The 105913-nt window shown below is 40.3% G+C and overlaps 2 protein-coding genes across 3 annotated transcripts; one reads left to right on the forward strand and one right to left on the reverse strand.

Moving 5' to 3' along the window:
• Positions 1 to 24506: 24506 nt before the first annotated feature.
• On the reverse strand, positions 24507 to 53303 carry ACTR3 (actin related protein 3). Its single transcript, XM_054277795.1, has 12 exons — positions 53128 to 53303; positions 38117 to 38172; positions 34444 to 34568; positions 33714 to 33824; positions 32160 to 32255; positions 31526 to 31633; positions 29458 to 29601; positions 28544 to 28717; positions 28090 to 28182; positions 27518 to 27643; positions 25849 to 25932; positions 24507 to 25424 (listed from the first exon to the last, which is right to left on the reverse strand). Exons 1-12 carry the CDS (start codon positions 53169 to 53171, stop codon positions 25329 to 25331), a joined length of 1257 nt encoding a protein of 418 aa, XP_054133770.1. The 5' UTR covers positions 53172 to 53303; the 3' UTR covers positions 24507 to 25328.
• Positions 53304 to 67095: 13792 nt separating this feature from the next.
• Positions 67096 to 92271, forward strand: SLC35F5 (solute carrier family 35 member F5). Of its 2 annotated transcripts, XM_054277939.1 has the most exons (18): positions 67096 to 67138; positions 69028 to 69094; positions 70234 to 70304; positions 71914 to 71992; positions 74798 to 74939; positions 75956 to 76099; positions 77980 to 78042; positions 79191 to 79272; positions 80611 to 80801; positions 82002 to 82083; positions 82419 to 82506; positions 83051 to 83115; positions 83446 to 83550; positions 84017 to 84176; positions 85576 to 85666; positions 87903 to 88057; positions 88521 to 88609; positions 89530 to 92271. In XM_054277939.1, the coding sequence occupies exons 5-17, from the start codon at positions 74805 to 74807 to the stop codon at positions 88600 to 88602; spliced, it is 1443 nt and encodes a 480-aa protein (XP_054133914.1). In that variant the 5' UTR covers positions 67096 to 67138; positions 69028 to 69094; positions 70234 to 70304; positions 71914 to 71992; positions 74798 to 74804; the 3' UTR covers positions 88603 to 88609; positions 89530 to 92271. The 2 variants fall into 2 exon arrangements, with proteins under 2 accessions (XP_054133914.1, XP_054133915.1); XM_054277940.1 differs by lacking the exon at positions 69028 to 69094 and having other exon boundaries at positions 67115 to 67138.
• Positions 92272 to 105913: the final 13642 nt, after the last annotated feature.

Below are 105913 nucleotides of genomic sequence, written 5' to 3' on the forward strand. Positions count from 1 at the left end.
AACATGTATATGTATAGAAAGAGGTTTGTGTGTATGCATGGACAGAGATAAACAGAACTATAAATTTACAGATTCAAAAACTTGCTCATTATCAGTCTCTATACTGTTCTTTTCTTTTGGCATTATTACAGATGAACTTTCTTTAGATCAAAGTCTAGCTTCCTGGAAGCATGTTTTCATAATTTATTAGTTACAGAAAACAAAATCCAAAAATACTGCAAAATGTCATTTGCTTGTCCCATGGCAATTATTTTGAATACATAAGAACAGATGCTGCTGACCTTGTGGCAGTAGAACGCCCACTCAATGAGGTTACATTTTTGCTTAGGGAAGAATAGCAGGTTTCAGTCCACAATGGTATTTGGTTCGATTTTCAGAGATTGTTTTCTGCAGAGTTTTACAGTGGAGATGATTTCCACAATGCAAAGCTATGCAAACATTTTAATCAACTTGCAGGTGGACACATCTCAATCATGGAAAATGTTTAACTAAGACTAAGAAAGCATCATGCAGTGCCAAGAGCATTGAATGTTTTAAGGGAAGCGGCACAGAGAAGAAAGACAAAAAAACAGAAATTCACTTTTAAGCTCCTGTAACATCTCCTTCATTTTGACTACATAGAAAACAGTTTCAGAAATCATGTTTTGTAATCTAATAGTTTAATCTCATGCTATGGCTGACCCCTGATGCTGTAAATAGAAAGATTCTCCAAGTCTCATATGCTGCTGAAACCTCATATTCACTGATGGCTACTTAGATCAAATAACCCAAAAGCCAGTGCTCAGTGCTGCTAATGGGTCTCTGCATGACTGAGACTCTGCAGGAGCCCAAAAGCCTCCAGGAGCTGCTCCCCAGCTCTGCAGAGCACTTGCACACAAGTCCCCCTGGCCACTCAGCTGGAACTGCTGCCACATCTCACTTGGTTCAAAAAAAAAGAGCTCACATGGCTTTCCTTAAAGTCACGTGAATTACCAGGGTCTGGATGCTTTGCAGGACCAGGGTGAGATCTGCAAACACTACAAGATTTGCAGGACCAGGATGCAATCTGTAATTGCTGCAGGAGTCAGCCTGATTGAACAGCTGAGAATGTCAGGGTATTTGAATATGAGGAGATTTCTTTCACTTGATAGGAAATCTCTTTGCTCAGTAACCACAGGCGTTATGCTGGGGCTTGGCAAACTCTTTGTGTCTTGGCCTGGACCAGAGAACAGAAAGAAAATCCTGGCAAGGACTGGAAGGCAGCATCAGCTCGAGGCACATTTGAGGAGTTAATGAACTCCAGGAGTGAAGCTCTTAAAGGAATGAATATCCTCAAATTAATAAAATTTTTCATTTCATTAGGAAGTGAATACTCTTTCTTTTTACTCTACATCATTGAAACCATAAAGACAGCCCCTATGGAAATGGAAGACTCATCTGAAAAGCTGATTTCATCTTTATCCATTATCTTTCTAAATGCAGCATCTTAGTGCCTGTGCTTTGAGTGTTCTCCTGAGAGCCAATGGGATTTCTTAATGGACTCTGTGCCAGGCTCTGTGTAGCTTCACCTAACAATATAAATGTAGCAATTCTGCTGAGGAATGATGGAATGAGGAATGATTGTCAGTTATAGCCTTGCATGTGGGAATCTCTCTTTTTCAGTGCATTTGTGTGCATTTCCTGCCAGAGAGAATTTCAGTCCAAATTTCTGTGCAGTATTTAAAGCATAATTTGTTTAACAAACCCAGCAAAAAGTGGCAAGCAATGCAACAGTGAGGAAAAGCCCAGACTTGTTTCCAAAGGGCTAGCTGAGCCAGGCAGCTCTCGAGAACTGTGCTCAAGGACGTGTCCAGCAGGATGGGATGCCATGGGGAGCCACAGAGCAGCTGCAGGAGGTGTGGGGGGCCATGCAGGGTTGGAAGGGACCTGTGGAGATCACTCAGTCTAACCCACCCCACCTGGAGCAGGGTATGCAGGAACATCCCAAGTGGGTTTGGAACGTTCCCAAAGAGGGAGACTCCACACCCTCCCTGGGCAGCTGTTCCAGTGCTCTGCCACCCTCAAGGTAAAGAAGTTCTTCCTCATGGTGAGGTGAAACTTCCTGGCCATTGCTTCTCATCCTGTCCCTGGCACCACTGAAAGGATTCTGGCACCATTTTGTTCAGCTGAAGATGTGCACTCTGGGCTGAGGACAACTGGTCACAATTTGAAACACTAGGAGACTGTTAATCCGCTGCTTCATTTGGTAATTTTTTTTCCAGTAATTAATCATCCTCACTGCTAAAACTGTGTTGGATTTCTCATTTGAATGTGTTTAGCTTCAGCTTTCTGTTATTCCTTCTTATTATACCTTTCTTTAACCTGAGCCACTTAATTGTATAAACCACTACTCTTTCCCTGTGGATTTCCAGGGTAATCAAGTTACCTCTCCATTTCCTTTTTGATAATTTAAAAAATTTAAACTCCTTAATGCTGCCACTTTCAGATGGAGCCTAAACCAACTCTGCAGACTGAAATTCTGTGTACAGCTCTTTTTTTCTATATCCCCAATAGTGTTCTTCAACATCTTTTTTAAAATATCAGTCTCATTAAAATGAGATTAAAATGCATTTTGCCCAAATAAGCCTTGCCTCCCAAGTGATCTGCATGACTTTAATAAGATTTCCCCTTCCTCATGTTAGTTCTTACTTTGTACCAGCCAGGGATTTACAATCCACGTTGTTATATTTGCTTTGGTGGAGTGCAGGAGTGTCAGGGGGGCTCCTCTCTGACCCCAGAGCCACCTGGGGCGGGTGGCAGCTCCTGTAATGTTGGAGTCTAATCAGATCTCAGCGTTTTTCCCTGGCTGATTCTGCCAAATGCAGATCTGTCCCTCCCATGGGCTGTCCCTGATCACAGGGTGCAGCTGGCTGGGCCAGGGGAGCTGTGGCCCCTGCACATGGCCCCCAGGGACATAGCAGCCATCCCTCCTCTCTCATCAGTGCAGTGCAATGTCTTCACACTCCTCTACATTTGTTGAGGCTTTTTCTCTGCAGGCAGCATGATAAGTAAAACAAGCAAAACAGGCAGCCCAGGGTTTTGCTGATGTCTGGTGCAGTCAGAGCTCCCACTGCTGTGTTCCGACACCCATTTGCCCATGGGGAGGTGTGAAATGAGCAATTGTGAAGCTGAGACCAACTTCAGCTGTTCAACATTTTAGGAATATCCTTTTTTTGAACCACCATATGTGCCATATTTTTTTCACCACAGAACTTCTACATGTGCCTTATCTTTTTTTTTTCTTTCTAGTAGCGTTGGTATGGCCAGCCCGTCCAAGAAAAAAAGCTTGTAAAATAATTATTTGATTAATTCTAGTAGCTTAAATAACATTGTTATTTGCAACCAGGTGCTCTTTGCAGGAAGGGGAGCAGCAAAAGCACTGCTCTCTGCCACCTGGCTTTCACCCCGATCACCTCACACAATCCCTTCCACTGCACCAGAGCTGTGGGCTTTTCAGACCCTGTGGTGGCCATTGTTGTCTTATATATTACAACAGCTCTATTATCATTATATGTTGGCTTATATATCACAAGTTCTGTTGTCTTACATATCAAGAGTTATTTTATAATTATGGTGCAAGGATTCCATGTCCTCAGAGTTTCATACCTCCTCAATATTTCTTGTAGGCATCTCCTCTGAGCACTGACTGTTTCTGATTCTTGCAGCAGCCATCTGACTCTTCTGACTTCTTTCACGCTTCTTTTATGCCACTAGTTCTTATTGGTTACAGGTGCAGCCTGTTAGCCTCCAGCCTGCTCCTAGTCTTGAGTAATAGGGTCCAGCTGCAACTCGTTGGGGGATAAGATTACATTCTACATTACCAATTCTGTGTCCTCCTACAGGCCATGGCCACAAGCCTGACCTTCTGGACTCCAACTACATAAAAGTGATGTGGATTCCACACCCTGATATATGTGGGTCTGCAGACACAATCCCACCATGGCTGGTATTTATAATTCAATGGAGTTTCAATTGTCTCTGGGGGAATTAAGGAAAATGGGGTTACAATGAAAGATCTGTTTGTATTTTCAAAATGTGCCTTGTGAAATCCCTCACAAGATTCACCTTAATGTGTTTCTTGAGTCAGGAGTGAGTAATGCGATTTAGCTTTTACATTTTATGGGATCTGCAGCTGTAGAATTGGAAAATGGAGACAAAATAAATAATAAAAATAAAACAAGTGCCAGAGAGACACAATTGCCATTCCAAACAGAAGGCAGCTCCTGTAAATGGGAGTGTCAGGTAGAACCTGCTGGGCTTCCTTAGGGAAATAACAGGACAGCATCTTTCCATCACTGAACCCATCTGGGAAACAGCCTCTGTAGGAAGTTCGCTAGAGCTCCTCATTTCTCATGTTGTCTCATGTTAGGTCAGCCGTTACTCGGAGACCTGTCATGGATTATAATCTGCCAAACAAAGGCTTGTGTGTGCCCAGAACTGGGGGCAGATACAGCAAGAGTGACAATGGGCAGCAGTGGCTGGTCTCTGGTTTGGGTATCTCAGAGCAAGCCCTGCCAGATGCTGGGTTTGTCCCTGCCCTGGGGCTGGACACTGTCATTGCTGTGATCACTGTCGTTGCTGTCATTACACCGATGGGCGAGGCTCCATCGTTCCCCCACACCAGGGGCTGCCCAAACAGCCAGCCCAGACCAAGCAAAGCTAAAGCACATCTCTGTAGCACCCTGCAGCATGAACACATTTAAACTCTCTGCCTTCCCTTCCCTCCCCCTCCAACCACCCATCTGCAATGATTTTGCCTTTCTCTTTGCTAATGAGGCCGAAGCAGGGGGAGCAGCAGCTTTAATGCTGGATGAAACGCCCCTCCCTGGAGTGCTGAGTGTTTGACACAGCAGGGGGAGCGCTGGATGTCGGGTTGGCCCTCCTGTGAGGTACCTGTGCAGAGAACTTGACATCCTTGTCTAGACATATAACACATTGCCTTTTCCCTATCACTTTGCAATGCAAGTCTGAGCATTCTTAGTCTTTCAAATACGAGTGAAACAAATTTTTTAACAGTTTGAAAACATCTTTCTGACTTTATTCCTTTTCTTTTCTGTCTGGTACTCACTGGAATCGATTTTTAATTGAAATCACTCCACCTCTAGGTCAGCCTGAAAGGTGCAACAATTACATTTCTGTCTTCTCAAGTTTGGAACATATTTTTCATTTCACAGCTGTAGAAATTAGCTCTCTTTGCTTCCAAAAGAGCAGCAGTTACAAGAAATGCACAACTTGAGCAGCCAAAAAACAAAGAGTGACAATAAGCAAAGACCTGGCAGAAAGCCTGGGGAGTGCAGAGGTGCCTCAGTGCTGTGTTTTGGGGCAGCTCATTTGTTCATTGCTAATTGGGCCAAAACTCAGGGAGCTCCCTGGGGCTGGGGAAGATATCTGGGCTGAGGGGGAAACAGTCTGTAAAGGTGCAGCCACATAGCAGAGATACCAATTTGCTGTGATTTCCCTTTGGATGCAATGATCAGACCCATACTTCGATATATTTTGGCAGGTACCACTTTGTGGTTTTTTAGGTTTGTTTTGTTGGATTTTTTTAATCCAGTTCATTTTCCATGAAAATCTGATTTCCATTTGGGATGAAAATTTACATTTCCTATCAATTCTACTCAACTGATGAACTTACAGTTTGTCCTTTATTTTATTTTTCAATGTGGACAGAGCTCTGCCTCTTCAAATACTGTGTGCTTTGTCCTGTCTAGCTTCCATTTAATTTTCTGCCTTTGTGCATGCTGTTCACCTTTCACATTTTGGAAATTGCTTTAGAAGCAAATACATGCATTTGTGATTCCTCATTCAAGATTTTAGAAGTTACTAGAAAATTCAAAGTAACATACGACAGATCTGAGCCTCTGCTGCTGATTCACATAATTGGTTTTAGGGATTTTGGTTTTTCCATTTTCTTCTTTTATTAACAGATATTCTCTTCCATTTTAAAGGGCTTGAAAATGTTAATTGTTTAAAATATCAAGTCTGATCATTCTTTATCCTCTCTGTGTTTTTCAGCTTTTTCTTTCTGCAGGATCACCAAGCAGCACTCAGCACATTTAATTCACTCTGCAGACCTTGGTCACAGATTTTTAGACTCATCCCCTTCACACAGCACACTGGGATTTACAGAAATAAAAGTAAGCTGAAAACACGGGACTTTAAACAGGGGTCAGACACAAAAGCAAGTTACCTGGCTTGGGAAGTTTAAAAGGAGCAGCTGGGCTTCGGGAGCCTGCTGTGTCCATGCTTTTAGCATGGCTCAAACAGGAGGATGTTGATTTAGTTTTATCTGAAACACGGAAGGATGAGAGAAATTCACCTATCTGGTATTTCCAGTGGTTCAAACCATGCACACAAAGAAGTACAGCTCAGCTTGGCCACAGCGACTCTCCTCATTTGTGGTCCCATTTTGCTGCCCTTGAGCCCCACATTGTCATTGACTCAGAATATTTTGGATGGGCTGTGGGGAACATTGTCAGAGTTGTTTTCATCATGAAATACACATCTGTGCTTGAGCTTCCTGTAGGTTTCTAGGCAGGTGGGCACTTCCAAGCTGAAGCCAAATGAGGCACTCTGAGTGACCACCTGGCTCCAAAAAGTGCCTCCAACCACAAACCCCAAAGCCCCAGGACACTTTGCCTAACTTAGAGTGATGGGCAGGTATCACCTATTAAAAAGGGAAAACGTCTTCATTCCTCAGTTACCCTTCCCAGACCCATTCCCAAGGGCCAGAGCACAGCAAAGGAGAGTCCTCAGGGTGGCAGCTACAAAGACATCAGCTTCTCTAAATATTCAGAAATCATATGAAGAACTGCTCTGGCCATTGAAAACTGCTGAAGGTGGTCCAGTGATCGGGCAGCAGCAATGATGCTTTGCCTCTGTTTCCCCCTGCTGCCTTCCCTGCTCCTTGGACACATGTGTCACACACAGTTGGAAATTGAAGGGGGTTTTCTTACCCCTGTGGGCCTGATTTCTAGTCTCAAATAAAGGTTTTGCAAGACTTTCATGGAAAGCACTAGAGAAATTCAACATCCTGTCGGAGCTGGGGCACAGATGACACACAGCCCTGGGGCTGCCTCAGGGAAGGGTTTCTTGTGCCCTCATTTCTGTTTCTATCCATCTTGCAGCTCCAGCAAAGAGCTCTGGATAAACACAACTTGGGCCTTTAATAATGTACAGCTCACAGTGAACAAGACAGCAACCTTGTGTGTCTTCTCCTTTTCAAAGGGTGCTTCTCCTCTGTTTCCCCCATCAAGGCGAGGGCCAGAGGCAGGGTTAACGCTTCCCTGGCTGACAGCAGGAGGGCTTGGTGATGGAGAGGGGAGCACAGAGGTTCTGGGGACAGCCAGAGGGGCGTCACTCAGGGAGAGGAGATGGCACAGAGAGGCTTGAACCTGCTCCCTTCTGTTCTGTCAGTAATTCACCACTCCTGTTCCAGCAAAAACAGATTCACCACATGATGCACAGGCAGGTTGTCATCTCAGGAGGCTGCTCCACCCAGCAAGGAAGCCAAGGGCTCCCTGCTGTTGCCTGAAGTGCCACCTAAGGGGTGACTTGAGGACATCAGGAGGGTAACTGAGACCTCCTTGAGGCAGATGTGAAGCACAGCAAGGTGCCCATGGGGATCTCAAATGGCACCAGATCCCTGTGTTCAAGCAGCTGCCTTGCAGGCCCCTGCCCCACTGGACTGCAGCATGGGAGCACAGCTGCCAAAAATGCACATTTTGTACCTTAACATCATTCCAAAGTCATGTTGGGTTACAAATTACAGACCCAAGTGCCGACTTTGCCTGTCACAATTCCCAGCAAGACATTTCAGCTGGGCCAATTAAGACTCAGTCTGGTAACTTTCTGTAAGTTGTTTCTTTTAGGATTTCAGCAATGGGCCTGGCTGCCAAGTGACATTTCTGAGCACTTTGTTCTAAGCTGAGGCAGTCTCTGATGATCCAAGCCACCCTGTGAAGACATGAGCAGTAATCCCTTCAAAGACACAACCCTCTTTTTCCTCTGAAATGCAGTTGGCAGTTTGTTCCTTTCTGAAGGAAAACAGCAAGTGCTACAACATGATATATAGTTTATTGCTATTAATTTTTGGATATGTTATTTCTGAGCATATCCTATCTCTTTAAGTTTTTTATTAGCTGGAATAATTTTCCTATTTAAGGGATTCTGCCTGCAGAATTGTGGGGTTTTCTTTCTTAATTAAACTCCAAATGAATTTCACTGTTAATTTTCCCAATATCCATTTGCTCAGTACTAATAAGTGGAGCGAATGTCCCGTCAGCGTTTTCCTGCTGCAATAACATACACACAGCTTCCTCACCAGCTCACTGCTGTGAGGGTGGGAGATCTGCACAAGAGGATATGTCTGAGTCTCTGGAAGCCTCCACAAGCTGTCCCAAGTCACCAGCACTGTGCTCAGCCAGTGCAGAGCTGGGAAGGAGGCAGATGATAAAGAGAAGGGGAATTACCCAAGACATACGGTCACAGTTCAGGTCTTCCTTGAGCAAAGATTTCTCTTCATGCATAGTTTTCCACATCATCTTCTCAAATAATTGGGAAAGACTAATGGAACTGCTTAGAGGAGAGCTGGGAGCAGAGCAAGAATAATTAAAATGCCATGCCGGGCCCAGAGCTTGTATACCTGCACCTAGGTCAGCGCACACCACAGGCACTGCAGTCAAAGGCTACAGTCACTGCTTGGGAGTTTCTGGATGGTATTTTGTGTGTCTGTAGAGGAGGGGGTTCAGAGACATTTCCAAATTCTGGAGCTGATCAGCTGTGAAGTTTAAATCTGCTTCATAGTTGGAATGACCATAACAATATACTACTTTATAGGTAATTCTGCATAACATAGTTTTTCTATCTCATTCTGTCAGCTGCAGCATCTCTCTCCATTCTTGCTGCAGCCCAAGAAATCCTCACATTAAATCTTCCCCCACCAGTCTTGTCTGTCACATCTACACCAGCCTACATGTTATTGTCTCTTTGATTTTGCTAGGCAGGACTTCATCATGCCTTACACCATCCCACACATGGTTCTCATACTATCCTCTCCTTTTATTTCACATCCTTTATTTTGTATTTCCAGGCAGCTGCTGTTTCTCTAAGTCCTGTTGTTTTACATTATTCTTCTGACCTGACTATGTGATCATCCTAATTTTTCATATGATCACATTTCACCTTCTGCTTTCCCCAATTCTGATTGGTTTTCATTTATTTTGCTGGCAAGGCTTTGGTGTCAATTAACCAATTAATTCTTGCTGTCACCACATGCTTTTAATATGGATTAGGTGGCTATGGACTTTTGAGAACTTGAGCCCTAATTTCAAGTTTTGAGCAGTTTTAAGGGGAGACAAGTGGCTCAGGACTGACCTGCCAGTTTGGGAGCCCAGATGTCTTCAAAGGATGGCTGTACTGGACCAGACAGCAGAAATTTGCAGTATCTCACATGAGGAAAAGAGAGAAAAGAGGAAACATCTCATGCTTATTACAGCAGTAATGATATCACAGTGGGGGTGTGTTGCCTCATTCCAGATTTATAGCTAGGATCTGTAAATGTCCCAGAGCTCAGCATACAATCCCAAAGACACTCTATTTGCATGTACTCCACATTCAATAAATAAAAAATGGAAGTGTCAGATTCACATTCTAAAGCACTCTGTTATTAAGCAGTTGCCAGCAGATCTTGTGCTTTTTGGTCATTACTCTCCCACAAGCCCTCCCTGGATGTTGTGACGAGCTGGAGAGGTTCGAGCTTTACTGCCAGGCTGAGAACCAAAGTAAAGGGGGGAGAAAGAGAAGGGGGGAAAGTTATCTTTAAATCTGTGTATCCTAAGATAAAATCCTGTCTCAGACAACCCAGGCTGGCAGAAGGAGTGATGACTAAGCCCCATGTCCTTCTGTGAACAACCACTTTGCTGACAGCTTCAGCCATGCAGCCCTACACACCAAGGGACACTGATGGGCCATGAAATTTGAGTCTCTATCAATGATCTGTTTAACTTCCCATCCCTCACTCCAGTTCCAGAGACAGACATCATTCATAAAGAACAGGTTTTGCAGTTACCAACCAGAAACAAAGCCAGTGTTAACACAAAGGTCAATTTTTTACCAGTCCACTCTTTTTCTGCAGATTCAGGATCTGAGAGGTGATTAAAGGAACAGAAGATTATTACTTGTAATGAAAGCATGAGGATATTGCTTTCCTCTGAGGTCCAAAGCATGCAGAGGGAAGAGTGAGACCTGCAAAATCCCTGAGCAGGGCCCTCTTTCACACCTCCACCTCTTTTCAAGCTGTCTGTTCCCTCCCCAGCCCACTTAGCTCATGCCTCTAGTGAGGGAGACACAGGACTGTCATTTCTGCAGCACATTCCTTCTTCCCCAGATCCCTGTGTGAGTGGGCAGAGCAGCAGAGCTCACTCCTACGTGACCCCAGCAAAACTGAAGCTTAACTTTCATCTGGGCTGCCAGCCTGGAAGAAAAAACAAAAAACAGAGTCCTGAGAGAGGTCCCTGCATTCTCACCAATGTCCTCCCCGTGGTTATCTGTCCCCTGAACTTGTCCACTCCCAGGACCTGTCCTCTATTTTGCTGTCCCCTCATTCTGCTCATTTCTCCCTTTCCAGAACCTTGTTTTCACTTCTGGGCATAGCACAGGCTCATGTCAACTACATTACCCCAAGATATATGGTGTATTTAACCACTGCAGCCAGCTCTCTTAATTTCACCCTCTAGAACATAACCTTTTCTTTTTCCTTCCAGCAGAAGGCAAAGCATTGCCATGCAATCACCTCTTAAAGATGAATAACTTTATAGCTCTTCCAGCCCTGCAAAGGTAAAATTTTAATTTGCTTTCCTCAAGCAGGACTTTTCCTACTCCATTTTCTTGGCACTTACCCACTGCATGATGTGAGAGAAAGTCGCAGGGAATAAAACAATTTGTGCAGCAATGTTCTTCAGCCATTTGATAATTAATCTGAATTATTTTTGTGTTTGGGCTGGAGGAGGTGTAAGGGTGAGTTCCATCCCAATGAGAACTGAGTGTTTCTGTGACCCAGATGTTCTGTCTGTGCTTGCAGATATTTCCCCACTAATGCTACACCTGGCCCCTACACAGGTGACAACAAACACAAGCTGATGTCTCCCACCTCCCCCACCAACTCTGCCAGGTTTGGAGACTGGGTCTTTACTCAGTGCCTTAAAGCCATGGCCCCCAAAGTGAAGGTCCTACCATATGCAAAATTACCTGTGCCCACATTAACATTTTCCTGAATTACTGTTGGGTCATCCCAAAAAAAGCATCATCACAAATGATACTGAAAGTTTGAAACTCGTTGGCTTGGACTTTTTGACTGTTATTCTGCTTCCTCTGTGAGAGATGAACTGCACTCCCAACCTCGTGTTCTCTATTTGCAGGTGATTTTGACTTAACTGCCCTATTGATCCCAAGATGGATGGGAAGCCCAGCAGCTTAAGCCCTGTCCCTGAAGGTGTGAAAGCTTCATTAGATTTATGAAATTCTCCAGGGTATACTGGGGCTCTGCGGTCTACCTAGCAAAAAGGCTTTACATTTTACTCACATTCACATGATTTGTATTCCTGGTTGAATTACTATTTTTTATTATTATTATTTAGCCTCAAGATTTCTCCTCTAGCTCAACTGCACAAGAAATGTAGTCAATTAGTAGGTGGAGAGGCAAGCAGTCCATCCCCCATGAGTCTCAGATATTCCATCTCTCAGCCTCATCTACCACTATCTTCTCCCCTTCACATCCTTTTTATCAGGCAGGACAGATTTTCCTCTGAGGGAACTAATGAGGCTTCATGATTTTCTCTTGTTTTCACCTGGGATAAACAAAAACATCTTTAGAAGGGATCAGATAAAAGCAAGAAGCGATGGCCTTACAGGTATGTCCGAGTTTTGGCTGGGATAGAGTCAATTTTTTTCAAAGTAAGGCTTGTGTTTTGTATTTTTGATGGAACAAGTGCTGATAACTGAGGGATGCTTTCCTTATCCCTGGGCAGTGCAGCCACAAAGCCAAGGCCTTTTCTGCTCCTCATCCTGACCACCAGTGAGGCAGCTGGGGGTATCCAGGGAATTAGGAGGGAAAGGATAGTGGAGTCCAGGGATATCCTAGACCACAGATGTCTTGGTTTGAAAAGACAAGTGTCTGTTAAGGAAGGCAGGAGCCTCCCCTGAAATGGAAAATGTAAACCCCCTCCCTCCAAATTGTTATAATTTTAAATTAAGGGGCTCTCAGGCAAAGATATGGGAATAGGAATAACAGTACTTTACTAGGAAAATTAAAATCAAAATGCAGTAATACACAAAAAAAAAAAAAAACAAACCAAAAAAAACCACCAACACTGACAGAGTCAGAACATAACCTGTTGGCCAAGGTGTTGGTACTAGTCTGATTAAATTGTGGCTGCAGTCCTCCTGCAGTGACAGGTGTGGTTCTGTTGAAGAAATCCTGCAGAAGGGTGCAGTTCTCTTCTGAAGGTTCAGTGGTGGTGCAGATGGGTCCAGTTTTCCTGTGGGAATGCAGTGGGAAAAGGCTGCTGGCATGTTCAAATCTCAGATTGTATCCGGGTTGGAATGCTTGGCTCCTCCCCCTGGGTGGAGCATCTCCCAATGGGATGATGGAATTTTATCAGCCATGCAGTGAGGCTCACTGGCCCATTAACAGAAGATATCTCCTGGAGGGAGGATGGAAGAGATAAAGAAAACTGCCCCTCCTGGTTTTAGCAGCTGGCCCATTAACAGAAGGTAACTGCCCCACCTGGTTTTAACAGGTTTTATAACAGGTTTTTGGTTATATCTTGCATTGTAACCTAAGACCACAGGACAACAAGCTCAGCGCACAGAGTTGGGGGAAGGAGTAGAAAGGGGATGAGGAAGGGGAGGATGAAACAGTGGTGTTTGCCTTCTCAAGTTTCCGCTGTGTGTGACAGAGCCTGGCTTTCCTGGAGATGGCTGAACACCCTCCTTCACACTGGAAATAGGGAGTGAATTCCCTGGTTTGATTTTCTTGAGAGAACAGCTTTTGTTTCACCTATTGAGCTGTCTTTATCTCAGCCCACCACTTTTCTCACTTCCACTCTTTCAATCCCATCCCTCATCCCATTGTGTGGGAGTGAGTGAGCAGCTGAGGGGGGCTGAGTGGTCACCTGGGGTTAAACCACAACAAGATGCAAATAAAACCTGGCACCCCTTGTGACTCAGAGCAGGAACATCACCCAGAGCCCTGAGGCAACACACTGCACACCAGCTCCATGGCTAAAGTGGCACTGGGGCACCAAGGGGACCACTTAGGGACAGCATTTTTTAATAACTTCCCTCACTGTGTGTCATGGGGAGTTAGTGGCAGATCCCTGACATTTGTACAACAGGCTAATTCAGAGGCTGAGAAGTCCGGAGAGGATAATGAAGTTAGACAGGTATTGTCTAAATTAGAGAAGAAAAAGGCCACCTTGTATATATAGGAAATACAATCCAAAATGTGGAATTTTTATTCAGAAAGAGAATGAAGCCTTGAAAACAACAAAACAGAAGGAGCCTGAGAATGGACTATTAATCAGGTGAGTGTAAGGTGAGCACAAACTGGTAAATATCATCAAAATGTGACCATGGCTCAGGGCTGCTCCCTGGAATAGCCACAAGTTCTGCTGCTCCAGAGGGAATAGAGGCAGGCAGTGCACTGGATAAACCAGCAGGGTTGGTGAGGAGGACAGCAAGGACTGCTGAGGATTGGGAAGAAGGAGACACGACAGCTACACACACTTGAGGATTTTGCAAAATTGCAGCATCCAGAGAGACGCAAGCAAGGTTTCAATAGAGCTGTGTGTGGAGGGAATGTGAATCAGCCTGTGGAAGGGCAGGAAACCCTCCTGGTAGGCAGATCAAGGTGCCTGTGAAGTGCCACAGCTTCCAGAGGTAGGATGGGAGCATCCTGCACCCAGCACAAGACAACTTCCCCAGACACTGCCAGCCAAGCCACAGCCACAGTCCAGGCCCAGCCACCTCCTCTGGCTGCCCCAGAGAAAATCTCCCACCCCAGCATGGCAGTGCTGCTCCAGCAGTTTCCCACTTAATTCAAGATAAAATAAAAACATTCCTGATCGCTCTTTTCTGCAGTTTTGGTGAAGCTTCAGCATTACAAACAGGAGTGACATCTTTTTAGGCACTTCTAGTTTTTGTGCATAGCAAGAAAACACACTTTTCTTCCCATGAAATAGTGGCTGTTCTCACCACTAAATGGCTGTTTGGATTTTTGTTACATTTTCTACTTGCAAAAACCCTTGGACGTGGGCATTATTTTAAGCTAGCTCTAGCAATGACACTTGAAGTCATAACAAAAATGGAGCTTTAAAAGACCCTTTACAGCTCTGATTTTCCTCACTTCTGCCTGGAGAGCATCAACATTTTTGCTTGCTTGTTCAAGGCAGTATTGCTGAGGATATAATACACTTATGGTATATTTTTAAAAAGTCATTTTTCAAGCAACTTCCCCAGATTACAAGCAGTACCCCTTTTTTACAGGTGTATTTTTGGCTGTACCTATTGGTACCCTGGAACAGCCTGGGATCACAGGGATTGCCACCCAGCCAGGGCATTTGGATGGGACAGGCAAAACTCCTGTGCCATTATCAGCTCTTGTGCCATTATCAGATGGGCTGCAGCCTCATGAACCAAATCCTTTGTCCCCCCTTAAAGTCTCTTTGCTGAATGGTGGCAATGCACCAATCTGGAGCAGGCAGCAGGTTTGGTTTGGTTTGCTTTGCTTTGTTGGGTGGGGAGTTCCCCCACTTCCTCTGACAGAAGAACCAGGGGATGCACAAAGTGTTACTGTAATTAAAACCCCTCTGTGCTGAAAAACAACTGCACCAGGCAGCCCTGAGCCAAACAAGAGCTGTGAGCTCCCACGCTCCACACACAGTCCTGGCTGACCTTTACAGAGCGTTTCTGCTGTGCCATTAATTTTCACAGGTCCCTCAGGTGGGCACTTCAGAGAGTCTTCCCTCGCTTTGCATGCTGCGGTTCCAGGGTTATGGCATTTTCAGACACACCAGCCAAAGACCCATGCAGGCTTATTTTATTTAATGGGTATTTTTATATACCCTTTAATCAAATATTTGGCTGCTGCAATCATCTTGGCTGATGAATGTGAGCAGGACCCCTCTGTGTTCAAAGTCTGGGTCCTTCTCTTCATTTCACACCCGCATCACACCATTCCTCCCCTAATATAGGGACATGGGTATAGGGCATCTTGTCAGATTCTAATTTATAACTTCTAAGCATTACTGGAATCTATTTCTTCCTCTTGAACTAGAATCTGAAATAGTGAATTCGTTTCCTATAAGATAGGGCACCTAAATGATTTAACCTGTGACCATGTTGCTAATTTAAATACACTGTTTTTAAAAGCTATTTAAAAAGGTTCTCTAGTCAAAACCACTTTTCAAAGTCTTGCTTTATTTAAAAGCACAGCCTTCATAAAAAAAACCACCTCTGAATGCAGCCACTTAAACATATTTTAAGCTAAGTGTTACTTGGGCAGATTTACCAATGTCTATGCATTGCAGATAATGCAGGCAAACACTGCAGTGACAAAGGGAGGCCAGACAGTGTAAGGTCCTGCTTTCAAAAATCACATCCCAAGTAGCAGTCCCTGCCCCAGAAGAGCTCCCAGTAATTACAGCCCCACAAGAGGCATAATGGGATGTAACACAGAGCAGTTTCTGAAGTTCAAAGTACACCTGTGGTGCATCCCAATTCTACAAACAACCACGGCAAACATTATATAGCTTTCCTTTGGGGACGAGTGGAAATTACACACAGAGGGGCTGGAAATCTATTAAGCCATTCAGCAGGTAATAATTCCTGCCAAATCAGGCAGTAATGTGAGCTGCTTATTAGCTACATTAGATACCCGCAGACAGAAGGCATCCGGCACCGTTGTGTGGCACAGCATCAGCCCTTGATTTGTTTCAGGCCACTTGTATTTGTCACCCTCCCCCTCAGGAAGCCAGAGCCACCACCTGGCGTCAGTTAGCTGGAGGCTTCCCTCTGCAAATTGATCTTTGTGAATTAAGGCAGCAGAAGCTGTGGGCTGAATTACACCCAGCTGCGTGCAGGAGGAGATTGTATTTTCAGCTCAGGTGAGCCAAGGAAGGGATGAGCAAGTTTTGCTGCTCCAGTAAATCATGCACTGAAGGCTTTGTGGTTTTCCCCAAAACACAGCTGCACACAGACCAGGGGCTGCAGCAGGAATATTAGTAATTGTAGCCAACATCTGGCTTAACAATAAAATGATCAATGCTCCTGCAAGAGAAGAGGAGAGAGAAAATGCATCAAACAGCTATTTTATAGGCATAAAGTGTAACAATTCGATTAGTTATGCGACTCCTTGACCAATTGGTGGGTAATAATCTTGGAGAGCAATCTAATTTAAATTTCTATTTACTGTTATTATATTGCAGCTGCTAAGAGCAAGAGCCTGTGAGTCCTTCCCCTCCTTTTTTCCTATCTGCCTTTCCCCCTTTTCCTGTGCTGCTTATCCAAACCCCATGTGGAGCACACAGGCAGTAACCCCTGGGGTAAAGGGCCCCACACTGCAGGGGCACCATCCCCACTGGTGTTTAGAGAGCTCAGGCACCCCAGTGCCATAAGTGACCATCCCTCTGTCCTTTAACTTACTCAAAAAACACACCAGATTTTAATTATCACATTATTTCCATGCAATACCTAAAAATCACGGCAGAGGGACACCATATAAATAATATTATCCAGTAAGTCACTCAAGACTTGCACTCACCACAAAAAGACCTGGCTGTTAAATAGTCTTTCCCGTCACATCTTAATTGTTTCATTTTAAAGGGCAGATTTGGAGTTTTCTGAGCCACTTCTGTCTACAATCTAACACACATGACAGCTTCCCAGTGTGTGATCCAGCTGTGAATGAGTAAAATGCCTTTTCAATATTGCCTGTGCACATCAATATAAAGACAATATTGAAAAGTCACTTGTGTTTACCAAGTTAACGTGCACATTTTACATGCTCACTTAGGCCAGTGCACTGTGTCAGTGGCAAGCCGAGGCTGTTAAGGCAAATACAAACACTATAAAAACTAAATTACGTTTTTCTGTATCTTTGCAGTTGCCTTTTGTTTTATATTCTCCCACTCCTTTTTTATTCCCCGTGTGAAGCTGAGCACCATCCCCCTGCTGAAATGCTGACACCTCCAGTTATAACTTCATTGCAGCAGAAAAGCCTCAGGAGGATGAGTCTGGATGCTGCTGCCAGAGCCTGGGTGAGGGCTGGAAGGTGATGGAGGTCACCAGGCTGGGCAGGTATTGCATTTGCAGGGAATGCCCTGACAAAGGCAGGAATGATGCATCTGACTCCATGCTCGCAGAAGACTAATTTGTTAATTTATAATACTGCATTATATTAAAGAATACTACATTATACTAAGGAATACAGAAAGGATACTTAGAGAATGCTAAAAGATAGTAATGAAAACTCATTACTCTGAAAAGAGTCTCGACACAGCTTGGCACTGATTGGCCAAAGAGTAAAAACAACTCACACCAGAATCCAATAGAACAATCACCTGTGGGGTAGCAATCTCCAAACACATTCCACATGAGCACAACACAGGAGAAGCAAATGAGATAAGAATTGTTTTCCTTTTCTCTGAGGCTTCTCAGCTTCCCAGGAGAACAATCCTGGGCAAAGGGATTTTTCAGAAAATGTGAATGCCACACCATGCTGTCCAAAAGCTCCAGGTTTGAAGCAAGGAGTCTCCCAGCCCTGCAGCTCCTTCCTTCTGCTTCTTCTTCCTTCATTCTGCTTCTCCACCAGGTATTGATTGTTTATCATGTATTGGAAAGGTGCCTTTCCTGATCCACCACCCCAGACACTGAGAGGAGCCCCTGTACCATTGTTACCTTTCTCATTATGTCCAGACATTTGTCTTTCCTTAGGAATTTATGGGAAGCTATCCTTATGCTGAACAACTGAAAAAAAAAACCCCTCAAATGATATTTTTGATGTGAATCAGGGCTTAAATGCAGAAAGACAATTTAAATCCTGCATTGTCATTAATACCCATGAAGAGGAAAATATTTTTTCCTTTGTGAAACATAGCAAAGCAAGCAGCAAAGGGACTTCCATCACTTTTCTGGCTTTGGCTGCAGCAGCAGGTGGCAAGGTCACACATCTGAGGGGACTCAGGGGATGCACCAGGGAATTCTCAGCAGCCCCACATCCCACAGTCCTGCAGCAGCAGCAGCACCTCCTCCTCTGCCAGGATTGGGGCTGAGGCAGCTGCCAGCACTGCCCACCAGGGAGAGGAAAACCCTGCAGATAGGATCAGACAGGTGCAAATGTTTACTGCCAGGAAAATTTCACATTTCCAGTGTGTTTTGAATGAAATTTTAAAAGCATTCTTTTTATTCTAGTGAATTTCCCCTCAGATTTTTTTTATTTAAGCTGCTCTGACCTGCTTGAGTTTCTGCAGAGCAAGAACTCTGTGAAAATGAATAAATTGCTACACAGCTATGTATTTAAGAAAAATTCCATTTAACAGCCCATGTACCCAGCAGAAGGCATGCCTGTGGTCACAAAAGCTGGCAGGGAAGATGCTTGGGTGGGCTAAGGAGCAGGCAAAGAAAGCTGCCCTTTCTTCCCAGCCCATGATCTGTAATATCTGCAGGATTCAGCCCTTTGCAATCCCTCTGTTCAGGTCCTTAACCTTGCTCTGACTGCCGGAGCCAAATTCATTTCTCATTTAAAGGATAATTAACCTTCCAAGCGGAAGTGAGGGCTCCAGGCTGCATGGAGGTGCTGCAAGAAGGAAAACCAGGGTAACCCCAGCTGCAGGTCTGTCACTTCAAACCCCACCTCTTGCTCCACAAAAGCTCCAGGTGTGCTTTACCTGTCCCTCTGCATACCCATTTATAACATGGTTAAACTCTTAGGGGATTGGCAATTAGTGTGCCATTTGGTTTCCCTGTCTCTTGGAGGCTGGAAAAGCTGCAATACCCATCAGGGTTAGAGTGGGTCACAGCACCTGGGCCCTGGCAGCCATTACCTGCAGAAAGCAGCTCACCACTGCTATCCAGCAGGTTCTTCAGCTGGGAGGAGGTGGGAACAGGCATGAGGGGGAAGGCTGTGCTCAGGCAGCACACCTGAACCATGACCACGGTCTGGACATCACCACCAATGGCACAGGGTCCCCCAGGGCCCATGCCACCTCTGGTTTCTAAGCCTGGTGCTCAGCTCTGCTGCCATTGCCACAGCAAACACACCCCATTCATTAGGGGAATTATGGACATAATGGAATAAGAATTTAAAAAAAACAGAGTACAGAATTTGTGGAGTGCTACAAAATGAGACACTGACCTCACAGGTCATAGAGCAATGTCTCCTGTCATCACTTTGATCATTAGTTTTGATTTATTTAGTTCTGTAGGGCACAGACAATAAATGAGAATTCCTTTCCCTGAGTACAACAGGAGGAGGGAGGGGAGCAAGGGACCAGAGGCATTCAGTGGGCAGAATTTGTACCAGCAAAGAGCTGCCATCACCACACAGATTGCATGCACAGAGGCTCAGAGGCTTTTGCCACATCCATGCAGTGAGGAGTTGAGGTATAAACTGACCAAATTCACCACCAGAACAACCCCAGGAGCCCCAAGATCACCTGGGAATACAATCTGGGTTGCACCTCCCATTCCCCTGCTCCATAACCTGTGCTCAGCACTCATCAGGCACTGTCCCTCCTTTACTTTGCAGACATCCCCATGTTTGCCTGACTTGCACAGGTTTTAGCAGCTGCCAGGGTGCTGCAGGGCATGCAGGGCCAAGAGAGTGAAAGGACCATGAGTTAGAGGTGTCTGCCCAAGCAGAACAAAATCATCCCCTCCCTCAGGGTGTTTCACAGCTGAGGAAAGGTGTATCTGCCCATTTGAGCTCACTGTCAGCTTGCACATTGGGCAGATAAACCGCATTAGACATTTTGTAGGTCAGATGGGTTAATGGAGGTGAGAGAAGAGCAGAGGGTTGTCAGGTCATGACTTTGTGAAATCAAAGTGCATTAGCAATAATTAGAGGAGTTCTTCTGTAAATACTCATGGCTCTGTAAAATACAAGAGGCACACACAGCTGCTGCCCAGCTCCAGCCCAGCACCACTTCCAGAGTGTCTGCTTGGGCTGAACACTGTGATTGCACCAGAGCAGCCTGGTTGTGGCTCAGCTCCCCAAAACAATGTAAAAACTTTCCTCTTCCCCAAATCAACCCTCGGGTAACAGCACAATTTGCTCAGAAATGCCTGGTGAGCCACACTGAGGGCAGTGCTGAGACATCTGTGCAGGATCACCACAGCAGGGTAAGATTACCATTACCCACTTTTTAGGGGGGACAACCTCAGCACACTAAAAAGCCACGACAAGCAGAGATTTCCCTGCATTTATCTCTGCCTGTGGGATGGGTGCATGCCCGTGCCATCTCCTGTGCACTCCCTACAATCAGGTGCAGGGAAAGGTTGAGGTAATGCAGAACTGAATTGCAATGAGTGCAGAAACCTCACTCCACTTCTGGCTGGAGCAGCTGCAGAGAGACACGGATTCCTTGGCTCCAGACAGAAAGACAAGGCTCTAATCCTCCTCCCTTGCAGTGACTCCAAGGCACCAGCCTTCCCAGGAAGGTTTGCCATCAGATGCTTTCAGTCAGCTGCTTTTGCAGGCAGGTTGTGCTCAGGGGTTTTCCAGGCTGCAGCCATGCAGGATTTCTTGTAGGAAAATGCCATCGTGTGGCCGAGTGTGAAACCCGAGTGTGCAGCTCCAGCCCAGCAAAGCCTCACACAGCTAAACACATGCTGCAATAAGGCAAATTGCAATAATATTATTGCAAATGTGAAATTGCAATAATAGTATTGCAAACGTGCTGCAATAAGGTCAATTCCCCTCCCCTCTCCACGATTCTTCGGCTGCAACTCTGCATCACAACAGATTCATGCACATTCTGGATTTTCTGGGTTCATTGGGAGATAGACCAGTTGCTTCATATTTGGTATTATTGTTTGGGGCACAAATTTTAGTATTTTTCACCACTAACACGATCTGGCTAAATCAGAGCTGGGAACCTGGAGAAGAGAATAAAACCAACCCACAGGTAAACACCAGCTTTGGGGGTTGCATCTCAGAGCAGTCCCTGCTGACAGAGCCCTTGCCAAGCTCTGGGCAGCAGGCTCAGCCTTGGGCTCTGCAATAAGTCAGGCATGGGCAGACCCAAAAAAGAGCAGGGGTAAATTTTCCATACAGTTGAGTAGCCAGGGCATTTAGCTGGGAAGAAGAGATGTATTTAAACCCCTGCTCCAGTTAAAGTTAATGTATAAAAAAAAAAAAAATTAACTCCAAGATGCTAAAAGGGATGAGTCCTGGGTGCTCGTGTTGGTCAACTTCTGGGCTTTCATGAATGGCTTCTTCTGTGCCAGTCTGTCTTTCAAACAAAATTTCTTTCTTGACATTTGAATTCATGAAAAGAAGGAAAAAAAGCTCCTTTCTCAGCCACGTCAATGTTACATGCTTCATATCAAGCGCTACAGCTTCACCTCCTATAAACTAATTGCTGCTGTGCTCTCTGGGCCTCCCTTCAGCAGTAAATGCATTTATACTAAAATATATCTATTTATATTTATATTGCAGCTTTGGGGGGAAAACCTACAGCCACTGTGCTTGCTACTGCCCAAACACAGAGGGGACATTGCTTCTCATGGAGGTGAGGGACACCTGCAGCCAACATGGGCCAGGCTCTGCCCTCCCTTTGGGAAACCAGCTTCTGATAAAAACATTGAGAGGAAAGAGACATCTGCAGCATCCACATGGGAGCTGGGATCTCTGTCCTGTTTGAAATGCGAAACTCACAGGCATGGACTGGAAAAGGGGACTTGGAGCTGATTATTCCAGCACTTTGCTTCTGTGGGGGCAATTAAAAAAACAACAAAAAAAACAAAACTACAAAAACTAAGTGACACTAACAATGTATTTCTCTTCATTTTACTGCCACAGGAGTTTTGCCTACACAGAGAACAGCAGTTATCAGGCAGGGAGGCTGCACAGCTCCAGCCCACAGCTGGCAGGAGCTCAGCAGTCACCTCCAGGCAGCTTTTCAAGTGATAACTCATCCCTCCCAACAACACCTAACACTTGGTACAAACATTTGCACAAAATGAAGAGATGAGCCTAAACTGACTCGGCAGTGACTTTTGATTTATTCCAAGCTCAGCTGCATGAAACTACTAGATTTTAAACCAATTAAACCTGGAGTCCTACCTCATGTGCTGGAACAAAAACAAATTCCCGGAGAAGGGTAAAGGAAGCCAAGTTTGGGCAGGTCAGACTGCAGCTGTTCAGTGCTCTGCTATTTTCTGTGCACAACCAGCACTGCTCCTGCTCATCCTGCAGGCAGCAGGACAGCACAAGTCTCCTTTATAGAGACTATATACTATAAAATCAGGAAGTTGGAAATTATCAGCTCAGCTTTCAGCAGATGGGGACAACCTGCTCCTGTGTCTTTGAGATCTCCTTCTTGAAGAAGGCCCAGCCTGCCTGGACTCCTCTGCCCTTCAGGATGGTCTCCTAAAGGATTCTGTCAGCCAGTCTCATCCATAGGACACAAAGCTATGCTGTGACATCAGTCCCATTAAATCCTCCTACATGGGTTTAAAATTGCTTTCTTCATGTAACCTGCCCAGTAACAAACATTTAGAGAAAAAAATGCAATTTCATTCTATGTGGGGTTTTTTAAACACTTGCCTTTGCAATGAACCTTTTGGATGCTTTAAGCCCAGCCCCACACAGAACAATGGGAAATCCACGTTTCAAGATTGCAGAGGGTTTTCCTGGAGCTGCCTGTGTTCCACATTGTACAGTGTGTGCTTCACACAATCCCTGGGATGACTGACCCACAGGCTGCTCAGCCCTTCACCACTCACCAGCAGATCTGATTGGGATCTGGTGTTACAGGCTCAGAACACTGATGTGAGCACTCCCAGACAGTTATTCCCATTGTACAACGCTGAATTTTCCATTATGTCTGGTGTGTTTAAGTACTGATGACTCTCTATGCAGTCCAAGTCATTAACAGAAGCTGCTGCTGATACTTTTTTTGAGTTCTTTTAACATATTCAAAATCAGCTGTGGCTGTCTAACTTCTCCAAAAGTACATCTACAGTACTAAAAAAAAAAAAAAAAAAAAAAATCCATGGTTGTGTAAGGGTCTGGTTGCCTTCCATTCTCTTCTACACAAAAAACAAATAGAAGCTTAGAGCAGCTTCCCTGGGGCCTCAGGAAGATGAACCCAGAATCTGTGTGACACTCAAAGTCTCCCTACAGCTGTGTGTGACAGGAAGGAATTCACTCCTTCTCTTTGCACTTGCTTTGTTATGTATTTGTGTGTCAGAAATTGAAGTTTTTCAAGTGAATTTTTAAGACTTTTTTTTTCTAGCAAGGAAAAAGATCCTTGTCTTATCTTCACACCACTGCAGTGTATCAAAATATCCTGTCACTAGAGTATGATACAGTGGCAGAACCAGGACTGTTGGAAAAGCACAACTCTTAACTGTATTTTATATATATTTGCCATATTGGTTTTCCTTACCATTTGAATCAGTCTACAGTTATGACTCAAACTGAGTTAAAAAGTGAGTTATAAAAAAATGAAACACTGTATCACTGTCAGGGAGATGTCACTAACAGATCTGTAATAAAATTGTTCAAAATTTTGTTGTTTGCATCATGTTCTGTTTGATTCCAGCATGTAAATTTTTTACAATGCTTGCTGTAAAAATACTTTCCCACATTCATCCTTGTTTTGGAGTCACATTTACCAAGTTTTGAAGCTCTGGCAATAGTTAAGCTTCTCTGATGAAAATGTGAGGCATCTTTGCAGCTCAGAAGAAACTGGGATATCTCCCTCTTGTGGTTTTCTATGCAAACAGCCTCAACTCCCTCTGTGGGCTCAGAAGTGCCTAAAGAAGAGTTTTCTCTCATTAAATATCAACAAATGGTAAGCAATTCTAGTCACTACAGAAAGTGTTCTTCCTAGAAAGAATGAGAAAGAGATCGTTTTCACTTTATTTTTATCTACATGGTATTTTCTTGCAGAAAAACCACAGAGATTGAAAACGCAGTGCTGACTCCTGAATAGCACCACCTGCAAGAAAGTGGGGGGAAAAAAGTTACAGAACAAAGTAGATGAACAAACCCAACAGTGGAGGAGCTGTCAGGCTTCTCTAGGTAAGTGCTAGCTAGCTGAACACACAAACTGCAGCTCTAAAATGCTCACACTTGAGTTACACAAAGCACATTACATCTCTACCTCACAGACCAACCTCACTCCTCAAAAGCCACAGCAGATATGTAGGGACCCATGCTCACAACTTCCCATGTCATGAGATTAACAAGTCTGACACCAACATAAAAAGAAATTTTGTGCCTTTATTGGAATGGTGTTAGGCTTTAAATACACCAAATTTTGATAACCTGATTATTTGGTTTAATTAGAAATGACACTACAGAACTGCAATACTGGTCCAACAGTCTTGTCTTTACTTTTTCTTTTTTTTTTTTTTAAAGCAAGAGATAGTATGAAAATGCACCAAGTAATCAGAAAGCACTAGCAGGCATTAGTTAATCCAAGATAGTAGCTTTTAGTTCCAAAAGCACTCGCATTGTATGGAACTCAGGATTTAGACTGGTCATGATTTGCAAGAGCTAGTTGCATGAGTCATGACTTTTTTCCTTTTTTTTTTAAATTTACTTTTAAGTTGGTCACTGGTAAATTTTTTTCCTCAAATATTACAGTTTCTTTTATTCATATTTTTCCTCAAAGTATAAAAAAGTATGAAATATAAACAAGCTCCTGTATTGCACCCATGAAGGGGTACAATGGAAGCATTAGAGAGCTGACTATCTACACACCATCAAATCCCATCAAATCTTGGATAATTCATTAATATACAAAATATCAGGGCACAGAAAGAACTAAAATCCACTTTTTTTTTGTTTTGTTACGCACAGGTTCAAATAATCAATCTAAAGAAAAAATGTGATCATTTTGGCTTTCCACTACATCCGCATGTTGAGACACTTATTAAAATGATCCTACTTAATTGTGTTTGGTCTTTTTCTTATTGTCAAGTCATGTTTGTTATCTTAATACCAGCCATCAGACAAACAAGTAATCAGAAAGACTCTTCCTCCTCCCACTTCCCCATCCCTGACCCCTGCAGGGCCAGCTTTAAGACATGACTCCAAACACGGGGTTGTGACGACAGATGCTAGGGCCAATCTCTTCATAATCTTTTTTGGTATGGCATACTTGGTAGAATTCAGGCTGTAAAGGGAAGGGAAAAAAATGTTAATGTATGGTATAGACACCTTATATAACAATTTTAACTTTTATGTAGCCAGTGGAAAAAACAAAGCACATAAATCCTAAAATTAATTTATATCATGCATGGCCAAAATTACATCATGCGTGGCAAAACACCAATGCAAAGAATATATTCTGCCACAAAACCAAAATGTGCAATTTAACAGTTCACACAAAGCTTTAATTCAGCTTTCTTTTGCTCTTCCAATTCTTTAAAGTCTAATGCAAAAACAGGGAAGGTATATTTACCACCTGAAGCCTATCAGAAATTCCCCAGTCACATTTAATATACAATGAAGGTGAGATGAGAGCTTCAAAAGCCCTCATCTCACCTTCACCTCAGTCAGAAGGGCCCAAACATGCTCAGCTTTACAGCTAAACTCACTGTGGAAGCCAGCATTGATCCTCCAAACCAGACTGCATATCTCTGCATATGGTGTGTAATGACTTGGACATCAATGGGCTTGGGCTGCAGAAAAAGGAGAGAAAAGCAACACATTAAAAGTCACTTCTGCTGGTATAAACCAGAACTAGTTTTAAAGGAGTGTATATACCAAGCTTACTTTTCATAAATTAGTATTTTCCTAAATGCTGTACAGGTAAATTTACATTTATGGCATCAGACTTCCCCTTGTACAATGAAGAGTAAGAAACAGCTCCTGCTAATAGGTAAGTTACCTGCTTAAATCAGACAGAGATATTTCCATTCATACCCATTTTTTTCACACAATGATTAATTTCCTAATTAAATTCTGATTAATTTCTTGATGGACTATTTATTTATGCATTTATAAGCACTGACCCATACTACCTAAACTTTAAAAAAACCCACACTTTAGGAAGGTAATTTTCAAGTTTCATGTGATTATTCTAACAAAGCATCACTTGCAGACTGGAAGTTTATCCAGGATCAATACAGCCAGTCATGCTTTTCTAACTACAGCACTCATTCCAGTCAGGCATTCCCTTCCCTTCCCTTCCATAGGCACACAACCTCTTCCTTGTGCCAATCAACACTGCCAGTGTAACAGTTTCAGAATTTATATTTCCAGTCCAACCTTCTGAAATTTGAAACAGTATCTGAAAATGTTCTGTAACACATGTGCAGAACTCCAGGCAGTGATTCTTTGCCATGCCTGGTACTTAGAATAGAAGAAGAATCACATCCAACTCCCTCACTCAGATTCTGCTTCTTTACTGAGTGAGGGAATTGGATGTGATTCTTCTTCTATTCTAAGTGGTGCAAGCCTAGTGAAGAAAACAGAGACTAAATGATGCTTCTTGGGCCAGAGAACTGTGTATGACTGAAATTTCAGTTGTCTACATGACATATTATAAAGCTCTGCTGGAGTTTTAAAGGATTGTCTGAGCTAGATTGCTTCTAAAAAATAAATGAGGAAAATCAATTTCCTTTAAAAGGAAAAAAACCACAATTTTTTTTCTCTGCTGTCTTTTCTTCATGCAGAGACAACAGAAAGATGCAACAGTTAGGTCAGAGGTCTGCAGTGCAAAGAGCACTAATTAAGGATGATGCAGTTTAGTAAAAAACATGAAGTCCCTTATAGAATCATAAGATAATTGAGGTGGGAAGGGACCACATCGTGTCTCTGGTTTGGCCTCCTGCTCAAGGCAGGGTAAGCTATGAAGTATTTAGAGTGTTACCCAGCTGCACCTCAAAATCAGTAACCTCCCCACACGCACTGAGGCACTATCAGGAGTCCCAAAGCCTTCCTTCTCTAATCAAGGCTCCCTCATTCCTCACAGGACACGTGCTCCTGACTCTCCTGGGGCTCAAGTCATTTCTCTTATCTTCAAACTCAAGAGCCTGAGCACAATGAGCTGTAACTGATCAATAAACACCAAGCACAAAGACAGCTGCAGTGGCCAACTGCTGGTGTGAGATCAGTGTAATGGGATGAAGCTCTGAAAAGCCTCTATATGAACATCAAATAAGATAAAGACATTTCAACGAAGACCACAATCACTGCAAGATGTTATTTGCACATTTTCCAGGTAACAGATGTTTGATAGGTGCATGAGCTGCAGGAACCAACCTTCAGTCTGCCACCACTAAGTTCTTCACTAAGTTTCAGCCTGGCATCAACAGTCCTTTTCAAGTCTCGCTGTAAACGGCGACCGAAGTCCCTGAACATGGTTGAGCCTCCAGAGAGGACAATATTCTGTTGTGAATAACAACATTTGTTAACCACACCTTAAAATGCAAGTCTCCACATTACCCACTTCTTAAATTTTAAATATCTAAATACAGTTTTAAAAGCTACAGTTAGCAGGTATGCTTTTACTGTAAATGATCTAGCAAACAAGCATGACACGACACGAACTCACCAAGGGTTTGCCACATTAAAATTGTCTGTGCTTTAAAATCCATTTATATCTCATTACATTTCACCACTCTTGCTCAGTTTTTTGTTTCCCTAATGAAAAAGCACATTCTGAAAATGTCTAAGTGAACAACAAACCCTTCTGCATATTGGCTTAATTTCTAGGAAAATGGTTAATTTTGCTCTTTTGGTATTGTTTTTTAAGATTTTCAAATATGTACCTTGATAAAAATCCCAATTCTTCTAAAACCCATATATATAAAATAGACATTATAGCTACTGACCTTATATAGAGGACGTCTAACATCAATGGGACAATTCTGAATAACTTCATCTACTACTTCTGAGATTGGTTGTGTGAAGTCAGGATTAGCAAACTGCAATAAGGAATAAAATCAAGTCAAGTCACTGTGGGAACCACACATTGCAAAGAAAAAGAGGTAAAGAGGAAATAAAGGAAAGAACCATTCTGTTATACTAGAGATGTCGTTAAAAACTAATAATGGAAACAATTTTTAAATATTGTTGCTGCCATTTCAAGTGCTTTGTGTATCAACCTGGATTTGCATAAAGATTAGTAGCAATCAAGAATCAAAACACACTGACTTGCAACAATAGCCAGTATCTATTTCTAAATAAGAAGAAATTAAGTGAAGATAACCACTTCTTTACAATTTTGCAAATAGGATTTCTCTGTTATCATCTAAAACAAAGTCTAGACAATTCAAACCAACTTACCTCAGGATGGAAGAAAATCTCTGGCCCCAGGAATCTCTCGTAACCAACATCAATGGTAAATTCTTTCTTTGAGATAGCATTAATTCCAGTATATTGTTTAATCCACTTTGTACCATCTGTGTCATACTTGTTAAATTCTTTTACTAAGTCAGGGCAAACATAACTAAAGCGCTCCTGAAAATGGAATAGATACAGTTAGAACTATCTAAAGTATAGAAAACTGGTAAGAAATTTCAAAAAATGTACTAATTTAAACTTTTAAGAGTAAGTATTAAATTGGCAGATAAAAAAATAAAACAGCTGAACTGACATTTACTGTACACAGGTAGATAATGGCTCTGCTACTACAGATCATTTCTGTGCAGCACTGAAGGCTCTGGCTGAGCTAAATTACTTTTCTTCTGCTTTTCCCCTAAACTTCCAAGATTGTAAGAAATTAATTCTGAAATACATTGAAGAACTGCCAGAGAAACAAAATTGAAGTGTACTTTAAGCTGAATGTCTTTCAGAATAGCTTTGTTCTCTATGTAATGTGTATTACAAAAAAGAACACATTAATATTCAGAAAGAATATAAGAGCAATTACAGCTCTTTATATGACACATCCAGCCAACAGTATTTCCCACAGAACATTACAATAATAATAGCAACAGGATAATAACAACAATAATGATAATGGAGGAGAAGAGAAAGGGGAGACAACAGGTGAAGAGGGAAATTCCAGGCCAGACTGAGCAAGTATAACCCAACTGTAAACCCTGTTATTTCATGTTATTACATTAAGACATTTTTATATTCCTTAGAGTCAGAGCCCCATTACTCAGAAGTACAATTACTTTCAGATATTCTTGCACTTTAAAATCAGATACCAAGCTGTGATATAAAATAACTAAGATCTGCAACGTTCACATTACCTTCACTGCTTTAGCTGTTTCCAAGGATTGTTCAGGAGGAATTCCTACTTCTCTCTCCCTCAGCAACTGCTGAATGAAGTATGTGATATCTCTGCCAGCAATTGGAATGTGTTTGATACAGCTGCCAATCACATATCCTTCAGCCTGTAAACAAAATTAATGGGGACAAAAGTGCTGATAAGAACTACTTTGATTAAAGCTCAGAAGGAGAGAGAAAGGCATGGAGTTTAAACTCCTACCCACTACCTGTGGCTCTGAGGCTAAAGCCCTTTAAAACTGGCTCATTTAATTACCACAAATCCAATTCTTCACAGTATAGCCTTACTTTACTTTGCATGGCATTGGTTCATAATTCTTACAAGGTTAGAAGAACAAAAAGGTCACTGGTACATAAGGCAGACAAATCACTATACTCACTATTCCTTGGCCTTTATTTTCTCTTCAAAATGAGGTTACTCTTACCAAAAAGGTCAAGGAACCTTTTTTGGTGAAATATTATTTTAGAATAACTGATGTGGCCCTGCAGTCACAGCCACTGATGTAAGACGTTACAATCCACATGAACCAAACTTAATTTTCTGAAAGCAGGGAGAAAATGCATCATTTCAGGACATTAATTGAGACTGCTCAGAACATCAGACTGGCTCATCAAGTCACCCTTACAAGTCACACTCATCCTGGGGACAAGTATAAATACATTAAAAAATGGTCAAGTGTGCAAGGCTGGCCTTCAACCCTACCAGAGATGCTAAATCCAAACAGAGGAACACAGATATCACACTCATAAAATGCTTAAGTTTTCTTATACACAAAAATGTCTTACTAACAAAGAAAATAGTATCATAAAAAAAAAAATCTACCACTACTTCACTACAGAGATAAGCATTTGTTAACTCCTTTCTATTTTATAACAGAAATGGTAGAATATCTTCACAATTTGTTCAGCATGTTTAAAAACTTCAGAAGTAAATTATATTCTGCAAAAGAGGTTAATGCTTCAAATTATATAGACTACCTAATCTTATTTCAACTAAAAATAACTCTAACCCACAATTCAGGAAAAGTTCAATTCTTTTAAACAGTAATTTTGAACTACTAAGTAAAATTTTAAAAGTTTACCTACAGAAGGTCTGAGGTGTCAATTGTTTCCTAAGTCTTATTAAAAATACACCAACTTCGATGAACAGTATGAACAAAGATTTAGTCACTATATTTCCCTAAATTAATAACAAATTGCTATATGACAGTATATGTTTGACCACCACCAATGCTACTGTTTTTAAAAAACTGATGTTATTGTGGCATGATAAAGCTTTGTACAGATTTTTGTCTTAAAAATTGTAATATAACTTCATTTTGAAAATACAAATATATCTGCTACATAGACATGAATTTAACTCCCCCAGGAAAGATGGGCAATAATTTGACAGTAAGGAAAATTTCTGCAGCTCCAGGTCTTCATTATTTATTAAAACATCACACAATCATTCAAGTTTCTCCTTCAGTAACTTGAGGTATTAGAACAGATATTCAACACTAACCAACCCTAGGAGTTGTTTTCTTCCAGTTAAACAGGAACTTTGCTTGCATGCTGACACACTACTAAATTCTGGGAACAGATGAAGAAAAATTCTAAAAAATACTAACTATATCTGCCCTCTAATACTTTGTATTATTTCTACTTTATATATAAATGCACTGAACTAAATGAAAATAAGAAGTCAAACTTTTTGTCCTGACTACTGTAAAGAGCCTATTCATTCTTACCAGCAAGCCAAAATGGAAATGTGCTAAAGCAATTTCACTCATCACTTAGCATAGCCTTGACAATTCACCTTTTAAGGTAAGTCACTGAAAGACAATCAGCCCTGCAAAACTCAGGGTTACAGAGTTCTTCAAGAGTTTCTGCACTACAAAATGAACCAAAACTCACACCCACGGCCCTGGGAATTAGCTGATGTTTTTGAAGACTCTGATCTATACTTTGGTGTGTGTAGGTGTACATTCAGAGAACTTAGAGGACAAAAATTCTGCACTGAGCTGTAGTGCAGCTCTGAGGCACACTTACCACAGGAATGACATGAGTGACACCATCTCCACTGTCTATAACTGTGCCAGTCAGCGTTCGCTCCCCTACTTGCCTTGATGTCCAAGATGCAGCTAAGGCAAGGACAGCCTTGGGAAAAAACACACTAAAATCAAATATTGGCAAAACATCTGCCTGCAGACCTCACCCCTCCCAAGGACAGGCTGACACCCCCATGGTAATTTACAGCATGGAAACTGATTTAATAATATTATATATGTCTATACAACAGCTTAGAAAAAAGAGGCTGCAAAATGTAATTTTTGACACTTGCCTGATGTTTTTTCAGCCATGCTCAAACACAGTTTTTCATTACTTCATACTGAAAGGGATTCAGTTCTTGGATTAATGGAATTATTATGATGTGGTGTGGTTTTTTTATTTACTTATGATGCAACAGATATCATACTCTACTGCTCAGAGGCCTGTAGAGGTAACAGAGGAACAGTGTCCAGTAACCACCCACAGAATCAAAGCATGTCGAACATGCAGTGCTGGAAATGCCAGAAGGACATGAACATATTCCAAACACCACTTACACTGTTTTTTCACAGTGAAATTAGTTTTAGCCCAAGGAAAAATACTGCAGCTGTGATTTCAACAGCCCTCCCCTTACCTGAACAGCAATATATAGCCCTGGAACGTTGAAAGACTCAAACATGATTTCAGCAGTATATTCTCTATTTTCTGGAGTATTTAATGGAGGCTCAGTCTGTGAGACACAAAAAACAAACAAACAAACAAACACAAAAACAAAAAAACAGATGAGTTTTACTTACATTCAAACCACACATTTGACTTTAAAAAATAAAACCACCAACTCCTAACTTTAAAGATGAGTCATTCAACAACAATAGCATGTAAAAATAGTAATGGACAAAGGGTGTTTTTAAGAATTTATGCAAATTGCATTAAAAGAAAGAAAAACAGAAGTGCAATAAAAACTACATCAGTTACTGTGCTTAAGAATTTACATCCAAGACCCCCTTTGTGGGCTGGCTAGCTCATTACAACTTTGGATTTCACTTGAAAGAATCAAGGACTATCCAAATATGTCAAAGGATGCACTTTAGCACATTTAAAGAATGACATTTTTAGCTTTCTCAGTGAAAAGAGCTGTTTTCCTTCAGAAGGCAGCCACTGTAACACAAGTTGATATGCTCAGCTATAGGAATGTATTCAAGTGAGAGAAGCTGAACATGAAACATACCATAATAGTGTGATAATTGAAATATCAAGCATACTCAAGGCTCTACTCTGAAGGAGCATTTTGGATAGTGCTACAGAATACTTGAGAAAAGAAAACATCATTCTTCCATTGCAGCAGCTGTGTAACAGAAGGGTAAAAAAGAGGAGGGAGTCCAATTCTTCACAAAGGTGTTGGGACAAGAGCCAGGGACACAAAACTACCTGGGAAATCCTAAGTAGGTAATAGGAGGAAAAAAGGTGACTTAAAGGTGGTCAAATATTGAAAAGGGAGCCAGGGTTGCAATGGCATTTTGATCCTTGGAGATATTCACAGCTTGGCTGGACACAGCCTTGAGCAACTGGACCAAATTATTGCTTCAAGAGGATGAAGGCATTCAAACAGGTATGGCAAACATCTCTAATTCCAAACTTGTCTATAAATATCACACTAAACCAAATTGCTTATTTCAGTGACCCTAAATAAAATACTAAGCAACAACAGATGCTTCAGAATAACATTGACCTTAATTGAGATCTAATCAGCCCAAATATGACAATCAACCCTTCCAGTTTCACAGAAAATAAAAGACAGAAATTTACTCTCTAGATACTTCATCCAGATGGCAGTACTGCAAAAACAAAATAATTGCAATTATGTAAAGTTAAAACACAAGTATTGCTTTTGTCTCAAACATATAAACTTGAGATTATTGAATTCAGTGGAGAAGGAAAATAAGAAAGTGATGAATCAGACAATTTGGAGGGAAATGAGAACAGAACAGAAAAATGTTTGCTGTTCAAACACACTGACATTTTTAGAAAATTAAAGAACCTGGATGGCTTAAGGCAGGTCAACAAAGCTCCAGGTAATTTATTTACTTTTGCTTTCAAAATATGAATATTTATATTTAAGAATTTACATAAATCAACATATCGTTATTCATCACACAGAACTTCTTAAGTAAGGCATAAATTTACCTACCAAAAGAAAATAATGGTCCTCAGGTTCTGCCCTTAAATACTTAAAGATTACTTGCTCCATAAACCTCTCCATCAAGTCCCAGTCTTCAACTATACCATGGCGGATAGGCCACTGGTGGGGAAAAATATCAAATTAGAATTGGGAACAAAAATTAAAAAAAAAAAAGAAACAAAAAACCTCAAAACCAAACAAAAAAAATCTGTTTTCAACTGAAATATGCTTTCAACTACATATATTAAAAGTCTATGATTTACACAGGCAAGAAATCTCAATTTAGGCTTCCCCTATTCCTATGTGACACCTATTGAAAATTCTGATTCTAATCTTGAGTAGCTGAGACAACACATTGCATTTTTTTCAGTACAGCAGAATGGTGGTACTGGGATAAACCAAAAGTTCCTCCAGCCCAGTGTCCCACTCTGATGCTGCTGATAAAAGCTGCCAAGGAACAAAAGAATGGGCATTTCCACTTAACACCTTCTCAGCCTCCTTTCACTTATGAGGAAATTATATATATATCTGTAATATACATTTTCACAGTGTTTTGCAAATTCCCACATGCTCCCCAAAGTCAACAAAACTAATACCAAAGCTTATTTTCTATTTAAACAGAGTTAATAAATAAATAAGACTTAAGTTTTCCAAAAAGCATTCTTAATGTTATTTCTACTGTACATGTGATGCTTGTTAAACAGTATTGAAAAATTATTTTTTAAATTTTTCTTAATACCTTGGTTGCATAAGTTGGTTTTTCTATTGCTTCGTCCCCAATGAAGAAGTCTAAATCATCCACACCTTTCAAAACCCTCCTTTGTGCTTGATCCACCACTTTTGCTGACTCTTTGATAGCAATACCTTCAACAGAGAACACAAACATTATTGCAGGTCATATATCCTGCACCAAAAAAAAGAAAACCTACACTGGAAAAACAGACACACTGATCACAATCATCCTTTGTTTCAAGTTTAACTCAGAAAAGCTACATAGAACATAGATAATTTGACTTCCAGTCATGGCTAAGGATGGTAAGGACTTAAAAAGTAACACAGTAATAGGTTTAACTACAAATTTAATTGTTAGACACCCAGGATGCAATCAGAAAGATAAAATATACTCAGAAACACTATGATAGGATACCTCTACAGATCTTATTTTATTTAACAAGCATGCTAATTTTCTGCACACTCCAATAATAACAATTTTAAGTATTATTATCATTAGTGTTGTTCTTTTAAAAATAATCACTCCCCAGCCATCAGGGTTGCAGCACCAGCAATATCTGCTGTATTTTTTCAAATCTTATTATTTGCCTTTAAACACAATCTTTACACAGATGAGGAAATTCCTATCTACAAGCAGCATTAAATCAGCCTCAACTGCCATAAGGCTGTGCTCCAAAAGCCCCTTCAATGGCAGAAGTATTTTTTTAGTTCTCACCTTCAGCAAGAAGTTATGTTTGCTCACAATTAAGATTATGAAAGTTATGAAAAGCTGCATTCTGAAGCCCAGCAGCCAGGGCAGCACAGCTACAGGACCTGGAAATCAGCAGCTGAGCTCACAGATCCTCCTCATCCTCCTCCCTTCCCTTCCCACACGGAGCAACACAGACAGAGCCACGGGAACCAAGAAGCTGAGTGTTGTGAAAGACTGAACAGGATGGAACACAAGTCATTATTTTGAGCTCTTCAGGAAGAAAACTGAATCATAGTGCAACTTCTGTAGCTGCTTACAGGAGAGCAGAGAGGAAGCAGAAGGCTGGGGGAAGCCAAACAGAAGGGGGGGAGATGGGAAGCAGAAGCTGAAATCACAGGGAAGGAAATGTTGCAAGGCAGGTGCTTGCTGCAAGACGAGAGAGGAACCCTGACAAATATTTTCAGGTCATTGTTACAGAGCTCACACATCTGGGGGAATTATTCTGCCCAGATGTGTCTCATCCTCAAGAACTTTCAAGTGAAATCCACCACTTGCCACAGGATTACTTTCAAACCCGATGGTTTCACTCTGTTACAAGCCTAAAACAAGATGGGAGGTCTCCAATATTTTGCTGCCCTCAAGGCCAGCTTGTTCAGCCCTGCTTTTAAAAGACTGAAACTACGAGCAAACAACCTGAATCATATCCTGAAAATACAAACAAGAAAATAAATCTTGCTGAAACTTCAGCTGCTGTGCCTGAGGATGGGCAGCACCCCAGCAACATTCAGAGCAGTTGCCTTTGGTTGGCTTGGCACAAAAATTAAGAGATTTTAGGTAAAAAAAAAATTAAAAATCCTTGCACTGAATTAATTTTTGTGCTGACACTATTTTTTTCTTTTAGAAGTCATCAGCTATCACAGATAAACTGAAATAATCAAAAATCAAGGGAACTACTGGGTAATGGAAAGAAGGTGACTCCCATTTTAACAAACAGCAGGAAAAACCTGCTAAAGTGAATAAAAATCAAACAAAATGAATGATCTAAAAAGCAGCCAGGGAAGAAAGCAGTGAACCCAAGCTGCATTAAAGCATTGGCCCAATATATTCTCATTTACTTCACTTCTCATGTAAGCATTTATCATCTCTACAGAAGCATATTCAGAATAAAATCAAGAACACCTCATAAGGAGATAAAAATTTGTTAAGAGCAGGAGTGAATAAGATAAGCTACAAGTGAACAAGGCACAAGGAATGCTGCTCAGACCTGTTTAACAGCAAACATTAATTTTAGAGAATCAAATTGATAAAATGCCACTGCTGGACGTGCAAGGAGAAACCAAACCATTTTTCCACATGGAATAAGATTAAGGAAATTACAGACACCAAAGTGGTTTTTTGTAACACTTTACTTTGAAACTAGGTGCTGCTGTACTCTATTTCTGTTTCTCTAATGTGGATTAACCCAGTGCTATTTTGTTTCATTCCAGGCAGAGGATTAACACAAACTCATGCCGTTACTGTAATTATCTAGCTTGGGCTGCAGCACAAATGAGAAAAATGCCTTTTTTATTGAGAGAATTGCAGTCAAGGGTCATTTCAGCTGCAGGAGCATCTGGACTGAGCATCCTTTTTTCCATACACCACACTGCATCAAAAGGCCATCAAAAAAAATCTCATTTCATCTCTTTCTCTTCTACTTTAATAGAATCCCTGTTGGACAAATTTCCCTGCTTAATGATCTGACAGGTCATTTCATTTCCAGTGTTTAAAATATCATATTTCTTTTTTTTTTTTTTTTGGAACAAGAAAGTGATCTTCAAATTAAATAACCAAATCTAAAGATGCAAAAAAAATAAACACTGTGTTTCTGAAATTAAATAACCACTTGCCCATTTACATTTTAACAAGTGCTACAAAGTTTAAAGAGCACTGTAAGCATTTTTTCAATGTTTAGAAACTTTTAATACAAACTTAAACTAGCTTTTGTGTGAAAAGCAAAACTGTAGAATGTTTTATATGACACTGAGATAAACTTAATGAAGTTAATTTGGAAAACCAAACAATCTAAGAAATACTTATTAGAATCTAAAATAGAAGATACATAATGGATTCTCTGAATGCATTCTTCTGTTCTCATACAAGTGAATTAGCCTCATCTTTCCATGAAAATTACTTTTTGAAGCACATTTCCTTGAAAAATCAACCCAGAGCCTGAACTTCCAAGTTTATTTCACAGTAATTGTGCTAAAGTAGTATTAGTTCCAGCTCTCTTCCTGTTGTATTTGCAGGGAAAACTGGGTGTGCTAATTATTCCTTTTCACCAGGATGTAATCCATGATTGCTTTGGCACAGACGAACAATGAGCAACTGCCAAGTGGTGTAGGAGGTCAAAAGGTGAAGCATTTCTAAGGGAAGCTGAGTGAGCTCCACTCTCTGGAGTAGAACTTTATCTCTTCAAGTGGGAGAAACAGTTCAGCAGTCAGGCAGCAAATAAATAAGCTGCTCTACGTGGAGGGGGAAAAACTGACACGGTTTCTTGTTACATTTGCAAAATACAGTAAATTAACATAGCTCTAATACTGACAACTTCCAGGCAAGCAGAACATTTTAAACCCTAGAGATATAAAACCATACAATTTTAATTTTTTTCCAGTTATAATCAACTCAACGTTTTACCAGATAAATCACTAAACCTCCTAAAAGGTAAGTGTAACCATGCTACCGGATTTTTACATTGTTTTAATGCCCAGGAAAAAAAATCAGCTTCAACTATTAGTATCCTTTTTTAATGAACATATCTCTCTAAACTGAGTACCCTTAGCAAAACATTACTACTCTGTCATCACTCAGAGATCAAGTAATTCTCTTTCAATGTTGTTTTTTTTCTGGTTTGTTTGGGGCTTTTTTGTTTGGTTTGGTTTTTTTAATGGCATATTACAGAATGTCCAAGAGTAACTTCAGCATTGATACACAAGTAACAAATACTTACATGAAGGGATAATGAACTGGGGTTCGGTATTACCCGCATATCCGAGCTTTGTATACCTGTAGAGGCAAAAAAGATTTGGTTGCAATATTTAATAGCACAAATAACAAAGATATCTGCTTTTTTTAATGAACAGACCCCCCTTCCCATATCAGAAGGACACCACAGTGACTTTTCTATAAAAATAAACCAAAAAAACTAAGGCAAAGTAAGACTTCATCTTTTAAAGTATAAAACAATGCTCCCAGCCACAGATCAAGCATCACTGCTAACTTCTACGCTAATAACATTTTAGTAAGGAACACAAAGTATGTAATTCAATCTATCAATGTTTAGGAGTGTAATTTTTGTTCCTCCCTGCTCAGCAGCTAGTGTCTCCACAGAAATATTTTCATATAGCTAATGCTGGTGGTTAAAATGTTTTTGTAATTCCACTATAGGCAGAAAAGCTGCCCTGCCCATGGACTGCCAGCTGAGTATGAGGCAGGGCTGGTCATCCTTGTGTCACAAGCAGCTGATGATGCCAAGTCCTAGCAAAAGTCATTCCATTTCACAAATGGAAAAAACACTGTCAAAATGTGTTTAATAAGAATAAAGAAAGCAAGGGGAAAATAACCACATGCCTTCACACAGTCTCCAGAACGTGCTATGGATATATACATTATCTTCATTATTACAATGCAAAAAAACTGAAGAAATTAACAAAGTATTCATGAAAAATAACTTCAAAACTCAGGGTACCAAAACCAGCTGCTAGAAATGCTGTCACTAAAGCAGCACGGGCAAATTCTAAAGCATGCAGGCCAAAATGCACAGCTCTAGCTCAAGAGTTAGAGCTCACCCACATGTTCTTAACAAGCACAGACGTGACAAAGTTCTCATTTTATCTGAGTGCAGCTGCACTGAATTAGCACCACCAGCAAAGGCATGAAGGCTGTAGTAGCACCTCTAGAGCTTCCAGCACTCTGATGGAAAGCTGGAAGATCTTAGGAGGTGTCAGGCAGCAGCAAACACTCTCACAAGCCGTGAATCCATGGCAGTGACACAGCAGGAGGCTGGGCTGGGAGGGAGTGCTGCTGCTGCCGTGCCCCACAAGCAGGGAGCAGCAGCACCCACACAATCTCCATCCCTGCTGCTGATTGCACCCATCAGCGCTGGCCAAGGCTCCAGATCTCACAGGGAAGGTGAATTTCTCTCTGAGTTACAAAGTGGTTAGCACAGGACCTCATCTAACACCACAAATGCTTCGCAGGAGATGCATTTTCAAAGCTGTAAACAGGATCTTGTGTGTAACACACTGGAACAGTTGTGAGTAATCATGCACAGAAACTTGACTTCATACCAACCAACAGGAATGCTTCTTGACAAAGTAAACTTTGCACATAAAAGATGACAAATAATGAAAAAAGAAACTATCAGAAAGAACTTCACACCTCATGAAGACATTAGGCACTGTATGTGCCTCAACTCAGGACACACAACTTGGATTTTGCTCATTGAAGTTTGATTTTCTTGTAAAAGATCTACTTCCAAAGAAAAGTGTCAAGAATTCCACAAACTGGTGCTTCTTTAACTTATCATGCACAGCACAATTGCTCACTGTATTTATATTGTTTTAAGAGGCTTTTAGTGCCACAATTACTAAGTAAACCAGCAAATACTGACTCACTCCCTCTACCTTCCCCTGCAAACCAGAACTGTGGCATGCGGATTTTAAAGCTAAATCTACACAGGAACTTTGGAGCCTGAATGCTACATAAACCTACAACGAGATTAGAAGTGGTTTTAACAGTTAAAAAAGTTAAAACTGTTTGATTATTAAACTCAGTATTTCAAAGAAAGCAGAAGCTGAACTGTTGCAGGTAACTGGCAGCTTAGTTGCTTGTGGGAGGGAGTTTGCCCAGCACACACACAGCCAGCAAGACTGAAAGAAAAATAATCTCATGAAAGATGCATTTTACATAAAAAGAGTACTCAGACATAAAATCAGCATATATAAAAATACTATGGCCTTCTCAGCAAGAAGTGTACTGACTCAGGAAAAAAAAAAAGTAGTGTATTTTTAGGCTTACAAGAAAAGAAAGGGCAATAAAACCTTGATATCTCTGAATATTAGAGCATTGTATCAGAAAGTCTCCAGTGCTGTGCCCTATGCAACACCTCACACCTCTCATGTACAAGACCTTCCCTGCACCCCTGCAATTCCAGCATTGCTGGCACATGGTCAGGGGATGGATCCCCTGCTGCCCTGGGAGCCTCAGGCTCACAGCACAGCCAGGGACCATGGCACAACACATTATAATCACTAAACCTGATTTTTATAAATAAATACATATAGAGACACTCTTGAGTTAAAATGGAGTCTAAAAATGTGCTAGGTGAGGCAAAAAGCTAAGGTAAAACTGAGTGAAAGTTGATAAAAATCTTAAATACGAAATGCACAATCTAGTCACTGTGGGATTCTTTACAAATTAACTTTTGCTGATATAAAAGGCTTTATTCAGACTGATCAGATCTATCACTCACTTGAAGTAAATATTTAAATCACATGAAAAGAAGGATACTATAGGACAGATTCCACAAGTCTCCAGTTTCCATAAGGAGTTCTCACATAGCAACGTGTGTCTGACTAATCAATGATTCACAGGGGAACAAGGCACACCCCAGCTTCCCCAGGGCAGGAATTACTGCTGCAATAGAAAATGAATCCTGATAGTAGAGACATCATAAGGCAGTACCAACACTGGATTTTCCATAAATCACCCCTGGTCTTGCTACTCAGAACTGAAGAGTGGCAGAAGGGACTTGCATGGAGACAGGCAGGCACACCCCATTAATGAGACATGGACTCAGCCTTCCCACATGGAATTTGGGGCATTCAGCAGTAAGGGCACAAGGCACTGCACACAGGAGTGTAATGGTATACGCTGATTTCTATTAAAATCTGTAACACAGAACCGATTTACAAAATCCCAAAGGTGAAAGCCTGGATTGTTCAGGTGTTTCCCTCCTACTTCTCTGTGTTCAGCTCCCTGAACTGTTTCTGTAGGCCTATTATCTCATTAAAAAAAAAAAAAAAAAAACTCTAAGAAACAATCAGGCAAAAAATTAGTTGGATAATCATGGCCTATAACTTTAATTTAGAAAATCAGCTAGAGAATATCCAAAAGCAGTACACATTCTCTATACATATGTGCATGTCTGTGTATGGAGAACCATATACACCCCCTCCCACACTCTCTCTCAGCATGCATATATTTATAAATATATACATATAGTGCTGATATTCCCCAGTGACTTCCCTCTAACACCTTCTCCAAAAGACAGCACCACTCTCTAGCCTACAGAGTTATGTGATAAATAAAACATTATCTTTTTGTACTGGACATTCATAGCACAAACAGGTTTGGGAAAGCAACCAATGAAGGTTCCTTCTGAGTTAACTCTACTAACCCCTATCTCACCTATCAGGGGAGAAATATCTTCAGCATGTGATCACCACCCTCAAAAACACATCCTGAAAGTGCACAGCAGCTCTGCACCCTCTGCCCAAGAGCTCTCAGGAAGGACAGCCAAAGGCTTCCCACAATGTTGTCAGCAGCACTAATGGGATTTCTTACATGTGCTCTCTCACCTAGAATAGATGTTTCTGAGGCTGTGACACAAAAGCAATGTCACTGGGAGGTTACTTGTGCATTAGTCACACAGACAATTTTAAAGCCAAGAGGAAACAGCGCTGAGGGTAAGAATTTGTAACAAGGATGTCATTACCAGAACCTCCATCTGCAAACCACAAACTGTGACCACGTGCCTTTGCTCCACTGCTCTCCTACCCACAAGAAATACCATTCTCACGAGTTATACACTCCTGTTCAAGCACAACAGCAATTCCAACAGAAGTGAGGAACACAACTGCTTTGTGGGCAATGCGGCTGTCCAGCTGCTCCTGCAGTACCCCAGAGCTGGGGGGGGTCCAACACAAATTGTGTCAATTCTCTGACAGCTCCACACAAAGTTAACCAAGCACAAGCAGGCAAGAGCACTTGAGGACAAGCATCACCTGATCTCCAACTCCTAGAGCAAATCTGGGTTGCAGCCTATTCCTCAGGCTGCTCCTAATGACCTGGGCTAACAGAAATGGCACACATTTAAAATGCACACACAAACAGAAGTAAGATGTACCTGCAATGCTGGTCCTACTGGAAAGATACAAAAACAAAAAAAGAACCATTTTTCTGTGGGAAAAGTAAAGCAAGTGGGAGTAAAAAAAACCAAAACCGATAGGAAATCAAAATGGTCTCTTTCTGGTTTACCTTCAAGGTGCATCATCAGCATAACAAGGGCATTTTGTTCAGAGGGCTGCTTTTTCCTTCTTGTTCAAACTGCTCGCTTCATAATGGTTCTGAATTACTGTTCATCAACTGAGCCACAGTCCTTACGTGGAAGTCCTCACTCCATATACAACACATCCTTTGCCTGTATCCCACCCTGCAGATGCAATGGGTTTCCCAGGCACCACAGCCTAGACAGGACACATGTGTAACTGCTAGAATTCTGCTGTGGTGTGTACCACAGCCTCTACATCAAGCCCAGCATGGTTTCCCTACCTAAAGACACCTCAACTCCTATGCAGAACACGTCCAAGTGGTGATGCTCCAAGCAAGTCTAACATCCAGTGATTAAATTAGGCTTTACACAGTTAAATGCATTTATTCTGAACTGTAAGCTGATACTGCTTTGTGCAAGGTGTCACACTTGCTCAGGCTGCAGGAGATCTCTGCTCCATATCCCCTTCCATGCAAATGGGTCTGGAGCCAATCTCCCATTTCCCTTGAGAGCCTCTTCCCATGTGTTTATGAACTCTCCTGAAGCAGGAGTGCTTTGCATTTCTCTACTGAAACCACGTGGAAAAAATACTCCAGGAAACCAGGGCCAAAGACAGAAAGCAAAATGACTGCAACACTCATCATTCAACACGTGTTCATTGCTGGCTAAATGACCTTAACTCAAAATATTGTAATTAAGTAAAGTAGGGTATAGAAGGCACTACAGAAAAGCTCAGACTGTGGAGATTCTAAAGAGAACATGCACCTGATAATATATTCAAAAGGGCATGAAATAAATCTCATGGCAAAAACTCCTAGTATTTAAACAGAATGGAAAGGGATTCTGCTCTTCAATACTAGCTCCTTGCACATGGTCTGTCCATAAAAGACTTTATAAAAAAGGGCTTAATATTCTTTCTTGTTTTAATTGGATAAATTCAACATAGACAGGGATTATGAGATACATACCATGTTTTTACTGTCTGATGTCTTCTGATAACAGCTGCCTTAAAAAGAAGTGGAACATTTCTCAAACATGGATGAATTCCCAGTCTTCATACACAGAGCCCCATGTGACTGAAAAGCCTGAACAAGCCCTTATGTTTTTATTTGCTGCTTTTCTTCTATCATCCTTCTTGTATCAGGGTTGTTCTCTCATCCAGATGGGACTGAACTTCCAAATGGGAAGTATTTACTTTTCAAATCATGTGAAGAGAAATTATAAGGAAATTCCAGTGCAAGAGGAATCTGTCACGCCCCTTTAAAAAAGGTCCCAGCTCTAGCATCAGGTGCAAGTTGGTTAAGCAGCAGCAGAAGTCCCTGAAGGACTGATTACTTTAGGAAAATGGGACTTGCATTAATAAATTAGTTTACTATCTCTTTTTAAATGTCCTTGATAAAACATAAGACAGCAAGATTTTGAAATTAGCCATGTTTCTCATATTTTACATCTACAGCTAATATAGTTTACCTTTCACACATTACTAGTTTGCATTTTTAAATAGCAGCTGCTTCTGTCAAATTTGAAAACATTTTTGATCTACAAGTGTTTTAAGCAATCAATAGTGGAAACCAAAGAAATTGGTCTATAAATGGAAAAAACCCACAAGATTAGAAGCACTCTCAGGTAAAGAAAACCTTCTTAAATTGTAGATAAGTCACATGGAGGGATGGTAAAAGGGAGTACAGTATTTCAGTGACATATAGGACCTCTAGGTAGCAGAGATGTTAAAAATCTCACAGTCTACCAGCTTGACCTTGGAATTAACTGTACTACTCTGTGTTTGAAACTATTATTTTACAGTATTTCCCCAAAAAAATTTCAGCCCACTCAAGCAAGAGCCTTTACCTTGGCAACAAACACTTCTGTGCCACATACTGAAACTATCACAGTAAAACAAACCATAAGAAGATTGGTGAGCAATTTAATAAATGAGCTTAAAAAGCAGCTCGAAAGAGAAGTGCTTCTAGCAAAGGTTTATTTCCTAAATAGACAAAAACCACCTTTGAAAAAGGCTGATTTATCTTTAAAGGCATCTCTATTTTTGTGCAGAAATTTATCCAGTGCTGCTTTTTATCAGCAGCTACCTTTACAACTCAGAGCACAGACAACTGTACAGCTTGCTGGTAAAATCCAGCTCAAATGGGGAGTGAGAACCACAAAGACACAGCTGCACACAGCCAGAGCAGAATGACCAGGAGGGACAAGGGGACAAAAGCAGCCTGTGCTGCACAGCACTCAGAATAAATTCACTTGTACTGTAATTCAGGTCTCCAGGTGACATTTTTAAGACCAGTCTGGAGAACAGAGCAAGCTACTGCTTTGTGCTGCTTCTGACTTACTAACATTTGGATGGAGGAGAAGAGCAACAACTTTCAATTTTGCTTTCCGTTCACTACCACCAAATCTTTGAAAATCAACCAACCAACCAACAACAAACAGCATTGGTAAGCTGAACTCTGAACTCTGGAGAAGTTCTCCTGAAAGTAAAGAGGAAGATAAGATGCATTTATGGCCAAAAAATTGGATTATAATTGAGCCATGAAAAGTGGACTTGAAACCAGCCATACTGTAAGTTTTTTCAAATAACAAAATCCAGACTGTGGCATCCTGATGATACTACCACTTGTAGTCTTTGCAACTTTTATTTGCATTTGTAAACCCATTTCTAATATTTAATGCTGGCACATACTTTAACACAGAAGTTAAAGCTTTTCTCTGACTGTATTTTCCTCAAAATAAGAAGAGCAAATGGCTTTGGATATTATCTTTGTATAATGAGAGTAGAGTAGTTTGTGTTGGCAAAGGCAAAATGCTCCCTTTCTACTCACTGCTTCCTTTGAGACTTCTAGACTAATTCATTTTAACAAGTGTCTTAACAGTGCCTCTGTGTTACACCACACCCACACAGCACTCACCTATACTGATAGGCTTTTTGATAAATTTGTATTTTATTTTTCCAGGCTTTCTGAGCATTTTTCACAGCCTGCCTACTCCATGCAGTATTTCCAAATACTGAGGAAAGAATGCCCAAAAGTTTGGCAGTCTTACATGAATAATTACTTAACAGTGTAAATCATTTAGTATGAGGGGGAGATTTATTTGGCAACTTTCTACATCATTTACCCAAAATAATCTAACATCAGGAGTTGGACTCAATTATCCTTGTGGGTCCTTTCCAACTCAGAATATCTGAAAATCTATGATGGACAGACATTTATCAGGAAGAAAAAAACCCAAGAAAATAAATGAATTATACATATTTTTCAACAGATAAAGCAAGGAAGGAGTGATCAATTGAATGAACACATACATAACCTGCAAGTAAACAAAATCCTGCACTTGAAGAAATTAACAGATGAAATCTAAGTCTTATGATGCAGAAAAAGCCTGCTTTGACTTGAAAGTTCCTTCAAGCAAATGTAGTAAGTGGCTAAAATTGTAAAGTTGTTCAACATTACAAAAAAAGAAAAAAGGAAAAAAGTTGAGCTTTTGTGTTTGCTATTGCTTTGCACAGTTTCAGCAGCTGAGAGCTCCAGCTTTGACCCAAGAGCTGTGCAGAGGGCAGGAGGAGCCTGGATGGCCTGGGAGAGCAGGGATGGAGGGCAGGAGCACGCAGCAAGCACCAAGGGACTGTCCCAGCACTCCCAATCTGCCCCATTACCACTTCAGCCTTCCAGCAGGTAACCAAATATTTTCTATCAAGGGCAGCCTTGCACCTAAAGCACCAGATTACATATTTATCATGTTCCACCACATCTGTAATAAAAGATTGTTTCAATCAGAAACAGTTGGCTCATAGAAAAAAAACTCAGATGTGGACAAAAACATCCCAGTAAATCTTGTTTAATATAAAAAGCAGGTCTCATTTAACAGGATCACAGAGATTCTGCAGTCTGACAGTAAATATGCAAGCAGTTGAATTGTGAAAGCTCCTGCAGATGATAAACAATGTACTATATCTAAGGCAATTCATAACAAAAAAATACTAATACTGAAAACCTAGATAAGAGGTATGGAGATAAAAATTACGATCTGGATTCATCCATTGATAGCATTTATTTATCATAATAAACTATCAACCTCCTGTCTGCATCTTGCTCTCTACAGCCTGAGCATGCCAAAACACATCCTGTGCACAGCTGCAAACATTTGCACTGACCACAAGAGAATAATAAAGAGAAAAAGGAAATCCCAGAAAAAATCAAAACCGTACATTCAGCTAGAGTTTTTCCGTCTAGTCTTAAAAATGCAAACCCATGACCAGAACAAAAATAAAAAGATATGAATCATATTATACCTTACATTAAGTCAGCAGATAACATGATTTTTTTTTTTCAATTTTGGATGTAACTAAATAAACAAAATCCCAGCAATACATCACTAGCAGCACTTGGAAAGGATTGATGCTTCATTTTGAGGGTTAAATAATCCTGCTATGGGCACTAACAAGTTTGCAATCCAATTGATAGTTTTAAACATCTACCCAAGGATGATTTGTGTTAGACTGGTACACCTAAATATATTTTAGTTCAGTGACCAAAAATTAAAGATTAAAGCAATAGAGATTCCTTTTCTTACACTGAGGAGAAAAGAACTTGCAATTTCCTTGGGGACAAACCCAAGTATGATTTTAGTTATTTTACCTTTGAAATTAACCTTGTCTCTCTAATGTCTTTTAATTTTGGACAAGCATTAATTTAAAGTTCTTTTAAAAGAAGTTTGTTTGAAATTATTAAAACCTTTAGTATGTCCCAAAGAAAGTCTGCCATGATGAAACTAAATGTTGAGACATTATGTTGAAACTTTCCAATTGCATGAACTAACAGACCTACTGCAAAGTTTCTCAGATGTGCCTATAAAAGAACAGAGAACACAGATTACTACTCAGAACTGCTGCAGTATTTCTGAACTCATAAAAACTGTATTTTCAATTAGCTTAGACGAGTAAATTAAGTGAATTTAGGAGTCATGCAATCAGCACACTTGCTGGGCAGAAAGTCCAAGGCAGGTACCAAACACACCAAGGGACAAGGATGGCACCTGCCCATCCCAGGCACACCTCAAACCCTGCAGTTTATAGAAGGAGATTCATTAATCTTTAACTTCACAGATCCAGCCCAGGGATTCAAGTGGGTTTGTCCTCTACCCTGAAATGCCACTGCCCCTTTCCTCTGTATCAAGCACAATGGAACAGGAAAAGAAGAGCAGAAACTGAAGGATTGGAAGGTGCCATGCATCCTGAATGGCTTCTAAATAAAACAAGATATGAACTTATTCCTATGATGGAATTACACCAAAAAAAAAAAAAAAAAAGCCTGTGTCAATAGAAATTTGTACTCCTAACTGAACTCCTATTATTCCTAATTATATTGAATACTCTGAGCATTTAGTGTTGCACCATGGACTGTGATGTATTACAATCATCCAAGAGACACCACAGGCTATCATCAGCCTTCCAAGTGTCCTTGCAAAGGTTTTTTAAGTGTATTAAATCAATTTTTAACCTACTTCAATTCCTTTTTCCACATGAAGGATGAGACATTTCCCCCTCCCTCCTTAACCACACTTCAGCCACTGGCAAGCAAAGATACTCTTAAAACCCTGGAAGAGGATTTTTTCCAAATGCCATCAAGGAAATATTTTTTCCATGCTTTCCATATTGAAAAATTACTTCTGGGATGACACAATACAGAGAAAATTCAGCCCAAAAGAGAAAATTTTCATGAAGACTGAAGCCCATAGAAGGTCATGACAAGACATCCAGTTGAAGTATAAACTGCAAAGATACCATGGTGCTGAAATCTTTCTACTAAACAACAAGTTAGGCTTAGAAAAACCTGCAGAAATAAACCATGCCTGGAACATTAGGAAAGGAAAATAATTTCAAGGCCCAGTAAGACAGTAAAAAGTTCAAGAGCTCACAAAACAGACTGTTGCTTCCCCCTACCTTGATTTTATAGCACAGGATTTCTCACCTCACAGATTTCGCTGTCTATGGAAGATTATTGCTTTTCATGGATCTTGTACTCATTTACACTCTCAGGTCAAAACCCAGAAGAGAAACAGAACTACGTTATCCTGTCATGTCTTATCACATCAGAAAACACTGAACCCATAAACACTGTGCTCTCCTTAAGAGCTGTAGAGGTTCTGCATGAAGATTGACTAGAGCAGTAGGGTTTGTAGAGAATTTCCCCAAAGCAAAGCTCACTCCAGCCAGCTTCTGCTTCTCTGAGGTTCTGTGTGCCCAAATTTACTCTTCCTTCATTCACAGCACTGGTTAGAGAGACTGAATAGCCAAGAAACTCTCAGAGATGGATGTGACTCATTCCAAAGAACAGCTTGCAACTCCACATCAAGAAACCCTGGAAATCCTGAGCAGCCTCAATTCTCCTGGCTCTCAGCTCTACGGGATCCCAGACTGCCAGGAGGTGTCCAAGAAATCCTGAGTTCCCATCAAGAACAAGAAATCCTCTCCAGTCAACCCTAAAACCTTTCATTCACCCCTAGTATGCAAGAAAGAAGTTTAAAAATACATCACTCTTTGCAACCTGTGCATGGGAAATAAAAAAGGGAAATAAAAACCTTGGCATAGGAGAAGGCAGAAAACAAGACCCATCACAACAGGTTGGGTTTTTTCCACACAATCATATAACCAATTTACTCAAGAAAAAGGTTACCACCAGACATGGCCCTCCCAACAAAAGACTCCTGGGTACACTAGAGAAGCCGGTCACCACTGACACTCAAGTATTGAATGGATCCACCTTGCAGCCACTGAAAAATGGCACACAAACCTGCAGAAAACAAAGCTCAGGTACAGAAAATACAAATAATATCCTGTAAATCCCTTTCAGTGCTATAATTAAGTTCCCATTTCAGAAGTGCAGTAGTTGCATAGCCACTTACCGCAGCTCAGCTGAAGAGCCATTAATTTGAACACTTGCAATTATCTGCCACCCCAAATGAGCTAATTCAGTGTTATACAAGTCACACTGAAGGAAAAAAGTGCACTCACACAGAAAGACACAGTTAAAATCTACTTGTCAACCTAATCAAGCTGAATTCCAAAGTGGCGTAGGAAGAGCTTTTAATCATGACTCGCAGGCAGCGCCGTGCTCGCCTGTGCAAGAGGCAGCAAGAACAATTCAAACACCCAAAAGGCACAGAGCAAAAAACTGCAGCCTACTGGGATTAAAAAATGACTAACAGCCTTTTCCTTTCTTTGCTAGGTTGTTCACATACTTTATGGGAAGAACTCCATCTCATTTTTCTATTTTTAATTTTTGTCTTAAAATGAATGTAATTTTTAGATACATCAAGTATGAAGTAAGTCTCATTTACAGCATATCTACTGACTTCAGGAAAATCAAAAATTTGCCCGTGTTTGAAGGATATCAACAGGACAGCACATAGGTGCCACTTCATAGCTCATTGCTCATGGACCTGGTGCCCATCTTTTGTGGAGAGAAAGAGAGGGGCTCTCAGCAGTGAAGTCAAATTCACTACCAACATGGACAAAAACTTCCTGACAATAAGGTCCTTGGTGTTGTTCTACAGATTACCCAACAAACAATATACTTAAAACTAAACTAGACAAGGCTATCAGTTATAGAAATCAATAATACTGGGTTTAGCAGTTATGTTAAACTAACTGGGCTCTTCAGATTTTTCATATCATAGAAATATCATATATCATTTCATTTTCATATCGCAGAAATAAAAGGACAGTGCTTCAGACAAGCAGCTTTTAAAACCACAAGTATTTACTTGCCCTCACTAGCTATCAATTACCTATTTTCTAGGTATCAAGTTTGCTTAAGCAAAGAATGCAAATTTCAGGGTACAAATGTAACACTGGAAGAATTTCAGCTGCATCTGATTGCCATGCCACTGATTAAACCCATCTCCCAGCTCCAGCTGTATGACATGTACTTAGATGACCCCTAAAAAGTTTGACTGGGCTGTTCAAACCTCAAACAACAGTCATCATATTATTTCCCCCATCTCCTCTGTGGTTTTGGTCTCTTTATGCTGTGAAAGAAATCCTTATCATTTCTATAATCTGTGCAGGCTGATGCTGAAAAGCCCAACTCTGCTGCCTTTCTCATCCCTCTGTCTTAGACAGCAAAAATGCACACACACCTTACAAAATACCCAAAATTTAACACTTAGATAAACTGAACTGTGGTTACAAGCACAAGACATAGGAAAACACTCTTCAATACCACTTCTACACCTGCCCTTTTGCTGACTGAGGTCAATTCTTCTGAGATTACAAACTATCAACCCTTTCCTCTAAAAATGCCTACTTACTGGAAAACCAGCGCACATTTAAAGCCTGTTCTAAGCAAGGCAGCTCCTTTCACCCTTTCTGTTTTGGCTGTATTTTCAAAACCTCTTTTCCTCTTTCTGGGGGCTGTATTTAATTTGTCTGCTTTCTGTCATTTTGGCAGACAGGACAGAACACTGGAACCTCAGCTGACCTGCACTGAGCACAGGGCTGACACAGTTTGTGCTCTCACACAAAAAGTGAGATGGAGTGGGAGGGTTGCACCAAATAAAAAATAAAAGCCAAGAGCATGATCATGCTATCATAACCCACTGCACTATTACCCAGCTGTTTCTTATTATTCATCTCAACCAGCATACATTTCCTTTGTAAATTCACCACTTTGTATTTTTGTCTACTGAAATTATTGAATTCAAACCACCCCAACACCCTGTAATCTTTACAGTGCTACAAATCTTTGCCTCATTTTCTTGAAGCAGAATTTTATGGAAAAACAACCTTGGATGATAAAATGCACCTGAAATTAAAATCCTGGAGAGTAAAACAGGCTGGGCTGCATTAAAAAAAAAAAACTGGTGCACAACAACACAGCATCTTGGAACATTTTTTTCAAGACTTGTAGGGAAATAAATAAACAGGAGCAAGACTTGGCTAACGTCATATTCAAGAACGTTACAGAGTACATCATCTTAAGTGAGGTTGATTAATGGTGTACTTGCACACATCTTCCCCAGGAACATTTGCTTTAACAGTCATGTCCCTTGGTACATCTCTCACATCACAAAGTTATTTCTTACACAGCTCTGAGCTTGCATGCTGCTCCTGCAGGGCACTACTGAAAGCCTCAAGCAAATTTCTAATCCAGTGGTCATAACCTGCACTTTACAAACCTATAAAGACATAATTATTGCCTTTAATGGGACTACTGGTGATACACAAACATGTGGGATGGGAAAAAGCCTCTGGTGGCATGTGGAAGAGCAGTTAGAGATCTTTTGCTCTGAAAGACAAACAGCACATATACACATGTTAAATTCACGTATACTTCTATTCACTCAGCTACACACCCTCATTTCCACTGCACTACCTTTCCTCCATCCCACAGAACTCAAGGTTTAATTCTGCTTTCACTACAGGAATGACTTGTTCATACAAGTGTTAGACATGCAGACATCAGACACACACATACATATACCTGCTCTTCCTAAAGATTTATTGATGCCCTACACCAAACAGATTCTCTTGAGGGGATGATGAGCATGTGCTTTCAGAACCAAGCGCTTGGGTTGCAGAAGAACACACAGTTTCAAGAAATCGTGATAAATATCTGCATCTACAAAGCAGACGAAAACTACTCACTGAAAACTTTATTTTTAGCAAGAGGGATGAGACGTGAAGCAAAAGTAAAAAACGAGCTAAAGAAGCAGCATGCCATCAGCGGTAGCTAAACAGCTTTGAAAACCCAGCAGCGCTTTCCCTTCCCGTGAAAAACCGCGGCCCCACGGAGCCGTTTCCTCTTCCCGAGGGCCCTGCGGGCGGCAGCGCTGTCCGCGCTTCCCCAGCGCTGCTGCTGCCGCCGCCGTGAGGGCCCCGCGGAGCCGCCCGGCCCCGCTTCCCGCCGGCCCCGCCGCCCTGCCCGGCCCCGGAGCCCCGCAAGGGCCGGCCCGGCTCCCCGGGGCCTCCTCCCGCACCGCTCCCGCTGCTGGGGACCCCTGGCACCGCGTCCCCTCCGCCGCCCGGCAGCTGCTGAACGAAAAAGAAGCGTTTCCAAAGCGGATTTGGTTCAGGTTTGACACTGAAAATGCCTTATAAGGTATAAAAGCCCGAAAGCAGGAAGAGGCTTTGACAAAACTAAGGAAGTTCCTCTGCGCCTGCTCGATGGAAGGGGAGGGGTTTTTTTTCTTCCACAGAGAGAAGTAGCACAGAATAAATGACATTATCCGCACATTAAAATAAAAAATAAATACACACGATCCCCCCAGGCGGCGCCGGGCAGAGCGGCGACTCCCCCGAGCCGTGGCTCCCAGGGGCTCTGGGCAGCCGCGGGAGCCGCGTCCCCGTCCGCCTCCCCCGGCCCCGCAGCCGCACAAGGTCCCGCACCCCGGCCCGGGACCGATGGGGGCGGCCCCGACCGGCCCCGGGCGGCCCGGGAGCAGCGAGCGGGGCCGCGCCGGGACGCGGAGAGCGAAGGGCGGGGAAGGGAAGGCGGCTGGATGCTCCCCCCGGCCCAGCCCGGCCCGCTCCATCCCTCCCAGCACCGGCTCCGCGAGGGCTCGGGCGCGGCTGCCCGGCCCGGCAGCGCGACCCCCGCCGCCATCTGCAGCAGCATCGGCGGCGGAACCCGCCCGGCCCCGCCCCGGGCGGCCCCGAGCTGTCAGCGGCCGTGTCTCACCCCGTGCCGCAGTCCACCACGCAGGCCGGGAGCCGCCCTGCCATGCTGGTCGGTAGCGGCGGTGCTGGGGACGGCGGGCAGCCCTGGGCTCCGGCGGGGCTCGACGGGCTGCGCTCGGCGACACCGAGGGACTTCCGCAGGGCGGGCACTGCCTCCGCCCCCGCCCGCTCGCTCGCTGCCCGGCGAGCCCAAGATGGCTGACCCGCCCCGCCCCGTGACGTGCAGTGGTGCGGCCTCGCCTGCCGGGCGGAGCGGCCCTGCGCCCTCAGGGCGGCGGGAGCTGCTCGCTCGCTGGTTTTTGCCGATATAGCACGGGGTCAGTCGGGCTGGAGAGCACCCCCGAGGTCACTGGGTCTGACCTGTGACCGAACAGAACCGTGTCAAACAGAGCATGTGCCCTGTCTAGGCTTTCCTTAAACACCTCCAGGGATGTGGCTCCATCACCTCCACAGAACTGTTAGGGTTGGAAGGGACCTGTGGAGGTCATTCGGTCCATGCCCCGTGCCCAGCAGGGTCACCTGCAGCAGTGACACGAGAATGCATCCAGGTGGGCTTGGAATGTCTCCAGTGTGGGACACTCCACACCCTCCCCAGACAGCCACTGCAGGGCTCTGCCACCTTTGATGTAAAGAAATTCTTCCTCATGCTGAGGTGAAACTTTGGCCAATACTCTTCATCCTGTCGCTGGGCACCACTAAAACGACTCTGGCACCATCCTCTTAGCATCTGTCTTTGAGATATTTATATGCAATAATGAGATGCCCTCTCAGTCTTCTCCAGACTAAACAGGCCCAGCTCCTGCAGGCCCTCCTTGTAAGAGAGCTGTGACAGACTCACCCTATCATCTTTGTCCCAAAGAGAGAAGGAGACAATGCACTGTGGGATCAGGTGCTCAGGTGGACATAATATAGTCTATACTTTTCTCTTTCTCTCTCTTTTCACTTTCCACAACCCTTCAGGCTTTCAAGGACAGAGTGCTGAGCACACCAGGTCTGGCCTAGTCCTTGCCCTGTGGTGTACTGCAGCCATACACTATTCTTTTGGTTTTTTTCAAAGTATCTTAGTTCTCATATTGGGTATTTCAGGTATTTTTAGTCCTTTGCTTGCTGCTCCTCCCTTGGCAATGAGATGTCAGCTTCATGGTATAATAGGATGTCAAGCAGTGAACAAACTTGGTAGTAGATCAAAGTGAGTAATTGTCAGTGTGCACTAATGGATCTTAATGGCTCTAATAGCTATCACCAAGCGTCTCCACCCCACAGTCCTTGTCCCAGAGAACTGGAGATCCAGTGAAGCTCAGCTCTGGCCCTTCAGATTTTGTCTGAGCTTAGCTGTAGGTCTGTGCTGACTTAGCCTTGCTTGCTGTCTTGATATGAGACTTGCCTTGTCCCTCTGGAAGCCTCCACACTGCTCCTAGTCCTGCTCTGACATCCTGACTTCACCTTGGAGCTGTGTGGCTGCAGGTGGCCCTGTGTCCCTTAGAAATCCTCCAAGTATTCTCCCAGTAGTCCTGCTTCCTTTTTCAAGCATGTTCTCCTCACCTGGTTTCAGCTATCTCTAATTAATAGCCTCTTTGCCTTTTTTGACTGGAAGGATAGACTAGAGTCAGTGCCAAAGCAAAGGAAGGACTAGGTACATGCCCTTCAGGATGAGAGAGGAGAGAGCAAAACCATCCCTTTCAGTAGCAGCAGTTCTTTTGGGAAGTTCAAGTCACCATCTGGCTTCTGTGGGCTGCCAGATCTTCCTGAGGAACATAAGCAAGGAAAGGAGATATTGAGAATATTAACATTTCTATTTTAATGTCAAAGCAAATTATGACTAGAACATTATGAGACATTTTACAGATAATGAAAGGGATTTCTGCAGGATATTGTGTAGCTTGTGAGCTGTGCTGAGCTAGAAAATTAAAGATGAATATCTCTGAAAGCTTTTCAGAGTAAGTGCAAATACCCCTTTCCTTTGTATGTGCTGCTGCGTGTGCATAGGTAAATATTTATCTAAAATAAATACAGTCAGGATATAAACTACCATGTGGACTTTTCACTCTCCTCTCAGTTTTATTACGTGGTAGTCAGAGTTATGCATGCAGCAGGTTCAACTGCTGCATCTGGCAGATGGAATCACGGAATGAGAGAGCAGCTCTGGGCTCCAGCTGCTGGAGTTAAAGTATCCTCCCAGAGGAGCACAAAACAAGGTCCAAAAACCTGAGGCATGTGGAAAGGATGGAGCTGGCAGGTCCTGGCCAGGCCATACAGCACAGAGGGGATCAGGACCAGAGTTAATTTACCCAGCTGCAGTGAAATTTAAACAGACCAACTCTTAGTGTTCCATAGCTGGCCAGCCTTTATTACCTAATATTTCCAAATAATGCTCCTGATTAGTCTTATTAACCTTAACAGGAAAGGCAAAGGGCAGAAAGTAGAGTGGCTGTAATAGTGTGCTGGAGACTTTCTGCTAGCAGCAGCATCATTTCACTATAAAACTTTAAATCACACCCAAAAGCACTTAGTGTAATGCACTCTCCAGAAAATATCCCGGTGCTGAATTTATCTTTTCCTCCCTGTGAGTACAAGTGTTTTCTGGGAAATGGTGGGGCACTGAGCAGAACAAAAGGCTTGAGCAGAACAGAAAAGTGCTTCAGGTCATATGGAAAGTGAAACAACTCTGTCAAGCAACTCCTTTGCAATCTCTTGCTATCAATGTGTCTTCTTCCTGAGTCTGCATGAAGAATGACATTGAAAAAGAGCAGTGCTGGTGCATTTTAATTTACTGAATTACAGTGGAATTTACATTTGAGGACCAAAAAGCATAGGATTTCTCTCACTATCAAGGTGCCAAAAGAATCACAGTTTTGCCAGGGAAGGGGTTGAAAGACCCAGGCCATGAGATCTCCTGTTTCATTTTATTAGCCTTGCCAGATGCAGTTTTCAGATGGCTGTGGACACAGGCACCAGCCCAATAAAATAAAAGGGCAAGATTTCTCTTTAAGCAGTATTATCTCACATTATTGGACCATAAACACAAGTTTGATAAATTAACTCATCCAAATTCAAATAGATCAATCTAAATTTCAAAACTGATTTCTGTATAGACCTTTTGTAGTTTTATGGAATGGCATCTAGATTATCTTGGTGGATATTTTTAGCACAGAAGTCTTGTGCTTAAATTACAACATTGAGCTTTTAAAGCTGAAATTCAGCTAGATCCAGCAGGATTGCTGTGCTGATTGGTATATTTCTTTCAGGGAAAAATTTTCCAACCTTTACTTCCAACCTTTCAGTACAAGAGCAGTAGAAAAGCCTACAGTCTCTTTTCATGGTGTAATTTTCTGAATCTTTTCATCCTTATTTGGCCAGAAGTCAGTTCCTGTGTTATGAAAAGCTTTTTATTGTTTCAGGGTGTACCATAAATGAAATTTTTAATGTGCAGAAGAAATGTCTTAGTATATTCTCAATCTTGCCAATGGAATGGGAATGAACAAAAGCCTGAAATGCCTTTATCTGGTACCCTCTCTGGAAGTGTTCAAAAAGCACATGGATGTGGCACTTGGGGACATGGTTTAGCTGTGAGCATGGTGATGCTGGGCTGGTCTTAGAGGTTTATTCCAACCTTTATGATTCTGTGAAATTCTATACCACACACAAAATCCAGCAACAGCATCCTCAATGATGCACCAAGTCCAGGTTTGTAAGCACACTTGGATTGCAGGTGATCTTCTCCTAAACATCCATGCTAACAGAACCATTGCAGAGCATCCCCCTTCTGTTGCCATCTGCCTCCAGGCAGTTTGCAATGTAAACACAGAGCAAGGGAATGCAGATGAATACAAATGGATAAGGAATGAGAGGATTAAAGTCAGGAGGAAAGTGTTTCTATTAATCAACAGGTAAACAGACATGCAGTCTAACAGTTTGATTCAGAGGGAAGGAATTTGCAGACAGCTTTCTGCAAATGTTGTACAAATCAGTCGTGGGGCTCCACAGTTTTCCAAGGTGTTTTGTATGGTTTACCAGCTACAGCAACGCTAAGTATTAAAATTTCACACAAGTACCTCAGCCTGAAGAGGTGTGTACCTAGACAAAAGCATTACAAATCCCTTGCTAAGCTGTGTGCGAAGCTTTTCAGCATCCTGCTCACTCTGGATGATTTTCATGCAGTTAATGGCCTGCCCTTGAACATGCAGAAAGAACAACGCTGTGAATCCATATATAGATCCAGGCCTGGGAAGTGTGGTAAAGTGCAAGAGGAAAGCAGAAAAAAAAAACCTGAAAGGAAGTTCCAGGGGTGGAAGAATTTTGGAAATGCCCAGGAGGGCTGAGAATCTGATGCCTGGATCAGCATGTTGCCATTCAGATTGGTATAAACTGAATTTAAAAGGCACCATAATATCCAGTACATCACACTGAACAACCCTTAAGCCCAGCTAAACATGACAATAAAAGTTAGAGAAACAGCCAAGAAAAATGTCTAGGTTATCCATTAGACAATATTCCTTTATTGTTGAGTATTTATTATAAAGTACACTGCTTAATCACTTAACCATCATGTTTAGAGTATTTTAATATATAAGTTTTCCAGTAGTTGAAAGAATACTACAGAGAGCTAAAAATACCCAAAACATCTTATCTACCCAGATAAAGGATGTGTGTAGATTTCCTCCAAGAAGGGCCACAAGCAAAATTACAGTGTAATTGGTTGATTTTGGCATAGCTATAGCAACAGCCATATGGGAGGCATGTAATTTCATGGAGCTGCACATGGTGAAGTCATGGCAAATTACCAGGAACTCATTTGATATGGCTGCTCGCCAAGAGTTCAATGTAGATACACCAAAACCATTAACTTTCAAAATATAATTAGTCCATATTTTTTCTAAATGAAGGATGGGAAAAAACCCAGCTATAATTCTTGGTACACTAAAACAAGGTGTGTAAGGAATAGAGAAACTTATAAATCAGGGCCTGTTTATGTCCTTGGGCTATTGTGATGGTAACACCACTATTGCCCATTTTATTTGTTAGGAATAACAGCAAATTGTGTATCAAAAGACAAACCTAGAAAAAGAATTTGATGAAAATGTGATGCCTTAAGAACTTTATGTTCTGGGCTGAGGAAAAAACTGCAAAAGTTGAGGGAAACTGCATTCCTATTTACAGCTTGCTTTTCCATTCAAAATTAGCTATCTGCGTGCTGTTATTCTGTTCTTTCTCATAATTTCTTAATCCTTATATTGCCACTGAGAGTGAACTGGCAGAAGGATGGCAGCAGAATCCCTCCAACTGCAAATCAGGGCACAAACCTCTGTCCTGGAGCTGTATCTGTACAGCACAGGCTCCACGCAGTCACACCTGGAGCCAAGGAGTAGCAGTGCATAGTTTGTCCATGATCAGAAAATCTGGGCTTCCTTGTGTAATAGAAACATTATTATGTGTTCTCTGTTGCACCTATTTACTTCCTTGGCTGGAACAAATGTGGATTGCTGCCTTTTTCATGTGACTTATGCACTTCAACTGAACTGAGAACCTGAATCAATCACAGCTGTGCATGCCTGACCTGCATCAGTTTCCACTCTCACTGTGCATGAACATTAATTTGAGTAAAAGCCATGATAACTCGAAAATTTATGTAAAATCACCATTTTTAATTTAGTGGTCCTTTATTTTTTTTTTTTTCAAGGGTGTTAGCAATGTGCTAAATAAAACCAATGTGTCACCAGTTTGCAGTTTAGCAGGTGTTTAACAGTTATGTGAGCTTTTCAGCAGAGCACAGAAGTACACGGGGGCAAAACTGAGCCTTAAAACAGTGTCAAGTACCAGAGCAAGGAAAACTGGATTGGAAAAGAGGATCAAGGTGAACCTAGTGGGTCATTTCACAAAAGAAGTAGCATGAAGAGTCAGAGAGAGTGCAGTGGCCCCATGGGGTTTTTTTGCTACCCCCCCACTTGAAACTGCAAGTAATTGAATGTGTGACAGGTAAACAAATGGGTTTCTGTTCTGAGATATTTTTCTGGCTTTCACCATTGCTTATCAACTTTTGAGAGGGTTTGGCTGCTAATATTTGACCGCTTATTCTAAATGGCTTTTCATAGGAGGATTGTTTAGAAACCCTCATATTTGATGTGTTTGGATTTCTGCTTCATGTGTGGCTTTTGATAAAAACATATTCTCTTCAGCTGACCCAAACTGTTGACTTCTCAGATTAGCTTTCAGAAGACAATAGATGTGATAAGGTCTTTATATCACATCTGTGGTCATTGTGCCACTTTACTCTTATTGTATTTACTTTAAGATAATGCAGGGAGGAGAGGAGGGCTAGGAGGAGAATTTGGAACTCACGTGAACAGGTGTCCTTCTCTGGATGTAGCAGGGTGCTGCTTGAATATAAGGATAATATCCAGATGATCAGTCATCTAGATATTATAGCATCCACAGTTCTATCAGAGAAGCATGGATGAGCACTCTCCAATTGTCTCTAGACAAAATGGAACAGAACTAAAAATACTCTTTCTGATGGGTTAAATTACTTGGCTGCCTTCTTTCTAGCAGGATGGGGAATGTTCTCTCACAGAACAGGGAACGTTCCCTCCACCAGAGCTGGGGGAAGGCAATGAACAGCTCGTGCAGCATCTTTTTCAATTATCACAGCTATCTGCAGTCCAAGTTTCTTATTAGGATGTATGATTTATTTAGAAACAATATACAATGCCACTTAAGTTAGTCAGCAGTGAAACACTTTAAAAATACTGTGTTCTTCGATAAGTGTATAACTCAATCTATTTCTAGTGACGATGCTGCTTGCATACAAAATGGAAACAATTTCAAAGCACTATTTCTGAGTGCTGAGTGCCTCCATACAGGGTTTATTGTTTCTATTTCATAGTATATAGAGAAACTGTTAACTCATTTTTGTAAAATTGCTTGTCCTGCTCAAAGACTGTAGGAAACTTTCCTAAAATAATACCTTAATGAATCACCAAAAAGTATAAAAGCTGTTTTGCAGCTCTGCAGTGCTGTGTCTGACACTGTAAGGATCATGTGGATGTCTTTGAAGAAGGCCACAGCCAGTTTTTAATGATGTGGGCTTCACATGTCCAGTATCAAAAATATATCAAAACTAACACATTGTATAAAAGTGTTTCTCTCACTCTGCTGCTTTAAAAAACAGTATTGAAAGCAATCACTCTGGTAAATTATGCTAATGAATATGTAAATTGGACAAAATCTTCTAGACAAACAGATTACTTTAATTATGTTAGTCCTTACTGTGAGAATAGGGCATTAAAACCTCTATTTGCAGCACTACATGCCTGCTCAATTTGGTGTGCCATCCTAACAAGCCAACAGACTTGACCTTTATGAACAATACACTTTGAAACCTTTTGATCTAAAAATAATGCACCAGCAAAGCCCCAAACCAGTAGCTCAGTCCATGCAATTCCTCACCTGATAAAATTTCATTTTTGCTGCAGTTTAAGAGCACCTATGTGACAGTGTTCACAGGGGTTCTTGGATGAGGGAAGAGGCAAGAATGTTGACTCCATGTTCAGAAGGCTTGATTTATTATTTTATGATATATACATATATATATATATTATAACTATACTAAAAAAGAAATAGAAGGAAAGGTTTCCTCAGAAGACTAGCTATGAATAGAAAAGAAAAGAATGATAACAAAGGCAGCTCTCTCAGACTCTGTCCGAGATAGCTCCATCTTGACTGGCCATTAATTATAAACATCCAAGATGGGCCAATGACAGATGGACCTGTTGCATTCCACAGCAGCAGATAATCATTGTTTGCATTTTGTTGCTGGAACTTCTCAGCTTCAGCAGGAAAAATCCTAAGAAAGGATTTTCACAAAAAGATGTCTGTGACACATCTGCACTGAGAAGACCAGTGGTGTTAAAATTAGAAGATGTGAAAAACAAAACTCTCCCTCCTGTGTTTCCCTGCAGAACAGCTTCCAGTTTAATCCATTTGTGGTCTGTCTTTACAGAACCCACATATACACAGGAGGTCTCCCTTGCTAATCCACGTGGGACATTGATTCCTTTGCTTTAGGCCCTTCCCAGGAGAACCCCTGCCCTCTCTGGAGCATTCTGCATTCCCAGCAAGGGATCAGTTCCCTGTTGCCATATTGGGCAATGCTTCCATTCCCTTTGAATACCACCTTATGTTGCAATGTGCCTCCCTGAATCATTGTGATTATTCACCCAGGAATGTGCAGAAGCACAAATGTAAAAATCTGTTCTGTGTTCTGAACATGCGGGGTCACATTATCAGCAGCTCCATCTGGTTGGACGTGAGCTGAGAGAACTGCTTGACTTGCCCTTTAGAAGAGTTGCTTTCATGGGGATATTCAGCATAAATAAAACTCACTTTTGGCTCTCTGTGAAGGCCTGTTTGGTGTTTTTGGCTCACATCTCCAGCAGGGCAGGTATTCATGCTCACACATGTATTTCTGCCAGCCCTGGTGTTCAAATGGCTCTCTGGTTGTCAATGTGCATGAAAATTATACGTGCAATCCACTCCTACATATGATTTCTCTCACTGGCATGCTAATTCAGTAATTCAGAACACTTCCAAAAGGTTTACTTTCCATTTACTTTTTGGTTTGCTTGAATGGGCTTGCAAATGGTTTTTTAAATTGTCCTTTTTATAACAATTAATGATCACAACTCATCTACCGAAAATAATTGAGTGATAGCAATTTAATAATTTTCAGTCTGGGAAATCCCATTGCCAATTAAGCTTCCTGTTTTCTTTCCTGTTATAAATCAGCAGAGTAAAGAGACTGAAGTAAGTGATGGCAAGTTCCCCAAACGAGTTGTTTTACTCATCTGTAATTTTATTACTAGCTAATATTTGCAAGTAATGTTCAGTAGGAAGCAGAAAAAGCTCTCAGTTCCAATTGATTTTCTACAGCTATTAAAAGTAATGGTTGATAAAAAAATTACATCACAAAAATATTTGTGGTTTTTTTCTTGTATTACATCTGCAGAATAACATTTTTCCTGTAAGTAGAAGTAGTTCTCATAGATTTTATTCAAAATAATACATTTTTAAGCACTAAGATTTCTTAGAGATGGTAATCAGGTAAAACATTAAGAAAACAGCCACATAACAGCTCAGCAAGGTCAAAATCACAAAATGTTCGTAAAAACACAAAAAAGGGACTGAAAACAGATTGGAAATAATAACTTTAACAGTCTAACTATATTTCATGTATTCATATGAATGTTTTCATTTCAGCCTCTCAAGAATTGGACCAGAAAGAGAGGAAGGCAGTGAGGGTAATTGAGCAATAAAATCACTCCCTCAGTCACAAGAGGCTTCTTGCAAAGCTGGACTTAGGATGTGAGAACACCTCAAAGACACTTGAGGACAAATATAAGGCAGTTAAAACTCAAATAATGCAAAGAAGGTGAAATGGAACAAGAATTACAAGTTGTGTGACAAGATTATTATCCAGTGGCCTAAACCCAAGCAAAAAAACCCATATTGTGTTGTGTCATAAGACTGCCTCAGTAAATTCATAACCGCTCTGGTGTTACTGGGTTCACAAAAGGGATTTGCTAAATTCATGGGTCCATCAGAGCTATTAAATGCATTGGCTGAATACATCCTTCCAGATAAGGATACTGGTGCCCATTTGTTTCTAAAAACTCGAAGGATGTGCCATGGAAACAAATCCCTTGTTTCCAACACCATTTTCCCCAGGCATCCATTATGAAACATTGGGGATTCTGAGCTGGATGGACTTTTGGTCTAACCCAACAGGACAGGGGAACACCTCAGTGTCTGCATCCTACTCTGAGTCTACTCCTGAACACTCAGACTGTGTCCTTTCCCTAAGGAGAACAGAAGTTGATCAAAACTGACTTTGTCCCTTTGAATTTTTAATATGTTTCTTCTGCTCCTTTGCCTTGCCTTCATCAACATGGACATTTTGTTCATCAAAGATCTGTTCCAAATCCTTTTGATGGAGGTATTTCTCTAAAATAAGTAGATTCAATTCCTTTGTAGAGCTCTGTTATGAGACCAACAGAGTACTAAATTTCATTCTTGGAATCTGATCTATTTCTTCCAAATCAGCTTTTATGTTCTTGTAAGTAGAATATATATGAGCAGAAACGAAATTCAAATTTTCTTGATAAGTGCAATTTAGAAGCTTTGCATGTTTTGTGGATGTTTTATCTTGTGAAAATATTACAATGATGCTGGGAAATAGAATTTTGTTTTGCCTACAAAAATGCTGTGCATGTAACTAAAATATTCACAGCAAGAAAAATAAATATGCAGGATGTGTACACTTTCAATATATATATTGTTTTATTACATGTGTTTACTCAAATCTAGTTCCTGAAAAGGGCTCAGTAAAAACAAAAAGACAAATAATTCTCATAATAGTGTCTTTCAGAGAAGACACAAGATCATCACATGAATTTTACAATAGGAAGCAAATCACTTAATCAAGAGCTAAAAATACAGAAGTCCTGTGATATTTTTAAGTGTAATAACTGCAAACTTCTGGGCTTTTGACAATGCTGACCTGTTTCTCTCAAAATTCCCCAGGTACCACAGTGTAAGTGCTTCATCCTGTGATGAAGAATTCTTGGCATTCAACCTGAAGGACAGCAGTGCCTTCCTGTTTGCCTGCCCCAGTCAAAATGCTTCAAATGAGAACCTGAACAAGGTGGATTTAACTGTGCTGCCATATTGAGTTGCAAGCTGCTGCATTGCCTCCTAAAGAAGAAAAGTCATTCACATGAGAGGCCACATGGAGCTACAGCCAGAGAGCTGCTCTAAATTCAGGTGGGATTTCATGTGCTTTCCACTGTCAAAGGAGCCTAAGCATAAAAAGAGAGAAAATCTGCATATCACAGATATTTTGTAGTCACTACTGCTGGTCAATGTGGGAAAGCATTTTCCAGCAAACCAAGTTTTTTCTCTTAATCAGGTAAGACAGAAGAGCCTGGGAATCTCAACCTTCCCTGCTGCCTTATTTATTCTCCCTGTTCAAATGCAGCAGGGATTTTTTAAAATATAAAACATTCACCCCATTTTAATATAAATTATGTATATTATTTTCCAATATATTATTTAGTAAAGGCATTATTAGATATAGGAAAGTATTACAGGCAGTTTCTCTGTCACAGTGCTGTAGTCATAACTCTTTGCTTTTCTCTTCAGGTTTTGCTGCTGATGAACTGACTGACCTTGAGTAAGCTGTGCAAATTTACTGAGTCTCTGTATAAATACTAAACAAAGACCTTGTAGAGGCAAGAAAATTAGAGGCCGTGAGATGCACACACGTTTTTTCTGTTACATTGTATTTATTTTTCAACTCCTCTGGATTCCACAGAATGCATCATCAGGAGGACTGCTGTTTTCCTGAAACTTTATCTAAGAAATTCAGTTTACCTAAAATCTCTTTAGACAACTGTAAAGTCACAATTTCATGTAAAAGCACCATGCTGCACATTTTGGCAATTTCATTTTGTCCAATAGTGATAGTGAGGCCTGAAGAACAAATCAATACTTTATTTATAAAGTACACTCAGAGTTCATCAAGAAAAGGACAGATTGAACCAAGAGTATAATTCACTGCATGTCCTTGTGCCATTTATGCTATAAATACTTTAGGGTAGGGATTGATCTTACTACTTCTAACAAACACTTTTATAGGGCATCAAACTTGTTGGATGTCTCTTAGTGCTACTGTATGCAAATTAAAATACAGCTGGATTATGAAATTCAGGCTCACAAAAAAAGCCCAAACCAGTTTCACACTAAAAGTTCTTCAAGTTTGGGTTTTTTTTTTTTTTTTTTTTTTAAAGAAGTAACTTTTGTTTATCTACAGGGAATAACTCAAGCCCAACAGCAAAACTCACCCAGAAAAAATGATGATAAGCTATCACATTTTTATATGAGAGGGAATGGATTTTTTCAATCACTAACCTATAGGAAGGGTGAAATATCCTGTTTGATTTTAACAGTTTGTGAGTAGCATTTAAAATAACTTCACAGCTATATTATATATATCCCCTAATAATAATTAAACACCTTTTAATTCATGTATATACACATTGGCTACTATTGTTTCCTAACAGTTTTTGCTATAAAATTTCCAAAATATGTAATAGCTAAATTTTTCCAAAAGCTTTATTTCTCTTAGCAGGTGAATACTGAATAATCTGTAAGATGTGACATACACCTACATCTTTAGGTTGGTACTGTGAGCTTAATTCTTAAATAGCAATCAACACTGACTACAGACAGTACTAACATTGACTACAAAACCAAACTAAACAGGACCAGAATCTGATTTTGCAATTTCATCTAAGCCTATGAAAGTTCATTTTATTTAATACTTTTTATAGACTTTGCCTAGCATTTCCTTTTGCAGCTTGTTAGTCACTAACATATACATCTTGAAATTTTGCTTTAATTTAGCTTGCATGTCTACACAATATCACTTTTTTATGCTCTTAAAAGTGTGTTGATAGTGAAGCAAAAATTTAATAGTTGCCACTGCTTTCAAGTCCTGTGAGATTTTGTATCACAGAATGTAAAGATTATGGTAACCATGAAACTAAGATTCCACCACCTCACTGCATTTTAGGACATTTCTCAAGGGTCTTGCACACTTCTGTTTTGCTTCTTCCCGTTTTTTTTGTTTTTTTTTTTTGTTTTTTTTTTTTGACAGACTAGTTTCAAGCTCCATTTCCACTTCTCCATCTCTAGTTCTTCACTCCGTGCTCTCTTCCTCTGCCTTCTCTGTTCCTCCATATTTTAGTTTTTTGGGGTTATTTTGTGGGTGGTATTTTTTTTTCTGTCTTGCTTATGTTAAAGTTCTGGAAGAGGCTGTATAAATGTCTGTGCCCAGAGCGGGGCTGCCCAGCGGGACACGGGGATGGGAATGGGATGGACATGGGGATGGGAACGGGGATGGGAACAGGGATGGACATGGGATGGGAACATGATGGGCATGGGGATGGGAATGGGATGGGAATGGGATGTACATGGGGATAGGAATGGGATGGGAATGGGGATGGACACGGGGATAGGGATGACGACAAGGAAGGGGGAAGTGATTTGGCCTGAGATGGAGATGGGGATGGGGGCGGTGAAGGGAACGCTGATAGGAATGGGGTTGGTGATGGCAATGGGGACGGGGATGGGGACGCAAATAGGAATGGGGACAGGGATCGGAATGGGGACAGGGACAGGGATAGGGATGAGGATGGGCACGGGGATAGGTTTAGGGATGGTGATGGTGACAGTGGTGGGGACAGGGATGTGGATGGGGATGGTGATGATGATGACGGTGGGGACAGGGAGGTAGATGATGGTGACGGTGGGACGGTGTTGGGGACAGGGATGTGGATGACAGTAGGGACGGGGATATGGATGATGGTGGGGACAGGGATGTGGACAGGGACGTGGATGACGGTGGGGACGGGGATATGGATGATGGTGGGGACAGGGATGTGGACAGGGACGTGGATGGCGGTAGGGACAGGGATGTGGACAGGGACGTGGATGACGGTAGGGACGGGGATATGGACAGGGACGTGGATGGCGGTAGGGACGGGGATATGGATGATGGTGGGGACAGGGATGTGGACAGGGACGTGGATGACGGTAGGGACGGGGCTGCGGACAGGGACGTGGATGACGGTGGGGACGGGGCTGCGGACAGGGACGTGGATGACGGTAGGGACAGGGATGTGGACAGGGACGTGGATGACGGTAGGGACGGGGCTGCGGACAGGGCTGTCTGGGCCGCCCTGGCCGCTGCCGCTCTCCCCCGCCGCCCCTCCCGCAGCGGGAGGGGGGCGGGCCGCAGGGCAGGGCTGTGGAGCTGCTGGCCGAGCGGGTCGATGGGGCCGGCCCGCGGGCGGGGCGGTCGCTCGCGGGCTCGGGGATGGATTGCGGGTGTCCGGCGCGGGCGGGCGGTGCCGCCGCCGGACGGAGCGCGGGGGGCGCCGGGCCCGGCGCGGCCTCAGGTACCGGGAGCGGGGCCGGGACGGGAACGGGGCCGGAACGGGCGGGTCCCGCCGCTGCCGGGGGTACCGCGGCCGAGAGGCCCTCAGGGCTGAGCGGGGCCGGGCCCGGGAGGGAACTTTGTCCCTTCGTGCGGGAGGGGGGCCGAGGGTCTGCGAGTGCCCCGTGTCCGCCGCCCCTCGGCCCCGGCCGCCCGTGACAGCGCTGTGCGGAACGCGCTCTCCGCTCCCCGGCCCGGGGGAGCTGCCCTGGGCGGGCTGGGGGTGTGTGGAGGGTTCCGCTGTCCCCGGAACGAGCTGTACCCGCAGCAGTGCGGGCAGTGACCGTGGCCCTGGGCTCGGCACCGCCTCGGCCGCCGTGCCCGCTCCGTGCGCTCGCTCCAGGAAAGGCTCTCAGGCGCTGGAGCGTGTCCGGGGAGGGGCAGCGGAGCGGCTGAGGGTGTGGAGCGCAGCTCCTGTGAGCGGTGTCAGAGGGAGCTGGGGAGTTTAGCCCCGGGTAAAGGAGGCTTTGGGGAGACCTTGTGGCTCTGCACAGCTCCCTGACAGGAGCCGGGCGGGGGTCGAGCTCCCAGGCAGCGGTGACGGGACAAGAACACACACACGGTGTTAAACTGCGCCAGGAGAGGGTCAGATTGGACATCGGGAAGAATTTCTGTACAGAAGATTGATTAAACAGTGGAATGGGCTGCCCGGGGAAATGGTGGAGTTGCCATCCCTGGAGGTGTGTAAGGAAAGCCTTTGCCACCGTCTGGGTGGCAGGGTGGTGTTTGGTCATGGGTTGGATTCGATGATCTCAGAGCTCTTTTCCAACCGAATTAATTCAGTGATTCTGAGCTGGCACCGCTGTCCTGCCTGGCTGGGGCTTTGAGGGGTACGTGCTTCCCCTGCTTGGACTATAGCTCCCTTTCCTTTCCCCCTGCAGTTTCCAGTGTTCTACTTGTGAGTTTCTAGTCACTCTTCCTCCCCCGAGGTCCCCAGGGCTTGAGCCATATATCTTTCCTCTTAGGCATTCACTTTTCTCTGAGTGCATTAAGAAGACTTACTCATTTCCTTCTCTTTACTCCTGCTGCTTTTCCCCAAAGATATCTGTGAGCAGGAAGGAGACCCCTGTTCACTCCAAGTGCAGTGATTTCGTGGATTATTTCTCCCTTGCCTGGAAGGCTCGGCTTCCAGCTGCCAGGGTGTCTCTCTGCAAGCTGCCCTGCTGGTTCTTATCAGGAATCTGTGTCTGTATATCCTGTGACAAAGCACGATATGTTTAGTCCTTGCACTAGACCAGATTAGATCTGCAGCATGTGAAATGGATGTCATTTGTAATCCTTAGCTGATGTTAAATGTGGAGCTGCTGGTGGCTGGGATTGCTCTGTACGTGGTGAAGCTTAGAGAGGCCTTGGCAGCTTGGCATGGAGGTTTTTCTCCTAATGTGCAGGACAAGAATAACAAGGAGATCAGTGTATGTTCTGCTTGTCAGTTTTCACTCTGCTGACCTGAAACTGGGGTGTTTCCAACTCATTCAGTCAGACTTCAAGGGTCACAGCCTTGCAGGAGGTGCTGCAGGAGTTACTGAGAGCTGAGTGCTTGGGTAGGCTGGTAGCTGGTAAGGACCCTGAGGTATAAAACACATTAATATCCTGCACTACTAGTTCTATATAGGAAAATTTGTTTGAAGCATTGCTTCCTGAATTTTGAGTAAGTGCTGAATAGGAAGTTTCATTTCATTCATAAAAACATTCAAACATTTTTGTTCTTTTTATTCCTCAAATACCCATATCCAGCTGTGCCATGGCAGTTTGACAGCATGACTGTTACATACCACCAGATTCCTAAAACATACCTCTGATTAAGCTAAATTCTCTTATTTTAATAATAAAATTAATGTATTTTCTGTGCAGACTTTGGTCTTGAGTAACTTCCTGTGCAGATGGGAGCAGTGATCTCTACTTGCAGAACTCAGTACTGGTATGGAAAATTTGGTTGCTTTTTTGGATCTTTTGCTTTGCTATATTCTAAGATCCTACAGGAGACTTTGTTTGAGTAAAAATGACAGGGCTGCAGTGAATGTAATAGTCATGTTGCATAAGGCTCACTTTTCCATCTCTTCTGAATATTCTTGCCTTTGCTCTCACCTCATGGTACCCTTTGGAGGTTGAGTAGATGTCAGAATTATGTTAGATTAATGTTGCTTTAATGTAGGCTTACAGATTTTGACATATAAATGTAAATAATTTTACTTTCAGTTTTGTTTTGTTTTTTTTTTTTCTGGTTAAAGTGAAAGCAGTGTCTCTGTTTCTCTTATCTCAAGAACAATCCAATATGAAACAAGACATGATGACAGAACATGTCAAAAGGGGGAGGAGGTTGTATCCCAGAACTTGTATTGTTGGAGCAGCTGGTATAACTGGAAAAACTAAACCCATTTATTTTGCCTGCAAGCCTTATCTTGATATGTTGTCTTTCAAATTGTATATGAAATAATCTTGAGTAAATACAAGGAAGAATTTCCAGTTGACTTGCTTGCACCACGGCTTGTGAGTGAGATGCTGTTCTGTGTCTTTTGGCATTCTTGCTATGTTCTTTTTTTCTATTTTTTTGGTGTTGGAGAGGAGAGACAAGCTGTGTGCTTTCCTCCTGGAACAGCCAGAACAGCAATACTTCTGTTTTGCAATGATTTGGCAATTCTTTGGCCTATAATGTTCTCTTCCCTAATTGTCAGTGCAGTAAAAGTTTGAGAATTTCATGTGATTTTCTCTTCTTGGGCAGAGCTTGTAATGTGGAAATAATCTGCACAAAGAAACATTTGGTGCTGTCCCAATAAGCTTGCACATGAATTATCAATGTGCAGTTTTATTTCCTGCCCTCAGAAGTTGCTTGTTGCATGTTCAGGAGAGTTGGGCAGGCTGCTGAGCCTGTTGGCTTCAGTGCAGTCAGCTCTGTGAACATGCACTGTAGGCTGCTACTACTGCAGTGAAACTGCTTTTTATATCTTTTGATATCATAAATTGAAGTAGTGGCTCTTCTTACATGATCTAGGGTACTGCAGCATTTTAAAATCAAAGCACAGTGTCATGACAAGGAAATTTTTAATGTTTGTTTTTCAGAAGATCTTCATGTGACTGGCTGAAAAATGGTTCTGCAAGATGACAGCACCAACTCTAAGACTGTTGGAATGGTAAAGAACTAATAAAAAAGGAAACTTTAAAAGGTCTCATTGCTGTTTGCTGAAAATTAATTTTCAGCAAATTATTAACAAAATAATTTTGTTAATTATATTAACAAAAGTCTTTTAAATGAATATTCCTTTAAATGTCAGATTAGAGCTGGTGTGTTTAAAGTTACAATATGTGGAAAGCATATTATTTCCTAATAATGGAAACAAAAGGGCAAACATGCTGAAGTTTCTGCTCTATGAATAGAGTAGAAAATTATATTTACTTTTAAACTATAATTTTATTGCAGTCTCTGTCTTCTGGTGGCTTGAATTTATCATAACTTTTTGCACTTGATAAATTAAATGTTCTGTAAGGGTAAAGCCCTACAATAATCATGCCAAGGTTGTGGCTTCACTCCCTGGGATATTCACTTAAGAGTTGGACTTTATGATCCTTGTGGGTCCCTTCCAACTCAAAATACTCTGTGATTTTGTGATTAATTGCCTTGGTGTGCAGAATGTACAGTGAGCATTGTCTTTGTGGAATAGAAGATGGATAATCACATACTTTTGTTTTAAAAAATGCATCTTCCAGTTTGTTGGGTCTTTTTAAGCAGTTATGATCATTTGGTAAACTCTGGAAAAGGTTTGAACTTGCTGTGTGTAAATGTTGGGTTCAGTGGGGGCTTGTGGGGTTCCTCCTAATGAGTTACCTCTTAATCAAAGAGGTGAAAAACACAAATTTAGCTATTGCTCCCTCTTAACACTTTACAAACTCTCAGCCATGCTTGACAGGTGATCAAAAGCTAATTTTGGGTAAGCATTTAATTCTGCCCTTCCTGCCACTTCTGTGGGGGACACTAATTTGAGACTCCTTAGCATAGTGTGTGACTCCTGTTGACCCTAAAACAGAGCTTAGCAACATTTCACATTAATAATAATAGCAATAATAATAATAATAATAAAAATTCCAGCACTTCTAGGCAATAAAACTTATGGCTCTATTTTGTATAATGTTTCTTTTCCTATATAACAGTGGATTTTATTGAATGTGCTATTAGGATCTGAGTTTAAAAATGATAAATAAATTTTATGTAAGATGGTGTTGTGTTTTAATACAATAATAATGCTGTATCCATTTAAGGAAGGAAAGATACTGGGCTTTCACAAGACATAACATGGAGGTGCTTTATCTTTCTAGATTATTTTAAGGCAAACAAGGCTGTATGTTCTTCCATTACTTTCCTAGTTCTAATGTTTAAATTCTTTGCTTAGGAATGTGCACTGGAGAAATAGTGCCTTTCTCTGCATAGCTTAGAAAATCAGAATTTAACATCACCAGGTTCTTTTTCCTGTGAAGTTCTATAGTCAATTAATAAGGGATTGTGTTCTTTGTAATATCAAAAGTAGGTAAGGATCCTGTTTTCTTACAAGTCAGGGCTGCCCTGCTGGCATTTTTGATGCAGACCAGTTCTTAAAGTTCTAGATCTGCATGTCCCCAACACTTAGGGCTTGAGCTGCAGAAGAACTTGTAGAACTTGAAATTTTAGACAGTATTTTGCAAAGATAAATGCTTGATATACCTGTGCACATGATGTTTCACACTTTGCTCTTTTTTGTTTTTTTTTAGGAGACTCTCTTCACTTTGACATGAAGTGTGAAGTTTGTTAGTCACCACTTTTGTTTCTTTTTTACAGTTATTGTGGAAGGTAATGTGAGAAAAGTCTTGTTCCTGTGTGTTCATTTCTATCAGAGCATATTGCCCTCAATGTACAGAAGCCAAACATAAAAGTGTGGAATTGAATTTCATAGCAAGTTAGTGAGTACTGTTAATAAGTGGAACAATGTGTCTGTCTAAAACTTCTCAAAACAGTACTTTCAATCTGTCTTTGCATTTTTGCATTTTGTGTGATGTTTTACAGGGTTTTAATTCTGTCTAAAACTTATTATTTAGGTTTCAGCAGGCTTTTGAATTTCTGCTGAATTTTACAGACATTTTGGTATTGCTGCTTGGTAACTTTTTTAGTCAACTCTTAGCTTGAGGGTGATGGTGCTGCACTTGATAGTCACCTTTTCTTGTGAAGCTTTTTGCCTTGTTAGGGAAGGATTGAGCAAAGGCTATATTAGGCACACAGAAATGTTAAACAGCTACTTGGTAGTCAGATGAGAAGTAATAGCTGCTCTTACTGCAACATAAAAAAAATTCCAACTTCCAAGGCATAATTATGGGCTCTTTATTTAGAATTTTAGCATCTACTTAGCAAAGTTACAGAGAAATGGTGTAAAATATGCATAGACTCTGAATAACTTCATGTGTAACCTTTTACCTAACAAGTGCTGGATGTTCCATTATCCTTTACTTTGCTCCTGTTGAAGGATTTTAAAGGGATTTGTTGAAGCCTAAGGTAGACAAGCTGAGCACAAGATTAAACAGCTGCAGAATGTGAATGTTATCTGTGCATGATCTCTGTTCACAGCGTGTGCTTTGAAGCAGCCTGTGGTGAGAGCAGCAGAGCTGTAGGTGTGGGGGAACATCTGATGTGGAGATGTCCAGTTGGTCAGGCTGGGCCATTCCCTCCTGGCTCCCCTGCTGCCTCTCCCCTCCTGCCTGCAGCACAGAGCTCATGGAAGGCTGCAGTGCTTTCTCTTTCCAGGATCATTTCCCACTGTCCCTGAGTTGTGCTATAGCCTGACAGGAATGAGATTTCTTCCTTCCAGCTTCTTTGAGCTCTTCTATTCTCAGTTTCCACATTCGCTGCATATTATGCAAACACACAAGCAATTTTTAGGTTATATATAACTTCATGTAATGGCTTGTAGGCTATTAGTCTGAAATGAATAAAGGCAAAGTTTGTAGATTATAATATGTAGTATTTGTTAAACCATTCCTAAAAACTGAAAAAACCTTTATAAGCTTTCAAGCTTGAAAACCTTTATGTTAGTTTCTTCAAGTTTAAGATAATACATTTATTTGCTCTCTCTTTGAGAACAAATGTATTCTCATTTATTCAATATCAAATAGAAACTATAATTCCTTGCTGAGTCTTTGATAACTTTGCCTCTCTCTACTTACAGATTTCTGCTTTCTTTTGTCAGTCCCACCATTTTATCAGAAAGGCAGAGTAATTATCCAGAACTGATGCCCACACATGGAATATATCGGCATAGATCTAGTGGTATAATTATACTTCAGGAACTCTGCCTGTTCATTTTCCTTTTGAAAGAGGCCCTTTGAGAAATGGAGGAAAAAAATGTCAAGATTTGAACATGGCAGAGACTGTATAGAATATGAGTCAATGCAAAAAACAGTGCTGTGATCTCCAATGTGCTTGTGCATATCTGGGCACTTAAATCCTTAATCTGAGGCTGTTCTGGAAAAAAATAATGTACCTTCTTCACTCACTGAGGACATTATTGCACTGTATCTCTCATAAATAATTTGTAAATAATGAAAAGAAAGCAAGTATTTGTATGTTGACATATGTAGAAAAAACAAAGTTCAATTAGAATTTATCAAACCATATTAGCAAAGCAGCTGACCTCTATTTACTGTGAAAGTCAGAAGCTGCTCTCTAAAGATGACTTAGATTGCAGTTCCTTGAGCAGTTCTCTCAGAGGTGGTGTTTGAGTTAATGGCATGTTATGCATCTGTAGTTAATGAACTCTTAATAAATTGGTTCTTAAACTATATACATAAATAAGTGAAGGTTAATGATAGAAATGCCACATACATGTTTGGCTGATATTCATTAGAGAGTTTCTAAAGGACTCTAGTACAAGAATGAATCACCAGTCTTTGTCAATTGTATTTGAAGCTTTTTACTAATATAATTGGAAGTTTTCTTAAATTTAGGCCTTCCATAAATTTAGGCCATCCAGTGGGCAGCTGTAAAGCTGTGTCACAAATCTGAATTCCTTTGCAGCAGCATTAATGAATTTTTGATAGATTTTCACTAGAATTGGTTCATGCCTATATTTCATAAATTACCAGATAGCTATATAAGTTTTTTAATACAATTGCATGTATTAAATGTAATTACATGTGTAGTCTACTTTTAAGTTTACAATTAATTATTCTATTTCTTTATTGAATCACCTCTTGTTGTGAGAGTTTATAATTTACCCAAATGTTTTCCTACGTCTTCTGAAATATTTGTTGAATGCCTCTAAGTTTAAACACGTTTCTGACATTTGTCACAACACATCAATCTAATTTATACTGTTTGCAGAACTTGTAGTGTAAATTGCAAATTGTGTTTTGCCTATTTTTTTTTACTTCATTGCTAAAGCAGTTGATAAATTTTTGCAAAGTTAAAATTTACTTTCTAATTGTCACTAATATCTCTGAAAATTTCCTGCCGGATCTGTCGAAGATCTGCTTTTTAACAACACGACTATATGTGTCCTTGCAAATCAGGTCCTGTTCATATGTATGAAACAGTTGCCCCCAGTGTTTATTTTTTTTTGTGTGCCACTGTAACCTTCTGTGTGTTATTTGTGTCCCCTCTGCCCAGGTTCCAAATGGTGTGGGTTTTTATCATGAACCGGATGAGCTCCCAGAGCAGCTCATCTGCCCAGCGCAGGCGAATGGCTCTAGGAATTGTCATTCTCCTCCTGGTTGATGTCATCTGGGTGGCCTCTTCAGAGCTCACTTCTGTGAGTATTGTTTCACAAACTTTAAGGGAAAATTAATGAGAAAAATGCAGCAGAATCATAATTATCAAACTTGGTGTTTCACCAGCCTGAATCCACTAAAAATTACAGATAAGTTCAACTCAGAGCCTGTTTCTTTTGAGACAGAAGGTGCTACTGATGACTTTAAAATGAAACAGCATAAACTTATCACTGTGTACTGTAATCAGGGAGTTCATTTTGTTATTGCTATATTGATTAAAATAATGCCCATATAGTTCCCAAAAATTAGTAAATGAGCTGTAACATGGCAGTCTGATGGATGTAGTTCAGAACATCCAAAATTCAGGCTGAAAGGACTCAAGTCATGGAGTTTAAACCCTGTAATTTCATCTAGCTCATATATTAACCATATTCAAACTATTGTGGTATTTATTTCATGTTAAGTTTTATGACTTAAACCAGAGCTTTAGCAATGGAAATTGAGTTTTTAATAAACTCCTAAATTAATTTCTCTGAACTGTCATTATGTTCTATATTAGTTTTGAAACTAAGCATATATAAATGTCTGTCCTTATCATGTGATATAATAAAAATTTTTTTGAATGAGCTGGTAGAGTCACTTTAGATACTGAAATATTATTTAGCCAAAGTAATCTTCTCTAATTTATGACTAATATATTATTGCTTATGAAAATGGTCTTCAATTTAGAAAATATTTGTATGTAAATGTATTTTCAGTGCTATTTGAGTTCAGTAGCATATAAATGTGTTGCTTGGTGAGATACAAGTGGTTTTCCCTCTGAGGCACTGTTTCTTACAAAAAGTCCCTTTTTGTTGGCGTTGGAGGTAGTTTGGGAGAGGGTTCCCCCAGAACAGGTAGGGCCACTTGATTCCTTTGGTTATCCATGCCAACACTCACAACTCTGGTATTTTGAGAACCAGGCTGTTCTGGACTGTATATTTACACTTGATCATTCATCTTGTGAACTCTTACCTAGTTGATAATTTTGGATATTGCAATTATTTTCTTTCCACAGTATGTTTTTACAAGGTACAACAAACCCTTTTTCAGTACATTTGCAAAAACATCCATGTTTGTTCTGTACCTCCTGGGATTTATTGTTTGGAAGCCATGGAGGCAACAGTGCACTCGTGGGTTTCGTGGAAGGCATGCAGCTTTTGTAAGTATTACAGCTCTGTAGATGTTGTGATATTTGTCTAAGCTTGTACAGAAAAAAAGCCCCTTAAAATAGAGACTAGAGAAGAGCAAAAGTTACATATTTGAGGTATAAGCTGAATCATGCCACAGGAAGGCATGGCAGCCATAACAGCTGTCATGTGGAAGGGTGAGAGGCAAGAAAAAGCAACGTGAGATGTGTCAGGAGTTGTAAGAAATGGTAGAAATGCTCTGCTGGGCCAGGCCATTGGTCCCTGCAGCCTGGATTTGTATCCTGGGCAATTGCAGAGGATAATTCCTCTTAACAAGAGCTTATGAAACTCCCTGCTGGCTCTTGTTTCACTTTGACTCCCCCAACATCTGCAACCAATGGAATCAGAACTTCATAGCTGATTTTTAGCACTGACTCTTTTTGTCTCTGGCACAACTATGAACTGTTTGCTGACTGTTTGGAGGGGTTTAAAGTTACATTTAGTAAGGGTGGTCAAATTACATTTTTGTTGTTGTTAATACTATAGCTTTTATGCATGAGTGATCTTCTGATGCTCATTCTAGAATTAGGCATAGTTTGTGCTAGAACCTAAAATTGTGTTATATGACAGAAATAATGGGGTTTTTTTCCAAGAGATGCTGGGAAGAGCAGTTGTTCTGTTCCAGTGTTTGAAGATGCTGAACAGCAGCACTCTGGAAGCAGGAAGACATTTGGCCTGATACTAATCTCACATAAAACCCATAAAATGTGATCCAAGAGCATGCTGTTAATCAACATGTCTTTATAGAAAATAGCTTGTGTGAAAGAAACTGCCTTAAGATTTTGTGGATACATTAGCCTTCACTGATAGTGACAGTTGCAGGCATTACATTTAAAGTGTGATTTTTTTTTTTTTTAAAGAAAAGACAAAGCACAAAGGACAACTGAAAAAATATTTTAAAAAAATTCTTGAGTTAAACACATAGAGCATTTAAAGTTGGCTGATATCTTGATACAATTTTTGCTATATCAGCCTTTAGTACCAAGTGTTTGTGTGTAATATGGCATATGTTAGACTTGATGTTGTTCAGCATCTTCATAGGATAGTTTGGGAATAAACAGAACTTCGTTTCTTTGCTGACAGTAATGAAATACAACCTGGAAAGCAATGACTAAGAGTGCCCAGTCTGTCACATGTTGTGTGTGGCACTCATGACACTGCTACTGGAATCCCATTATTTTTCCTTTTCAAAAGAGCAGTGCAGACAGGACTGTAATGTGTTATTAGAAAATTTATTTCCCTTCAAGGGGTGTAGTTAAATATTCAACTCTGTTATTATTTCAAGTGCCTTTAAAGTGTCTTCTGTTTATTAGTCTGGACAACACATCCATTTATATGTTTTTATTTCAATGATTGCTTGGAGAAACACTCACACCTTACTTTTAAGTTCTCTTCCACGTTAAAAGCTTTGTTTAATAATTTTGCTACTATCATGGTAGAACAGCAAGCTGCAGGTCAGGGAACATGGGTTTGGTAAGGTGCAGAAAGGAGGAGGGAAAGGAACTTTGCCTCAATAAAATGAATAAAGAAGCATCTTGTTGTTAATAGATGCACAATCATGTAGTGGGCATTGTGTCCCTAAGACTGAATTTTGCAGGATTTCTGTATCTAAGAGCCTCATCCTGCATTCATACCTGGGTAGTTGAATTCAGTGGGGTTCAGGAGGTACAAGGAAGTACTGAAATTATTACTGAACTTGTAAGCCCTCTTGGTATTGGGGAGGAGGGCTGAGAGGAGAAAGGGAATTGTGACAGAATGATGGAAAAAGTTATAAAAAACCTTACTCTTCAAAAATTACAGTTACTAATAACTTTGCCTTGGTAGTTTATTACATTAAGATTTCTATAATTAGTTTGCAGATGCTGAAGGTTATTTTGCTGCTTGTACAACAGATACCACTGTGAACAGTTCTCTGGTAAGTGCCTTAATTTATGAAGGTGAATGCTTTACAATAACATGGCACAGCTATCTTGACTTACTGTTTATAAAATATGGCAGTTTTAAGTGTAATAGGTTTTGTCAAAGGGGATTGGTAACTTACATGCTTATATGTTACTAATAAGTGCTGCAAATAATGGTATTGCTTACTATAAGAAATATGGGTTCCCAGCTCAATAAAGCACTTAATTGAATGCTTCTCTAGTAGTTTGTCAAAGAAATATCTTCTACAGAGAAAACCTTTACAGATTCAGCTCAGTACCATCTCTGTAATAGAGTGGAGGAAGCAATGGAGTATTGAAAATTACTGTATGGATATTTTATACAGAATTGCTTGAAGAGACATTTTTTCAGATGTATTCTTCATTTCATTTTTTTGGGATTTTTAACTTTATCTATCTCTACTTAAGAATAAAATCTTCTTTGCCTTCTCAATTCATTAAGATCATGTGACTCTAGAAAATTGGGCAATTTTGCATTAATTTAAACATCCACCAAAATTTTTATTCTAAGCAAGCCTAATGAAAATCCAACTACCAGATCTTTTTAATGACTTTACTTTTACAGTTTATCAATTTAATCTAAACAAGTAGCTTAAAACTTGTCTTGTAAGCAAAAGTTTTAATTGCTTGAAATACTTTTAAATGCCTTATGTTTTGTAAATATTTCCCAAAGTTTTTTGATGTTTAGGGTAGAAAATAAGGGCTTTTAGGGTCATGGGAAGAAAATGAGTACTTGAATTTTTCTACATACAATCTGTATTTCACGTTTCTAGTTTATAATTTGGACAGAAGCTATAGCTAATGAAATATCTGTAATATTGATGACTTTTTTTGTAATTTTAATCAGTAGGCTGGCCATAAGTTTCATGTTCATGAGGATACACACAAAAGAGCACAGTTCTCTTTTTTTAGTACTGTGTTTTACCAATGTGTGTAACATATAGTATATTGTATAAATGAATTTTGACCAGTCTATCCACTGTGTGCAGACGTGCTTTAAGTCTGATTCTCCTGCTATTAACTAAGTTTTTCTTTATTTAGTTTTCTAATTTGCTAAATAAATTCTGGTAATAATTGAAATATCCTGCTTAACTGTATTTTTACTTGTACTGATTCATTGCAGAGTGAACCTTTATATGTTCCTGTAAAGTTTCATGATTTGCCAACTGAAAAAAATGGCAGTAATAGTAGTGATGCAGAGAAAAGTAAGTAAAGACTTTGTTAGTTCTTTGGAGAAGGAGTTACTTTTCTCTTTGTTTAGTATAACTGCTCTCATGTTGCAGGATGTGCTTCCCCTTCCTCCCCTCCTTTTTTTTTTTCCTTTTTTCTCCTTTCTGAAATCTCTTATTGCATGAATTGCAGTCTCATATATTTACTTTCAGGTAGAGAAAACATAGGCCTGTGGTTCAGTTTACCTTTCTTGGTCACTACAGATGCAGCCTATATTTATCTCAAGGGACCAACTGGGTTCAGTACTTGTGATTCTTTCCTTCTGGCCTTGTAAGACCAGCAGCAGTGAGTCAGCCTCTGGAAAAACAAGCTATTGTCCTTTTTAGAGCAGGAGCAAAGCAGTCAAAGTAAGAATTTTAACAGTCTATGTGCATTCTGGTTTTATTTAAGCCTCACTACCTTGTGATAGTACCTGAAACAGGCCTAACTGTCCCAGACACTTGTGGGAAGGGTGGCTTCAGAACATCCAGTTAGGCTGTTCTCAGCAAAAGAGTTCCTGCTTGTCAAAGGGAAACTCTCTTAATTTCTCCATGGCACACTTTGGTAGGCTCTGCTTCCTGTGGCAACATGCACCAATCACTTCAGAGTTGTTCCAGCTGCAGCTTTCCCTTTACTTTTTTTAGAAAATTAGGATTATTTCACATTTATTTAAGCTAATATTTGCCTGTAGTGTTTAGTGTAATGTTTTCTTTATGGAGGAAGCTAATGGTAGTAAAATAAACTTCTAAATAAAACCTGACCCTAGTTTGCAAGATTAGTTAGAGAGTGGATTTCAAAAGGGCAAAGTGACTTTATGGTATCTGCTAAGCTTTGAGGGCTGTTGGACTTTAATCTTGTAAATGAAACATTGTCCTTGCAGTTAGGTATAATTGTGTGCAGGTGTTGGCTGTTTGGCTCTTAGACAATTAAATAAAATCATATATATATATATATATATATAATGTTTTTTAAGATGGAATAATTCCTGTCTAAAAATGTGCTGTTACCTTTTGTTGATATTTTTGACACGGAGCAGGGGTGGTGCTTTTCAGTGAGGTTTTTGTGGGTGGACAGCTTACTGATTGAAAACAGTAATTAATTGTGCTTTGTCTTATTAGTGGCCTCCTGAATAGCAAAATATTAGTTTAATAAATCATGATGTCATGTGTTCTAATCGGATAAGAACCTGTTATTTCTGCAGTATTTTAATCAATGGTGTGTTACAGTATCATCGTTTTATTTGCATATTGTGTTGGCTCAAAAAGTTTAATAATAATATGAATATTTTTCTTTTTTTTTTTTTTTATTTTTTTCTGTTTTTTCTGCCTCTCAAGCCCCCAAGAAGCCTCGTGTGAGGTTCAGTAACATCATGGAGATCCGGCAGCTGCCATCGAGCCATGCTTTGGAGGCAAAGCTGTCCCGCATGTCCTACCCAACAGTGAAGGAGCAGGAATCCATCCTAAAAACTGTGGGAAAACTCACTGCAAGCCAAGTAGCAAAAATCAGCTTTTTCTTTTGCTTCGTGGTATGTGCCCCATTCTTTCAGAAAACTTCAGTAAAGATGCATTTAAAACTTATAAATTTGAAATTATAATAATAGTGAGTGAGTATTGCGATGACTTGCATTCTTTAAACCTTATTTTATAAATGTGCTATAAGAAGTAAAATTTTCCTTATGCAAGCTTTAATTATGGATCTGCTGGTAGTTTGCAAGATTAGAGAGTGAATTTCAGCTGTTGCTGCATCCTGCCTCAGTTCTGGAGGGAGGGAGAGATTCCATGGCAGGATTTTTGAGACAGAAAAATGTAGAGGGCAGATCAGTGATGCCTTGTCTAGAAGCACCTTCACTGCTACTGCCAAATGGATTCTATGTACTGTGGACTCATCATGGCTTTTGCTCAGGAAGTAGAGCTATTTAAGCATTATTGTTATTATTATTATCATCATCAACAATAATAATTCCACTGATGCATGCACCAGAAAATTGTGGTGTAATTTTCTCATTTTTTCTGGGGTAGTGTCCTCATGTCCAAAACAAATCCTGTTTATTCTGTTAATGGATGCTACTGGCATGTACATGTATTTCTTCTTGGACTTTATGAATATTTCTACATAAGACTAGAGAGTGGTTACTTCCTTTAGAATATGTCTGAGATCTTACTAGTGAGCTCTCAATCAAGAAGTGATAAAACATCTGCCATTTTAGTCCTTTATGGAGGAATTAAGAAATATTTTTTAGGCATTGAATGTAAGAGATGCTTGTTTTTAGCAGTGGAGTTGTGTGCTGGTTTTTAATCACTCTGAAAGAACCTCATTAGGCTGACTAATGTCACATGCATTACTGATATTTCTTTGCAGCCCTTGTGCAGTTATCATCTTGAAGCACTCCAAAACAAGTTAAAAGTACCTTTAGTTACTTCAGACTAGCTATTATAATGTCATTTTAATTCTTTTTAAGTTCTGAAGTATGGTATTTTGTTATTAAACATGTACTTGAATGTGGTTGGTTTGAGCCAGTTCTAAGTTTGCTGCTGTCTTTTAATGTGCCTTCCACTTTAACAAAAGCTAGAAGTCTCTTTAAGCTAAAAATCTAGTTCTGATTTTATTTTTTAAATAAAAAATAAAGTGGAGTGTTTTTTTTAAAGTAGGATTTTATTGCACCGAGAAACTTAAACTCTGTTGCTGCTACCCATATAATAAGAAAATTATTTTTCTTTTTCCCCAGTGGTTCTTGGCAAATTTCTCATACCAAGAAGCTCTGTCAGATACCCAAGTTGCCATAGTTAATATCTTGTCATCAACCTCTGGTAAGTTTTATTTACACCACCAGATGTGCACTGTTTATAACATAGGAATCTCATTACAATGGGTTTGTGTAACATTTTTACCTGTGGATTTGACCTAAAGGCATTGAATATGTGTGTTTAGAAAATTCATTTTGTATTTGCAGAGGTTTTTTAGAGTACCTTCTAAAATTAAATATTATAATATTTCCCCTGTTTTTTGTGTGTGTACTTCTGCAGCTACCTCTGTATATTAAAGAAATGTATTTGGAGTATAATAACTTAGAAGCTGTGTAGTTTTTCTGAGCAAACTACTGGCAAAACTTGGTTGTATAAACTCCTCTGATTTTCTCTTGCAGGGCTTTTTACATTAATCCTAGCTGCAGTCTTCCCCAGCAACAGTGGAGATCGGTTTACCCTGTCTAAATTATTGGCTGTTATTTTAAGGTAAGATAATGGGAGGGAACATTGGGTCCAAAACTCCCTGGTACAGTGAGAGGACAACCGTACCTGTGCTATCTGTGACAATAAATGATACCCATCACTTTTTAAAAATCCTTGTTTCACAGATGAATTGAGCAACTGAATTAAGATTCTTAAATGCTTCATATCATGAACCATTTCCAAATCTCATTCTCCTGTAGGAAATTAGATTAATTTCTGTTGGAAATAGATGAACTAATTTTCTTGTTGTTTATTTGTGTTTTTTTTTATTTATGTGTAATGGTAAAAAAGTTTGACACTCAGTGTTTTCAGCCTGTTTAATTAAATGCCTTGTGCATTATTCTGGAAATTTAAAAGTGAAGTTGGTTGGTTTTAACTTGGGATCATGCCTTAGCAGCTGAGACCTTCTTTTGACTTACCAGAAGTGGGTTTAGGTTAACTAAAAATTCCTAAAGATAGAACTGTATATTTGCTTTTCTTTTATCTGTTTTTGTAAAGAAATTCCTGAGTTCAAGCAACATTTTGCATTTCTTCTTGTTTTTGCTAGCATTGGTGGTGTGGTACTTGTTAACCTTTCTGGATCTGAAAAATCTGCTGGAAAAGATACAATAGGTATTTACTTTTGGGTTTTAATCCTGGAATATGCAATGTCAGTACCAATCTCTTACAGTACAAAGTAGTTCATATAGCAAACTCTCTATCTCTTAATTCATGTAACATTTCACAATCTGACTTTTTAGTTTGAAGTTCTAAAACTTAATTTATAATAATTTTCCACCCTATGTGTACATTGGGAAAGTATTTCTATTTTAGAGCTTTCTCCATTTTCCCATGTTTTTCATTTAGTAATGGTTTCTAATCAACAGGAGTTTAGGAGAGTTGATCCTACTGTGCATAACATGTTTGGCATATCTCAGGAGAGTATTTTTTCCATTTTTCCAGGTTCCATTTGGTCTCTTGTTGGAGCAATGCTCTATGCTGTCTACATAGTCATGATAAAAAGGAAAGTGGATAGAGAAGATAAACTTGACATACCAATGTTCTTTGGTAAGATCAAAAGTAACTAGCTCTGTTGTAAGCTTTAATTCAATGTGTGATTAAATTATATGCTGTCAGGCACTGAACTGTGTCTGAGTAGTAAAGGCTTAGAAAAGCCAAGGAAGTAGAGAAAGCCTCTTACTGCCATGGTTATAAGTCCTTTGTGTGAATTGTTTTGTTTAGAGCCTTAACAACACGAGGAACTTCCTGTAGGTATGCAGGCAGCCCCACTGACTTAATGAGATTTCTTCATTTTTATTTTCTTTTCAATTTCAAACCTGTAAATATCTGATGCAAATTTAGTTTGTGAATTTCAGGTTGAGTTTCTTACATTTATTTCCTTTGAAACATTTCAAATATTGCTTCATGGCTGCTTTTCTATAGACATATTGTCAATATAGCAGATTTTAGCTGAGATTTTGGTTATGTTGAAGAAAATTTATTATGATTTACTTAATACTGTTTTTATATCCAGGTTTTGTAGGACTGTTTAATCTGTTGCTGCTGTGGCCAGGGTTCTTCCTGCTTCACTACACTGGGTTTGAAGCATTTGAGTTTCCCAATAAACTGATATGGATGTGCATTGTCATAAATGGCCTTATTGGAACAGTTTTGTCAGAGTTCCTCTGGCTGTGGTATGTACTCCATACATTGAATATATTTCACATGAATTATCTTTCCTATGTTGAGATGTAGAATTGTCTAGGTTGGGCTTTGTGCCCTTTTCTTTTTCCTGTTTTTCCTGTCCACATGTGCAGTTTCACCATTGTGTCACAATGTCCTGTTAAGACAACAGCTAACTTTAAAAAGTAGCTGATGTGTGCTTGTAGTAATTAAAATGCTGTGTGCTTAGCTTATTCCAGAATTAACATTTGAGACAAAGAGGCTTTGTGCTACAGAGTTGCAGTAGCAGAAGTAGAGTGTGAATTCTGTTGTAACAGTTCTGTGGCAATACTGCAACAAAAGATCAAGGTGGAGTAGATGGAGTTCCACAAAAACCTTTCGGTTTTTTTAGGGGGTGTGGATTTTTGTTTGCTTTTTTCAAGTTTAAAGTTATGTATGAATTTTAATGACTTTTTGTTTCTTGGCAAACCTTTACAGCAGTCCTAGTTAAAAATGCAGTGTAGCCTATGTTCCTTTGCAATTGAACTGGTTTGTTGGTAGAATATTTTTGTGATGTTAATGCCATCCTGGGAGATTTAACTGCAGCTCAGTATCAGTGTCAGGTTAAGTGTAATTTTAATGTAGGCAAAATAACAAACACATTACCTTGAACATTGTCTCTCCAAAATCAAGTACTAGCCTAGGGTAAAGTACATGGGTGGGCATGGACATTTTATATGCCTGATATTTGTTTAATTACTCAGAATGATATTCCAGTCAATTTAAGAGCTAGTTTTACTTAGTTCCTTGTTCCTAGAGTTTTGGACTGGGACTAATTAAAGAGTTTGTGCTGATATCATTCTTTACCAGTCCAGTGTGCCACTAGTATAGTCTTCTTTAAATTTTTAGAAGTAAATAATAAAATTTAACCTACTTGTTTACTCCACACAAGCACATATTACCAACTACATAATGTAGGGATAGATATGACTCTGTTAGTTGTTTTTTTTTTTAACCTGCTGATAAATTATTGCCTTCTGTACCATTCATGCATTTACAGTTTTCTGTTGGTTGTAATTCAGAAGCAGTCTCTTATGCTCTAGAGAATCAGGATATGGAATCAAAATGCAGATTTTTCGAGATGAAGTTAGTACATGTGAAATAGGGAAATTTCCATCATCTCAAAAGATTGCTATGGGAATTAAACCTCAGCCCAGAAGACATGCATTGCCTAGTTAGGAATTCTGTACACTTTCACAGATTTATGATGGAGTGTGATGGTGTGAGTTAATTTTTGATTATTAAGTTCATCAAATGTCTTCCTCTTTGATGTATTACTTTGGTTGTCTTTTAACTTTTAAGATCTCATTATTATAATTATTATTTATTGTCATTAAATTGTGTAATTGTTATGATTTTATTGTCTTTTAGGGGCTGCTTTCTTACCTCATCACTGATAGGCACACTTGCCCTAAGCCTTACAATACCTCTGTCCATAATAGCTGACATGTGCATGCAAAAGGTAAAATACTACTAAATTCTGGTCATTGTTTACAGAATTTCCTCTAATTAAAATCTTTTAGGCTTGCACTTGTTTATTTGGTTCAAGAAAATAGTTGAGTTTTGCATTTGGAATGTTTCCAGCCAAAAAGAGGCTTTGCTGTTCAGTGTTTTTGCAAGCCAAGTGTAATGAGTACCTTTAGACTTCTGAAACTTTGTGCATGTAAAAATGAAGTAAAAAACCCCAAACACATTTTGTATTTTGCTTTTACTTCATGTCAGTGTGGATTTTGGAAAATAAGTCAGAAAAATAAAAGAATAAATATAAGAAAAGTCAAAAAGAGTCAGATCCTGAATAAATACTTTTGTAATGAACATATAATAGGCAGCATATTTTGTGTTAGTCTTACCTGCATATTCCAGCATGGAAATAGAGCAAACCCTGCAGTGGTTCCAACAATAATAAAACATTTGTTGGTAAGACAGTTGTGTTTTGTTGCTCTTAAAGCATCCACAATGTACACTTGAGATGTAAGTTATAGGGTGGTAAATAACTTGTGATAACTGTAAAGGAAACAAGGAATAAAACATCTGTAGTCTCCTCCCCCCAAATTCAGTTTCATGAGGTCAGTACATGTGAGCTAATGCTGGTAGTAAAAAATAAGAATTTTATATGTGGGTTTGTGTGTCAGTACACATTTTAGATATACACAGACGTGTGTGTATGTGCAAATACATTGGTAGAGGTGTATATTATAGTTACATATTTCAATATATGAAAATTTTAGGTTGTCTTCTGAAGTGATTCATCTAAACTTTCTTCTGGCATGAACTGAAAAATGGATGATACTTTTCTAATTGCCTGTAAACAGCCTAATCTCTAGACTGTTTATTCTGAATAAACACAGAGTCCAGATCTTGTAAAATTAATTTATTCTTCATGTACTAATGCAACATGGAGGCATTTCAAATAGCAGAAACATCTCCCAAGCTCTGCTGGATGACTTTCAGCTGACATTGGTTACAAAAGGGCAAATTACCTTTTTAACTCATGTTGTGGGAAGTAAATCCTTTCTGTCTTACATTTTCTAAAATAAATTACTAGTATTAGAAGAACAAGTGAGGGACCCTGATTAAAGGCAAAGTGCTGCAGACTTTGAGGGTTTTTGGACAGGTGTATTTGTGCAAGTCTGTCTCTGTCATACAGACATCAGAATATCCTAAGCCCTGTGCTTACTCAAGTCTCAGGTGTCCACATCTCTGATAACCTGACAGAAATTTTAGCTGCCCTGCCTCTGGCCAGCCTTGTTTTTACTTAAAAGAACCCTGCACAAGAATGCCACTGGCATGGCTAATAATCATGGAATCCTAGAAGGTGGTGAGCTGGAAGGGGACCCATCAGGATCACCCAGTCCAGCTCCTGGCCTTGCCCAGGACACCCCAAAATCACACCATGTAGTGTAAAGATTAAAATATCAATACATGCAACCGTCATATTTCTGTCAAATGGCATGGTAATTATACAATATTCATAATTACTAACTTTCTGGGTATTTATTTTTCTGTAATTTTCTAGCATAAATCTGAATCTTAGGAAATTACAGCCAGGTTTCTAATGACCCGTTTCTTTTAGCAACTTACATGTTCTGAATTTCATTAGAAATCAGTTAGGAAACACAGGGCTTAACAATTGCAGCTGATGAAGTCTTTGAGGAGGATCATCAGTGCCAGGTGCCAAAGCTGAATCTGTTTTCTCCAAAGTCTTCAGTTTTGGATCCTCTCTCCACACGGGGGGGCTGTGCCCTCGGCTCATGGCTCTGTCATCCCGAGAGGCAGGTCCCAGGCTCTTCCTGTCCTTCTGCCCTTGCTTTGAAGTTATAGAACCATGGAATTCCAACCAATTTGAGTTGGAATAGGCTTTATAGGTCATTGCTTTCCAGCCCTTGGAAGGTCTAGGAGACTTTATCCTTGGCACCAGAAACACAACTAAAAACCTAAACCTGAGACTATTTGCAAATAGCAGTCTTCATTCAGCTCCCAGTGCAAACACAATGTTCCATTGTTAAGAATGGATCAGTGGGAACAGGTTATGCAGTTCTTAGAATAAGCAATAACTATAGAAATTGTACAAAATAACTCCCACTGTTGAAAATAACTCCAACTGCATCTCAAACTTACAATAATAATCATTGCAAATATACAGCATGTCAATTCTTTTTTGAGCTATCTAGTGAGTGATGTTTGTGTTTCAATTCCAGGTGCAGTTTTCCTGGTTATTTTTTGCAGGAGCAGTACCTGTATTTTTTTCATTTTTCATTGCAACTCTCTTGTGTCACTATAACAACTGGGATCCAGTGATGGTGGGGATCAGAAGAATTTTTGCCTTTATTTGTAGAAAACATCGAATTCAGAGGTAGGGCAATCACAAACTATAATCCTGTTTCTTTAGCCTTTCCCATAATCCTGTAATCCTATAGTGTTTTATAAGCCACAATGCTCATGCTCTGTTTATTTTTCCCTGATTTTATATTCAGGTGAAATAACTAATTTCTTAGTAGCAGTAGTTGCCAATCCATTCATACAATTAACCTATGCAATGCTCAGAAAATGGAAAGATGTGAAGTCTGCTTACCTTTTAAAGGAAGTTTCCTAGTAGTTGTCACAATTTTTCCCTTAATGCATCTGTAATAATTTCTATACCCAGCATGTGCAGTAAAAATTGTGCAAACTTGAGTACATTTGATAAATTTAAGTAATCTTTGCATGGTTTTAATGGCTGAAGTTCAAACAGCTGCATACTTGGTGCCTATGTTGGCTTCATAAAAACCAATTTAATAATCCTGTATGACTTGAAATAAATGTGATTTTTTTTTTAGAATGCCAGAAGAAAGTGAGCAGTGTGAAAGCCTCATCCCTATGCATAGTGTTTCACAGGATGGAGATGGCTGCTGTTCATAGACAAAAGGTAAACCTTTAATAAACCTCAAACAATGCACTGAAAGGTGAGGATTGGTTTTCATGGTGGCATTTCTGTTATGCAAGGACACATTTTTAAAGAGCATGCAGTCAGTGTTGTTCTGGATTGATGGACAGAGTGTTAAAGTGTATCTTCAAAGTTACTATTACTACTTGTTGCCAAGCATTATTCTCACAGTTCTTGGTCAATGGTTTTGAAATTTAGTTTTTTACTAAGGAGTATTAAAAAGTTCATCCAAAACTAAATGTGAGTTAATACACCAGAAGAGCCATACAACTTCTTGGCATGGGTGATGTGTTTGGAAGACATCTGAAGTAATTAATTCACTCTTTAGTGCTGTTGGGATCTCAGTTTGGGCTGCTGCAGCCCATGAAAAACACCAACTATTCAGGGAAGTTAAAGAACACCAGACTTATCATTACAGGTCCAGAAAGTGGAAAGGAGCCCTTGTGTTTGGGGATGACAAGAATTAAGTTGGGAAATTCCATTAAATATTATATTAAATATTTCTCATGATAAGCATAGGGAAAGTAGACTAGAATAGCTAAAGAGTTTGCAAAATATCCCACTTTTAGGAGGAGGTTGCACAAATCTTTGAAAGGAACATACATGATTTGTCAGTACTGGCTTGGAGCATTAAAGCATTAAAGTTTGGAGCTCTCCTAGCCCTGTGCTTCAGGGTTTTCAATAATATGTGCAGAATTACACGAGATGTATATTTTTATTTTCCAACATTGCTTAAATCTAATAATGAAATTAAAAATACTCTAACCAAAACAGTAATTGGGATGTCTTAAGACATGGAGTTATTTCCTTTGTTAGTAAGATGGAAACAAATATTTATGGTAATTTCTCTTTTGTAATCCTGAGTTATGTACCCCTGATAATTTTTTTCTTCTTCTTCTTAGTTTAAAAATGGAATGATGCCCAGCGAAGAGACAATCTTCTGGAAAAGTCCCTAAGGAATCATGTTTCAGTGCCTATTCTGAATTTGTAGTAAAAATAGAAGTTTCAGTTCTTTTGAAACTCTAAACTTTTTCTCTTTCTTGCTTTCATCTGATTTTATAAATGAACAGATCTACTACATGCCTGTCACCGTGGGAGTCTTAGTCCATCTGAGCAACCAACCTGCCTTATAACACTTGAGCTGGTGACATTACTTGACAAAATCAAGAAAGCAAATGCTGTTAAGTGATTTCTTTCTTTTTTTAAGTCACAATTTTGTTAAATGCTGGACAATATTATTTTTAAAAGATACTTTAAAGTGAGTTCTGTAAATAAGTTTGCAGGTCATCAAGTCTTACGGGCTTTCAGATGAAAAGCTAAATAGATATGTTACCTGTAGTAGGTACAAATTAAATTTTTTATGTTGTATAAACTATTTGCATATTAATAGATGAAAATAGAAAAATAATTTATTAAGTGCATTCCTATAATTCCTGAGGCAGGATCTTTGTATGGTCCTGGAACACTACATTTACAATGTCTTAGGCCATTTTGTGTAGCCTTGTCATGGCAATGGGTGCTGATGTTTAAAAATCAAAAAACCTGCCCAACAATCAGGAATGCTTAAAATTTCAGTGAGTGGTTAAATATTTCTAATTACAATACATTTGAGTATACATTCTTATATATGGTTTAAAACAGACTGGTTCTGTAACCCATTCTCAGTCTCAGTTGTCTCTCAGACTTGGAAATTTTCAGGTGTAGCTGCCACATTGTGAAAGAGATCAAATTAATTGTGAAAGTTTTCAATCAGTGGGTTGGCACTACACTAATCTGCTAAGCAATATGAAGAGGAAAGGTGTTTGCATTGATTTTTCTTCCCCCCCCAGCTGTATTAATAAATTTATTCTAAAACTGATAATTATCTTCCTTCCACTGCAGTGTTTAATCCTTTTGAATCCAGAGAAGCTATTATAATTATATTCAGGAATATTTGAAATTAATCAATGCTGGTTTTCAGCTCCTGGCCTATAAGACACTTAGATCAAAGTTAATTTTGGCTTTTGATGGATTTGAGTTTTTTTATAATGAATGTGAGATGGATTTTTTAGCCAGGAGTATTTTCTTCCACATAACAAGGTTATTAATAATGTAAGGTATTTCTACTGTCCCTCCACACAAATACAGAAGGATGACATAGCAGAAATGCCTCTTCATGTTTTGGCACTCAGTAATAATTCTTCCAAAAGCAATTTTGGTGTTTTGGTAATAAAACTATTATTTAAGAGATAATGCAGGAAAGCAACATGCTTAAGTTCTACATATATAGAAGAATTTGAGCCAGCAGCTGGAATTTAATATAAGAAATGTTTGTAGAGTAGGAAGACAAAATGAACCTGGGGCTATTCTGTTCAAGTATTTAACCTTTATCAAGTTTTTCCTTCTTGTTTTTAATACTGGATTGCACTACAAACTTTGGTGATCTGAGGCATGTCTTTAAGATGAGATAGTAAGTCCTTCCTGGACCCTAAATAAGAATTAAAATATACCCAAAACCAACCACAACAAAATCACAAACCCAAAAGAGACAAGAAAGTCAGTTAAATTTCACAGTTCAATTTCCAAACCCCACAAGTAGAGGGGTAACAAATGCAGTATGTTGAACTAATTTTATTTTGGTCAAATTTTCAGGCATTTCTTGATCACTGGGGTTTCCTTAGATTTTGGATTTGTCCTTCAAAATTATGACAAATTTAGAGGATGTTTGCTTTAATATTTTTTCAAAAAGTATTGTTAATGCCTACTTACAATAAAAAAGTCTATTTTCAGTTAATTAAATGTTTCAATGAGATGGTGCAGAATATTTGATACCAGGCATTAATTCCAAATTTGAATCAGCTTGGACTTGTGGCACCTGTGCATTAAGCCTGGGAAAACCAAGTTTGCTTTCAGATGGGCAATGACAGTATTTGCAGCAAAATTTTCTGTGACTGTTTTTTGCAATTGGTCATGCAAACAGGATTGGATCTGTAATGTCAAATATGCAGTTGCTATTTATATTTGCCCTTATGTTCATGGCTTAAAGTCAAAGATCATCATAGCCTCCCATGTATATGACTGTTAATTTTCATTATTCATTAGTTTGAGAGATTAAGAAAAGAAGTACTAAAAGAATATTCTTCTGTCTCTGACCCCAGGAATGATTAAGAACATTCAGTACATTCAAAGTCAGGGCTTTCCAAATGTTTTTCACAAAAATGTGTTATTTTTTTTTTTTAATAAGATATAAAATATTTTTATCTTCTGGCACTAGGTAGCTTAAGCTGTGTTTTTGCATTAAATTACAATTCTTTAAATAGTAGGAACAAAACAAACTGTCCTTGCTGAGAGGATTTTTAAAGTGGTGCCCCTGTAGTTACAGGAAACGTGTTACACTTTTAATTACAGAAGCTATGATACACAACATTGTTCCTGCATTTAACAGAATGTGATGGAGTTTTTTCTACAAAACCTTGTGATTTTTAGTACAATGATATTTTATAAATATAAATGTCTGATTTGAAATGTAAATTGCATAGCTCTCTAATGGATGCTTGGTAAATGCACAAGAGATTTAGCTTTGATTCTCAGGTACCTCTGATGCAATGGAGACGTGCTGGGTTTTTCTTCCCTGTGACACAACTGGAATGTGAAGGAGCTCTTTCATTAATACTTTACCCCTCTGTAGTAGGGTATATTGCAATTGCTCTTACTGTTTCAATTTGGGAATGGCTTCATTCTGACTTACTTCTTGTAGGAACCACATATGCTTTAGAAAAATAATGTTGAGCATTTCTCTGATTGCCACCCGCTGGTTAAGGAACAGGGATTTCCCAGGCCTGCAAAATGGGGGATGAATACTATGTCAAACAGTTGAACTCATTCCTGTAATCCTTTGAGACAACCAACAGTTTCTTCTGTGTGTGCAATTGAGGGTTTGGGGCTGTTTGGTTTTTATATATGAAGGAAATTATGATAATTTGCCAAAAACTACAGAGCATGCTTTTGCTTTTAGGGTTTTGGTGAGGCTTGCCTAGTTTGATAAGGCAGAAAAGGATTTCAGTTTTTCTGGCCACGTTGTTTTGGGTTTCAGTCACACTGAAAATGTGTTCCCTACAAGGGGCTGCTGCAGATGTAGTGCTGGTTCAGCAAGGGATGGAAATGCCACCTGTGTAAGCAAGTCTGGGGCACATGAGTGCTCCTGAAGGCACTGAGGGCTTGCTCTTTGGCTTTCCCAGTCTTCACTGCATCCTGCTCTTTGGCTTTCCCAGTCTTCACTGCATCCTGCTCCTTGGCCTCTGGGGATGCCTGTAAGGGGCTGGGGCTGTAGGACAGGACTGGCCTGGCTGCTGCAGGGACTGCACACAGACTCAGAAGCTGGAGGCTGAGCACAGCCTGGCTGTCCCTCTGGGTATTTGTGGAAATGGGGTGTTGAGCAGGGCTGATGTTCAACCCTGCACGGAGCTGCAGCTGAATTTTGTGTCTATTCATGGCAGACCTCCTTGGAATGTACTAACAGAAACAGGAGGGCTTGCAAGTTGCTTTGCTTAGTGTGTGATGCTGTATTTTGTTATTCCTGTCACAATACTCCTGCCTAGGTACTGCTATTCACAGCTGTGATGGCTTTAAATAAGGTGGCAAAACAATTTCTTTGTAATTCTTGGTTCCATTTCTCGTGATGTTGAATGTTGTCTTTGTATTCCCTACTGAAGATCCTCCTGTCATAGGGAAATTATGTTACTGAGCTAAACTGAGCTCTCTGAGAATGGGGAAAACCAGTTAAATATTGGGGATAGGCTGAGTTTATAGACACACTTTGAATTTCATGTGCAAATAGACCTCAGAAAGGCAGAGTGTAAATGAAGTGAAGAACTGACATGCTCAAAAATCAAGAAACAAGCTGATGTTTATATCACAGTGTTGGTTCTATGGCTAACTGTAGGATGGTACTTTGAATCAGTTTCCTTGGCATAAGTTTTGAGTTAGTTACCATTTCTGTTCTGGCTGTCACATGCAGCCTGTGATGTAACAGTTATAACTCCAGTAGCATTTATGTGATTCATAAACTGTTGTTATGCATTTTTTCCCTGTCTAATCCACAATTTCATTAATGTTGTATTTTGTTTTACATGGTCATTTCAGGGCATGATTTCTCAGGGAAATATGGATGATACCATATGTTGTGAGAGCCAATAACTAATTCCTGCTTTTAAAATGGCTAAAACATTTCCAGGTTTCACTCAAACATTTCACATCATGTAACTTCCATGTTGAATTTCCTTAGGCTTGTCAGGTAAATCATGATGAGAATGTTGAGAGCATTTAAAGATGTCAATAAAATTTACTCTGCCCAACACTTTGTTACTTTTTGGAGAAACATCCATTCTAAGGTAATGAAATGTGTGTGATTTTCTACTTAATTGTCCTTTTTGCCATAGAAATGAATAGTTACTCTGCTGATTTTGAAGTTGCATTTCTGGCTTGACAGTGACATTAACTTTCAGGGTTAGGCAGTGCTGTAATAATACATAATCTGATTCTGGGATAGATCAGTATAAATCTTTAACATAAATATATTCATTTATATAATTAAATTCTTAAAAAGTCACATCATTTTGGGGGAATTTTTTGTTTGTTTTTCCAGTAAAGTTACTTTGGCCACAATCGGATCTGATCCAATGCCCACAAGAGTCATAGACAGCATTAATAAAGTAAAACTTTATTGAAAAGAACTCTGCAGTCAGGTTGACCTTTATGCCTTTGCAGTATTTCTGTCTGCAGCATGTCTTTGGAGTGGTTTGCTTTAAGACCTCAGTAATATAAAGGAGGGATTTTAGTGCTGGTAAATGTGGTAAACACACTACTGTTACAGTTCACAAAAGATATTTCCACATAGCCAGTATGCAGCTTAATTATTTATGAGGTGAATTTGTCTTGATAAGTGACTTTTGTTTAAAAGCAGCAGCATGAGAAATATTAACCCCTGCACTTTGCTGTACACTTCTTTTGTCCATAGTGAGAACATGTGATCATAGTCATCAGCCTTGAGCATCAGCTTCCTCTTGAGGATTTCTGCTTTGACATTTCCATTTCCATGCCCTGTTGCATTCATTGCAAAGTGAATTTCCTCTCTAGGTAAAGCCAGTGTAATTGTATTTTGACTGCCCTAGTCCTCTGTGGTGTTAGAAGTCTGACATAAAATATAAATCTGACATGTGATGTGACTACTTAGAGATCTGTGTTCTCACTCTTGTCATTGCAGCTGGTGTTAGTAGGTAACCAGACTTTTTCTGGATATGCCTGTCATGATGTAGAATGCATCCAGAATTCCATCTGGCTTTCACTTCCTACTTTTAAAAAGCATAAAGGGCTTTTCTCTGAGCATTTTTGTAGAAAGCAGCTGTTTAGTTCCACAAGTTCAGAGTCCTTTAACTGCATCTCAGTTTATGAAGTTGCATCCAATATTCCCTTTCTTTTATTAATGAACTTCTTAAGGTTTTTTCAGGAAAGGTGCACAAATTTTCTTTATGCTCCGCAGAAGAAATGACTGGATACTGAAATGGCCTCAGAAATAAAAATTCAGGGCTGTTTATTCTATAGTTCTTAACATATGTTCCTGATTTTTTTGCCTCCTTTTTTTTTTCCTTTTTAAGAAACCCAACCAAATAAAACCAACCAAACCCCCATACTTATCAAGCTGAGGGGAATTAGCCATTTAGCACAGAACTAATTTTATTATATGCAAATGATTGCATTTTTATCAATTGTATCAGTCAATGTGTCATTGATGTGGCCAGTCCACAAGTCTTCCTTGTCTGAGTCACAGGTGATGCTTCTCTTCTATCTAAATCTGACCTCTTGCATACCAATTAATTTCCACTGCCAGAATGAGTAATTTCTAAAATATTTTAGAATCTGATTTTTCCTCTAGGTAGGGGAACGGCAGGGGCTGTCACATTCCTATTGAAGAAGAAGAAAAAAACCCTAAAAAAAGGTAAAACAGAAATGTTAATTAAAAATCAAGAATATTAGTAGGAAAGTAGGAAGCATATGCTCTAATATCATTGAGGTAATTTCTTGCATAGCCCAATTCCACATAGGCAGTAGTTTATTGGATTGATCTCTGGTTGGGTATTTTAAATAACCATTTCACATTGAAGCTGAAGGCTTAAATTAAGCCCTGTGATTGTTTAAAAAAAATCATGGGAAAAAATTATAAATGGAGACTTAGGAGGTACTTTTTGTTTGTGGTTTGGTTTTTTTGAAGTCCATCCAATGCAGCTACAAAGGAATGCTCTGTGAATTGGCACTCATGGGAGGCTGTTTACACAAGGCTAGGTGGAAAGTACAGCCAGGTGTTGGAGTTGACATTACCTGCATGGAATTGGAGAAATGTACTAAGTGTGAGATACACTTCAGCATTGTAGAGCTGAGGGGACATTTGTAATGATTTAAAATTCATGTAAGGTCTCTTTGGAGTAGATACTAGTAAAACAAAATTGGTTTGGAAATCTTGAGTTCTGAAACCCCTGACACCTGAGTGCATTAAAAGATGCACAAAACCAGTTGTAGTTTTGGTGGTTGTTCTGGTGTTGCATTTTGGACTGACTTTCAGGGAATTCTCAGTTACACTTTTAAAGGGGAAGCTGCTTTAACTGAAGAGCTTTCACCTGAAGAAAACTTTTTTTTTCCCCCCCCTGAAGTCTGTAGTTTGCTGATAATTCAGATGTTCTGGGAGCACAGCAAGTTCCAGATATCCAAGTATCCTCTATGAAACATCTTTATGCATCATCTTTTAACCATTTTCCTTAGTGAAAGCAGAACCTGAATTGCTGATGTGTATTGCATTTGCACTTGAAAACCTGATTTCAGAGTGTGTTAAACCTTGATCTATTTTTGATAAAAAAGAAATGTAGCATTTTAATCTAATTTCCATTTAATGGCAAGGATATTCATGCAGAGAAAAACATATATCAGGGTTTGATGCAGTGATTTTTAAGCCAAGAAAACAGCAGGATGGCAGTGGTAAATCTGAAATGGAGATGCATATCTCTTCAGAAAATCTGGTTTCCTCCTGCCCTTTTTATACCAAATTGTGTCTCCATTACTCCAGGATAATGCAGCTGAAGCAAGAACCAGAGCTTTTACCCTTTGTTCTCTGAAAGTGAACACTGGCTTTTGCCTGGGGTGTCTTTGTCCTGTCACTTCATTTTCTGATGGGAGGTCAGTTAAATAAAAAAAATATAGAATACGTATTTTTAATTAACAACAGATTTAAGCTATTAATTATTTTGAAATTCTCTATATTAGTAGAGATCTAATGAATGGAAATTGAACTCCTATATTGCAAATACTGAACAGTGCTTATATATTTTTAACAAAACCAGTATATATATGAATATTTGAAACATGCATGAAGGTGGAAATTGGAAGATTGTTTTTATGTTAAAAAGGTTTATAAATTGAAATCCTTGATATCCAGTACCAAAACCCTATAAAAGGGCTAATGAAAAGAAAATGTATTGTGTTCTGATTAACAGCCTGTGTAATACAATCAATGGGTGTGATGTTTTTGTTCTGTATTATATTTATTATATGTAAGTAAACAATAAAGATTATAAATCTTATTTTCTTAACAGGAATTGGTATTTGATTGGGGTTACTTGATGTGTTTTATATCATCAGTTAAGAAAAAATGGTCACCAGGGCTGGGGTTAAAAGTGAGTGTTGGATGTCTCGTGTTACCTGGAGTCAGCCAGGATGTGAAAGGCTGTAATTTGTGTCAGCTTGGTGTGAGTGCAGGTTGTGGCTGGGGCAGGGTTGATTTTCCTCCCCATGGCTGTTTTGGGGATGCTTTGGGGCTGGGCTGAGCACAGGGGGATAACGCAGAGATTTTTCTGCCGCTGCTGCTGAGCGGGGCTTGCGCACGCCGGGGCCTTGCTGCTTTTCCTGCTGCCACTCTGGGAGGAGTCTGGGGTGCACGGGAGGGGACACAGCCAGGATGGGGACCAGGGCTGGCCAGGGGACATTCCAGACCATGGGACAGCGTGCTCAGTACCTACAGTGGGGGAGGAAGTGCCACTGCTGGGATGGATACACGACACACACACACACTTGTGTAGAGACAACAACAGCAGCTTCATTATTACAAGTGGTTCTTAAGGTTTTATACCCTTAACAAAGCGTGATCTTAAGTCATTAGTTACATCAAAACAGCTCATTATATTCACTGGACACAGCAATAGCTTTTTGTGTTTTATTGGTATAAAGTCATTAACATCAATAATTAATTGGTCAGAATTTACAACAAATTAAGGCATGTACACTGCTCACTAAGGCACGCATCTTCTAACTGCCAGTATCTTTTATGTGTTTATTTTATGAGTTTCCATGCTAATGGCTTTGCTTTCTTCTTTGTTATAGATAAACTCATATTTTATCAGTTTCTTCTTCTAATTCAGTTTGGCTTGCAGACCAGCTGTTAAACCTGTTTATAGGAAGGAAGAAGAGGGGACATTGGGAGTGGAGGTGTTTGTCCTCCCACGTCCCCATTGCCCTGGCAGGGCCCTGCTCTCCTGGAGATGCCCTGGGAGCAGGGAATTCACCCTCGGTTTGTTCCATGTGGCTTTCCCTGTTTCCCTGCCTTTATCCCAGCCCACGGCGCTTCTCACTTTTACCATCCCCGATGTCGCTCTGGGCTGGGCTGTTCGCTGGGATTAAAACACCACAGCCCAACACCGATTTTTGGTGGCCATTTGCATAGTCCAACACCGATTTTTGGTGGGCCATTTCCACAGTCCAACACCGATTTTTGGTGGGCCATTTCCACAGTCCAACACCGATTTTTGGTGGGCCATTTCCACAGTCCAACACCGATTTTTGGTGGCCATTTCCACAGTCCAACACCGATTTTTGGTGTGTTTCGGGTGGTTTTTATCGGCGAGCTCCTGAATGGCAAAGCGCGCACAGCCTGCGAGCAGCAGGGGGAGCTCCGGCCGTGCCCATCCCGCAGCTCCGGCTCAGCAATTATTGTGTAAGTGGTGAAAAGATAATTAATTTACCTGTTTATCATCGCTGATTCCCGCAGTTAGCCAGGGCTAGACATTGACCTTTCTTCTTGCAGCTGAACTTTCAGCGTCTTTAATAATTAAAACCTCGGGGATGATAGGCATTTACCTAAATAGTTAATCAAAAAGAAAAAATAAAAATCCACCATAGGCTTTTCTGAGTTTTCTGCATTAACTACAGCTGAATTCTTTTTTACCGAGATCCTAAATGTTACTGCACAGCTATAGCAAGAAGCAGCTTTTTTTCACTAAAAAAGGGGATACTTGCTTTGCCCCAAACTAATTAAGGAGTTCACCTCATATTCCCTGACCAGCAACAGGAATTCTGGAGCTCCAATGAAGAATTTGAAGCAACTTTACTTAGAAAGTTTCTATATACTTTCAAAGGCAAGTTGGCAATAACAATCCTGTTCTTTCTCCAGTGTCCTAACTGATGGCTCAGAATCCCAGTCATTGTGTGATTCCTCCTTTTAAGTCGTAGAGATAAAGTAAAATGTGCAATAATTTTTGGCAGGTTCTGCCAAAAAACCATAAAACCCTAAAATGCATCACTTCCTTCGGCTCTGTCAGTACTTGATGGGTTGTGCTGAGGGGACAGCTGGCTGCATAAATGGCTGGGGCAGGTGGTGACAGAGCCACAGGGAGCAGGTTGTGCAGTGGAGGCTTTGATAGAGATGTGGGGGTCAGAACTTGTTTTGTGGTTTGGGTTTTGCTGTTGTTTTGTGGGTATTTGTTAGTTTGTTTTTCCTTATCCACAGCGTGAATCGATGCATTGTTATTATGTTAGGCTGAGAAGATCTAAACTGTCCTGTGTGGTATCCTGACACCCGGTACTTTTCTGTATACAAAGGAACCAGTCAGATTCTCTGGATTGCTTTCAGTCTTTAGGATGTAATTTGTTGACACATTATCTTGTTCTACTCTGTGTGCTCTTCAGTTTTAGGAGACACATTTCATACATGAAACTGCCACTTGCCAGAAGCTCAGTGTCACTTGCAACAAGGTGAGGTTTAAAGCTTCTGAAGAGGATGATTTAAACCCCATTTTCAGACTTCTTTTTCTATCAACAGTATGCATGTGGGAGACATTCTTGGGTTTTATTTATATCTGCAACCCGAGTATATTCCGTTTATATTGATTTTCAAAAACTTGGACAAAACTTAAGGTTTCCAAAGAAACAATTGTTTACTACCTCAATGTGAGCTCTTCTTCCTCTTTTCCTCTCACTTTCTCCTCCTCTTGCCCCCAGCCACTACTTCCAGATCATGTGAAAGAAAAGCCAATGCTGGTTTGTGGCTTTGCAAGCTTTCAGGACTTTTTTTGGCAGTGTTACCTAATGTGTTATCATTTGCTGGGAGATGAAAATCTTCATATCATAAAGATTCCTTAATTATCTCAATAGGCTTTTCTTTGTGGGAATCTTCCAGTGGTGGGGCATTTTCTAGGCTGCTTTGATTTAGCTGCTGGGGTCCTGCTGCTAATGGTGCTAGAAAACTCATGATTACACTGCAGAGTGTGCATTTGCACAGCACTAGAGAAGCTGCATAAACATAAAGGAACATTCTGTCTATCTGTAATAGTGTTCCCACTTAGAAAGAAGCTCATCTGCCAGCAGATCTACTCTTTTTTTTTTTTTTTTTTTATCCCTTTGGAAGGGAAAAAAAAAGTTTAGTTATAAGCAGATGGCTTTTGTGGCTGTGGTGATGCAGGCAAACAGGAAAGTGAACCCATGAGAGGAAGGGAAATAAAGAGGAAATCTGAAGCAAGGACTGTGATGGATGGAGTTGGGTCTTGAGCACACCTCTCCCCAAGTCCTCCTTGCCTTTTTGCTTGTTTCCCTCCTCACAAAGGAATGTACAGAAGACACTTTTCATTAATTGAGAGGATGTCATTAGTTCACAGTATAAATATTTAAAATATTATGGATATGTGTTAGTAATTTAACACATGTCTTTTGTTAAAAGCACATTTTGACAAAAGTGCTGAGACTGACTTCTACCTCCCCTTTCACTGTTAGGTAAAAGCTGATACAGCTCCATCTGTCACTTTTTTTGCATGTGATGTTTTCCCCAGTACTTAAAAATGGAGTTGGATTCATTACTCTTCCTACAGGAATGTGTTTGCCATACTGAGTTTCAAGTGTAGAAAGAGAAGCTCCTGGAAAATGTGTTCCTAGGGTAAAACAGAGTCTCACTGAAATATTTTTCTCAAGGAAATGGTGATGGACTAAGCCAGTGTCCTCTCTGAGATGCAAAGGGGCAATCAGGACCAGCCTAACCTAGAGAAGAAAAGAACAATGGGATGATCTGTCAGGAGCTGATGGAGAGCCTTGGAAGGGAATGAGCAGCCCCTTGGAATTAGATGCATAATGGATTTCCAGTAAATGAGGTAAACCTGAGCTCCTGCAAAAGGAGTCAGCCCGAGCTGAAATTATTCCTGTCCTTGTCTGCTCCTTTTGTACTCAAGGGTAGGGTAAGATGGTGAGTTCTTGTTAAAGCTTCAAGACAGAGCAATTTTTGTAAGAGTCTCAACTGTTCTGTGAATAGTGGATGAATCACCTTCAGATTGTCATGGATTAAAAGTTTCAAAACACCCAAAACCTGAAGGGTTTCATTATTTAAAAAAACACTAATTTGCTTTTAGGGGTCTAAATGATATAAAGGTTTGGTGACACATCAAGTCTGTCATGAAATAATAGTAATGTCATATTGGCACCCTGACAAAGTAATTCCACAAAACACTTAGTTAATGCTTTTAATGATGTATCTCTGCTTTCTGGCTCTGGTCTGCCATTATACTTGCCAACCTACCTCCTCCCTTTGCAGATGATTTCTAAAACTGACACATTTATGTCTCCCTTTATAAATTCTTCATTTCCCCCCCTTTTTTTTTCCTTTCTCCTCTCACAGGTTTAAAAAAAGACAATTCAATTCTAAATTGTTGGAAAAATTGGCAGCAGAGTCACCCTAGCAGTATAGCAAAGAGGCACAAGTACAGAGGAGTTGAGAATCCTGGTTTTGTGAATTTCTCCTCACATACCAGACTATTTAAATCTAAAGTGTTTGTTGGCCTTGAAGTAGATCTTCAAGAGAACTCTTTAACAAAGCTGCTTGTTCCACATAACAATATTTTGTTATATGTTTAGAAAACACTCTGCTTCTTGCTTAGCTTGGCTTTTCAGGAGAGGATGACAGTTTCAAGGTAAAGGTTGCTGGGTGTAAACTCAGAACAGAATGAACTCTTAGGCAAACTCTAGATTCCTACAGTCAATTCCATAGTGTCCTTCTCAATTTGACCTATTCCAAGGACCCAATCTTTTATGTGCTGCTTTGAGTGTTGTGAGTCGACACAATATTGATATCATACTTGGGAAAGTTCCTTCACCTTCCAGTGGTTTGAGTTTTCCCCTTCCTAAAATCATGGTAATGATCACAATTTCTTTTCTAGGAGGTGCAAAGAAGACAACAAATTTTTGGCACAGTTGCTTCAGGCCCTGGGCAGAAAACTGTATCTATTGCTTCATTAAGAACTGCAATTCCTACAAAGAACTACTGGCTCAGTTCTTAAGTAAGCAATAGCTACAGCTTTCAGCCCAGGCCCTGCAGCAATTATTGCCTTCTTGTCTCTGATATTCCCTTAAATCTCCCTAATTCCTCCTGCCCTGCCTGACCTGTGCCACTTGAGCAGTCAGTTCACTTCCCAAAGTCCTCAATCAGCCCCACGGGAGGTGCCAGCACTGAGATCAGTGCTGGGCCAGGACCTTTAGTGTGGATGCCACCAGAGGGACACCAAGGAAGATGAACTGTTTGTTACATTTTTAAAGGAAGTCTTTTAACTGTTTGAAAAGAGAGTGGGGATTGCTCCAAACACCTAAAAATCTTTTTTCCTTTAATGTAACAGATGTCAGTTTACCTTGACTGCTGCTGCTGCAGAAACTGTGCCTGTATCAAAGGCTGCAGAGCCATCATAATGGAGATGTAGAAACGTTAGAAACTGTGGCTGAGATTCAGTGTTTGAGGAACTGGCCCAGGCTCCCAAAATTCACACCTGTAGGAAACCAGGGAAAGAACTAAGCCAAGAAGGAGAGAGGAGTAAGAAGAGACTTAAATAGGGTGAAGGTTGTGCAAGTCCTCTCCCTCCATCTCCAGTTCTGCCCCTTAAGGTAGTTATCAATAATTGCCAAAACTCTGGAAGATCAAACCTTTTCCATGTTTACTGTTCTCTAAGCTATTCCTTCTTCCAGCAGTGAAATAATTTTTATGTTCTGTCCCCTTAGACCAGACATACCTTGCAGCATTGAAACACCCAAGAGATGTTTGCATATTTACTTTTCTGTCTTAGAAAAATCTGTACATAGTGGAAAACATCCTGCTAGAGATAATTTCATCACTCTCCACCCACAATCTATTGAGTCTGAACATTTACTTCCTCTGAGCCACCTTGCTGCCTCTAAACCTATTCATGGATCTCTAAAAATGCTTTTCCTGCGTTCTGCTAATCACCAAACTCAGGCTAGGTAGGAGAAATTCCTCTACTGGTAAATGGACTCTGCTGCTTAGTGGTACTCTGGTGTGCTTTTTGTTTGGTTTTTAACCATATGGTACTCCCACAAACCTACTGTATTTTGCTTTTTCCTGTCTTTATATGCACCAAGTTACTCTTTGGAGATAGTCTGGCTTCCAGAAATTAGGAGTCTGAGATGTGTGTCCTGTACAAAAAGCACACATACTTACATGTAAATTGTAACCCTCTGAAGAAACATCTAAAACATTCCCCCTCGCCCACATGTTCACTGTCCCACTGAGCTGAGATTTCTTTGTGCTTTATGGGCTTTAAATAATGGGTGTCCCTTTCCCCCTTTTTAATTTGCTGCAGTTTTGGAAGAGTCTTTTGCCTTCCTTTGCAGACAAAGCAGCCTTTTGGAGAATTCAGGAGAGCTGAAACGTCTCAGCAGGTGTGGTGTGAAACTGGGCTTGCTGTGAACACTGACTTACAACTTTTTGCTCGGAGGCATCCCACAGAGTCTCTGTTCAGGTGAACAAAATCCCCCTTCTGAGACTGTTACAGGCTGGATCATCAGCTGGGAGTCAAAGGCATGGCCCCATTTATTTGGATGGAGCTGTGCTAATTTACATCAGTGAAAAAATCTGATTTCAGTGGATAATCTGCAGTTAATCCCTACACTGGGTAAATAACTATCTCTAAATGCAGTCCTTTGAGTGCTTATTTTCTTTTTAATTGATTTTGTAACTTTTCTGTAGATTTTTTTGGTAGCAAATTGAAATGTATGTGACTAGAAGAAAGAGATACACCTGAGGCTTGTTACAGTGAAAGTGAGAGTAGGAACAACAGAAATGTCTTGCTCCTTGCTGATTTCATGAGCCAATGTGGATCACATGAATGAAATCTTTCTTTATATTTAATGGAACTTCTTTGTTGTCCATCACCCTAAGAGAATCTCAGAGTTTTAAATTTTGTCTTTCCATTTCTCTCTTAGTTACTGCTTCAATTCTTCTCTACACTGTACTTGGAATGGAGTTTTTTAATATTATTTCCCAAAATTGTTTAGTTTTGGAATGATATTAACGTTATTACTAATACTGATTAAGGTCCAGATCTTGGGGTTAGTGATTTCATGGCTACGTACTGGTTATAAATTTCTGGATGGAGTTTAACAAATTGTGCCAAGAAAAGAGAAAGGCAGACTGTCCTTGACCCTTAGTAATGTTGATTTTCCTGAAGAGAGTTCTAGTCTCTAGTCTTGATCCTTTTGCAAAGCAAGTACATCCCTGCTGCAATTTTCTGTCTGCAGAACATCCTTTTAAGAATCAGTTATGTACACTGCAATAATTATTTACTCTTAATTAGTGTGGTTGTTTTATTCGTGGCTTCCTTTACTGGTCATCTGTTCTGCTATTTCAAATCCAGGTCTGGCAAAATTTCTTTGCCTGCAGTTGCTTGAGAGGAAGATTATACAACTAATTGAACTGCCTGGCTGTGCTCCATGGCCTGTAAATGTCCATCTTTCTCAAACAGCTGTATAGAATTTTCCAGACCAGCAGGCTGGTCTGGCATGCAGAGTCAAGCTTTATTCACCCAGTATGATTATCACTCATCCCAAGTGAAAGGAAGGTGAAGACATCTTCTTGGGAAGGATGTTTCAAGAATTAGGAAACTGATTAGTAAATCAGTTTACTTAGGGGTTTAGTTATCAACCAGAGATCATGTTATCAAATATACACTGTAGGAGTTATCTAAATAGTAAAATGGACAATTACTAAAATATCCTGATTATTAAAATATCCAGAAAATTGCACAGTTAAGGCAGGAAGCTGAAGCTGATAGCTGCCACAATATCTAGTGTTCAGTTCAGTCTTGGTCCTTAGTCTCACAGACGTGGCCTGGGAGAGAGGGAGAGGATGCACACGTTGCAATAATGGATCACCACACTGAAGTGTGTCATTCAAACTCACTTCAGGAAACAGGTTCAGGTGTGTAAGGTGCAACAACAAAGTAATCACAGTAATATTTACTGATGTTGAAAGACTTAAAAGCACAGAATTTACAATTCTGCATGGCATAATAGAAACTAAGCAAAAATATTATGGCAAAACCAGACTCCAATGAGTGTATTTGTATATTTATATATATATATTTATGTTCAGAGGAGCTCTTTCTGAGTTCACACAGCTTTAGGGCTGTAGGGGACAGAACATAAGAAAATAAAGGTATTATAGAAAGTAATTTTACCCCTGAAATAGCTGCAGCTGATCCAATCATTAAGGATTAGGAGCAGGCCTGATGTTAACAGGCCACACCTGTAGCCAATAAGAAGAGTGTTATAAAAGAGTGGATTGGTTGGTTGAGGGAACTGGAGTCAGTTGGCAGCTGTGAGGACAGGGAACAGTCAGTGCCTAGAGGAGATGCCTACAAGAAATATCAAGGAGGTACGAAACTCTAGCAATATGGAGCCCTTGCAATGTAATGACAACGGTGTGCAGTGATGAGGCTGGGAAAATTATCATATCAGCTCTGTTACTCTATCCTTTCCTCACAAAGGAGTGTCCCTTGAAATCATAATCCTACTAACACCCTGTGTCTTTCCATAACCTTCCCTCGGGTTCTCATGGCCACAGCGCTTTGCTGTTGCCCAAGTGACATGAAGTCTCAGGGAGCTGCCAAAATATGCCCTTGAAATCATAATCTTACTGGCATAAGCTCATATTGGAGCTCTTTCATG

Source organism: Melozone crissalis, unplaced genomic scaffold (genome assembly GCF_028551555.1).
Source record: "Melozone crissalis strain CALT ecotype California unplaced genomic scaffold, PUWL_Pcris_2 ptg000023l_1, whole genome shotgun sequence".
In the NCBI taxonomy this organism is placed as follows: domain Eukaryota; kingdom Metazoa; phylum Chordata; class Aves; order Passeriformes; family Passerellidae; genus Melozone; species Melozone crissalis.

Excerpts from the sequence above, each read along its gene's own strand:
- ACTR3 (XM_054277795.1), bottom strand. The coding sequence starts at position 53,171 with ATGGCAGGGCGGCTCCCGGCCTGCGTGGTGGACTGCGGCACGGG. Across the intron at positions 32,256-33,713 it reads AGGACCATTATTTTCTTTTG|ACTGAGCCTCCATTAAATAC; the intron begins GTAGGTAAATTT and ends TGTGTCTCACAG. Across the intron at positions 28,718-29,457 it reads AAACAGCTAAAGCAGTGAAG|GAGCGCTTTAGTTATGTTTG; the intron begins GTAATGTGAACG and ends TTCCATTTTCAG.
- SLC35F5 (XM_054277939.1), top strand. The coding sequence starts at position 74,805 with ATGGTGTGGGTTTTTATCATGAACCGGATGAGCTCCCAGAGCAGCTCA. Across the intron at positions 82,084-82,418 it reads TATCTTGTCATCAACCTCTG|GGCTTTTTACATTAATCCTA; the intron begins GTAAGTTTTATT and ends TTTCTCTTGCAG. Across the intron at positions 83,551-84,016 it reads TGACATACCAATGTTCTTTG|GTTTTGTAGGACTGTTTAAT; the intron begins GTAAGATCAAAA and ends TTTTATATCCAG.